Genomic DNA, 117,065 nt, shown 5'->3' with positions numbered 1-117,065 from the left:
GATAGTAACTGATACTTTCCGTGCATACATGTTGCTATGCACTGTCATCAGTCATGTCGATGTGTATCACATTCGCTTGAGAGCCAGTGTTGTTTAATGGTTGAGGTGCTTTTGTGCACATCCAGCAGAAGCTGCAAGGGGCCTTGGTTAGGATGCAACTGTCAGAGTTGGAATGTGGCCATAAAACAAAGTCCAAGGCTCCTACTGTGAAGAGTGACGAAAGACCCCGAATAACTGCGAAAAGAGCTGGACTCTGACTGTGTTATCCAAAAGACTACACTCCGACACTCAGTGGTTCAGTACAGCCTTACAGGGAGCACTACCACCTGCTGCAGGTGTTTAAGTGCTCTACTTCCCTTAGTACTTGAAACTCCTTTAAGGCCCCCTCAGAATATCATTAGCTTGACAGATTCGTTTTAAAATCCCAAAATAAAGTTTACAAATACCATATACAGAAACCCTCAAGTGCAGTATATACTGAATTTATAAAATGTGCCGAAGTTAACCCTTCATTGCATTGGATTGTTGTATGTAATTTTACCAGGTAATGAAATTACTATGTGTAAAGGAGTTTTTTGGTGGTAGTTTGATTAGGACCACTGCACTCCAATTGGACTTCATACAATGTGAAAGACCTCTCAGTATGTGCAAGATGGATCAGCTTTGGCCCAGCCACTGACTTCTAAGTGTACCTATTTTATGCCAGTCCTGTACCTCTTTATCTGTAGAGATCATTCTCTTTTAAATTTTAGAGCATTCTGAAAATACAAGGTAACTGCAAATTACAATACACTCAAAGTTCACTTGAATATAACTTATAAAAGCATATGGCATCTAATAATTGCATAGTACCCTCTAGGACTGTCTGCTGCAGAACCAAAGAAGTTTTCATAATCTAGTATCTATTCCTTCATACTCCTTAGGTGAACTTGGAACGTGAAAGGACGAAGGGAGAAACCAGCTCATTCAAATCCAGAGTGCTAAAAGCAGGGTGAGGAGGAGCTGAAAGAAAATATAAGGCAAGATTCGGAGAAATCTCTGCATAGGGCAAGCAAGAGGATGGAGCAGGACCTGGAGCGTAGGTAGCTGGATAGCTATAGAAAAAGCTAATGATGAAGTGGAGATGAACACAAGGCATGAGAAGCAGGGTCATTTGAAGAGAAGATAAGCCTGGATAGATCGCAGGTGCACAGGCTATGCCTACTGGCAGCTCTTCTCCAAAGCCTGCAATTGAGCTTCAGAGACTCAAGTCTCTATTACTATACTGCAGAGAAAATGCATCAAACCCATTTGATGTGTGCAGGCTGCACGTATCACAGCAGCCTGACACTGCTATCAATTATTTTTTTTTTTAGAGACCTGGAGCTGTTTTAACCCAGCTCCTAGTGCATATACTAGCACTGATACAAGTCCAGATGTTAGAAGACCTCTTTGAAAAGTAATTTTTATGTAAGAAAGTACATTACAAATCTGCACCAGAGGTATAAAATCACATTGTCAAAAACTAAGCTCAGCTGTGTTTTGGAACTGCACAACCTTATGTGCTGTCATGCATCTGCAATATGACAATCTTTACTTATTTACCATACTGCCTTCACCAGGTTCTTGTGAACCAGGTTCTTTTTCCCTGCACAAATTTCTTCTTTGCCTGAATCAGCATAGTGTAGTGAAACTCTTCTCTGCAGAGCCCCTGCTTCATTTAGCTCAAGCAAAAAGGTGTCCTTAAGTGCAAACTACAGAGAAGTCCCAGTGAAGTAGTGATTCTCTCCTGGCTTGAAATGGCTGGCCATGGCAGGGATTTCTGATGGAGGTCATTTGTGCCACTTGTGCCCAACAGGAGTTGCCTGATACGAATTTGCAGAAATGCTAATTGCTCATGGATGTTGCTTGAGCAATATGGAGCTTTTCTCCTTTTATGTACAGTAAGGGCTCTGCAAAATCGAAGTTAGGTGCACGTACTAGACGCTCAGAACAACTGGAGCTCATGTTTTGACCTTGTCATCTTGTTCTTAAACTTGTAAGATACATTGTTATTCCTGCATTACAGCAAGGTTGAGGAGATCAACTCTATTTGATATGCTGTGCTCATCTTCGTAATTTGTCAGCAGTGACTAGGAAGCGTGCCACTGATACAGGTGCCACAAATATCTGAAGGGCATAGGAGAACGCCCACTGTCTTCTGTATGAATTTGCTATGTGACCACCAAGAAGACATTATATTCCTAGTTTAGGTGTGCTGAATCTTCTTCCTTGGGTCTGTTGATTTTCCTGGGATCCTACTCATGTAACAGTAGAGCAAATACCCAGCAGAGGTTCCTAATACTCCACTCAATTTAGAAATTGTATTGGATGCCTTAAATAAGGCTTATGACTACACATTGAATGTGAAGGAGCAAAAAAGTGTTTCTTATTCTACTGAAAGAGGCCATGGTCCTGTGAAAAACAAAATAATGAGACTGTGTAACTAAGGACTGTGCTGTAAATCAAAGGGAAGTCAAATTAAGATGCCATAGATATTTTTGAATGTTCGGCTAAGTGGACTTGATCCATATTTGCATGGTTAACTCCAGGTCAAGCAAGCAGATCCCCACGGAATGGAAGTAGGTTTCCTACTGGGATTATTGTCACTGTGTGAGCCTCACCTCACATGTTTAAAGCAATGGAATTATTAAATGAGGAAGGAGGGGAGATAGAGGGCAGTTTCAGCCCAGCTCCTTAGCCTTGTCTGTTCTTTTGTCTCTGCTTTTCCAATGAAATGTGTCTCAATTGTTTTTAAATCTTTAAGCGATAAAACACTTGTTGTTTTTTTCTCTCAGACGGCAGAGAACTGCCCTGAGCACAGCTACTGAAGCCAGGTGTGGTTTTCAAGACAGCCTTAGCCTTATAAAGGCAGGAAGTGTTGTCTCGCCTGAGCTAGTCTTCAGACCAGCAGTTGTAAGGTATTACACAAGGAGAGAAAAGCAAGTTCCTTGGGTCAGACCTTAATCTAACTGACCTTCAGCTGCTCAGGAGGAAGCCCGGTAGGGAAAGGAGGTGTGAAACAGCACTGGATATTCATGGCCTTGTGCCATAATGCAAAGAGCGCTGCAAATTTTACTGTAATACAAGCCCTAAAGAGCAGTGAGGTGTTCGGCTGCTTCCTAGTGAGTCATGCTGCCAGACCTGGCCTAGCTCTGCTGAGTAGTAAACCCTTTGGGCACGTATGTTATCTTGGGGTGAACAGTCCCCCCCAAGCACTTTTGGTGGCATTGTCATGGCATCTTGTGCTGCCTCTCTGAGGAATTTACCTGTGCTAGAGTCTAGCTCTAGTAGTAAAAGAAACAGGTAAATTGGTTCTTCCAGTGCAAGTCCAAACTCAGTCTACCATTAGTGACTGCCAGCAACTCTTCAGATGAGGTCTAGAGCCTATGCTCGTGTTGGTTTTTTTTTATTGTTTTTGTTTTGTTTTTTGAGTTAGGCTATATTCTCTGATTCCCTGTCCTGCTTTTCTTCTGCTTCACCCCAGATCTTCCCTTTCCTCTGGGTGAGGAGAGAGGAGTGGGTATCGTAGAAATCCCCATTGCTTTCTACCCCAGTGGTTCCCCTTCTTATCTGGTGCCTGTTTAGCAGTGATACCCTTCCTGTCTGGAGTGGACCAGCCATTTTAACTCTTTCCTCTACCAGAGAACAGAAATACACATGTATTGAACATAGTGATGTGACAGTATTCTTCTGCCTGACATCAAGGGAGAAATAAATCTACAACGAGCAACAGGCTGTTTTAAACCAAACTACCTCTGATTTTTTACCAAGCTGTAGGGAACATAATAATGACTAGATCTTAGCTAGTGGGTGACTTAGATGGCTTAGCTGTGAGATGGGTACTCTTGGTTTTGCTTTGTTACTTTTTTTTTTAAGCAGTGAACTAAGAGGTGAAAATTTTCCTGCTCAGTTCCCCAGTGATATTTCTAATTACTAATTTCAATCTATTCTTTTAGAGCTCAAAAAAAAAAAACATATCGAGAGGACAGTCCTGCTGCTCTTGTCACACAACTTCATCCCAGCTTGCTTTTCCGAAGTCAGTAGGGAGCTACATGGTCAGAGAGGCAGGTTGATGTATGGTGGGATCTGCAGTAAAAGGACGCACCTGGTTATTGCAGCGTTAGCTCTGTCGAGCATCTGTTCTCATGTCTCCTTGGGCTGTTACTCCGGTGTACAGAGTTGTAAAATTTACTGAATCCTAAGTTTTGCAGTGGTTGGACCTCATTTCTCCCATCTTTTTCAACTGAGCAAGGAAAAGATGCAAAGAAAGTATGTGGGAAGAACAAGTGAATGCCATCAGCTGTATATGGACACACTCCACAAATAATTGGACTCCTGGTTTTCTTACTCCTTTATGCTCACTGATCCAGGAACTTCATAGAAAACTAGGCAAAAAGTGTAGATGGATCTCTTCCTAAGCTCCTTCAGCTCTTCATAGCAGTTGGAGAAGAGTGCTCGGAGCAGATTGCATTGGAGCTTAGAGTGGAGCAGAAAGCATCTAACATGCTCCTTCAAAAATGCAAAGGTTGGCTCCAGGTTTATAAGGTGTTTTCTGATTTCATTTGGCTCTTAAGCTAAAATGAGCCTTAGTGCAAATACAAAAATCTGGCTGTTTTGGAAACAAATTGAAAACAGACATGAAGTGTCCCCCCTAAAATCCTTTCGAACTGCCCCTCTTTCTCCTCCTCCCCAGTGCCAGGTCTCATCAGATGTTTTGTGCAAATCTTGGCAGCTTGGACTTGAAACTTGTTTGCATGAGAATTCTACTACCAAGTAGAGGTTTTTTATGACAATGTTATTTCACTGAGTGCAGGGTCTGTGTTTTCATTAGAAGCACTAAAGCCTTTTGTCACTTAGTTAAAGCTGAAATGAGTTAAAAATCACCACGCAGCTGGCGATGGGTATTCTGCAGCTGTTAGGACTCTTGCAGGTTACTCTGCTTTCTCTTGGACTGAGCTGCCTCGCTCTGACAATGGCAAAGTGAGCAGTTGTACGGCTGCTTTGTGCTCTTAGGCATTAAGTTTTCCCTTCTTTTTGGCGGTGTGGGTTTTTTTTTTCAATTGTTTTATTTTGTTTTTGGTTTTTGTTCTCCTTCCCCTGTTTTTCCACCTATCTTGTGTGTGTGCTCTGCCAACTTCCCTCCTCTTTTGGCCAAGGAGGGAGGGAGCTGGGTGGCGAGGAAGGAACAAACAGCCGTCCTTCAGGCTTCGAATCAATGCATTGCCTTGGCAGGCTGGCAGCGTGCGTTTAGCATTAGGAAAGCCACTCTTTAATTCAGGAGACTGCCTGAGCCAATTCTCCCCCAACCCTGGGCCAAAGAGGTAGGGAGTTCAGTCCTTTCCAGCTTGTAGGACCATGGGGCTGGCACAGACTCATTCGGTTTCCATTGCTTCACTCATGCAGTCCACTGCAGGATGGTGCTGGCACTTTGGAGGTTAGCGGGTCTCTGAGAACAAGAGAAGTTTTGTGGTGCACGTCCTTGAATTCCTTTCTCTTGGTGAAAGTCACCTCCTGCTGAGGTTGGGTGCGGATGTAGCAAGGAGATCTGGATTTTTCAATTGAAGAAGGCCAAGCCCCACTCATGTTAAACCTGTGAGTTGAACAAGGTTTAAGGCAATGAGCCAGCCAAGCTCAGCTCTTTGGGTGCTGTTAGTACTGTCATTCCACTAGGCTTGTGTGGGCTGTGTCGCAGCTTGATGCATCAGGACCTGTCCCTAGACGGTGAGTGTCTGAAGCTCTGAGTGACTTCTGCTGGAGTTACAGATTTTACCACAGTCCTGGGGATAAAGATGACCTTTGTCTTTGCCTTCTGAGATGTGTGCGGATCCCCTTGCAGTTTTTCTGTAAACTAAATAGAGGTTTTGGCTCTGCTGCACTGCTGTTTTACTTGTTGTGTTGTACTGTGTTACCTGCTGGAAGATGCACTGAACCCACAAGAAAAAGTGGTCGGATCAGAACAGGGCTGGTGCATATTTAAACTGGACTCTCACTTGCATGAGACACTAGTGAGCGCGACTTACTGCTGCCCGTGACAACCTAATGGCCACAGAGCACTGGAGAGAGAGTCTGGGACTTGCTGCCAGCCTGTTCTAAGTGCTCGGAAGTGCGTTTTGATCTCAAAGACGTGAGTGGGGGGTATTGCAGCTGAAATCTCATTAGCAAATAATAGACCTTGTGTGCAGAAATCCGTCTCGCTAACATCTTGGTCTTTTTTTGCTACTTTTGATTAGCAGGATTGGAAATTCATCATTTTGCAAGTGTGAACACTGTCTCACTGCCCTGATTTACAAGTGATAGTGGAAAGAGCAGTGACATACAGGGACAAAGGAGTATTTCACTGTGTTTGAGGAAGGGTTTTTGCAAGTTTCTAGATACTGCTGCTAGAGAAGTTCCTTTTTGATGGAAACAGCAGTTGCTATCTGCAGCAGCGGGATTTGAAAAATAGATATACCATTAGTAAGACAGCAGATCTCATTAAGCTGCAGAAAGATAGATTATTGGGGAAAATACTTCTCTGTCAGGTGCTCTATTGTTTTCTCAGTGATTTTGGAGTTCTAATATCCTCCTACAACCTGCTATGGCATACTGCTAAGTGGCCTCCAAATCAATATTAGTCCACAAATCTGAGCACTTGGAAGGTGATGACATCACTCTTGGCAATAGATTAAGAGCAAAATAATGTAATATGATACCTTGCTGCCCCAAATTAAATATTTCCCTCTTCAGAAGAGTAGCCCTGCTCCCTAAATTCTAAGGAAGTTTCTCAAGGTGCTGCTGTGCTTCAGGCAGGGACAGATTTTGCTGTGTGGCCGAACAGTATCAGGCATTCAAGGAACTCTAGGCAGTACGGTAGCACCTGCGTACCCGTTACAAGGTTGGTGAGGGGGAGCTGTACAGCCTCAAGATTGCATCATGTTATATAGGTGTAAGTGATGTCCTGTATTTTGCTTTTGGGAAAGTTAAAATACTGGAAGATGAGTCACGATAATACCGTTAGCTCCAGAGAGGCTTTCCTCGCGTTTGCTGGGTTGTAAATGAAGGTAGGCTTTGCAGACATTGCGAATGGCAGAGGAGTTGTGATTGTGAGGAGCTCCTTTAGCAGCTCTCCAGAAGCAGGAACAGAGCTTATTTCTCTTTTTAAGAGGTGAGTGAGTTCTGCAGTGACAACAGTGTGACAGACAGAATATGGCAAAAATGCGCCAGGACATTTTCTCTGAGACTGCTTCCCCGCAGTGAGTCTAGTGCTGACTTCCTTGGAGCAGAAGCGTTAGAGCAAAGCTAAAGCAGGAGGGAAATACTTTGACTGATGCATTAGTAGGGTCTGTTCTATCTTTGGTCTGTCTTGTTCTCTTGTTTTCTGCCTACGTTGCTTATTTTCATCTCCCTGGGTACTTCTCCCAAGACTTCTTAGCTCATTTGTGTTTAATCTTCCCTATTTGTCTACAGCCGAAGTTGCTCTAATCTCTGCAGGTCACCGTGCAGTTTGCATGTCTGTTACTCCTTGGCTGTTTGCTGCAATCAGCACATTTGATCATGGTTGAATTTACATCAAAGAAACACCTGACAAAGAACAGGCTTGATAATAGGCTCTAGTTTCTTCTCAACAACCCAAACAGGTAGAGGCGACAAGGGAACTCTGGCAGGATCACAAGGGAGTTCATGCTCTACTTTCAAGGCGGCGTGCTTTGCTCTCCTGCCTGTCAGAGCCCTGCAGGCCCCACGGCTGCTGTGGAGTCCCCAAAACAGAGCGGCCACAGAAAAAGGGAAGACAAGGCAGAGAGGTGGGCCAGGCTGCTCTGCTGTAAAACTAACCCGCAGGTGGCAAATTCCAATTAACTAGAGATGGGGAAAAAAGACTCTCCTCCTGGTGGTATTGTAGTGGCAGCAGAGCAGCTCGCAGATTGTAGCTGCCCTTTCCCCTGCGAGGAGAGTCACCTCAAAATGCCACGGTCGAGAGAAATGCTACAGTCACAGCGTGATTGTTTCCTGCTTCTTCACAGTCGCTCCGAGAAGAGGCTGACGGATTCTAGACTGGATTCTCTAGTCTAAAACACTTTGCTGTAAGTCTCAAAATAGAGTGTTAGGTTTGTTTTAATCATTTACGCTTCACAGACCTTTTTCCCTGTCTGCAGGGTTCTGCGAGGAACTGCTTTCGTGTAATTATCATGTGTAGTTGTGTATGACTATATACACGTACATATACATGCAGCTGAGAGGAAAGCTAGATCTCCAAAAATCTGTGAGGGGAGATTCGGAGCAGAGAGATGTCTTCAGTGTCTCCTCACCTGCTTTTTGTTCCTCTGAAGCAGCACAGAGCAGCAGCTTTAGGGCACAGCAGGGGACACACCAGAGGCGTGATCCAGGAATAAGGGCAGGAGTGCCTGTCGGGAGCTCGCCGCAGCATCTCCCCTCCTGGGATGCAGCTCTAGGACCACAGAGATCCTGGAGCTTTGTCCCACTCCCTCCTTGGTCTCCATATGCCTCTGCACAGCACCAAGCTTTCTTATTCTTTAACTCAGGTAATAAGCAACTATGGAAAACCTGGAGATGCAGTGGGTGCTGTAGATTGAGGAGGGATGGGATGAGATCCTGTCCTCTTTTTTATTTATTCCTGTCAACGTACAGCGCCCAACTGTGCTTTAACTAACGTGACTTGAGCAGCCCTTTCCAGCACTCGAGCAGTGAGGAAAGGAGCCCATTTCCCAAGATTACCTCTATCCTGCAGTATCATCAGGAAGGAGAAGACTGCTGGAAGGAGAGTTGTGGAAAAGAAGCAGTGGCAGATCGGGAGAAAGGTTGCTTGGGGGCAGAATTGGTGGCTGGAGCGACTTTTTCCATCGGAGCTGGGACAGCCCTCCAAAACCTCATCTGCTGGATGGAGACACCCTTTTGCCTGCCCTGCTACTTGCCTCTGTAACACCCCAGTTGGCTGGCTGTAGTGCTGATGGCAGTTGGCTATTTCAAAACAGAATGAAACAAAACAAGAAAACCTGCCAGCAGTGTTATTTAGGGACTCCGGTATTCAAGTGAACCTGTTCTCTCATGATAAATGAAAGCCCTGGCTACTTAAATATTGCTTTGGAGTTTGCACTTGGAAAGCTACGATTTCATGGCAATGTGTTGTGATTTGAGGTGTTCCAACTTCTGCTTTTTTTTTTTTTCTTTTTTTTTTTTTTTTGATGGAGGTGGTCCTTTTTCTCTTTTTTGTCTTTCAAGAATTTCTCTTTCTCCATTCCGACTTTACTTCCCTTAGGCTGAGGCCATGGCATGGTTTCTTCTTAGCAGTCGTTATCGTCCTGCGGAAGCAGTCGGCAGCGCGCCCGCGGGCTGTGCTGTCCTCAGCCACGGGTGCTCTCTTAAGCATGACTAAGTAACAGACGTACCTAGATTCAAAGCCACCTTTAGTGGTGAGTTCTTAAACAACTCCCAGCTGCTTTATTTATTTATTTTTACTGCTTTAAAACCAGGCTTCGGTTTGATATTTGAAATACCTGCTCTTTGCTTTCTCCCATTCCTCCTGAGGAGTTTGGTGGGATGTCTGGAAGCTGTGAGTTATGAAAGCAGGTGGTGTTAAAGCCTGGGTTAATTTAACAATACAGCAATTAGAAAAAACATGTTGCCTTGCTGGCTCTTCTTCCCTGGTACTTGGAGCCATCATATTCTGAATGAAAACATCGAGCGAGAACAAAGCAGTGGATAAATTATCTCTCTGCCTGGGCCCAAACGAACATCCCCGTTCTGTCCCCGATTCACGAGAGCAGAGCTCTCCAGTAGCCCAGACTGAAACTCCTGAGTCGAGGGGGCTGGGAGGCATCAGGCTTTCTCCGCATACAGATGCCTTTTCTTCTTCCTTTCACCCTGGCATTTAACTCCTTGCTGCCCTGCGTCTTGGCGTATGCTGCTGCAGAGGTAAACGCAACTGTGGAGCACAGAGCAGATGACAAATAAGCAGAGGCTAAAAATAAAACAAATTGGGAAATGAAACGAAAGATCCCAGCGTAGCATGGTATTAAATCCTTGAATTGCATTAGTCTGAGTGGAAAGTCAGAACCTGTATCCAGAGATTAAAAATAACGCTGCCTTTGTGAGAGTAGGGAGAATGCCCACTAATTACTGGTTTACACGAGAAACGCAGAAACATGCTGAAAAAACTGGCTCCCAATACCAGTTGCTGTATCATAATCTCCTGGCTCCTTTCTTGCCTCGCTAATAAGAAGTAAGACTAATTTAACTTTTACAACGTCCCAAATCTGTGGCTATGCAATTCGGAGACTTAATAAGATTCTCCTGCCAAGCCAAGAAAAGCTTAGTGGTTTTTTGCTTACTTTCTTCTTCTAGGTTTCAGTTTCAGGACATCTGTGCAGTGGCAGAGACTCCCCCCCGCCCTTGCCCCTGTATTTCATCAGGATTACTAACGTCTCTGATTATATGTGTAAATTGGTGGTACTGGAGCTGGATAAAATCTCTGGCATCTTTTTTTTAGAAAAAAGGCTCTTTTTGAGACTTGCCAATTTTTTCTTCTAGGGAGAAAATAAAAATTTTGTTTTCAGCATATTGAAAATGAAAGACTTCAAGATTTTCAACTTGAGGCAACTTTTCATTTTTAATTATCTTTGGAGCTTGCTTTTGTGAAAGGCTGAAGTCAAAGTGAAACATTTGTTTCAGTTGACCCCAAGTGAAGTTTTTTTTCCTCACTTTTTTCAGGATTGCCAGTGAACCGAAAAATCAGTTATTCACCGAGCTTTATATACCATATACTGATACAAACTTCAGAGCACCCCGGTGACTGTTTATGTAGTGCAGCTGCTGCTAAGCTCTCCATTTATATGTTGGTAAATTATTATGCTTCTCAGGGTTGCATGAGATAGTAAACCATCAGTAAGCGCCTGTTTTTTTTTTTTTCCCTTTGGCTAACAAGGAGGCAATGTCTTACAAAATACATTTCTAACTTTATTCTTGCTGCATGGCAGCTATTAGCTTTGTGGGCTGATGTACAGTTGCAGGACCTGTTTTATGCAGAAGGCTGCACGAGCCTCTTTGGAGCCTTTTGGACTGCGTTAGGAGAAAGGTGCTAGGCGTTAGGAAACGTGCTAATGCAACGGTGCTGAGCTCGGTCTCGTTCGGTGAATAGGCATACTTCAAAAGATCAGTGCAGTAAGGAAGGAAAGATAAAGTCTCCAATCGCAGGGTCAACCACAGTCAAATACCACGTTTGAAATGTGCTTGCTTTATGGTTACTTTGGGTGATAGATGCATGAAGCTCTTTAAAACAGGCTGTTTTAACCCTTTCCAGCAGAGCGTGTTTTCCTGGTGTAGGTGGTTGTCTTTACCCAGTACGGGGCATTCGGGAGCAGCGGAGCCAAACCACCTGGCACGTGGGAGCTGTGGGAGCAAATTCCGGATCCGTCCCTGCGCGACGGACACAAACGCTGGGCCAAAGTTGTCGGTCGCTTTGCCGGCGAGTCTCGCTCGCCTGGCGCGGGCTGCAGGGGAGGCGGGAATCGCGCCAGGCGCGGGTTTGTTCCTGCCGTTGGTGAGCTCAACCTCGCTGCGTCTCGGGTGAAGGCGCTCGGCTTCCCCAGCGGCGCGGCGAGCGAGCTGGCGGCGGCGGGATCCCTCGGGGCCGCCGTGCCCTGGAGAGCTTCCCAGCGGGGGCCGCAGCGCCTGGTGCTGAGGGGCCAGCGGGCCCCTTGCCCGCGAGCCCCTCTCCTTTCCCTCGCTGCCCCGGGGAGCTGTTTGCTGGGCTCCCGTTTGCTCCCCTGCTGCCGGGGCTGGCTGCCGCTGAGCCGTCCCCAGGCGTCCCTGCAGCCTGGCGCCTCCCGCTCCCTTTGCCTTCCCCCTCCCGCCCGGGGGTTAGTCAGTCCCCGCGTGTCTCTGCTCCCGGGTGTGGGACCTGGAACCGGTTGAACCAATTCATAGCAAATGATTCACCGGCCGCCTTTCGGCCCTCGCTCTCTTCCCGGAGCGTCTGTCGGCAGCTTGCAGTTTTTCAGCGCGCGCGAGCCGTCGCTCCGCATTGCCGCCGTCCCCAGAGCCCCGCAATGCGCCGGGGGCTGCCCAGGCCCCCGGCCCGGCTGCACAAACCGTGATCTGAATAATCATACAAACTTCTGCAACTCGCCCGGGATGTCCTGGTGATCCCGGCCTGACCGGAGGGGGCGTCTTGGAGCTGCTCCGGCGCTGCTGGCGGCGGTGGCCCAGGCGGGGGTCCGGGCAGCGCTGGCCTCGTGCAGGGCGCTGGTGTCCCCCGTGCCGGAGACGGCGAGCGGAGCGCGCTGCGAGCCCGGCTCCTGGCCTGCTCCTTCCCTGAAGCCCTCTCCTTTGCAAGGTGGGAGCAACCAGCTCCTGGAGCAGCAGACCCAGTTTTCCCTCCCCTGCTAAGACCACTCAAGCCAGTATGGCTGCAGGGATGGTTTTGAGTCGAGGTGCTCACAAAGTTTCTCGGGGCAGGAAGTGGCCAGAGGAGCTCTGCCCCGGCTGATGCTTGAGCCAGGCTGCCTCGGGCGTGTGGCTGCCGCGGGCTTTGCTTTCTCCCCGCTGGCGGCACTAGTTTAGCTCAGCTGGTCAGAGCGTGGTGCTGATGGCACTAGGGAGTGGGAGGTGGGGCGGCCGCCGGCTGCCGGAGCCGTTGGAGCTCAGGGGAAGCCGCAGAAGGGGTGAGAGCCCGGGCCAGGCCCGCGTCTTGCCACCTGAGCTGGAGTATCTCCGTGCCACGGTGCCCCAGGCGCCGGCCAGCCCCGCTGCACATTTCTTGGGTGCAGCCCCCACATCCGTTTGTGTCTCCCGCTGGGGGTTGTGGGTTTGGGTCCAGGCTCTGCTCTCGCTTTCGTGCAGCGACAGCTGAGCTCGGCAGTTCAGCTCTCTCGATCTCCCCTACCCCGGCGCAGCCTCAAGCCGTGTCCTCAGGGCCTGACGCGCGGAGGTTCGTGCTCGTTTCGCTCGCAGCCCGGTCGAAGGCAGGGCGCCCTGGTGCACCTACGCCGGCTGGTCGCGCTCTTTGCAAACGGAGTTACGGGACCCATGTTGTCCGCGCTGGGGCTTGGCGCTCCTCAGGGGTGGGAGGAGAGCTCGTCCTTGCTCTGCAGCCGGGGGGCGGCCGGCAGAGGCGGAAACAGCTCCCGGTCCCGGTCGAGAGCGCTGAGGCAGCCCGGCCGAGGCAGGCGGAGCGGCCGGCCGGCCACCGCAGCCGGCTCTGCCAGCAGGATCGCGCGGCACAGGACGGTTCAGTCCTCACGTGAGCGGTGGAGCAGCGTGCCGGGGAAGGCAGGCCTGACGTTGCCCTGCCCGGCATGGTCTGCCAGCAAACTTCCAGGGCTTCGTAGCTGGTTTGTGGGTGTTTTTCTTTTTTCTCCCCCCCCCCCCCCCCTCTATTAAATGCAGTTTGGCACAAGCACAAAATCCAGGTCATCCCGCTCGCACCAGGAAGGGAGACTTAAAGGCAGCAAGTAGTGAAGGCCGTAGGCCAAATTGCGCCAAGGAGGGAAAGCGAGGGGAGGAGCGGTGGGAGGGGGAGGAAGCCCTGTGAATAGGGGGAAAAGGAGAGGAAACGGGGAGAGGAAACCAGTGAGGGGAGAGCAGCAAGCGGTGGGTGAAGCAAGACTGTAGCGGCAGGGAAGAATGAAAGGAAATCCTTGCAGAAATTGGGGATTTAAAACCTCTTCCTTCTCATGGGCGATGCGCCTTCCCCTAGCACGTGCTCTAGGTCTGGAGATGTTTGGGGAGGGATCAGCTGGGTATTTGGGGCTTAGCTTTGGGGGGAGGGAGAAGGAAGGGGACCCAAAACAAAGGCCCCCGGCCAGCAGCCCCTGGAGCATGGATCCTTGAGGAAGAGCTCCAGAAGCTGCTGTGCCTCCAGGCCCCCTCCCTCTCCCTGTAGCTCTTCCGAGGGGAGGGGAGGACAAAACGCGATCTCGCTTGGCCTCCTGCCACCCGCTGAGGCGGTTGCTTCAGAGGGGAGAGGAGCCGAGGCAGCTAACGCGCCCGAGGACTGGGCAGGGAGGAGAGGAGCCGGCGACGGCGTGAGCGGGGCCCTGGGCTCGTCGCAGGAGGAGCCCAGAGGAAGAGGGTGTCGGGGGCGCAAAGCGGGTGCGCGGGTGACGCCGCTGGCTGCGCGGCTTGGGGAGCGCCGGCGGGCCCCGCTCGGCCGCGGCGCGGAGAAGCTGCGCGAGGCGGCGTCTCTGGCCGGGGAGCGTTTGTCAGGCGCTTTTCCCTCCCCGGTGCACCCGGCGACGCCGAGACGGGCTGTGCTGGGAGCGCGCCCCTTTGGCCTGGCCAGGGCCGGCAGCTCCCGCCTCGCTGGCAGCGCGCACGCGCTTCGCCCCCGGCCTGGCTCGGAAGCAGGGCGCGTGGGCTGGAGGCGAGCAGCCCCCTCCGGGCCGAGGGCGGTGGCAGGCGCGTGGTGGGGCAGGGCTGCCACGTGCTGCCCCTCAACGCCACGGTGCCGCCGCGACCGGGACGCCTGCTCGAGCGAGGGGAGCTGCTCGCAGCCGGCTGCGGCGCCTCTGCCCGGCCGCCAGCCCGCCGGGGCTGCCGGCGCGCGGCCGCTGCCGTTGCGCAGCGCGAGGCCGGCGCTTCTCGGGCGCCGGGCTGAGCGAACCAGCGAGGAGGCCGGCGGCTGGCGCCCCGCGGGTGCAGCCGCAGGGCGCGAAGTCACGGAGGGGCTCAGGAGCGCCTTGCTGATTCCCCCCAGCCCTGCGGACCCCGTCGCTCGACAGCCGTCCGCCTCCCGGGGGAGCAGGAGCGCAGAGAGGGCGGAAGCTCCCGCAGTTCGGGATCCCCTTCGTCGAGTGCCGCGGGCTCCGGAAGCGGGGCCTCGCCTGGGGGTGCTGCCCGGGAGAGGGACTTCTCCCGCCGGTTTCTCCCCGCTGGCCTCAGGGAGGTAAACGGGGCGGCGGAGCCCGCCGGCCTTCAGCAGCGTCGCCGACTGCTGGGCTCCCGGCTCCTCCCTCCGCGGCGCTGCGCGGGCCTCAGCGGTCCTGCGGGAGGGAGAGGGGCAGGGAGAGCCCCCCGGCGCTGCCCCTTGCTCTGCCCTTCTGGGGAGGGAAAGAGAGGAGCCAGAACTTATTTTAACTGTTTATTGTATAATATAAAACTACAAAAGTAAGACTGCTCATTTCCATGTACATTTGTCCAATTCTTTTTGATTACAGCCCATACCTACATGTGAATACAGTAATCTGGTTTCAGATGTATATGTCTGTAATATTGCATAGAAAAGGCACAGCTCTAAGGTCTGTGGGAGGGGGAGGGAAGGGGAAACACGGCCTTTTTTTCTTTTTTTTTTTTCTTTTTTCTTTTCTTTTTTGACAATAACAAGCCCTGTTCAAACAACCATGCACTGACCATGTCACACTATTTACACCTTTTCCAGGATCTCAGCCTTTACAGGCTCTAATACGGATTACGCTCAGAACTAGACAGGAGTTTAGGTTGGGATTTTTTTTTTATTATTTGCAATTTATGTTTTTAAAAAAGGTTCCAGAACTTGCATTAGGCTTATTTTCAGGAAAAGTGCTTTAAAAATGAGCTAATTTCTTTTAAAATGTTCAGTCTCGTTGATTAATAGAAGCACTGAAAGCAACTTGCACAGAAGCAGGATCTTGAAACCTGATGTGTTTAAAAAAAAAAAAAAAGGAGAGAGAGAGAGAGAAAGAAAGAAAAGGAAACCAACCCTGTAACAACAAAAAGTTCACAAGATGCTGGAGTGAATTAAACCGTTTGTCAGACAGGACCCATTACCATTTACTCAATTTAATTGTGATAAAAGTGTAAACTTTGGATTCATAACATCATTGTGTTTTTTTTTTTAAGCAGTTCAGGCTATTAACACACAGCGTCGAGGGGAAAAAAACCAAATTACCTTTTCACACGGCCCGCGTTTGCTCTTACAGCCATCGCTGCTGGCAGCTCGGGCCCGCCGCGGCGCGGGAAGGCGGCGGCTCGGCTGCGGGGCCGAGCGGGGCCGGCCGGCGAGCGCCTTGGCCGCCGCCGCCGCGGGGAGCCGGGCAGGGAGCGGCGGGCGCCCCGGGCCCGCGCCCTTCCTGCCGCTTCCCGGAAGGGCCCGCGGAGCAGGCGAGCCCGGCGGGCAGCGCGTCGCCCGCGCCGGGCCCGGTGCCCGGCGTCTCGGTCCCGCAGCTTTACATTCCTACGAGCGAATACATTCCTACCATACATTCTGTACATGTCACGATCCGGAGGGTGTTAGCTTCACAATAAAATAAATATATTTACAGAAGGAAAAAAAAAAAAAAAAAAGAATAAATAATTTACGAAAAAACAAAGAAAAAAAATCACTTCAAATCCAAAGCTCCCTTATTCTGCTCCCATCTTGTCAGGCCATTGCACGTGCGTGCCGCTCTGCCGCCCTGGGGGCTGCGTGGGGCCGGGGGGGGGGGGGGGTGCAGTGGGGCCGGGGGGGGGGGGGGGGGGCGCAGCCACCCCAGGCCGCTGTGGCGGCCTCCTGCTGCCCCTGGCACCCTCGTGCTGCCCCCGGCCCCCAAGGGTGGGTGGGGGGGGGGGGTGAGCAGTTTGAGCTGCTCTGCAGGCGCGTGAGCAGCAGACAGCAGCGCTCTGAACACAGACCAAAAAAAAAAAAAAAAAAAAAAAAAAAAAGGCATTTATGTGAACTTTTGTTTACCATATGGTATCTGGTTAGGTACAGAAGTAACCCGAAAAGAAAGGGCAGCGCTCGCTTACCACAAATCGGGTTTTGGACACGGGCAGCGCAAGTGCTTCCCGAGCGGCCCGGGGGCTGCGGCCAAGTCGGCAGCGGGCCCTCGCGTCACTGCGGGGGGCTGGGGGGAGGAAATTACCCCCCCCCCCCCGCAACCTGTTTCGCCCCCAGCCCCACGTCTCACCCTGGCAGATGAATTGCCAGAAGCATTTCGTAACTGGACATGACACACTGCGGCTAGGTGGGGCGGGCCTTCATTGCAAAAAAAAAAAAAAAAAAAAAAAAACGGTTGCTTCTGTACTGTGTCCGTGTGCACAGCTATGTTCTGGCTATCTATCTGTCTAGCTACGAATAAATACATAAATATATATATATATATATATATATATATATATTTATGTGTATATATATATATATATAGCCTGTTTTAAAGTGCCAATTTATTTATTTTTTTTTAAATGCTGCCTCCTTAAAAGGCAGACAAGACCCAATTTCATCCACGACAAGAAGGGAGCAGAACTGACTGAATATTGCCAAATGACATCATAAAACATAATTTAAAATTTCTTAAATAAATATAAAAGTTATTCCTAAAGAAGCCATAGGCATGTCAACAATATAGGTTGTAACCGGCGCTCAACAGCTAAAGAAGTACCATTGAAAAACTAAAATGCCATAGCAACTCCAGCAATAGGCATGATACATTGCAAATGTTTTTTTTCTTTTTTCTTCTTTTTTTTAAATTAAATGTACACCACAATGAACTTAAAAAAAAAAAAAAACGCTATTGGTGCAGTAACGAGAAGACTTCTCAGGTGTCACGGGGAACGGGACCATGCATAGAAAGCTGTGTCTGTGTATTTGTTGTACAACAGGTCTATAAAGTGTAAAGCAGGTAACACAGTTGTCGCTTCGCGAGCCCACGCCCGTCCGCGACGCCGGGCGCTGCACCGCGGGCGGCTCCGGCGCCAGCAGCGCAGGCGGGAGGTGAGCGGCATCGGCGCCCGCCGCAGCGCTTGGCGCGGCGCGGGGGCCGCGGGCGGGCGAAACGCCCCCGCCGGGGCGCCCGGCGCCCGCGAGGCTCCGCCGCGCCGGGCTCACGGCTGCTCCCCGCCGCCGGCTGCGCGCAGGCGGTGGAGCACGGGACGTGGCTCTAAGGGTCGGGGATCACAGTAGTGCGCAGTGGGGACAGCAGGGAGCAAACGCCTGCGACGCTCCTGCAGAAGCAGCTCCCAGCCCTTTCTTAAAGCACTTCTTTTGTCTGCATTCAGGGAAACCAACTGCAGGCTTATTTGATCCAATTTTCTCTTTGCACCATACACATATAAAACGTTACAACTCTGTATAAAAGTACAAGTGGTTCTTGTACGTCTGAATTATGCAGGAACTATGTGAGCAAATCCTATCAAAATAGCTATTTTTTTGTGTGTATAAACAGCATTTGTTTTTAGAAAAAACAATATCATAAACTGCAGAATCTGTACAAAAATATAAAATAAATTTGGGCAGCAGTTTCTAAACAGCCATGTAAATGCAACACTTACTTACTTAAAGAGGAGCAGGTTAATGCCTCCAAAAGGCTGAATTGCTAAGTCAACCTATACAGGGCTAAAATGGTACTGAGATTATCTAAATAATAAATTTCTTTTACCTCTTGCAATAAAACTTATAGAAAAAATAGACAAATATGCACATGCAATTTACAGCTTTCCCCAACATAATCCTTGTGCTTAGCTTTTACAATTTTTTTTCTTTTGTAATAACATAACATTGTCTACAATACATACTCTTTCCTAAACCAGGGTATTCGGTCTTCCTTGAGGAACCACTTTAAAAAAATACATTAGAAGTGGTCATACATGGATGAAGGCACTCCAACTCTGCTTCAAGCAAAAACTAGTGTGATCCTTTTCTTTGCAAAAAAGGCGAGCAAGGACGCATGCACAGTGCTGTGAATCTGGGGTGGGAGGGACTATGGAAACACTACCAAGTGTATATACTGGTACTCAAAAAAAAGAGAGAACGAGAGCGAGCGAGCGAGTTGCTATATTTTAAGACCCAACAAGCACCTCCATTATGTGATCCAGTTCTGTGAGGTCCATTTTGAAAGGCTGATTTGGAGTTACTGGTTGGCTGCTGTACGGAGCAAGAGTTTTGAGGAGCTCATCTGCGGAGACGGGGGCCATTTTTGAGGCCGCCCCCGTGGCAGATGTGCAGGGGTCAAAATCATACATGGACGTATCAATGTCAGCGAACAGGATATCATCCAGGGTCAAGTCTGTGAGGAAACCTGTGGAAGTCGTGATCTCAAAATTGCCAGGCAGCGAGTCCATGAGCTTCGGCTCCGCCGGTCTGCTCTCCGGGACGCCCTCGGGCTTTTGCACGCTGCACTCGCTGGCGTGGTCTTTCGAGTCGCCCGCTGCGGTTTCGGCTGCTACTGCTACGGCCTCTGCGGAGGTAGGTGCCGGACAAAGCTCCTCGATTTCGTCCAAGGCTGAGGAGAAGCTGTCCTTTACTGGCTGGAGAGCAGGAGGTGGTAGTTTTGTCGGACCGTCGTGCTGGACGGTCTGGGAAGTGCAAAAAGTGTCGTCCTCGAGCAGCGAGGCGGGGGTGAGGCAAGCCTCCAGGGGCGTAGTGCTGACCAGGTCGGGCGGGAGCAGGGGCTGGGCGGCGAGGTGGCTGAACGCCGGCTGCGCCTCCCGGAAGCTGTCGCCCAGCGGGTCGGCGGGCTGCGACGCCGTGACGAACACAGGCCTCAAGCTGCCTTCTTGTTTGAGTTCCTCCTGGATTCGCCTCAACATGTTGTTAATTAAAACTGTCTTTTGCAAGCTTGGCTCGGTTAATGGCCTGTGGTTATAAAGTTTCATAAGGGAAATGTTGAAGATAGTCTGACGCTGTAAGGTGTAAGACACCTTAGAGGGACCGTCAGTGGGAGACACCACTTTGCCTTCCAGCCCATCTTCATGCTCGTCAAACTTCCGCTTTCCTCCTTTCCCCAACATATATCTGCAAGGAAGGAGAAGAGACTTGTGAAGGCAGCAAGGCCGCTCTCGCTCCTGCCGGCAGCGCCGGCCGCCGCCCCGCCGCCCGCGCCCCCTCCGCCCCCGCGGTCCCGCCGCAGCGCCAGGCTGCCCACGGAGACGCGCTCACCCGCGGCCGCCCGCCCAGAAAGCAGCGGCAACCTCAGCGCAGAGCTCTGGCCCGCGAGTTTTGAGCCCAGCTGAGGTGGTTCGTGCCAAGCGGCTGAGGCAGTGTTACGGCTGGGAACGCACACATAATGCACCGAGGTTTTTACGACCACATTTCCTTTTTTTATTTTAAAGTGCGTTGGTGGGGAGAAGGGGAGCAGGGTTTCTCTACTCGGAGAAACATCTCTGCAAAGGCTGGAGATTCAGCTCCGCCGTTCCCGCTGCGGGCGCACCCGACTCCGTGGCTTTACGTGAATGATTACATACGGACCACGCTACCACGGCAAGAAACGCAGTTACTACACTCAGCACAGAAGCAGGAAAGTCGCAGATGAAGATGGTCCATCAGGCTGTTTAGCCTCATCTCCCTGATACATTCCCCTCGTCATCCTAGCACCTTCCTCACTCAGGACTACCTCCAGGTCTGGTTTCTTCTGAGGTTGGTGGAGAACAGAAGATTGTCTTAGGGCTTTTTGACAAAGAAAAATCAGCGTGAGCGCACATGCTTTTCTCGAGGTCAAAAAACCAATTTTGAGGAAGGTCACAGCAGGAATTTTACCAAACTTCCCCAGGATCACACTCATTTCTGAGCTGAGAATAAACCGGGCACTTCAGTCTCCAATACCGTCTCTTCCACGGTGCTGCAGAGCACCCGGTCGGACGAGCCCTGGTTTTGGCACCCGTTGTTTCTGCGGCAGGTCCCCTGGGCTGCACTCGCAGAAGGCCTCGGAGAGCGGGGTGCCCCTCGTCTTGTGGGGCGCACGCTGGCCTTCGCTCGCACATCTCCCGCTGGCAGCGGCGAGGGGCTGCCGGGCAAACCACGTCTGCTCTGTGCCCGGGATCACAGAGAGCCCCCTTTCGTCCAGGCATCCCTCCCCTGTCCCGTCCCCCCCACACACACCGAACAAAACACAATAAAACGGCACGAGGATTTCTGCCTTAAAAACAGGCAAAAAGTGGAAGATGCTTTCCAGCCCCAGATACCCAGGGGAGAAGTTGCAACAGGCATATAAATAGATTTTTAACCCCAAACCTGACTCCTCTCATAGGAGCTTTATCGTGCGGCTATCTCCTAGCTATCGTCTAGGAGACAAAACTTGCCTAGTCCTTATTTGAGTGCAGCTCCCCGCTCCTCCAGCGGGATCTGTGCCTGCAAAATCACTGCACCAGGCAGGCCTAACCCGATTTGCTCGTCATACCCCGGCCGTGCGGCCAGACAACGTAGCTGAGGATCGCAAACGGCCCCAGGATCGCCCGTCAGACCTGAAAGCAAAAGGCCATTGCAGCACAGGAGGCGACAAAAGAAGTCGAGTTTCAACGTCAAAAGCAAACAGCTCCGAAAAGCAGGGTTGGCTGTTAAAGCCAAAATCAGATCGGGCGAAGGAAGTCTTCTCTGGTTAAAAATAAATCCCAAATCCAGATCATTTTCTAGAATATTATGCAATTAGAAAGAGAAAGGCGGGGGGAGGGGAGCGAGCCGCGCGGAGCAGAGGAGCGGGCCGGCTGCAAGCCAAGTTTCCTGGCCAGCGACCAGCAATCCCCGCGCCTGGAATCTCGGGCGAACGGGAACGCCGCCACCGGAGCCCGGCTCCCCCCTGCTCCCCGGCGTCGCCGCCGCGGGGCCGGGCCCGCGGGGCCGGGGCGGGCGGGCGCTTTCTCGCGGCAGCCGTGCTCTCGAGGGACCCGCTTCCTCCTGCTCCCCCTGCCAGCGCGGCGCTAGCCTGGCACGAGCGGAAAAGCCTGCCCGAGCCCGGCACGGCGTCGAGCGAGGCCTGCGTCAGGAGGAGCGCGGGCAGCTTGCTGTCCCTTCCCGCTCTCTCCTGAAGACGTGCCAACGCTCCTTCCGCAACGCTCTATTTAAAGGAGGCATTTTTTAAAGGCTTGGGGACTGCAGGAGGTTTGAAGTGTGTCGGGCTCTGCAAGGAACGTACAAGAATATCCACGGGGCGAAGCAGCCCTTTCCCCCCACGATAAGGGCGGCGGGGGGGAGGCATTCGGGCGGCTGCGCTCAGCCCTCTGCACGAGATCGCCGATTAATTTGGTCGGGGGACGTTGGCCTGCGTTTCTAAAACCCCACGGAGCGGGCTCCTGGGACGCGTGCCGAGGACCGAGGCGCCGGCGTCCAAAGCCTCGTGGGGACGAAGCCTGCCCTCGGCAGAGAGGAGAGGCGCGCGCGCACCTGGGAGAACGGCCCCGCTTCTCCGTCGTGCCTGCGACGTTTCCGCGTGCCACCGCTGCGCCATCGCCCAAGTCTTCGTTGCAAGGGAACTCGGCGCAGGGAAGCAACTGGATATGCAAAGATGGAGGGGAAAAGCGATTTGGTCATTTCACCAAAAAATAAAAAAAAAATACTCTTTAATGTTATTTCTCAAAGGCTTTTCGCAGTTTAGTTTAAAACATCTCTCAAAACTGAAGGCTTTTCTGGGAAATCAGTTCCACAAGCCACTAGTCCCTCCCCGCTAATCGAGACAGATGGGAAGGGAAAGAAAGAAAAAAAAAAGAGGAACATCGAGGGGGATGGCGGAAAAGGCTCTTTAAGTCACACTGCCACTTGCGTCTTTATGCCACCACCTCAGGCAGGCTAAGGGATGAACAGCTTAAGACAGCAAGTAGCACCAACGCTACAGTTGCTCCAAAAGGCCAATGCGTAGAAACTAACAGGAGAGGCCGACGCAAAAAGCGCAGTTTAAAGCAGGACCGGGGACTTTCTGAAATCTTGGATAATTAAAACCATGGTGCTTTTTTCAAAAAAAAAAAAAGTGCAGGGGGAAACCCAAGGGAATTGAAGATCAAGCACTAATGGAAACACACACAAAGCCTCCACGCCGCAGAGCGTTAGGAGCGCACAGGGCTCGCTATTTAACCCCCCGTCGCAGGCGCAGGCGCGCTTCACCAGGGCGTCTCTGCCCGGCCCACGCTGCAGGCGCTTTCCCCGCCGCAGGACGCCCCAGCGCCAGCGCCGTCGGCGAGGCCCGCAGCGGGACCCGCGCTCGGCCCGGACAGCGCGGGAGCGGGAAGGGCCCCGGCCGCGCGCGGCAGAGCGGCCGCGTCCCCGGCAGGCGCGGGCGCGCTCGCGGCACAGCGAGGCGGCTCCCCAAGGCTCCTGGCAAGGGGGAGCGAAGCTGCCGCAGCAGCTGGGCTCCTTGCACAGAGCAATCCTCCTCCCACCTTTTCAGCCGGAAAGGAAGGGAAGGGGTCGAGGGGAGGGCCAGGATAACTCCGGCACCCTCGCCCAGCCTCACGGAAACCCGAGCAGGCCCAGGTGGCGAGCTGCAGCGCCAGGATTCGCGCAAACGAGCTACGTGGCCTTGGGAGGTGATGGCCAGCACGTGATGAAACTCCCCCCCCCCCCCCCCGTCCTCGAAGGCTTCATCTTTCGGCACCGAGGTTCTGAAGGCCCGGCAGGGCAGCATCCCCGGGCGCGGGGACAGCGTGCGGCGGCGCTCAGGATGCGGCAGCCGGCTCCCGGCTCGCACAGCGCCGGGCTTTTTGCAGGGCTGCTTCTCCGGATCCGACACAGATTTTACGTGTTGGAGCTCAAGGTGTCCACGCTGCCGGGCGAAGGGGAGGATCTCTGCCAGCCCCTGGCTGACCGGTAAGAATTCGGTCTAATGTCACACGTGAACAAGAAAAGGCAAAACCTCCCACACCCCCTCGCAACAGGAGGTACATGGAGCAGAACTGTGCTGGGGTTTCCAGTAACTAGTGCTCAGGCTTTCCCATCTTACAAGTTTTGTTTGTTCTGATAAGCAAAACGTTTTATTTTAATTCTGGCTGCCGTTCTTCGGCTGAAGGAGGTTTAACAAGCGCTTACAAAACCCTCTTTTAGGGTCAAAAAATGGGCCTCCTGGGCAGCTCTGTGTTTCTGTGCCTGCAGGCCCTCTCCGCGAGGCTGGCAGCGCCGGCAGGAGCTGCACAAGACGGGCAGGTCTCCCGCGTTTCGCGGGGCCCTCCTGCTCTTCCCCTTCCCTGGGGCGAGCGGGCGGCCCCGCGCCCTCCCAGCGGCGCTGGGGCAGGCAGCGAGCCGAGGCGCAGCGGCCTTCCCCGGTCTCTGTCGCAAACCGAGAAAGGGGAAGCCGCAGCGGGTGACTCTCGGAGGGCGGGCGGAGGAGGGCTCAGCTCGGGGCAGCGCGACGAAGCCTCCCCGGCGAGCAGGAGACGAGGCCGCGGAGGCCGCGCGGGCCCTCGCGTCGGCCGCCCGGGACGCGGCGCAGCTCTCGCCGGGGCTGGCTTGGGTGCCGGCGTCTGGAGCCCCGCGGTCCCTGGGGGAACGTCCATGTTAATCAGAAAGTAAGGTGAAGCCTTCCCCAGCAAATCAGCAATGCAATTATAAAGCCAGTCAATAGAGTAACGCCAGCCAACGTGTTCCAGCGATATTTTGAAACTGTAACCTGATCCTACTGTTTCCATCCTCGTGCCTTGCCTCCTCTCCCTTGTTGCATACTGTACTATTTGAGGCCCAGAGGGCAAAGCAAGCTCTTGCTGTTTGTTAATGATCAGAAACTGCGTTTGGAGCGAGAGCTCGGCGTGCGCCGCCCACGCTACTTTCTTGATAGCTTCTTAAACTCGCAAACTGTCAAAGCCCAACCAGAGGGCTGAGCTCCGAGAAAAACAAAAATGAGCCAAACAACCAAAACACGACTAAAGACTCCACCTCTGTCTTTGGTCTCCAGCTCATTTTTACCATGCTAAAAAAAGGCAAAGCCACAGTCGAAGGCAATCACTGACACTGCAGTGTGTTAAGTCCTGCAGGAAACATATGCTTCTATTAAATTGGAAACAGTTTCTAATGCTGTCAGTTTGCTAACTGTAACGTGCTCTCTCGGAAGCAGCAGTTTTAGTGTTCTTGACTTTAGTGTTCTGCACACACGAAGCAGAGTACGTCTGATAAATCTGGAAGGGGCTCCAATGCATGCAGCCGAGAATAAACTGCTGCCTCATTAAGTAATTGTTTGGAAAAAAGGAGAACAGGTTTCCTACATTACAGCCACGTTATTAAGGGTGTTTATAATATTAGAAGTGCTATTGGTGCAGCAGAAATTAGTACAAGTTTAAATCAGATTAGCCCTCGTCAGCTTGTTAAACCATAAAACCCAAAGGTGAGCCGGGCTGCAGAGGGTCCGCGCGTGGAAAGCCGCCGTGCACCCCAACACGGCCGCCGCTCAGCCCGGCACTCTCGGCACGAGCGAGGCGGCGCGACGCAGCCGCCTCGCATCCTGCGGAGACGAAACGTTCATTCGGAGTAATTTTTACGCGCTTACAGGAAGGCGATTCTGTTTGCTGGGAAAAGAAGAGGTTTCAACTCCCTGACCAGAGTGATTTCCACCTCGGAGCACTCGGATGGCCAAAAACGCCAGTTCTTATGTGTGCTGCCTTCCGACGGCGGCCGGAAGCGCCCCCGGGATGCAAGCGACACCTCGGCCGGCCTGTCTCCGCTCTCGCCGGTAAGTGGAAGTTTTAGGAAGCCAGTTTGTAGTTTCCTACAAGTGCAAGGCTGCTTCTCCTGGGGTCACCGCCGCGCGGAGCCCTCTCCCCGGCCCCACGCCAGCCCCCAGCCGGGCCGAGGCTCGGCGCTTCCGACGAGCCGCACCGAAGTTACGCCGAGCGAGCGGCCGGCCCCAGCGCCCAGCCCAGCGGGGGGCCGGTGGCAGCAGCGCCCCGAAAGCCCCCGCTGAGAAGGGGTGTCCTGCTCGTAAACCGAAGCCAAAGCACGGCCTGGGCGATGGGGGCGGCGTACGCGGGCGCCGAGCGCCGTCTTCCCTGGGCGCGGATCCCACAAAGGCCACCGGGAGCTGCGTGCGCGTCCGGGGCAGGCCGGAGCGCGCGGTGCCGTCGAGGGAGGGCTCTCCTCCCGTGTCTGTAATTGCCTGGATAGAGCCTTTGCTTTCAAACGCGCTGGAGAGGCTTTTCCCCAAAGATGTCTTGTTTTTCTCCCCTCCCCCCCCATGTTGCAGACCCTTGATAAATGCATGGGGGAAAAAATACCCACCCTACTGTAGAAAGAGCTGAATGGTTTGCCAAAAAGTAGGTTATTGCTCTGAAAACAGTGCTGAATAAATTATCACAGTCAAACTGAAAAGCAGCAAAAGGGGGGGGAGGAGGGAATGGGGGGGGGGGGAACTCTAAAGAAATGTATACTGGAAAATGCAAAACACATCCCAGCAATGAGAAGTCATTTTAGTTTGCGGCCTGCAGGTTTTTATTTGTTCACCAGTTTCTCACTACTGAAAGTTGTAAGAGGAAGAAGAAGAAGAAAAAAAAAAAGATTATAACGGAAGGTGCTTCCCTGGCACTTTGTAAAGTAGCTGTATTGTGTGTGAGTCGTTTTCAGCTTTTTTTTTTTTTCTTAAATGAAACAAACACAGCCCTGCAAATAAGTATATTCTTCAAAAATCAAAACAACAAAAAACCCCACCCCCAGCATCTTTTAAAGAGGTGGAAAAGCTGTTAGACATACCCCCGCCACCAACGGGAGCAGAGAGAAAAGGCAGTTAAAGTTTGACACGCAAGTTTGCTGAGACGGTGCTAAGCGATGTTAGACAAGAAGGTAACTGCTGCTCTCGCAAGCCGGCGTACTAAACCCTGCGCCTTTGTTGAGATACAGCTTGTGTTTTCACATTCCCTGAAGGAGCCTTCTGCAAAGCTGATAAAGGGGACTTTGACCAGCCTTGAACTATTCACAGCCTGTAACAGCTACAAGCTAGAGACAGAAGAGATTTATTTTTTTCATAGCACCTGTTTGATTTCACAATAAAAACTACTATAGCAAAGCAATTCCCTTAAAAACAGGCATCATTTGATCTCTGTAACTTTTACATCTCGTAATTTAAATGCAACCGTTATCAAAGAAGTCATCTGAAGTCATACAGGGACACTCTTTTTATAGCGTACTTTAACAACGTATGTATCGAATCCATATTCAGAAGCATGCTTAGTACAGGTCAATTAGCACAGAACGCTCTAAATTTAATCACAGCGTATGCCTTCGGGAATTGGGGGGTGGAAAACACAGGAGAAGAGAGCAGGAAACAGAAACGAAGTGTCCAAACCTTCACTTTGCAACCCATTCACCTCACCCAAGATGTTACTATACTAGTTTCCTCTACAACTGGAACATCCTGTGGAGGAAAAAATACATAAATAAAGGAAAGGGAAAAAAATCTAATGTAGCGTATATATATCACGCAAGTTCCACTGACAGCTCAGAGAAGCCAAGCAGACAACACAAAGCTTAGGTTGTACTTTATGCACACAAAAAGATAATATACCTTTTATTCGCTTGTGCAATAAATCCTGTAGGTAGAGGAGGAAAGGGGCAGGGAGGGAGTTTGCCTAGAAGAGCCAGCTTCCCAAAGAGATGGAGGAGGAGGGTAGGAGAGCCCGCACGCTCGATCACAGGAGGGTAACAGGGGCAGGTTGCCGCTCCCCGGGACAGCGCGCGCTAACGCAGCGCTGCTCCGCGTGCCTCTGCCCGCAGCGGGGAGCAGCGCAGCCCGAGTCGCTCCCGCCGCCGGGCAGGGGACAGGCAAAGGCGCGAGAACCGGCGGGCAGCGAGCCGCGCTGCCGGGGGAGGCCGCAGCAGAGCGGATTCTCGCTCGCACGCGCGCGCAGCGCCAAGAAAGCAAAACGTTACCACTATTCAAAAAACACACTGTGGTTTGTGCATGAACGCCAGCCTCCTATCTTGATGAAACGTGCGTTTTAAAAATAGGCAAATTACACGCACACACGTGCGCACATGTCTATTAAATGCTTCTTCCGAGGGTGAAAAGACTGCCTGCAAAAACACAGGAAAAATAAAGCGTTTACGGAGTCACCGGAAGATGACGATGTATTTCTGAATTCGGTTTTAAAACTTGATTTTGCAGCTACCTGAAGTTCAGACAAAGCTGCCTCCAGGCATCTGAAACTCGTCAGACCTGCTGTAGCAGTTGTACAGTCTGCTTCAAATATGCCCTCCACGCTCCTTCCCACCTCCACCCCAACATATATCCGCATAGTTTACCTCCAGTCATGGGTGGTTCTTTCTAAAGCGCAGTTCACTCAACCTTATTGCCTGCCTGGCACACCAGGAGCTTTCCAGAGACCAGTGTTACAGGCTGCCATAAGAAGAAGTTTAGAAACTACTAAGGAAACAGTCAGTGGTTGTCACATTTCTATTAAAGGTGAGCGTGGATAAGACAGCACGACCGCTTGCGGGAAGGCTGAAAACTCTGGATTAAGACGACAGTTTTATTCGTTACAGATAATCCCGGCAAGTTTCAGGGTGAGCTTAGCTCTTTCCGCCAACTCAGAGTTCCTTTGAAAAAGGAACTTCTTTCTTCTGCTACTTCCATGTACCGCCCAGGTTTAAAAATAACATTAAACAGCCCACATTTGCACTTTTCTGTTTTGCATTCTTAATATACTCAAGTAGATTTTTTCATTCTAACTTAACTGGAAGCAGAAGCTGTCAGAAGAAATCCAATGCAATTCAGCGGTGCAGAGCAAGCAGATAGGCCGTGGCTCCTAATAATTACACCGACCGGGCCAAAGCCACTCCGCGCTTCACCCCAAAGCCACATGAATGAGAATTTCCCCTCTGAACCCTCCAGCCCTCCAAAGGCCGGGCACGTTATAGATCGGGAGCGGCAGGCGTTACGCGGCGATACCTTCGGCTCCTCCGCGTACCGAGCAGAGCCGGGCCCCCGACCCGGCCCCTTCGCTGCGAGGGCGAGGCTGAGCTCGCCTCGCGCGGGACCCCGAGCACGGCGTTAACATCGCTGCCCCAGCCGGCACCCGCAGCAGCTCCGACGTGGCGGCGGCCGCGCTGAGCTCCCAGCGCTCCCACGCTGAGCCCCCGCGGCTCCCAGGGCTCCTTTCGGGCTGCCTCGCTGCTCATGCCGACCTGAAGCCATTTGTGAGCCCCCCGTCCGGCCATCCCCTGGGCCCCCGCAGACCGGCCCGGCTTTCCCTTGGGAATGCCCCCGGCCCTGGCACAGGAAGCCCCTGGAGCCGGGGAACGTCCCGTGCTGCCCACCGCCGGCCGGTTGGACACGAGCCGTAGTGCCGCGGGCCCTGGGGCGCCACGGGCTGCAGCGGCGCCGGACACCGCGGCCCCTTTCTCCCACCAAACCCTCTGCTTTCTCCCGGCCACACGTTTGCCTTGGATTCGGTTTCGCCCCACTTCCGAGCGCTCAGGCGCGAGGCGAGCGCGGCGCTAACGGCAATTTCTTTCCCCACTTGTGTTAAACAGTCAGCATGGTTATTTTATTTATTATTATTTTCTTTTTTTAGTGTTTCCACTGGTAATGCCGAACAAACCCAAAAACCTGGAGTCTCCATTACAGCAAACAAAAATTGACTTTGCTTATAAAAGAATTAAAGATCTAACAGTCGTTAACAGGGTCTCTCCGTTTACAGGGAACTGGCACTTCTGTGTGACAGTACCTGGCTTTTCTGGCTGATGGAAGTTTAGAAATAAAATGAGGGGTAGAAAATATGCAATTATCCCTCTAAAGAAAAAGAGCACCATTACCACACTGGCAAATTCCATTTTCTATAAACTATTAATTAGCCCGAGATTCATCTGCACTAAAGAGCCATGCTAACTGCCAGCGTGCTTACATTTAAACTGGACCTTGCTCTTTTCCTTAGTACATTCATGATCTTTGGACTCAGTCACCAAAGGCTGCCGTTTCTGGCACCAGTGCATTTCTTTTTTTCTTTCTTTTTTTTTTTTTCGGGGGGTGTGTGTGTTAAGGAACTGTTGCAACTGGAGCTGTCTCCTCTTGAGCCACTTACACATATAAAACTGACTCAAAAGAAGGCGCACCTCTGCTATGCAGACCTTATAAAAAGAAAGTAAGACTACTAGAAGACTACTCACACTTTCAAAATAATGCATTCTCCTTGCTTGACAGATTACACTTTAAAATGTTACATAAAAGCAAAAAGAGTCACAAGTGTTTTGGATCACCTGTCTAGTGTTAGCACTCTTGGAGATGAGCTGTGCCAGGAGTGTTTTACATCACTGCAAAAAGAGCCAGAGTTCCTAAAAAATAAAAAATTTTAAAATTCCCCAATGAATTATATATTTGAAAAATAAAAGTAGCTTATGTAAATGATGGCAAAATACTTCAAACTAGATATTGTATAATATCTGTTGCACTTCACAGAGGTTGGAAAAAGAGCTGATCTAGAATACTAAATTTGAGGTTTTCCCTGATACCAGTACATTATCTCAAACTTCTTGATGCCTTTCAGGCAGACAATTCACATCCTTGGATTATTTATACCATTATTTCCACCAAAACACCGAGAAACAGTATCATTATTTCATCCTTTCCTTAAAAGCAGGTGTATAAAGGAATACAATTTCATTTCTTAATAAATCAGCACCCACAGACATATTTAATGCTGTTTCAGACAGCTTCACCTACAGACTAAACCCGAAGTGCCTCTGGCCAGCAAGTTTCTTTCTGCTTGTTTTTAATCAGCTTCAGAGAGAAAGAAAAGAGTCAACAGAAAACAAGCGGGTGGTTTCTTTTGCTACCAACTTAAACGCAAGCAGGATCAGTCACAAAAGGAGGAAAACCTCCAGCTGTCAGGCTGGATGCTGCAATGCTCGCCTGGACGGTGGGAGCGTTCCCTAGGACACGCTCCAGCATACCTGTTTGGCAGCGCAAACTGCTAATCCGCCTCCCGTCTCCACCACCGCCACCAGCTCTGTAACGTCAAATCAGATTCAAAAGATACCGCCTCGTTATGCAGAAATGCATGTGTTTTTTTTACTTCAAGCAGAAAAGGCTGCTTCAAGTTTACCCTGTCTAATCTTTGGAAGCCTCACATGCAGAGGCAGCAGCTCCTTTTAAGAAAGCACAGGCAGTCCGCATACAGCTTGCTTTGCCACGTGAAAGCTCCCTGCGCGCTGTGATGGCGAGCGAGGAGCCTTTGCAAATCCCGTACCCCGAGAGAAGCCCGTGAGATCTAGCTCTGAGGAAGGCACCCTCATTCTGAATACCTGACGCAGGTAAATCTGTGCACGTTGGAGAGAAAGCCGCAAACTGTCATTTCAACTCCCGCAAATAGGAACCGCTTTGTTTGAAACAGGCAAGTGTGAAACTGATGTTAGGGGGCAGCCAAGCCCACTGTCACCAGCGCCTGAGTAACAACATCTGCGGCGGCGGCCAAACCCAGCAGCCACGGAGGGCGGCGAGCCGCGCTCTGCTGATTTCACAGGCGTGAGGTGAGAAACGCCTGGACTTTCATGATGCCGAGAGCTTTGGACTCTCCCGAGCACAGACGTTCGCACGCAACAGCTCTGACGCGCCGTGCTGCAGTTTTGGTTGGGGGCTAAGTGCCCCTCGGGGCGGGGAGGGAACGGGCAGGCGCACTTTGTTTTACGCCAGCAGCTGACCTGTAATCGGCCACCCAAGGGTCCGAGAGGACAGCACGTGAGCCCCTCCATAGATCCGGACCAGTAGCGTCCCTGGGTTCGCGGCCAGCCAGCAGGTAATTGCACTCCTGTTTTAATGCTTAAATAGAATTTATGGCTCAAGATTCTGAAACATCAGCATGAGTAAAGCAGAAAACTCTCTGAAGGAAAGGAGTACTGCAAAGAGTTTGAGGTTGAAGTACCCCCTTTCCTCCCTCGGATGGAAGAGCTTCCCAATAAACACCAACAGACTTATTTTCACACCGTTTCCAAAAGGCTCGCAACGTTGTTCACAAGGCTCCCCCCGCCAAAAAGCATGCTTCTCCCTGCCGGCAGGGCTGTCAAGGAAGACCCAAGTGCACTACCGCTCAGGAAAAAGCCACAGTAATCCCCTGCCCCGGTGCCACGCTCACAGCGACCCAGGCAGGTGCCGCAGAGCCACCTGGCAGGCTTGCCCCGAGGCAGGGAAGAGCCCCCCAAGCCCCTCAGCTCGCCTGGCACGAAGGCGCGAACTTCGAGGGGCGCTCCAAAGCCCCCGCCGCTCCCGGGGAAGCGCAGCGCGAAGCCGCACGGCTGAGCCGCCGCAGACGCGGAGGCACCAGGGCGCAACCGGCGCCCCGGCCCTAAGCCGGGCTCCCGGAGCGCCCCCGCAGGGCCGGCGCCCCGGCCGCGCCCGCACCTGCCGCCCCGGCGCCCGCCCGCGCCGCCCGGACTTCCCCGGCCACTCGCCCGCTCCGGCCGCGCCGCGCCGCAGGCGGCTCCGGGGAGCCCGCGAGGGCGCCGCTGCCGCCCGGCCCGGCCCGGCGCCCCACTCACCGCATGCGGCTCCACCGGAGCCCGGTGCCGGCGACCGCCAACTCTCGCCCTACAGCAGCTCCATATGTCGCTGCCCCGGCGCGCTGGGAGGGGCTGCGAGAGGAGCAGCAGGAGGAGGAGGAGGCAGGCGCAGGCGGCGTGAGGATTTAAGCCTCCGCTCTGCCCCGGCGGCTGCGATCACGCAGCATTATACAATGGAGGAGGAGGATAGAGGAGGAGGATAGAGGAGGAGGAGGAGGAGGAGGCGGCCGAGGAGGGCGGGGGCGGAGGCGCGGGGAGCAGCCCGGCTCCAGCACTTGCCGCCGGCGCTGACGACAGGGGCGGCTCCGGCGAGCTCCTCGCCCTCCGGCCGCGTCAAAGCCCCGCCTCGGCCGCGGCCTTCCCCCCCGCTGCTGATGCTCCTCCTCCTCCTGCTGCCCGGGGCTACCTAAGGAGCGCGCTCCCGGCGCCGCGAGTGGCCTGCGGGGACGGAGCGCGGCCCCGGCGGGCGCCCCAAGGGCCGCGGCAGCAGCCTCGGCTCCCGGCGCCGCCGGGGCTCAGCGCCGCCGGCCGGGCCAGCGCCGCCCGTGCCCCACGCTCAAACCGCTCGGGGGCCGCGTGCGGCCAGCCCTGGGACGAGGCGGGCTCCGCTTCCCCCTAGGATGCTGAAAAGGGAAAGAACGATACTTTCAGGGGAAGAGCTACTGCCTACTGGAAACTGTATCCATCCAAAACCTACAAAGTAAGAAACAATTAGCACAGCGACTCTGCCAAAGCAGGAGGAAATTCAGTGAGGACTTAATATTTGTTTTTTGCTTTTTAATTATAATTGTAAAGGCCCCATACAACCGGAGTTTTAAACACCCAGGCTGGAACTGCGGCCGATCCTGTGCTGAAGCCATTAACACAGGAGGAAGGACGAGGAGACCCCCAAGCGCGGGGGCCTGGCCCCGGCGGTGGCCTCCTCAGAGCTTGCCCCTAAGCGCCCCCGACCGCGACGCAAAGGGAGCCCTGGGCCGGATTTGCAAACCAATTCACGAACCACGTATTGAATTTTGATACGTGAATTTGTCGGAAGTCGGCAAAAATTAAAAGTAGAATTTCCTCTGGCTGGATACTTTCCAGCAGATAAGGGTACTGAAACGGTCCTCCTGCTCAGGGAAACAAGTCTCTTCTCAAAATTACAGTAATCATTAAAAAAAAAACCTACATAAAAGAAAAATCTTCATTTTCTTGAGGGCCTGAACAGAGCGGGTATGTGTCTGGTGGGCTTTGGCATTCTCAAAAGCCCTGCAGAATATTTTCACGTTTACAGCTGTGTGCGTGCATGCCTTATCCACCTAACTTGGGGGTCACATTCTGCTGTCCCTCACACTGGTACCAAAGCAGGACAACTCCGGGGACCCCCCCGAGTTCACCCCAGCACAGCTGCGAGCAGAATGAAGCCTTCCTCAGTCACGGCGCTGTAAAGCCTCGCTAGCCGGCTCGCCGTCTGAAACGCGCGTTTGCCCAGCGTGCTTCAGGCACGAAGGCTGCAACGCACGCGGCTAGCGAGTCTCACCCCTCCGGCACCCAGCGCAGGGCTCCTGTCACGCGAAGAGGGCGAGCAAGTCCGACACGAGCTGCATACGTGTTATTTTAGAGCAACTGCATTAGGCCAAACAGTTCGTTACAAGGCTGGAAATGTTTGCTGCAAGCTGGGTCGCTCCGGGTTTGTAAGGCAGCAGAACGTGGTGCTCAGTATCTCTGCTGCGGGCGCACCCGGCCCCGCGAGGCCTGCGCTCTGGAGCTCAAAGTCCACAGCAAGCTCACAGCCCGTGCGCTCGGGTGCGCGCGTGCTGCCGCCAGCGCTGCGGGCAGAGCCACCGATGCTCGCTAAGTAAGCAGCTGGGCTTCCTTCTCCCACCCAAGGCCCCAGTCTTCCCGTTGTACGCTCCGCAGTAGAAGGCCTGAGCCCTGACGTATCAGTTTGGAGCCAGTCTAATGCTACCGACTCTTTTAGGCTGCTCCAGTTTTACACTAGCCTAAAAGAAAACTCACAGCCCTTCAGCTTCCTACTGTAACTCCCCGGGGCCTTTCCTGGCAGGAGTAACTCAGACTGTTCCTTCTAACACGGCCAACACAACCTGCCTCCATACTCAGAACCGCTGTCGACCGGGCACAGGTCACGGTGCAGGTCAGCACGAGGGGAGCTCCCACCCCCGCTTTAAACGCCGCAGAGCACCGTCGCCTCAGCACGAGGTCACACCACACCGGGCAAACAATCCCGCCGCTGGCCGCTTCTCGCCTCGCCTCGCGTGTGATTTAACGCGAGCTTTTGGGCCAGGAAAGTCAGCACTGCGGCTCCAAGGCCAGTCTGACCAGAAGGGGCCCACAAGGCCCAAACGCGGCTGGTTAAGCGGGGAAGCAGCCCGCAAGCGAGCCCTGGAAGGCGGCACAAGGACGCGCGTCGGCAGAGGCTCCCGGAAGCGGCGGGGCAGGGAAATGCCTGTGCGCCTCTGCCAGGCGGAGTCACCCCAAACGCATCGCGTTTCGGATCGGTGCACGCGAGGTCTCCTCCCCGGGAGGCATCGGTGCAGATGTGATCGCGCAGCCCTAGCTTTCACGCAGGCCGTAAAACAGCCCGTCTGCTAAAACGTGAAGGTGATACACTAGAAGCGAAAGAACTGACCTGCATTTTTCTGCGGGGGAGCTGACCTGACGTAGGTCGCATCCACACTCCACGCTCAGCCCTGCCCTACTGTCACTGAGCAGAGATGGTCAAAGCTTGCCTCTGCCATACTCAAAAACGCCCCTATATTAAATAATTAACAAAAAGCAGTCAAAGAATGGAAATATTGGGGGAAGGGGAGCACACAGACAGCTTCTGAGAGCAATTCATTAGAAATATCCCAGATTGCCAGGTAATCTCTGGATATCGACATGTGTGCTAATTAGGCAACAACGGCAACCTTCACCGTGCCGGCGTGTCGGCATCTTTCACTTTTTTTCCTAATAGAAGCAGTGAAATGCTCCCTGTGTTTCTAATTGCATCCTTGGCCTTTTTCCTTTTAATTGCAGTACACATCAATACTGTGAGATTTCACCGTGTACACCGTAGGAACAAAACATCTTCATTTTCCCTCCTAATGTTTTTCCTTTAGCGCATGCAGCAGTTGACAGACAAGCGGCTAACGGTGCCTACAGAGCTGGCAACTTTTCGCAAATAAAAACCCCGTCAGCACAGATAAGCTGGGAGAAGCCAAGCTAAGGGCCTGCCTATAGGCAGGGAGAGCAGGTCCGCGGGGGCAGTGCTCCCCACCGAGCAGGGCAGGTCTCACCGGTGAGATGTGAGCACCCTACAAGTGAAGGCACCTTGAGGAAAGGCCACCGGACCTCGGGCCACCGCAAGTGTCTGCATTTGCCTCCGGGCGCCGGGCAGTGAGGACGCAACGGCAGCAGCCCTGGAGCAGCGGGGAGCAAGGCTGAAGAGCGGCCCCTAGACCCGTCACGGCTGGCAGGCAGCAGATGCTGCAAAGCATGAAACGCCAGCCATTTTCTCAAGTGAGGCCTGGCCACAAATAAATATAAAGCTTCAACACAAAATTGGGGCGATGGATTAGTGCAGTCTGTACCTGTAGGTTAGCAGGGGAAGCTGCAACTGTGGAAGCTGGGCTGCTTTGCTTTAGATTTCATTTGGTTTTCTTTTTTTTTCCCTTTATTTTATTTTTTTTTTTGTTGGTGCAACTATTCCACCGTAATGAGGCTGCCACACACATCCCAGGCCCAGAAGCCTCAGTTAAAACAGAAGGAATGCTCTCCCTTCACGCACCAATTTTAGCCTTTTTTTAATTTAAGTTTTCTGCTTTAGTTCACATTTTTCTCCTTTAATGTTTTTGTGGCAGTAGGAGAAACACTGTTCCCTAGAATGCATAATATACTTAATTATCATTCTCTGTTAGTTCTCTAGGAAAAAAAAATCGAGAAATCAGTTTAATTAATGAGTATGAGCAAATGCAGCCTTAGTTCTAATGCAGTATCATATATTATATGTCCAACTGGGCAGTTGATCTTCCTTGGGTAAAATGAACAGAGATGCAAAAAGCATGGAGCTCGTGAATCAATATTCTAAGTGCAACTAATCTCTTTCATATACTTATTTTAAGCATTTCTGCAGACTTTGATGCCAAAGTCTGTTCCCAAATACTGCTTTTGGCTTCAGTAATGCAGGGTCAGGCCCACAAAATCTAGGAATAGAAAGGTGTTTCTTGGCAGTGCCGAGATTTGCGCCATATGGTAAATTCATTAAATAATAATAATTATTATTATTTAAAAAAAAAAAACTCACTCAAAACCTCCAAGATAAATATTCCAATAGTCATACCTGGCACAGCTTGCCAGTGCCAAGGACAAGGGTGGCAAGGTTTCTGAAAATGAAACTTGGTGATTTAGGTGCTTTTCAAAAGCACTACTCTTCACATATTAAATTATTAAGGAAATATTATGGAACAGGATTATCAGGAAAGACAGAAAAATGCAATATGCATTAGCTGGCTTAGTCAGAGGAGGTTTTGCTGCATTCCTCACTCACGGGGATGGCTCCCTCCCTCTGCAATTCCTGGTGCACTCCCAGTCCTCCCGAGACTGCCAGCCTGCCTCCTCCTCGCTCAGACCAAAACACGCCGTCCTCTGACAGACGGTCTCGCTGCCTCCTATCACCAAACATCCCCTCACACCCTTTAGCCTTTTCATAAGCATCCTTGTTCCTTCCCGAATCCCGTTCAGGCTGTCTCGCCTGCAAGGTGTACTTCATTTCTAACGCAGGCCAGACTGTTTGCACCAACGCGCTCTGTACTGCGCACAGGCTCCTAAAGCAGTCGCAGTCTCCCACTCTAAAGGCTCCCCTGCTTTTCAAGGTACACTGGATTGCCCTTTTCATTCAGCTAAGTTTTGTGCAGTTCTGGGCTGTGAAATGATGCATTTACTTTCCCCCTCCCCCCTTTTAGGGCTCATTCTGTGGCCTCTGTCAAGAGCACAAGTCATTCTTTTCCAGCACACTCAGTTACTTTTTCAAGAGAGGCTTTGCTGATATTCCTCTAATGCTGGAGTCAGTGTATTAAGAGGAACAAGTCGGCAGGTAGAACTGAAGGCTCTGCTTCACAGCTGAGGAGGGAATACTTTTATTAAAGAAAAGCCACAGAAACGATGGGGGAGAAACACAGAGGAAAAAAAATACAGAGAGACTGGTCAGTCTTCAGGCCTAATTAAGCACTGACTGGTGCAAGCAGATGCCACTGCAATCAAGCCAGAAGACTTAGGCCGCCCACTAGCCCTGTGCACAACCTCAACAACAACGATCCCCGAAATCTTAATACGGGGCTATCAAACATGAGAGCCACACGCACGCAGGGCGCAGAAGTCATCGCCACCTCCCTTATGCCCATGGGCCACCTGCTCCCAGCTCGCCAAAGCAGAGTCACTCTAGTAATCTAGTTTATCACGCGCGCTGCTCACATCAGAGCCCTTTTCTGAAACAGAGCTACCCCAGTGGACTCTAAATGCACTTTCACACTTCCGGAGCGTAGATGCACTCTGCACTGTTTTGAAGCGCGTTTGAAACCTGGAAGGGGCTTGTCTGTACCGGCAAGTTGTCATATGCTTAGCCCTGCTCAAGCTGCTGAAATGCCAAAGGCTTGGCAGGTCCAAGGGGGCCACCAGCAGGATTCGACTAGCAGGTTATAGAGGTGGATGCTCCCGCTCAGATTTGTCAGGTTAAAGAGTGGTACAACAGTGTCAACGTGTTTGAGGCTGGGATGGCACAGCCAAAATGGTTTTGTGGCTATAGTGCTGAGTGGGATGTTACAGAGCACTTAAAAATGCTATGGAGCACTCAAAGCTGTGTTGCTGGAGTCCAATATGTTCATGCTCAGGTGCATTACCAGGAAAAACATGAGTTTTTACATCAACACCCAAAAGAACGCACCCATCTCTAGCTGCTTCTGCTGACAGGAATAGCACCGGAATACTGCGTGAAGCTTTTACAATGTTTTTGAGGCTTGTTTAAACAAGCATTTTATTTAAGACTAGATTCTGCAACACCTTAGAGCCACTAGATTCAAGCAATGCTTACCGAGTGCAATACAGGCATTTTAATAATAGTCCAAATTTGCAATGATGAATTCTTCCTCCAACTGCCATAAGTGCAAAATTTCTTACTGCCCATGTTATTCTGTACCCCTTTTGGACATAGTTAGTTTTCTGAGGGTCTAATTTTAAGCAAACAGTGAGTGACCCACACAACTTCTCCTTTAAAAGGAAAAAAAAAAACCCAAAAAACAGAAGTTGAATCTGCAGGACCAAATTTAGAAGAGAAAAAAAAAAGTAGCTGGCAAAAAACTAGCACAAGAACATCAAATGTAGCATAAACTCCCACTGCCATTCTGTTCCACTACAAATAAATGAAGACCATATAGAACTGAACTCATTGAGTCAATGCAGTGAATGTACAAGTCTTTCAATTTTAACCCTTACAAAAACATGCAATTTCTTAAATGATGTGCAAAAAAGAGATTAAAAAAAGAATGAATGAGTACATCAGATGCTTTTACTGACTGTGCCTGTGGTAATGATTCATTCTCCCTCTCCACATTCCCTCACTAGCACAGCTAAGAGTCAGCAAAAGCCCGTACTGCACATGCAGGTAAACACACCATGGGTGAAGTGTGCTTTTTTCAGCTCTACCTAAAACCACCCCTGCAACGGTCAGAAAATACACTCTAACTTATGAAAGAAAAAGGGAACTGTACCAATTAATTTAGGTTCGCCTTTTTTATGCTCTCACTTTAAAGGCACCTCTTCATTTTTAGTGACCGTTAGCCAAAGGCTAAAAGAGTTTCCCCCTAAGTAGTATTTCAGAGGATACATGAAACACTAAAGCACTGCAAACCCACCCAGGATTTTGGATCTACCACAAGGACGGGGGGCAGCCCCTCTGTCTGGTCACCGCCGTCTCTCTATCCCAGCACAGAGCAGCATTTGCAGCAAGGAGAGGCGCTACGTTGCAGGCAGGGTGGTGCGCAGCCAGGAGGCAGATGCTGCAGGCGGCACGCTGCTCCCTGAGCCTGGTTGCACTCGGAGTCAGGCACAAGCAGCTCTCCTAAACAGTAGTATTGCTCCCTTTTTCATACTTTAGCCGTGGTGGCAGAGGAGCAAAGTTGAGGCAAGATGGGATGCAGAGAGGGAAAGGCCAAGGGCAAGGAGCAGACCCAGCAAACGAGGGGGAAGAGCTGCATCCCCATCAGCGGTGCGAGTTCTCCAGTTTCACCTCTGGATAGCAGCTGGAGAAGAAAACACCACGAGGTAAATTATCACAGAAGCCACCTCTGCTTCTTCTCTCAGCCATGGACTTTCCTACCACAAAAGGATGGTAAGAAAGCTCCCAAACCCCTCTCCTATAAAGACATCCACCTGTCTGCAGAGTGCCATCTTCCCAAGCCGGCTCTTAGCATTTGTACTGGTAGAAGAAAAGATGCATCTGACCACGACCTGCATCTGTTTCCACAACCTGCCCGCAAGAGGGGCCAGCCACCCGGTACTTCACCGAAGGCTCTGGCGTATTTGTAACAGCTGAGCAGAAGCAGCCACCTCCTGGGGGCAGACTCCCAGCCAGGGGCTGCCCAGAGCAATGAGGCAACATCGCCCATGTCCTAGCTCGTGCCCCAGTGAACGGGCTAATCATCCACACGCAGGGGACATTGCTCGTGCGATTCCTACTAAGCCAAAAAGGCAGAATAAACCCCAGATACTGTCTTTGTATGCCTACACCTACACACGCACACTATTGCCATGCGAGGCAGTAGCCAGAAACCTGTCTTTGCTGGCCCTGCTCCCCAGGGGCAACCTTTTGTCACCCGGGCAGCTGAGAAAGCCCACGCGCGGCTCTCCTGCCCTGGCTGTGCGGTTCACAGGAAAAGCTGCCCCCGGGAACGCCAGCGCGTTGCTGCTACCAGCGAGAGCGGGAGCCCCGCGTTTGTTTTGGTTTGTTTTGGATTTAAAACTAGAACAACATGAAACTAAACCACGTCAGTTAGGAAAACTCTTCCATGAGATGTTCAGGTGAAAGACCTCAGACTCCCAATGTGTTTCTGCTAGCTGTCACAGCTGATGTGGGCAAAACAATGGGGGAAAAAAGCCTTCTTTATTTATTTTTTTGGTTTAGCAAAGATTCACCCTAAATAAATGGAAGCAGGGAGATCTTGAAGTAAGCCTTAACAAGTTTTAATCACACTTTTTCTTCTTGCGAGCTAGCCGTCATTCAGTAGCTAGGTGGTTCTAAATAAAGAACTCTAGTCAACAACAGGAAATAACTCCCACAGAAAAAAAAAAAAAGGCAGAATACAAACTCTCAGCAACTCTTGCACATAGCTCACAACGGCCTTTTGTTCCATGCACGTTAAGTCTAAAATCTTTACTTTTCAGAACATGTTCTTGCTCTTTCTAAGTAATTAAACGTTTTCTTGCTGCAAGCGTGCCTCCCTTGCTTGCCTTTCTCCCAAAACAGTCGCGCCAAAGAATTAGAAAATCTGAAGCTATTCCCACGAAAAACTAGACGCACTCTAGGGGTGCCACATGCTGACCAGGGGACTCAAATTTTACTTTTTTTGGGGGGGGGTTGCACTGTTATGTGCTCAGCTTGAGGCGGTTTATAGCCTTCTTAATGCTCAGAAACCACTTAATGTTCAGCAAGTACAGAGCACCTGGTCTGCAGGGAGGGGGATAAAGGAGAAACCACACATCTCTAGGCACTTAAAAAAAAAATACTTCAGGCTACTATCTAGAACTGTCTGCTTTTAAATTATACATGAAGTTATGGGCCAATGCTTGCAAATACTGCCTGCAAAGACTACTCGTCTCCTTCTTCTCACAGCCTTCCCACATGCAGAACAGCCCGGTACGGGGATCCGAACCTGCAGAAAGACAAATGCCGCAGCTGACAACGCACAGGAAGCATAGACTGCCCTCTCCGAAGGAAACATTTTCTACTGTGACCCCAGGATTTCTGGAGTTTTTACGATTCAGATCAATCTGCCGGGGCTTGCGGGCTACTCCTGCTTCGCTGTGCAGGTTAGACAGATGGGAGCAAGCACATCCCCACTGATGCCATTCTGTCACCCTCCTTCTCCACCCAGCCTGCAGCTCATCCTCTTGGTAGGAAAACAGCAAAAGTGGCTGGCTACGTGGGAGAGCTGAGCTGAGCTGTGAGCAGAGCTGGTTGGAGCTGAATGTGCTCAAGCCTTTTCAGGCAGGAGAGAGTGAGAAGAGGCTACGCCTTGCTCTCCTCAAGACAAGGTGCTTTGACACGCTCGAGGAAGAAATCCTATCTAGTACGGATTTAGGCTGAAGGGTGACGAGGATAAAAGGCTTTTGGAGATACTGGAAAGCAGTCTGGGAACAAAAGAAGCAAAGACCAGCCTGGAAGAGAAAATAAGCCTACAATTAACAAGCAAGCAACTTAAGACATACCAGCTCTTGATGGATGAGAAACTACAGGAACATTAGAATGAGGAGGTAAAGAAAAACCCCAAACACAACAAGAGTTTGTTCAGGTTAAACTTCAGGCTGTGAAATACAGTCTAGAGCTGTTTTCACAGGAGTCTGTCTAGCCTACACTGCCCACAATACCTGCACAAATAGCTCTATATTCTCGTAACAGGGCATTTGGGAAAACCAGCCTTAACAATCTGTACTTTTTTTTAAAAAAATTCCTTAAGGTTTGCGTTTGTGGTCTGGTGCTGTCAACAGTCTAACTCTTCCATTAGCTGGCATTTGGGAGTACATCTCAGTCCTATCACAGCTTCCAGTTTAGGCTGAACATAGGTGGTGTCAGGCTTCAAGAAAGAAGCCCACTTTGCCCCATGGAAACTCACCCTGCAGTCACTCCTGGAAAGGTGGGATTGACCCCTCTGTAGGGGAGTGCAACTCCAGAACAAGCACATTGCAGGCTCAGGCCAGGTTCTGCCATCCCTATTTTCACTCCCCAGACACTTAAGTTTGTAAGAAACAGGAAGAGACTGTTCCTATAGCTTCTTTATGAACATCTCTAGAAGTTGTGACTAGTATCTTCTGGAATAAGAACACGTAAGTACCAGGTCTTAGAGGTCACTTGATTCGAGCGTCTTTCTGTCAAACACCTGAATGATTTGATCACCTTACAACCTCCCTTCTAAAGCAAAATTTCATTTTAGAAATAAGCCCTGTTCAAACTATGCAGCTGCAAGAACTGAGGATTCAGATCCAGACTGGGTTTTTGCAACTGGAATATGTGAACCAGCTTGGCGTGCACCAGAAGTTTATGGGAAAACCAAATCAAATTTGTTTCATAACGCAAAATGAACATGCAGACTGAAGCAACTCCACATTCAAACGCAGCCCAGAGTAAGTCTTCACGGTTGTATTACAAAGTCAGTAAAAGTAGGTTCGAACCTGAACCTGCCGTTATAGCCTTTTCTGATTTCAGAAGGACTTGGTTAGACGACACTGCTGATGGGTCCAGACTCCTCCCGAATTTTCAGAAAGGAAGAAAAACCAAACAGAAGGTGCCCCACTGTTTCCTGGTTCTCACTCATTAAATGAAATACTACAACCATTTCAGTGGGACCAGCATGCTTCAGAAGATGTAGTCTCCCTCTCGCTCACTCTTTCTCTCTCCCTCAATGATATTTCTGCCCACATGCACTGACACATACAGTGTCTAACAAGGCTGTGATTCATTTTCAGTTCTAGTCATGCTCACAAGTGATGTAGCACACTCGCTGTGCCTTCAGGATCTGCGTAATTTAGCTTCATTTTCTCTGCCCCCACCCTGCATTAAGTGAAGTTCCAACAAAGCCAAGTCATCTCCCACCAACTCACCCTCCCACCTGCTTGGGGGTTGTGTACAGCAGGAATCTGATGAATAATAATAATAATTTTAAAAATCAGAAAAAAAGAACGGGATGAGAGATACCACGAGTTGTTAGAAAGCTTTCTAACATCTACAGGGAGTGAATAATAATAATAGGATGTATAGTACAGGATCACTGAAGTAGCTGCATCAATCCTGAATCACCTCACCTAATGCATTAAAACACTTAGGTGTCTTACATCATAAATATCACGCATGCTCATCCTACAAAATAAGACTAACCCATTAAATCATATGATTTATAAAGGCAAACACTTGATCAGCCTCTCCCACAGTAACCCAGTAGTCATCATTCACTTGTCCTGTTGCAGTGACTTTGACCAAGCACAAACACTAGCTAAAGCCTTTATCATGTCTCATCTATAAACCTCTTGCCTCCCATGGCTACTATCCATCATGAGTTACACGTGGTGGTTTTGCGATACAAATCACAAGCTGCTTCTGAGCTAAACTCCATGTATTTGACGCGTGAGGCCAAGCTTGAACAAAGTGAAAGACAGGCTCTTTATTTGATAAATCTCATTATCTCATTGGCATTCAAAATACATCTCAGATGCAGAAATGCATTACAAAGTAGTTCTACAGCTACTCAGAAGAGCCAAGATGCTTTAACACATAAGTTAAAAAGTGTTTACATTCCCATCACACTAACTTTTCTAACTCTCTTTCCCCACCTTCAACCTGGAATTATGTTTTGATGGAATGAAAATCTTGATTTTCAGAAGAAAGAAAAACAAGTCAACTGTATTTCATTAGCAAAAGTCTCCAGACAAAAATGAGTCATTGCAGACTCCTTGAAGCAGATCTTGGTGATCTGCTTGACTTCCTTAAACCCCAAGCAATGATACCAGGAAGGAAGAATTAAGAGCAAAAGCTGGAAGGTGCTTCAACATTATAGATATAATTACTAATAGGGCTATCATCACCACATTGGAAAAGAGCTACAACAAACAAAGAGGATGCATAAGACCCTTCTCCATTCACACAAAATATGTGTGCAAGGTTCCCCACCAAACCAGAGAAACCCGCCAGCTCCATAGACTTCCAACATTGCTGACTCCCATCCGTGATCAACACGAGCAACCCGGAGCAGAGATTAAATTCCCTGCCCGCTGTAGGGCCCCATCTCCTGCTCCTTGCTCGCTATTGGTCACTCCGTTTGGCCTTGCTGCTTGCCAGCATGCTTACTTGCATGTCCCTGGCTCTGGCACACTTACCCACACCTACAAAGGCAGAGCCCAAAGGAAACTTGAATTTTGGGCCATCTCAGGCCTGTCCAAACCCAGTGGTTGGAGGAGCTGGAGTTCTTCCCCCTACTTTCCTATCGACCCTCTCTTTTCTGCCAGGACAAGCCAGCCTGGGCTGCTCAGGAACTCAAGAAATACACTGAAATTTCCTTGTGGTCTTTTGTTCTCCTCCTCAGAAGCTCTCAAGACTGTCAAAGGAGGAGTGACCACAGCCAGGATGGGGTTGATGTATATCATACATGACCGGGAAGGAACCAGACCATCCCGACCATCCCGTGGGGCTGTCTGACACGACGAAGGGCTCTGGAAACTCTGACACACTAGGAGGAGGGTAGTTCCTGGGCTGGATGCTTCTTGGGAGTAACAGATCAGGCAAAGAAAGCAGCAAGCTGTCACTTTAGTGGACAGACTACTACAGCCTCATTTTGCAAATTGAAGGAATGAAGCACAAGGAAATTACTGGATGACTAGTAAAAGCTTATTGTGGAAACAAAAGCCAAATCCATGTACTTTGACTTCCAGAGCATTCAAGACGAGTCCAGCCTTCTTCATCCACAAAAATCACACTGTAAATGCCCTCAGGGCAGAGCCTGTACCTCTCATTTGCTTTAGGTCTGTGTTTTTCAATCTTTCCTGGTTTGTAGATCCCTTCACGCTTTCCAATAGGGATGTGCATTTAAATTTGCTGAGATGAGGCTTGCTCTCCCTAGCTTTTCTGCACATTTTACATGTAGCCTGTGGATCACAGTGAGCTGAAAAACGTGATCTCTTCTCTGTGGCCCCTGCTGCAGATTCCCACGTGCCCCTCACTTCCCACTGGATGCCTTAGGGGTCACTATCAGGCATTTGCAAAGTAGCCTTAACTCACTCCAGTTGCCCTAATTCAAGACGAAAGCTCAGAGCTTCCCTGTCATTTCAACATTTCCCATCTCAAGGTATTGGAGCTGTTGATCTCCCACATGAAAATGCATTACACTGTCAGCCCAGCCTAAGGGCTGTTATTTAATTTACTTGAGGAGGTAAGTGAAAGCCCCTTCATGCAAATACTTACAATGTGATCTGGAAAACAGCAGGTTTAATTAGATAAAATGGCAGCAAAGCCCACTAGGGAAATAATGTTAATTCATGAGGATTTTCCTCTCCGCCTCCCTCTCAGCAAGATTTGAAGCCAAGGAGGGGGGAAAAAAAATCAGAATGCACCTCCATGATACATCTCTTGGTGAAGTAGAAAAACAGGAGAGCCATTTCAGTGGCAGGATTGGCAATCCTGCTCCTAAGCAATGAAGCACTGAAAGCAAAAAATTGCTCGGTCACTGTCATAAGTTATTCCCAGTAAAGACCTAATGAGCAAACATCCCTAAACTTCACACCATCTCCTGACCATGGCCTAAGCAGGCAATGCAGAAGATCACTCACGTGATAAAGCCACCATTGCAGTCCCCTTCCGCTAAAAACAATAATAATAAATCAGTGCCATTTCGCAAGTCTTCAGAGCAGGTCAGGCATTTCTTTCTCTCAAAAACATCCACAAAGGTGTTGGACCAGACTTTGTCATAGCACCGCTGTCAAAGCAAGCCCGCTGGAGCACGGCACGCTCAGTGCAGGGGCGCAGCCAAGGTCTCGGAGGGGGCCTCGGGAAGGCCGTGGCTCTGCGTCTCGGCTTCGGTCAGAAGCTGGCCAGGAAAGCCCCCTCCTGACGGCTGCCCTGCCGCTACCAGACTGGATTCTAGCTAGCCAACGTGCTCACAGCTATTAGGAAGGAGAGACATTTTTTGTTATTGAGTAATTACTCTTTGCAAAATGGCTTACATCCCTACTTGATTAGGTCACAACCCACTGTGAACAAACTGATGTAACAGAGATATCTTTAACCTGCTAAATTAAGGCACGCTTTCTCAGTATAGAAAGCTTCATTGAAGCCGTGCACGAGGCACTCAGTGAAGGCATCTCAGCCCAACGGGTACCATTAACAAACAAACAAGTGGTGAGACTCAGAGCCAACCTGCACCCGTCCCACTTGCACACTCACTGAAAAACAGCCGTCTTGTTTGCTTGCTGCGAGGGTAGTAAATGACTCAAAACGATCACAGTCGTTTGACACCAGCAGTTAAATATGTAATGGCAATAATTTGATGACATGCATGGAAGGAAAGAAGAGATTTTTTTCTTTCTTTGCTGTTTAAGAACTCCCCTATACTTCCCCCCAAATACAAAAGAGAAGACCTCTTCCTCTAGGCAGGGATATGCTTGTTAAAGCAATCAGAAATGCACAAAGTTATTTTTAATACACAGAACAGATACCCGTATTTTAAGTGGCAACACCGCCACAGCCAGGGTTCCCAAAATCCAACTCGAGGAAGCCCCCCAAAATGATCTTTATTTGCAGCCAGCCCAGGTCGCATGGCAAATAAACGTGATTACAATTCTCTCCTTTCCCCAGCCAAATCCCCCAAACTTTAATGTCCCTCCACAAATAAGGCTGCAGTCACCCGAGGGCAGCAGCTCCACCGCCATTTCTATCCTGTCACCCATCACAGCACGCTGGGTTTACTTAAAAGCAAACCACATTCCCTAAGCCTGTAAATACCAATGCTTCCCGACTTTGGAACGTGTCCTTTATTAAAAAGGGAGCCGTTCGCTTTACGGACCACGGCCTTAATCCTTCCAACAGTTAGGCCGGTGCTTTACGGGAGCACGCGAGCCCTTCAATCCGGCGTAAGCATGCACAGAAGTGGGCCCAACACTTCCCGCTGCAGTTAAAAAACATATTATGCAAGTACGATGGAAAAACAGGACTGCGAGGCCAAACCTGCCCTCCTCTTCCCATTTCAGGGGGAGCGATGGGAGGTTGGGGGAACACTCCCAATGTAAACGTATGTGGCGAGGGGGCCTGGATAGAGCGAGAGCTATTAACAGCTTTATAGCACATGGGCTTTTTAAGTCTGGAAAGCGACTGGCTGTCATTTAATCTCCTCGATTAAAATCACTTAGCGAGTATTGCGTCGTTGCGCCGGTCCTGCCGTGGGGTCGGCGCACAGGGGCCTCGCTCGCGCCCGGTGAAACCGAGCCGCGGAGCAGCTGCCTGAATCCGCGTCAGGCTGCATCTGGCACCCATCTATCTTCCAGCCAGCTACGTTCACCTCCGAAACCGCACATGAGCCGCCGCGGAGCGCCCTGCAGCCGCTCCAGAGCACCAGCCTTTGTCTCGCCAGGCCTGTTATACAGTTTAAAGCAGCTTATTTTTTAAATTTGCCTTGCGTTTTATAGTGGCAGCTTCTTTCTTTTCCCCCCCCACAAAAGAAGAGAAGTTTAAAAAAAATGAGGGGAGAAGGAGGGAAAAAAAGTGCTGCTCTCTTTATTTTTTTTTAAGCCTGTCAAGCTCTCAGTAGACTATCATTAAACCAGTTTTGGCTCAAACTGTATGTTTAGGGGTTTTCCAATGGAGACACTCTGGTGCCTGCAACACTCAGACAGGGAGGGGAGGCTGCTGCACAATTGTTGAATTGTTGTCATGGCTGTTAAATATGCTGTAGCACAAATACCCAACAGGGCTGAAGGTTTGCAGTGTACTGCCGCTGGAGAGGTATCAAAAACACTGCTATTAACTAGCAGATAACTGAGTTATACAAACACTGAATAAAAGATTAAGTCCAAAGTTGTAAAAGGCTTATTAACTTCAGCCCAATCCCTTCCCGACCCCCTACTTGGGGCTTTAATACCCTGCTCATTTCAAATATTTGACATTTACTGTAGCATTAATTTGCCGCAGTCTCCTCTACCGTTCGGGGCAAAACTGCCTCTTTGAGCATTTTCTGCAGAGGACTGGAGTTTTGCTCCACCGCCTCCTTGGGCTGTCGAGAGGCTGTTTGAGAGAGGGGCACAGTAATGCCACAGCTTGCTGACTAAAACAGGTTAATGAAAAACAGGTTAGTGAGTGAAATCGAAACTGCTCATTTCTCTCCAGAAAAAGGGGGTGTTGTCGAGATACCGGGGTTCAGCACGCTGCCTCCTCCTCCTCCGCGGCTGCTGGAGGAGCGCCGCCCCGTGCGCCCTGCGGCGGCACGGCGAGGCACCGGCCACGGCCGCCGCGCTGCCCCGGCGGGAGGAGGGACTGCGGCTCCGTCGGAGGCTCCTCGCCAGGCTGGCGGGTGAACTCGGGAGGCATTTCCTAGACGGACGCCGAGCGCTGCAAACCGTGCGACGAGCAGGAGAAACAGGATCTGTCAACCGGGCTAATCAAAGCACGTTTTCCCCACGCAGGCTCATACGTGTCTCTCCAGGCTGTTTCTTGCCTCAGCCCAAGACAGAAGGAACGTATTCTGCATTTCTATGACAATTTGTTCCCAGGAAGGAGAAATAGACAGTACACGTCTTGAGAAAGTGACGTTTGCACACTCACAGACACACTCGCACACCCCACCCTCTCCCACTGCTGCTGCTTGCGTTGTGCCCATCCCCTTCGCACCTGATCCGTCTGCACAACTGTCACTGCGACTGCACACCCCGTGCTAACCCCGTTTAAAAAAACGTAAGCACGCTGCTCTCCTGGGAGCGTCCCAAAGTAACCGTGGACGTATACGGGAATTCCTGTTCTTTGCAGAGGCTGGAAATCTGGCCCCGATGCCGCTGCTCTTAAACCTCGCCTTTACCTCGTGAGTAAAGCCCTGCATTGGGTCGTATGAGGAGGAGCTTTACGAAAACCAGTGCCGAGAGGCCAAGCGAAGGCCCCGGGCGAGCTCTGCGACAGCAGCAAGGGAGCGTGGCCCCTAGGAGGCCACCCCAGAGCAATAACTCGTTTTGTGCAGGCCACCGAGCCAACCTCTGGGCACCCCTGGAACAAGCCAGCATAAAGGTGCTCAGGATACCATTATAAGTGATCCCAACCAGGCAGCAGCAAATCCAGCTGCTGATGGAGTTAGCTGCTTTTTTAAAAAATTATTATATATATATATATACATATATATATATATATATATATATACACACACACACACATATATGTATACACACATCTACAGTAAAAAGCAGAGTTCTCCCGGTCATGTCTAAACGCCCATACGGCGGGTATCGCGCGGGGCGCTCTGGCACCCCGCGCGCGACAATGCCGCTCCTGCTAGCTGAGCCTTTGCAGCGCGCTCGGCGCTTCGCCGTACGTCGCGCCCACAGATGAGGCGGGCAACGCCAGCAGCCGGGGAACGGGTGCAGGTGCTGGCGGGTGACCTATTTCCAGGCTGCCGAAGTTTGTTTTGCGAGGAACGTGCAATCTAGCGACAGAGGGAGGAGTAAATCACTGCAAGTCAGGAACGAATCCTATTTATTGGCTCTGTGCTTTCAGGGGGAAGTAACAGGCCAAAAGGAAAGCGCAGTGTCTCTGCTTCAGAGTCCTAGGGCGCTATGGGTAGGTTTTTTGTGAGAGAAGGATGCAAATGAAGGAGTCGTGAAGCTTGGATGAGGCCCAAGGTGACCCAAAGGGAAGCCATAAGGAAAGGAGAAGGAGCATGAATTCAGTGAGGATGCATAGCCCAAGTTCTCCGGGTGATTAAACTTGACAAACCCCCCCCCCCCAAAAAAAAAAAAAAAAAAAAACTTCCAGTTCAGAACTGCATGTATTAAAATGCACAACATCAGGCTACAGAGCTACCTCGAGCACACTCGAATCAGTGTGGAGCTGCATTTTGCGTGCCTGTCACCCCCAGCTCCCTCCCTGCCACAGTCCCTGCTACCTCACCTCCGCGCACGGAGGAAACGTAGCGCAGCTCCCGGCGCCGCCCGAGGGCCTCCTCAGCAGGCCGGGGCGGAAGTAAGGAGGCGAAGGCATCCACGCGATGGGAAGCGGAAACCTTTGCTGCTTAGAGAACAAATTCCCCAGAAGTCCATTTCCTTAGCAGCACCAAGAGGGAGCAATAGTATTTAGACAAATCAGAATTTCTCCTCCTCCCCAATATCACAGCTTTCCAACCACCCATTCGTTCCTTAAAGAATATTCTGCTTCCTCACCTGACCATACACGGACAGTACCCTGCTCAGCACTGCTAGCAGACATTTCAGGGTTTGCATCCTGTAAATAGGGGGCAAATGTATTCTCTATTCATTTACCAGGTGGAATATTTCTTTAATTATTCTTCTCTCACACGATACAAGCAACAAAACGAGCTCCGTGGCAACACAGTACATTTGCACAGCTAAGTCTCCCTCTTGCAGAACTCTTTGGCACGGGCCCAGGTATCCTTGTTTTTCTTGTCACTTGGCACTTCTGCCGTGTTTTAGAGAAACTCCTCCAAAGGAGGGGAGGGCAGCACTCTGACGCCACGTTGGTTGGTGTTACATGGCATGCGCGCGCTGCTTATGTGGCCAAAACCAAACAAAACAAGAACAAAAACAACTCTCTCCCAAAACATCCCATTCCGTCTACCAATTATGGGAATTTCCCCAGTTCCGATTTTTGGGAGCCTCCGGAAAAGCAGGCAAGCCTCAGTGTCTATGTCCCTTACAATATCATGAGAGAAATTATTGTTTAAATAATAAAGGGAAGAGAAAGCTTTTTCAATGGGAAAAGCAGACGATTTAATTGCATGGAGTTATTTTCGTATCAGGTGTTGTGTCCGTTACATGAGTTTTACTCTAGCAGAGCCAAGAATTCTCTTCTCCAGCTCTCTACAAATCAGGGTTGGAAAGAGAAGGAAACAGGGCTGCAAGTTGGGCAGAGGACTTGAAGGCAAATAGGAAACAAAACAAGAGAGAGAAGAAAAGGAAAAAAAAACAAAAACAAAAAAAACCCCAACAACCCACAGCCTTAGACTAATGCTGGAAGAGAAGTGAAGCCCTCCAAAGCAAGGAGGTGGGGAGGGAAAAAGGAAGGAAAGAAGACGATCTAGACCAGATGATGGCAGCAGGAAACAGAGGGGTTGAGTTTTTTTTTTTTATTGTTTGTTTTTCCTCCAGCATTCATCTGGATAAAAATAATTAGGGCTGAGGTGTGAGACCAAGAGGCCAGCAATGGGGAAATTTGCTCAACAAGAAGCAGAAGATGATCCAGTTTGGACAAGAGGCTTAAGCAGAGGAAAACCAGGAGAAAAAAACAGTTTGGAAACTTGTGTAGAGATGACAGCAGCAGGATTTAGCAACCCTAAGGAATGGGAAGGGGGATGGGTAAGGAAAGGGGAGTTAAAAACAACAAGAGTTGCAAGCCATGTTTCATGGCGCTAATTCAGCAAAGAAAGACTCAAATGGATGTAAACAATGGACTATTCATTAGGGGTTTCATTCCCTGCCACCGAGCAAACTATTGTCTGGAAGTTTTAAATACTCCCTTCGTGTGCACGCGCGCGCACACACACACACTAAATTACAGAAAACGTGAAGCATTATCAGATGATCCCAACAACTTTCCTCCAATCGCAGCCCTCAAGCAGGCACTGTGCCCTGTAGGCTCTTCTTAGGACCATCTGCAAACATGTTTAGGAAAATAAATGATTACAACCCCAAGGCGGCAGTTCTGCTGAGGCCTGGAAGTAAAAACCACACTGAAAACATCTGAACAGTACACGGAAGGTTTTTGAAGCTTAAAATGCAGTTGTGCTCTCAACTGTTCCGGCTGTCACGCTCACATTTAAGGCGAGCGGGGTTGTTTGGGCGGCAGAGGCGGCCGCGGCCTGCAGAATCCCAGGCAAGGCAAGCACACCATGGTAGCCTGGCTCCTGGTGCTTTCTACACAATTCTGATCAGACTTCTGGCTTGTAAGCCAAGCTCTGCTGGTGCAAAAGTCATCCAAAAGCAGCACAGAGAAGATCTGACAGTGCCGTTTACACCTGGCTGTTAGGAGCCAAGCCTCGTGCTTGTCTAGGGTCAGAGCGGGAGCTGCAGCAGCTGGCCTGAAACCACACACAGCTTTGCTGCTCTCGAGGGAGTAAAGGATGGGCAGTGGCTAAGAGCATGGGTAGCTGAGCTGTGCTGAGGCCTAAAGATGTCCCATTCCAAGCATCCTTTCCAGCAGTCAACAGGAGCCTTCCACACTGACAGAAGATATGTGCACGTGTCCCTCATGCTGGCAATCTGGCACAGCAGCTGAACTAGCAATTGAGAGTTTGGGGCTTCATTTCTGGACTGTAGAACATGTAGATGCACATTTCCTTCTGATGCTCCTCTTTCTGAAAGAGGTAGTTTGGATAGCTGGGCAATAACTTGACATTGGCACTTGCTCATCCGAGCTTTCCCTGTTCAAGCTGTAGCAATATCCCTTCCTGAGCATCAGGTACGTGAGCATCCTGGTACCCTCCATTCACCCCTCTGGCTCTTCAGGTCACCCTAGTGCAGGCATGCACTGCCTTCTGACACCTGGCCCCTGCGGAGGAAGAGTCTCATGCCCCGTTGGAAAAGGCTAGCAATGGCAGGAGGCATTTGCAGGCCATGATGGAAGAGGAGGCAGGTTGCCTGGGCTTCCCTTTTCCTCACCTACACAGGGGCACCTGCATAAAAGACCTTTCACGGTTTGTCCTTCCCATGTGCACAGGCAAAGGCTCAAAGGCCCATCTTGTCTGCATTCCCGGGGAGCACAGGCTGTACAGCCTCCCTCAGCGTCTCTCACGTCCGGCAGGACGTGACCTGTCTTGCAGGAACACAGCCAGGCTGTGGGGAAACAGCTCCTGAGAAGAGGCTCTCACAGCATTTCTTCCCTCTGCCCAGGCCCAAAGTTGCAGAAGCGCAGTGCTTCTGCTCAGCGTTACCTTACAGAGCTCTCATCAACAGTTACACGCACGGGAGGACTTGGACACTCGTCAGGTTTCTACTAAACTTCTTAAAACTGACTCCTTGAGCTGGAGGCTTGCGGAAAGGAGGGAGGGGAGAGGGAAGTCTTTTCTTAGTCTTAAGCATATGGGTAGCAGCAAAGCACCGAATTCTGTTTTGCCTTTTATGCATAAGCGCTGCATGTTTCACTGAGCCCTGGGAGCACACAAGCAACATGCAGCCCACACAGAAAAAAAGAAAAAAGGAGAGAGAGGAAAAAAAAAAAAAAGCAGCAGGAGGGAAAGAGCTTGACAGTTTTAATTTAGTTTACGTTTTAATATTGGATGGACATTCTTTGTTCATGTTACACAGTGTGCAAGTGGTGACACAACAAATCTGTGTCCACTGCACAGTTAAAAGACCAATAAGCTGAAAGGATGCAGATTAAATTTACATTTCCCCACTTCCTCCCCAGTACATTTATGTATTTGGTTCATAATTAGGGTTCATGTACTTCAGAGCGTGTTAATGCCGTGCTCACACGCTGACAACGACCGCAGTTTACGGACACCTTCATGACTGCCACAAGAAGCCGCAGGAAGCAAAATACCAGTGTAGAACACTAAAATTCCCCTTTCAACTCACTGAAAATCCCCTGCATAAGGTGGCCTTTGGGGCTGTAGGAGACGAGTTCCAGAGCCTCTGGGACTCTGCAAGTGCTTAACTCTTAATCTAAACTTTCAGTGTGAAAGTGAACCCAATCTCTGCCTCTCTTCATGGTGAAGATAGCCACCAAAACATGAAGTGAAGGTTGGGCTGAAAAACTGAGGAAGCAGAGAGAGAGGGCGCTGCAAGTCACATGTGGTCTCCAGCATGTGGGTAACAGTCACACTTAAATAAGAAAATCAAATGTCAGTCCACTATTACCTTTTCCAAAATGAATCTCTCAAAAACAGGCAGCTTCAAAGGCAGAGCGCAAAGGGCCTGTTCACAGGAGCGCGCAGGCTGCACACGAGGAAATAACCCCCGTTTGCTCTCCTCCTTTCTCAGCCAAAGTCTGCTCCATTAAGCGTTTTTCACAGAGCTATAACAGAAGGAGAAAGGAGCAGGAGATATAGAAAGGTAAAGCTGCACTTCCCACGAGCTCGACGAGAGGGAAAGGCAGCTTGGGGAGGAGGCAGAGGAGCTGGTTGTACATCTCACGCAGGAAGCCAAGTGCAGTCAGGGGCAAAAGGGAGTAATGCGTGGACCACAAGGTAGGGTAATGTAGCAAAGCAAACCAGCAGGCAGTGAAGAGACCAACAAAACCAAAGGCTGAAGGAAAATGGAAGTGATTTAAGCATTAGGATGAAGAACCTCAGGAAGGCTCTGTTACCAAGTGGGACAAACTAGAGAGGAAAAGCCCAAACACACACATGCTCCATTAAAAAAAAAATCAAAGAGAAAAAATAATAATTTCAGGAGAGAGAACAAAATGAAGAGTTGAAGAAAGCATCAAAACAGAGAAGAGAATGAACTTCATCTGAGGAGAAAGCATGGTCTGAAAAACACCAGCAGGGAAATAAATGATAGCAAGGGAGGAGAGAGAGAGAGAGAGAGAGAAAAAAAAAGGTAATGAAAAGGGGAAAAACATGCAATACAGGATTTTGGCCTTGTTTCACACAGTTGCGATCTCTGCTCAAGTTCATGTCTAACTTCAGAGAGTCAAATTTTAGCAAAAAAATACCCAGGTTTGAATTAGCAGCCCCATAAAAGACATCCTGCCACCACCTCTAAGCAGCCTTCTCTCACAACCAAGGACATACCACGCGTCTGAAGTGGATTCAATTTGAAAGCTAGAATAGTACCAGTAATAGTATTAATTCCTGGCTGAGTCACATTTTCGTTTTAAGCTGTACACGTTATCCATTGTAAGTATTTCATTTGAAAATTGTTATTGTTGAAACTTGTTGGGTTTTTTTGTTTTTTTTTTTCTTTCAGTAGCTCAGATGAGTAGGAACAATATTTCCTGTTCTATGTGTTCTATGGATAAGATGCATTTTACAGCATTACAGAGCTTTTCCTCCTCTTCCTAGCCCTCACACATACCTATTGGTGGGAACTTTACTTGCAAACACTGTGCTTCTCAAGGACAGACTTAAAGAAAAAATGAACTATTTCCCTTGCATCATTTTAACATGGGCCTGGGGGCTGACACAAGTGGTTGTATGGATGTACTGTGTGAGCAGATGAAGCTGCAACCAAAGGTCTTCACTCTTTCTCTTGTAATTTGATACCTGGCTTTAGTGATCCCTCCAGCTCTTGAATTAGGAATGGAAAATATGAGAGCTCTCTTTCACAGCAAAGGTTTAGAGACCAAAGAAAAGACATCCCTGGGCTACTTGCAAATGCTATTTGCTTTACACTGGACTTTAACACCGGACAAGAACAACACACGTAGGCTCTGCGTATCCGTACCTCTGTGCTGCAAAGCGCTGCTCCATCCTGTCAAAGCTAGTCGTCCAAAGCCCAAATTGCTGCATTTTTAAAGCCAGTCCCTTTACTTTGTACCTCTCGGCTCAAGTTGCTGTGGGTGCAAATACCGACATTTAAAAGCAAACAGCTACTGCTAGTTGCTCAGGGAATTAGACATTAAAAATGCCAATAGCTGCTTTCTGCATAACTGCAGTTTGTTGCAGGAACAAAATGGGAAACTAGGCTGAGGTCTTTATAAAAACATTGTCCTCAGTCATCGTGCTTATCTTCCAAGTCCTTTGGAAAAGGTTTTTAAAGCATCTCCCTAAGTTATTTACCTTGTTATGTGCTTACTGCCACACAACTGGCAAATTTCAGATCTCCAAACAGAGTATGAGACCCCATCCAAACCCCATCGTCACTGCAATTTGCAGCGTAACTGCCCAGGCTTTCCTAGGCTGCCCTCGCGCACCAGGGCTGGGGAAAGCGCGTTCGTGTGCTCACAAGGCAAAACCTCCTCACCGCATGCTGCATCTCGGCCACCTCAGTGACAATTACTGTGTTTGCCAAAAACTTGCATCAGGTAACGTGCTGTGAGGCTTTTCATAGCAACACGGCTCGCAGGCTTTCCTTCGGGGTCCCATCCCCAAAAAGCCCTGCAGTGCAGCCTGCTGCCACCCCTACACCAGGAGGCTCCCCCCACCTCTGAGTTGACAGCAGCAGGAATGCAGTCCCTCTTTTGCTTGCTTTTGCAGTGGGGATCACCCTGCTGAGCTCCGTTTAACGCTGGCTCCCAGTGTTTATGTGAAAAAATAGCTATCGTCTTTCAGAACACCACCTCAGTCATTTTTCTGAGAAGGTTTAGCGCAGATTGGATGGCAAAGTGACAGTGAACAGGCAAAATACTTCTGCTCCGTTCTTGAGAATACAAATTTGTAGCACCATTCAGCTGTGGTTGTTTGACAGAGGCCCAGCTTTAGCCGACGGAGGATTCGGATCCTGCGTTAGAGCCATCGGAAGATACTGGCAGGTAATGTCAGAGATCCAGATAGAAACAAAGCTTAACTCTGCCTTCCTCCACTACAGCATAAGAGCATTCACTTTTACAGACTGGCTACAGGATTTGTAGAACGACGTGCTTCAGCTCTGAGATGACTGCACATCAGAGGCAATACCTTCGTTGGGATGGTGAGAAAAGAGCAGGGCGCAGTGCAAACTAAACAGTATAAAAACACAGTGAATTAAACATTACAGTCTTAGACTGGTGGTTCCTAAGCTGAGGTTTGTAGAGATCTGGTGAGCTGCAGGATATTGGCTCTCCATGTTGCTTCCAGCTGCTTCTACAGATGTCCGGGCTCCTCATTGCCAAGAAGAGCTAGGAGGCTAGTGAAAGCAGCTGGAAGAGAAGGAGGTGGAGGAGGAGTCAGGCTTGCTGCCTCCGGGGAGAGCGTGAAGAGGAGGAGAGGAAAGCAGGCACTGCCCACACGTGCTCCGCAACTTTGGCTGAAGGCACTGACCACTACAAAAAGGCATTACGTCCAGGGAGAGGGGAATGAGACATTAGACAGCATTTTTCTTTCCGACTTTTTCTTCTTCTTTCCTTTAAAAGGGAGCTAGGAGAGAGAATCAGGTCACTGGGCAGCATCTCTGCAAAGGGCTGGGAGTAAGAAAGACAGAGACTCAGCAAAGAGCTGACAACGAGGGAGAGAGACAGAAAGGGAGAAATAAAGTGATCAGATATCAGTGGCGTATGCAAGAGCGCAAGAGCCACTGAGCAGATGGGAGGAGGGAAGAAGAAATGATTAATAAAGAGCATGAAGCCCTTCCCCCTCCCTCCAGCAGGACTAATCACGTGGAAGACAGCTAAAATGTTACTTCCTAATATTGCTTTGCTGCAGTAGTTGCCACATGATGAAGGACAGTGAGCTTGTCCCCAAGATAAAAATCTCACTAGGATATAGAAACAAACCCCTGCAGCCATACCACCACCACCTTTTGACTGCTGGTGCTAAAGGGCCGTCTGTCAGGATGCTTCGGGCTCATCTGTCACAGCCTGGGAGCTTTTATCTGCGTGCTGTTACCACCAAATCCTGCAATAAGTCTAAAGCAGCATTCTTGCTTTCACTCTGGTCACCCTAAAAAGCTCTTGTTCCCAGCCTTCAGACTCCCAAAGAAAAATGACTGGCTTTCTTACGCAAGCCAAAGGCAAATGTTAAACTTCCTTCACATTAGTAGCCAAAAAATCTCATCTTCTGATGTTAGGGAATACCTCTAAGCAGGCATTTGTGGAGCCACACCTGGATAGTAACCCCCTGCCTTCTCAGCACAAAAGCATGGGCGAGCCTTGCTCTTGCATGTATGGATCAGAGGTACAGGTCCGCTCGGCGGCTGGCCTGCTCCCCCCCACTTCCAGCTCTGCTGCAACAGGAAGCACAGGCTCCCGGCACACTGCGCGCTGCGCGGGCTGGCCACTGGGACACGGGGGAGAAGGGACATAGCCACAGGGACACAGGCACAGACAAGGATATCAGCTAAAGAGAAAGAGGCTCCAGCAGATCTGTGGCGAAAGCCTGATGCTGGGAGTGCCCTGCACTCAGTTCCCACGAGACACGTAAGAATACCAGCCTATTCCCAAGGGAAATGCAAAACAATTTATTCCCTCCTTTTTGCAGCTACCTTTTGCATGTGAGATGATTGTTATCATGGCCATCACTCCCCCTCACTCTTCTATGGCCTAAACCACCCCAGCACCTTCGTTTTCTCCTCACGGGTCATATCTGCTAGATCTCTGATCAGTCATGCTGTTCTCCTCTGGACCATCTTTAACTGGCCCACATTAGGGTTGTTTTGCTGCTTTTGAAGGCTGTGAGCCCCAAACTGATTCAAGACTCCAGCTTCAACCTCACTAACACTGAGCTGAGTGGAAGATCACTGAACCCTCTTGCCTGCAAGCCCCAGCTCGCTTCTTACAACTGGGCAACCCTGGTGTCTCACGTTCAGCCTGCCCGCAGCCGGGCACTCCAGCCCCTTGCTGCACGGCTGCTTCGTCAGCCACCTCCCGTTTTGCACATGGGAAGGAGGACTGCCCAAATACATGTCAAACTTTGTGCTTGTCTTTACTGAATTGCCTCTTATTTTTTCTAGGTGGTTTCTCTCATCTGTCAAGATCATTTTGTATCCTAACAGTGCTCCCCAGAGAGATCACAGCTCCTCCAGGTTGGTATCATTTGCAAGTACAATTAGCATCCGCAGCAGAAAACTGCCCCATTGAGCGCATCTTCAGGAGAAGATGCGCAGGAGTCGACCACTGTGGACAGAGATCGGCCCTCGCCTGTTCCTAGCTTCACAGAGCACAACTGCCAGTCCCTGGCACTGCCTCTGGAAGCAACCAGGCAGCCAGCATAAAGCGTGCAGGACAAGGGTCTCATGTCCAGGCAAACATGCTCTGCTCAGAGTAGACTGCTGTGCTCTGCACAGGACACAATAATAATTCAGATCAAGCACCATGCTGCAATTCAGCCCCGAGTGAGGGAGACAACCACGTTTCACAAAACAAGGTGCACAAGCCTCAGTGAGACAAAGACGAAAAGGAGCATTTGCCAGGTCATCTAACCAGGAGGTCCCTTGCCGAGGAACAGGCAGAGTCTCCTCTGCCAGAAGCAAGTCTGCACCATCCTCAAAAACTTCCCCTTCTTTCACCAGCAAGTATCACTCCATCTGTGGCAAGTGTCAGACACACAAATCCACACAGGACATCATCTCTAGGGGTTTGATACCACACTGTGATGACAAGTATCTTCAGACAGACACAAGGTGAGCAAAAATTACCTGCTGCCTAAAGTCAAAAAGGCAGAGGCATGCTGTCCACAGCAAAAGGATGATCTACTCTCATCAGCATTTCCCAGTTCTCCTGGAGATTTTGCCATGTGTGTGTCAGACAACAGAACTGGGAAGACAGGACCTGAGGGCATTTCATATACAAGTTCCCCCCAACCATCCTCTACATGCACACCCCCACATCCCACCGGGGCCAGAGTAGCAAAAATGCCCTAGGCTGCAATAGCGTCTCATCTCCATTCATATGCATAATATGGCAGATGGACTCCATGGCAGTGTTCAAGGCAGCAGATTACAGGTGTCCTACAGGGCAATGTTTATTAATCTTACAGCACATAGCACTGGGCAATACATTCCACCAATTGCCCACTGTTTAAATCAATTAGTTTTCTTAAGAACAGGAGCATGTTGGGACCAGTTATAAACAGATTTCTCTCCAAAATCCACCTGATCCCTTTCCCCTGGCTAGGCAGCTGAAAAGGCTTTGATTCTGTGCTGGGAAAAAACAATGCTCAAAATATGATGTGTTCTTTCACTCCCAGTGTCTGTGCTTAACTAGAGGAGAAAAGACCGAATAGCCTGTGTCTGCTTCTCATGATTAGAATCAGCAGGCATGTGGGACAAGCCCAAATGTCAGCAAAGTAAGGAAATCCCAAGTCACTGGATCTTGGCCTTCAGCAGAAGAGTAGCTGGCCATAACAGCAGTGCAGACTCCAGCTTTCTCTTTATGAATAAAAACACCCAGAGAGAGCAGGGTCTATGCCAGCAAGATTGCCAAGAGATTATCAGAATCACCTGCGCTGCAAACCCAGCCTTCACATCAGGCAGTTTCAGCCCTGGAATGACGAGGCCAGATGCCACAACCACCGTAAAACTAACAGTCTGCTGCATTTTCTAAGATGTCAGTTGATACATTCTTACTGTTTTAAAAGCAGCTCACTTGGGGAGTCTGTATTTTATCTATACCTTTATGCCACATCATTTAAAAATCACCGCAGGAGAATGTGGAAGGGAAAAGCTAAAGATTCTTGTTTGTTTCTACGTAGGGTAGCATCACCAAATTAAGTCTACACAGTTTGGGAAGGAAAAAAGGAAGTTTAATAATGTTCATCAACTTATGAGGACTTCTTTTCTAAGTAGAACAAGGCTGTGTAGTTCTCCTAGCTCTGCACCCCATGTAAGTCCCCCAATCAGCAAGATTTACTGCGTTTGGAAGTACTGGGTGGAGTGCTCCGGCAGAACTGGACCACTACTACAGCCGCATTTAAAATAAAAGTGATGTCAGGAAATGGGTGGGGGTAGGGAAGGGGAGAATAGCAAATGACACAGCCCACGATCAGGAAACTCACTTGGCAAGATTTGTGGAAAACCGGAGGTATACAGGAGTAAAGCTCCCCGAAGCAGCGCTCAGGCTGCTCCCAACGCTAATCTGTTCCCGTTATCGGAGCTCAAAGAAAAGAGGACAGTTGCCAGCTCTGGAGAATTGGGAACGGCGCCAGCTGACGACACACTGCGATAGGCAGTCGCTGGGGTCTGGGTGAGGCCTGCTATCATGTGATGTGCATTTGATAGCAAGGGAACAGGGGAGGAAAACACCAACTAAAAAAAGCACCTACTGTCAATTTGTTTAATAAAGGTAAGAAGGATGCAGCAGGAGAAAAAAAAGGGGTATCCTGCAGTTGTACAGTGAATACAGTGGATTACTACAGCAGAGGTTGCTTTTGCAGAGAAAGCAAAAACCAGCAGCAAGCAGATTAGGCACCAGCACCCTCAGCCAGATGCAGCTCAAGTCATACATCCCTTCAAGGGGGAAATCCGCTGAGGCAGAAGCGTAGTAAAGCATTTTCACACCTGCAGACTGGCCAAACCCCTGGAACAGCACCAGGAGAAGGGGGAGTCTCGCGAAGCAGATCCACACGCGGCCTGAGAAGGTGCAGTGCTGGTTAACAGGCCAAAGCAATGACAGAGCCTCAGGGACGGAGAGGACTGGATGGAGCCGGATGCTCTTGGATACACATGCTGCAGCAACTCGCCAAGGAGCGTGCTTGTTCCTGCACTGTGGAGTTATCTAAAGACAAGCAACCTCAAAACATACAGGAGCTCAAGATGGGAAAATCATTGTGGCAGCTGCAGGACACGACTGTTGTCCCTGCTGTCCTCTCCTTGAGTTACAAAATTCACTGGGTCCTATTCCTGCACCCTCCTCTACTGAAACACACGCGTGTGTGGACACACAAAGCTGGGCCTTATATCTTCGACAGATAAGGCAGAGATGGAGAAAGGAAATATTACCACTAGGAATTAAACAGAGGTATTAGGAAAATTATTCAAAACAGCAAAGGGATTATGTAGAAGGGCTGGGCATTGAACTCAGGTCTCCCAAGTCCCCATCCCATCCCGCACACCATTATTCTGCAAAGCACCTAAACTACTGGGTGCTAGAAGTATTAACCAACAAAATTTCTCCTCTAAAAGAAGCCCACAAAGCTGCAAGACAGCTTTAAAAGCCCAAAAAGGAAAAGTTATTAGCTTAGTATAATAATGACAAATTCAGGGCAGCAGAGAAAAGCTAAAAGTGCATATAACAGAAGAGAGTTAAAACAAGCAAAAGAGTGAAATTCAAAGAGATTAAAGTCTTTGCAAAATCATCAATATGCGCACAACATTTTGTAGCATTAGGTACCGCATAATAAGAATTAGATCTTCAGTTTAAGAGCACCTTAGCCTGGAAAGATACTTCTGTTGGCACCAACTGGTTTTCAATGAGCAAACAGGAATGCAAAATGCATGAACAGTTCTGCACCACAAACTCAAAGCTACAAACTGGCAGATCTAAGAGCGCGACCAAATTGAAAGCGAGATGATCACAGACAGAAGTTTTATATAGCAGGCCTGGCTTTCCACCAAGGAACATATTCAAAAAAAAAAAAAAAAAAAAAAAAAAAAAAGCCTCTGCTCCACTATACTTGCACAGAGAATTGGAAGCTTTACTTTCTGTGGCTGTTTTCTCTTGTGCACTCACTCACACACACACACCTAAAGTGAGGGCCCAGTTAACGCTTAGGTGTGAGTACTTGTTGATAAGCCCTAGAAATATCCCATTCCAATTCAACCATCCTAGGCAACTATCCAGTATGCTCACAGGACAGCCCAGTTCTGCACACTAATGACAGATATCATTTACGCTTTGGCAATCAGACAGGCAGATGATTTAACAACACTTACCCAGCTTTCCAAGAGAGAGAAAATACTTGGATATGCTTAGTAAAAATGCAGCTAATGTTGGGATTGCATTCTTTAAGATTGTTTAATTAGACCACGAGTCACAAACAATACAACAATTCACGCTGCAATTTGGACAGAACCAGGCTTCAGCAGCAACTGCAAGATAGTAGGCTGAAGCACCAAATCCCAGAGAAATCTGTTTTTCCCCCACGGATTAAAAGGAGTCAAAATTAGAGGTGTCAAAAGTCAATCAATTGTGGCTGTCTGCATGGTACTTGGAAAGCTATTGCTGGCACTAAAGCACAACACTCCCTGTATACACTGTCTCTGCCATGTGAAACCAGTAAAATCACTACCTGAAACTAGAATCACCAGTTTATTTTAATTTTGTATGCCTAGTTATTGGTAATTCTCTCTCTCTTTAGGTGTCTCTGTTCCTGCTTAATTATCCCTAGTCTCTGCCTTTGGGCAGAGGCAGCTTAGTCACACACCTGTACCTCCAGTTATATGAAGGAAACTCTTCTACCTCTTCAAACATTGAGTGTCTAAACCCTTGAAAAAAGGTTTGTAGGTGGGATTGACTCCATTAGAGTCAGTGGCAGATCACTTGCCAGGGCCTGGGTTTCATACCAGATGTCCAGTTCACAACCCACGGCACCATAATCTTATTGGAGTAGTATGCATGTTTCAGTGGCCAGGAGCTTCAGCAGCTGCACTGACTTCAGCAGCATTAAGAATACTAGACTTTCTTCTTTGCCTTAGAGTTTGAGATAGCTTCAAATCTAGACAGGAAGCTTCTGAGTTTTTACTTGGTTTAGTTTTGAACTCATGCACAGAAACTGAATTTAGTGTCATTTATATCTAACTTCTATATCCCAGGCTCATTCAAATCACTGCTGAAATTTGCCCAGTCCCCTAGGAAATGTTAAAATAATGGAAAAATCTATGAAAAAGAAAACATGACCTCAAACTGGTCTTGATTAGTTAGTTTCTGGAACACAGTTTTCTTGACTGCTCTTCTTATTTTTTAGTATAAACAACCACGCAAAACCAACGTTTCAAGAGCTTCCCATTTCAAGTGGAAATGCACTCTAATAATATTTCTGTGCTTATGTGTACCTAAACACAAAGGGTCACATTATACCTTCATTTACACCCAAGCTAAACCAACTACTAAAGCAACCCATCAGTATTGCCTGATTGTAACTAAGGAAAAATTGTGATCCATCATGCAAAATCTTATCCACTGAAAAAGCTAAAATGTGAACTGTTAGCGAGCAGCAGCTCAAGGAACCAGATTACAACCACACACCATCACAACGCTTGTTTGACACCAGCCCAAACTGAAACAACCAAAATCTAAAGACACCTTCCTCAAATGACAACCTACACGACACATCCTGTCTTTCCTCTGGTGAATTCGAGGTACTTTTCCTCCTAGGAAGCTTTTCGGTGTAGCATTCACCAAAAATCTTGCTAGAAGTATAAAAATCATCAGCAAACACAGGAAGAACGAAGTCAGAGACTGAGCTCTTTGCATCCCTTCATAATGAGGTCACTTCAATTTCAGGCTGAATGATGCTGTCAGAAAACCATGAGGATATTCTGCCCATGTTCATACCTAAGGAGAAAGCTTTGGAAAACATGTTTAATTAAGGAGTTTTTGCTAGGTGTTTGGTTTTTTTCTGATCATGGTTCATTTTCAAACAACTGTTAAAATATGCTCTACTGATAATATATGAAAAGAGAAAGGCATGAATATTTTGGCTTCAGTGTTCATTAAGAACACATACAGCATGCACGAGGTTTCCTGCTCATTGTTATAATCAGTGTCAGACCTTACACTTTAATACCTGCAGCCATACAGCCTTGAGCTGTGATCTAGGCAGCTCTCACGAGCTAAGCAAGGTCAGGTTGGGACAACACATGAAGGAGAGGCCCCCAGGACAATATCCAAGTGCTGCAGATCCTGGCAGCTATGTAGCAGCAGGGCTCTTCTCTCTCATGGACTGCCTGCACATGAAGAAGCTGCTATATGGGCATCTGGGTGTATATCTGCAGCATAGCTACATCCTAGCAGCCCTCTGCCTTGGTATTGAAGGAGGCATAACATGCCTTTTTGCAACACAAATGATTCCACTTTCAAAGCAGGTACCACTCTATCCATGTAGGTTAAAGCAGAGCACCTAATACAATTGCCTTGCATACTCCATGCCTTAGCTTGCTAACTGCCCTATAAGCAAGCCTGAGCCAGTAACACTGAGCCAAAAAAAAAAATACAAATAATGAAAAAAGAAAAGCAGGCTTTTGTAGCCCAGAAAAAAAAAAGTGTGCATTTTGTACAGAAATAAAATGTCTCAATCAATCAACTGTTAAAACTCTCATGTCCTTATCAGCTCTCATTTTGGGTTACCTTAAATCCTTCATAGTTTCTACTGGATACAGTGGAGTTTTCCTGCTTCCGGTGCTAATGCCTCGTGTGTCATCGTGCTGTCAAACAGCTGCTGCGTTCCACCCCGTGCTAGGCTGCGTATCAGCGAGAGAAACAGTTTCTGCCTGCAAATGCATATGGGTTGCAAAGTGCATCAGAAGCTTTTGTGATTAATTCTATTAAAAGTACATGCTGTTGAGCTACTTTTGTTAGCGCTATTAGTATAACATGATGGTAGGGAAAAAGTGTCTGAAAAAGCATAGAAACACTTCCTCAGCATTTATTTGTGAATAAGCTCTAAAACCCTTTAGAAAAGTTTAGGGGAACCTTTAGTATCAGCTGGTAACGTGACTGTTTTGGTATGCCTGCAGAGTACACATGGCAATTCCTGCGCCCCCTGTAAATTTGACTTGACTGATGCTCGTATAAACTGAGAGAGATGTGTTTTACAAAGAACTTTGTACTCACTGCAGTGAAGAAAGGAAGTTGCAAGAGTTTGATGAGTAAAATCCCTCAAACACTTCTGAATATCTGCCCCTCAGAGTCAAAATGATTCCACAGTCACACAGCTTAAATAATGGGACATCCTCAGGGACGCAGTATTAAACGTTTTAGAGAAAACGTTTGAAGAGAAGCTGCATTAGCTACTGGATTTCTAATCTTTTCACTTTCAGCTACTTAGAGGTATTTAGAGACACTAAAGGATGTAAAGTGACCATGTTGAGCAGTCTGCCAGGGTGCAAGGTTTTGAAAGAGATGTACTCAGTCTCTTTGATTAAGACTTTTGGCAAATAAAGCTGAGATTTTCATTTTATCAATCAGCATTTTCAATTTCTCAGTGCCCTGGGTTGTTTCTAACAGTGAGAACAGTGCCTCCAATAGAGTGCTATGCAAAAACCAAAAGCATGAACAAAACAAGCCCCCAAACGCATGTACTGCTGAGTTTTATTTTCCAATCTTGCAATAAGTAGTCCTTCAGACACTCAGCTTTGTAAAAAAAAAAATGTGAAAATGGACGCAACAGGAACAGAAAGCAAAAGCAAACCACGAGAGTCCTTTTCTGTTGCAGCTGCCTGCAGGCTCCAGAATCACGGCCGCACGCCCTCCGCGTGCAGTTAGAAGTGAGAAACAACCACATTATTGTATAAGGCTGATCTGAGTGAAGTATAGGGTAAGCACAATTTCAGGCTGCCTCTTGATGTTACTAGAAGAAACTCTCTGGATAAATCATTACAAGTAACTTTGAATTTTCCTCACATCAGGAAATTGCACATAAAATAACTTCAGGAACTCCCAAAATAAACAGAACTGAAGCAGTGCATTGCATTACGGCCTATTTTTCCTCAGTATATCATGGGCACTGTACAACTTCAGAGCAAGCATTACGATCACTGACAAGCCTGAGCTAAGTTTTGCTCTTAGATGTACCTCACGGTTTTCCATTGACTTCATATGTGCGACAAGACCAAATCTCCAAATCTTCTTCCTGATTTTCTTTTTAATTCAAGAAAAAAAAATAAAAATAAGTAAATAGCCAGTCAGGCTTAGGAGGCAGTGGAGAAACCTATGCCTTACTTGAGGAAAAAAACCCACCAACATAAAACAAAACACTTCTTGTCCCTTCTATCCAAAGGAAGATCTAGACAATTCTGGAGCAAACAACTACAAAACAAATGAAGTTTGTCCACCTTCACAGTCTGCTCATTTTCTTGCAATTTTTACAAACAAACGCTAAACCTCCATTAAAAAAAATACACAGATATACCTTCCCTCTCAGTTGCTGGGGGAAATACTCCTACCATCACAGAAACCTTATAGAGAAAAGACAGAAGAAAAAAGTTAGTGAACAACAACGCAATTTCAACAAATTTTGTTGAAACACAGAATGCAGTTTGAAAACAAATTGTGAAAGGAAAGTGTTTTCTTGAGTACCTGTCATTTATAGTAACTTCCTAAGTTAAACAAAGTTAAGAAAATGTTTTCAGATCCACATATTGATCTGTTCACCTCTCTCGGTTGTTTTGTTTAAAATAACGTTCATTATTAAAAAATGAAAAGTGAGCGAAGGCCTAAGAAGTCGGCACCCGGCGAGCAGCACAGGGCCCATCGCGCTGTGGCTGTGCCGCTGCCGCCAGGCGCTGTCCTGCCCAACGCTTCGCTTGGCAGAGCAACTTTTCCTCCATCAAGAATTGGGAGATAGGGCTGGGGACTTCAAGTTCAAGTCACTAGTTGCAAGATTTTTTTTTTTTTCCTAAACAATACTGCTCTAATCAGGGTGAAAAAATCCACACAACATTTGCACAGATAAAACTGGGAGGTGGGGGGGACCTCTACAGGGAACAGCACCATGCAGCTATACAGAGGTGCTTTACCCAAACACCAAAATAGCATGCCTCTCCCTGGTTTGCTCTGTGCAAATATTAACTCTGATCCCCCCCCGTTCATCAGGGATCCCCACACTCCGGTCTGGTTTTCCTGATTTCCTCCTCCCTGTTGGGCTTTTGTAGCATTGCCAACAAGGAGAGATGAGGAAGTTTCCTGTGCCTGATAATGCCCTTAAAAGGGCCACCCAAGATCCTTCCCAGGCTGAAAAAAAAGGATGCAGGGATCTCTGGGATCCCTCTGGCTAGGACGGATCCTCTGTTGAGGAAGACATGGGAAAGGGAGCAGATCCAGGGGCATCACATGCTGCACAGGGGCCAGTGCTCACTGAAGAAACAAGGAAGGAGCAGGCCCTGGTTGCTAGGTCTAAGCTATGAAGCACGTTGAAGTAATCTGGCTCCGTTCCTTTTTGCTCTTCCTGGTTTTCTTCTGCTGGAAACCCAGGCTTCTTGCCAATAAGCCAAGGTGTGAAACCAGACCTGGGAATTGTTCTTGGGTTTTTAAGTTTAGACAGAGCCAGCGCAAGCTGCGGAGTTGTTATTCTGCTCCCTCACTTTGCAAGAGTGTCTTCAAAAGACGAAAACCCCAAGTTTCCAGTAGCTCCTGGGGACTCATGTCCAGCTCACTAAACCAACTTACACTAGTGCCGTAGCAGACAAAACAGGTCACGGAGCAGCTCTGGCCTTACAGAGCACAAAGCGCCAGTGGTAAATGCTGGTAAGGAGCCTCTTTACAGCAGCCATTCTCACGCAGAGCTGTTTGTGCAGTCTGCTCCCCGTCGCATAGCGATCACGCACGGAGACAAGCCATCCTTACGGCAATTTACTATCAGGGAAGTTCTCACCGTTATACAAGCCCAGAGGGGTGCAAGGCCAAAATCGTGCAGTGCTGCCAGTACTGAGGCTTCACCAGAATTCCTGCCATATTTGATTGCTCATTTGGGAAGAGGGGAACCAAAGCAGGTTTGGGGGGAGCTGGGAAGGTGGGGTTTTGTTGCTTTAAGAAGGTTGCAGCTCCCTGAGCCAAGCAGTTACAATCTCTAGCTTCATTTTTTTCCCTAGTTTTTTAGTTTTTAGCCCTTTACATTATAGAGAAACCTTGGAAACATCAAGCTGCAAGGATTAAAAAAAATAATAATCAGAGGGCAAATTAAATCATCTAGTATAATTTCTTAAAGAAGTCTTGCAACTTTATTTATTTTGAAGGGACTGAGCACAAGATTTTTCTGAATTGTTGAGGGATAATTCTTTTTAAGGTGCGTAACAAAATCATACCAAAATTATACCTTGATAACAGATCAATCTCTTTGTGAACCTTTTTAGGATTATCTCAACAACACCAGAAGCAAATTCAAGATTTTTTAAAACTAGTTAAGTTTCCAACCATAATACTGTACCATATTATTAGATCTCTGGCCACATTAAAGTTAAACCTAATATACTGCTTGATATTCAACATGAGCCATAACCTCAACAGCCATCCAACAAACTTTGTTACGTGAAGAGAAGAGCAAAGCAAGGCTAGCTGTGGTATTAGAGGGTCATCCTGCAGGTTTGCAGCAAGGGGAAACATGCTGCAACGTGTTTCTGCCTTGTGGTTTAGGTCAGGGCTACTGTGAGCGACTCTGGTTCACTCTAACCACCGGCAGCAAGCTCAAGCATTACCCCACTTGGAGGCAGAGGCAAAGGGCACAGCCCTTTCCCACCAGCTCCTCCCCCTGCTTCCAGTGGTTGCTGGCTGGTTGGACAAGATGAGAGACAGCAAAGGAAGGAGAAGAAAGGGAACAAAAAGGAACTTTCCTGCTGCACTGTCTCCTCCCACTCATGGCATAACAGATCTTCAGTGAGGCTGCAGCTGAGAGATTAACTGCCTTTGCTGGTTGCTGGTACAGTTTTTGTATGGGGAAGTGCTGCTGGGGGTTGTGACAAGCCTCACGCGATGCTCAGTGCTCTGAAGTGAACCTGGAGGAGATCCTAGCTCAGTTAAGTCTGCTGTAAGACTTTTGCGGTCCTACAGGGCACAATTTCACCCTCCACAGACATGAGCCTGACTCCAGAAAAGGGAGGCAGGCTGGAGGTGGCACCAGCAATCTAGCATGGAGGAGAGAAAGGGTTGACAAACACACTTGATGCTCCTCTTCTGAGCATCACACATGTGATGCAGGCTGGACAGCGTTTCCTATCTGCTGCAAGGGCAGCTCAAGAGGCCTGCCTTTCTCCTGCCCACTGCCAACTCCACATCTGCACAGGGCCAAACCAAAGTTTTGACGCTAAAGTTTCCTGGTAGCCCTGAAGCCTAAGAAGTCTGCAACCAGGGAAAGGCCACAGAGCTCCTCATGTGTCACACACTGCTCAGCAAAGCTCTGGCCATTTGGTTGTGCCCACAGCCAGTCTTCAGCTTATCGATGGCGAGCCTGGCTATTTAGCCCAAAATTTAGGCAAGTTCTGCTTCAACCAACTCCTCTGGAGCAGATTCCTTACCTGAGCAGTCACCGCTTGTGCTATTGCAAACTTTCAAGTACAAGCCGTCCGACAGCTCGTCTCCTTCTGGTCTTCTCTAAAATAGCCTTGGGTTTTTCTCATAATCAAGAACAGTGAGGCCCTGCTGCATGTCAGCCCCTCTGGGGAGTAAGGCGTCATACAGCCACACTAGTCTCCAAGGACAGTAAGACTCACAACAAGTCAGTAGGATACTCCTGGTTTTGAAAGAGCTGCTATTCACCCTTTCCTTTCCCTCTGCAGTATCAGCAATCCCAGTTGTATCATTTTCCTTTAACAGGACATCTTCCACACTTGCTTTCAATCTCTGAATTTGCTAAGTCTGCGCTTGAACAGATCCTTGCTTTCTCGCCCACTTTCACAGAACTTGCAAAGCTCGAGACTTCTGCATCTCCATCAGATCTGGTGAGAAGGACAGACAGGACAGATATAATACGAGAAGAGGACCACTTTCTTTCCCTTCCCTACGAAGACTGATTTTAATATTAACCTAGTTTAAACACACCCTAAAAGCAGATGTAAAAATTTGCACATTAGAAAACGTTAATACTGGCAGATATTCACATTCCCTTCCAGGATTTCACAGAACTCTGCAAATCCCCTGTGACAGGACCTAGATGGAACATGGACCTTTTGCTATCTCTGCAGCAGTCCAAGAAACAAAGCAAAAATCAGTGTACTATTGTTTATATATTTGGAATATTTGCCTTGCTTAGAAGATTCACAGATTCAAGTATACCCCATCATATACGGGGTTTTTCCTGGTAGGTGTATCAACTTCTTTAATATTCTGATTTTTCTGTCACACAAAACAAAGATTTTTCATGTTTGTTTTGTCCTGTTACCAGAGCAAACCATTCATTTTTAACTGTTGGTTTTGGCATAGCAGTACTGCATGTTCATAATGGAAATGTGTTTTCAGTGGTAGTACTGAACAATAGAAAAGTCTCTTTCAACTGTCGGGTTATGAGGAGAACCATCTGTTATTAAATTTAAGTCACAATGGCTCTGTTTCAGAAATGCAGTGGAAGCTTCACTAACTTTGCAGTCAACACATCTGTAGCATTACAGGAAAACAGTTACCTTAACTGAAAGCAGCAGCACAAAATGGTCCCTTTATTCCAGCCTAATTTGATAATGATGACTAACTAAATATCTTGAAAGTAAGCCTTTTCTGGATGCTGTCGTATAAATTTGGGGCCTTCACAATTTATATATTTGTATCCTAGCAATAAAAATTGAATATATAGAACCCAGTAAAAAGCTTAGTATAGTCAGGCTCAGTTCTTTGAACTACATCTACACTGAATAAAGCAAACTTCAGGAATTAAAAACATAATGAAGGTGCTTAATTCAACACAATAGGAAAGTCAAATTTCATCATCTGCTTGATTGACTGTTACAGGGCACTTTATTGGAAGCTGGAGAACAACGGAACTACTAATGCAAATTCTACAGAGCAGCCAGGATTTCAGAATCTGGAAAAACAAAAGAGAACGACTCCAGTCACCAAGATGGGAATCAAAATACCCTCCAGTATAGCACTTCAAATCACCTCTCCACCTCATGTGAAGTTATCAGGAATTGCTCTATTATTTCTGTCATTAAGAGACCATTCCTCCCCCCACCTTTGCACCCATTCCTTTAAAGTGTAGCCAGAGATTATCAAACCCAGCGATAGCCTTTCAACAACTCGGCCAGTTGAAAAATCTCTCAAGTTATACTGCTATCAGCGCTGCACGAGCTGACGTCAGGCTGCTGTTTACTGGAGATGGGATAGTGCCAATTTCCACTGAGCTGAAGACAGCAGTGTCCGGCCTCTTTTGGCTGTGCCCAAGCAGAACAAACTCCTTGCATGTGTTTGCATGCATGTACACACATGGGGCAGAGCACATGCATGTGGCCCTATTTGTGGGCGCATATAAACATGGGGGGAAAGGGACTTGCTCTCGTTTTCCCATTTTAACACCAGAATTAAAAACAACAACAAATAAATCCAACACTCAGTCTTCTCTGAAAAACTGCAAGAGAAAGGCAAACATCACCTGCTTTGCTAAACATCACAAAAATATAACGTAGCGACAGAATACTTGGGATAGCCGTAAGACTCCTAAGTAGCAGCTTATGGAACTAAAATAAGCAAAATTGATGTCTATCAATAAAAGGACTGAGGTGAAAATCTGAATATTGACGTGATAGATTTCTGCAGGAAATAGTCAAGTTTTACTGGGACTACTTAAGTTTTCAGAGTAACTGCACTGCCTTCCTCTTTGAAAACTAGGAAATCCCCAGGTCAGTGTTAAGTAAGATTACTTAGGTAAAACTTGCTGCATGAAAATATGTTAAAAATATTACCAGTCCAAGAGGAAGAAAAAAAAAATTAAACCGAGTCTGAACTTCTCATAACATTTGTTCACTTTGATGTTCCCTATAACAGGCCAACCTTTTAATTGTGAGCGAATGTGTGTTAATGGAAAAGGACAAAAGACAAGACAGTATCAAGTCCTGTTTTCAACTACAGTTTTTATCCATTTTATCTATAATTATCTCAGTAGCTATAAGGCTTCACTTGAAGTTTTAAGCATCAATTCTACCTGAAAAAACACCCTCCAGTGTATTTGAGGTTGAGGAATATAAAAATGCAGTAATTTGCACATCAAGTGAAGTTTTCTGTATTTATACCCAAGCAGGGCACGATGCTATAAGCCAAGGAAAAGAAGGAGTCCTGAAGAGTTTTGGTTCCACTTAATGACTTCTTCCCTTGAGAGCCCAGATGCACACTACTCTGACTTTTTACTTCTCAGGAGTGTATCATAAGATGATCTTCATATGGACACTGACTTGCTCTCCTGATGATTTTTAACCCTATCTTATCCAATCTGCTGATGGGACTCCTCTTTCAACTTTAAAAGCTTTCTCAAAAATTTCTAATGAGCATACTACCTGAAAAGATTTTACAGATCATTAATATCACTCTGTAGGTTAACTACAGACAATACAAATACTTGTTTTCCCTCCCTGTTTAGGAAACTTCCAAGTTTGAGGCTCCCCTAACAGCAGTAACACAATGTGAACAGAAAATATGCAAAGTGTAGGGAACTTGATTTGAAAAAAGTACTAAAATAAACTTCTTAGATGTAGAACCTCAGATCTGATGACTAGAAAAGTTAAGCTGAAAACCAGCACATCCATCCCAAAGCCTTGAACAGGTAAAACAGTAAATATTTAAATATTTTGGCTTCTTTCAAGTTTAACACAAAACACATGAAGAAGGTACATTGGCTGCAGCACATAGGTTAGCCAAGACCTTGCAGGCTGCCTTCACAAGAACACTTTCACTCTTGACAAATAGTATTAAATAAATACATTATCAATCAGCAAAATATATGCTGCCTTTCTAGTCTACAAGAAGTTTTTGGGGGCTGGTGACAGTCTTCAGTACTAAAGTTTGCAACATTTTACTCTGAAGTGATAAATAGCATCTCTTTGTTACTGATTGTTTCCTTCCCTCAGATTATTATTTCTCCTCCATACATGCTCAAAGGTACCAGACAGGATATCATCACCTAAAACAAAACTGAGAACTGGCATTTTGAAGTCTAGACATGATTTCCTCTTTTGGAAGTCTTCTCATATCTGTACCTTCCTCATATAACCACACTAGAGTAAAGAGTTCTCAAGGTAACCTCATTCCGCTCTTCTGTATATAGACAACAGTTCAAATATAGCAATTATTTCTTTAAACCAGGGACCACACCCTAATAACCCCCCCCCCCCCCCCAAGGAACACTGTTTCTCTGGTGATCTTGGTATTATGTTCTCTAGCTACACATTTTTGAACTTGTGTATGCTCTGCAATTTATGCTGATGACAGGCTTTCAGGATATATTACTGCACATGTTAGCTACCTATACGCATCATCTACGCATGCATTACCTATGCAGAGTAATATTTCTTGGGTTGGACACCTTTGTTTTATACTGCACTGGGCTCTGTATGTATTGAAAATAAGTTTAGCCTCTGTCTGCATTCTCTCTACACACTTTGACCTGTGTTCATCTGCACTCTTCCACTCTTTCACTGCTTTTTCGTTAGGGAATCATTTTCACTAGCCCTACAAATGCACACTGCTCCTTTTTTTTTTTGGCGGGGGGGAAGCCTCCATTTCTCACTATAACTGGCTTTCAGTTTTATCTGTCAGTCCATTACAGATGCTCAGGAGCTTTTGGCTTGAAGGATTATTTCAAGGGTGTACACAGCACTGCTCTGAATAAGGGAGCTGCACTGATGTGACCACATGCCATGACACAGGAGAGATCCTAGCTGCTAACGTAGGGAGGAGCAGGGTCCAAGAACCCCCTTTGATTACCCAGGTGACTCTGTCCCATGTGAAGTTCAGCAAAACACAGATCAGGAGGACCAAAAAAAAAAAAAAAAATCAATTTTAGCTTAAAATACTAAAATTCCATTTTCTCTGAAACAAGAAAACCATATTTAATCAGGTTAAAAGAGTTAAATGATCCAAAACACTTTGGTTTTAGGATTACCTGAAATCTTCATTTATTCTGATGTTAACAAAGAGATTTTTTTCATGTTTCAGGACAAACCAACCTACACTTTTGATACAGCCTCAAAAATCAAAAACACAGTTGATAGATTGGGGAGTAATGATATAACTGATTAAAAGCTGTTAACTGTTCAAAGATAAAAGACACATGACTGAGTTTGACACTATTATGTAATGCTATAGAAAATGCTCTCAGCTGATCTGTAGTTCCTTCTAGAGAAAGCTTACTTTCCCAAGTGGTACTCTCATGCAAGTAAGGGGGCACTGGAACAACCTTTGGGGAGTTTGCAGTCCTCCCTGCCTCTCCCACTGAAGCCAACAGTAAGTCTCAATTATCACATTTGCCAGATTCAGAACCAACAGAGGACTTCAGTCTCTTCAGTTCCCCTGCCCAACATTGTGCAGTCCAGGAAGATTTGCGGTGCAGCAGCCAGCTTCTCTTCAGCTCTGCCAGGCTTCACACACTAAACGATGCTAGTGCCTTCATTTGCTTGGTTTATTTTTTTCGGTCAAAGATGTGGTTTACTCCCAACTCCATTCATTGAAATCAGTCGCTTAGAAGTGCATGTAAGAGATTGCTTCCTGCCTCTTATCACCTGATACATTATTCCCTCCTCCCTAGGCATATATAAAACTATATGGAAAGCCAAAAGCAAACAAAATACCCGCCCCAGCACAATGCATGAACATTATAATAGACGGCAGCCAATTAGTACAGTAGTTTCAAACCTAAGCTGTTGCTCAAGCTTTCAGATGATTCAGTTACAGGTTTTCAGCATATCCTTTTTCCTGATGAAACTCAACTCATTTCTCCCCCTGCCCCACAACTTGTTTTTCATTTTGGTCAGAGGTAGGCAGCCTTCAACATAACTAGAGAAATCTAGATCTCCAAAGAGACCAGGCTGTGATCTTCTCAGAGTGCCCAGGCACTGTCAGAGATACAATTTGCCCACGTTGTCTTCACAGCTTCCAGGTTTGAGATTCAGAAGTTTGCTTCCAGTCCCTTTATTTTGTCTGGCAGAACGTACTGGACCATAGCTTCTAGTAATGTCAGTGAAACAAAAGAAATACTTTTGATACGTGAGCTTATCAGCTATATCCACCAGTATGAAGTCAGCATACAAAGGCATGGAGGTCTTAAGGTTGGATGAGAATACAGTACAAAGTCTTTACCACTGCCCAAGCAGACATCTAAAAGTTGATAGGGAAATGAGGCTGAGAAGACAGGCGTCATTCTCAGCCACAGACCTCCAAAATCAACCAGGATATCCAAGTGAAGGTTACACTCTACTCTGATGCCAAAGAAATCTCTTTCAAAAGATATATGAAGGAAGACCATTACTATGCTGCATTCTCCAAGCCAGCACACAGCCTCAGGGTTGTTTCAGGTCAAGAAAGCTGAATTTTGGGGCATAGTTGGCTACATATGCAAAAAAAAATCTCCCACCTCCATTTTTATTATTTATTTATTTATTTATTGCTTTCCACATGCATCAGAACAAAGCAATTCTGAGGACTGTTCAGCTAGAAGCCTGCCAGGACTTCTCACAACAAGGTGGACACAAAGGGGCTTTGCACTTTCAGTGGTTCTTGGTTAAGTCAGAAATACAGGTCATGAGCACACTGCAGTGGAATTACATGACCAAATTAAATATCACACAGAGTATCCAATCTCTTTCACCCCAACACATCCCCCTCAAATACACACACACATCCACACAGAGTGAAAAAAAAACAATCTATCTTGTCCTAGAGATCCCTCAGTAACCTGTTTGGTTTGCTAATAAAATGGAAAAGGCTTTTCCATTTTTCCCATGGCACTCCCTAGTATTTTCAGGGAAGTGAGGCCCTAAACTCCCAAGTCAGAAGACTGGCACACGTCAATAGAAAGACGAGCTAGCCCACTTTGTGCATTGCAGTCATCTTGGAAGGAGACGGCAGAGCACAGCTGTCAGCAGCAGTGTGCTGGGCACAGACATGGCACTGGCCCCACACAGCTTTTGCTGCCTGTGCTTGTAAAAGTGCCAGGGCTGAATACAGTTAAATACTCAAGGGCAGAGGAAAAAGCCCCAGTGATTTTAAAGCCACAGCTGCTAGACCACTTGTACAGTGCAGAAAAGCCTTAGTAGGTAGAGAAGCACAGAAGGAGCTGGCAAAGGATTGAAAGTTTTCCTTTGCTGTCTCTTATCTAAGCAATGGCAGATGATTTTGCTGAGAGTTTCAGGTGTCCTGAACAATAGCAGTGGAGCCAGTCACTATAATGGTGGTAGAAAAGAAACTGGCTTTCTTGAGAGACAGAGACAAGTCAAGCCAGTTCCAGAACATCATTTTCCCTACCAGCTCATTCTACCCAAATCACGAGCTGGAAAAACTGGAAAGGTAAGCAGTCCAAATTAATGGCAACATCAAGCAAACTGGTTTATTTATTAGCTTAGCTGGAGCAGGGAGCCCAGTTCCAGCTTGGGGCACTAGTTCCGTAGACATTCCCTTCATTTACCCCTTACCTGAGACAGCTGTGTGCGGGCCTGAATTATTCCTGCCCTTTCCTCAAAGGGCATCCCAATCCCTTGCAGCTTCAGGCATGCGCTGGGTGCATGGCCACAGTTCTTATTCTTGGGATGGCAGCATTTCTGTTCTACTAGCTCATTCTTCCAACTCTATGTAATTGCAGAGAGAGGGATAGGGAATCAGCAGCAACACAGAGCAGGAAGCTGTCCTTTCCCTCACACCACTCCTTGTACATTATTGCTACTGTATTTTCCCCATAGCACAGCATTTGCCCACTGAACTGACATTTTAAAGAATTGCTACTTTATCCTTCCACAAGGAAGAGTCCTACAACTGATAGGAAATGATCACTGTAAACCTAATGATTAAAAGAATCCCCAGGTACGCATTTATAGTTCATTTCCACCATAGAGGAGACTTCTCCAGATGCTCAATTGCATTTCATCCTTAAGAGCAAACAAGGGCTCCTGCAGATTAGACCTTTCCAGCAGAGCTTTTGCAGACAGGCAGATAGAGTCCTGCTAACTATCACTGAGACCACAGCAGTACAATGATTATACTCGCTAAAAAACAATAAGTTAAAGTAAGCATCACAAAGGGTGAAAAATGACATGGATCTTGCATATAATTCCTCTTAAAATTCTTTATAAAATTCAGGATTGACTCATATTCTACAGACAGGGAATCTCAAGTCTAGTAGTTTTGTTAAAGGTACAAAACCCAGTGAAAGAGCAGGAGCTCAAAACCCATGCATGTGGGAGTGGTCATCCCTGCCAAGTCCCTACCATCAGCATTCCCAGAAACCAATTTCTTTTGTGTGCACATTAAAAGCCTGAATGAGAGCATAAATGAGGCAAAGTCCCTTGCATGGTTTAAAAACTATGGCTTGACAAAACAACAAGCAGTTTCCATTAAAAAGAAAAAGACAATACTTGCCAGGTACTGCTCTGTTGTCCACTGCTGACTTTTAATGACAACTGCTGCATCTTGGAAAACTGTTCAGTCATAAGGCACTACATTTCCCCCCTGGGCCAGAAATCAGGTGCCGTCATTTATCTGCATGAAAGGCACACATGGGAAAATATCCCATAGCCATGTGGTTTATGCAATCAGAATCTTGGGCACCCTCTGTACACAAAAGTTTGCGCCTATTACAATGTATTCCAGTTGGCCAGCACATTAAAAATCTCTGCTCAGGACTTCTAGCTTTTCCAATTAAGCTTATATGAAAAAAGTCTTTTTTCCTTTAATGACATTGCCATTTATTACAAAGCTATGATAAGTTCTTATCTCATTGTGGTACCTCATGACAACTCATTATTCATTGAGCTTCACTTCTTGATGTATGAGGAACAGCAACATACACTTAAATAGCTCTATTTAAACTGGCCCTATAGTTGAAACAAATCATTTCAAGAGCAATACAGAACTGTAGATAGAACTGCTCAAAAGCTTATGATACGATATTCTTCAGTATTCACAGAGCTTAATATCTTCAAACAGAAATTACTCAAGTTGATCTATCTCTCATTATTATTAAGTCAAAGTTCTTCCTAAGGAGAATAGGATGATTGATAGTCAGAGATTACCAGGGCCAACATAGTGGGAGATTAGACTCTTTATAGCCACAAGCAAGCCTGGGAGGGCTCAATTCCCCTACAGCCAACAAGCCAGGAACACTGCAAAGCACGCTCAGTGCCCCCATCTGAGAGCCGAAGTCTCTCCCTCATTCAACACCTGATCAGCCTGGTGCTGACAGATAACAGAGCATTGCCTGGGTGCCTAGGCCAGCAGGGATGCGGTTGCAATGCAAGCTTTTGAACTTTGAGAGCTTAAAAACAAAACAGAAAGCAACACATCTGCCAGCATAGTCCCCTGGCCTCTCCCCCACCTCCCCAGTTACAGGGGGAGGGTAAATGCTGTGAGATGTCAGGCCCTTTCAAGGAGTAAGCAGCACTGCTTGGGTCAGGTTCTTGGCATAACACTGGAGTGTTTGGCCAGGGAATTCAAACTGGGTCTGGATTAGAGGCAAGAAGTTCAGCTTGGTACATCTGGCAACCCTTCAGAAAATGAGAATATGGTCACTGGCCCAGCCTGTCCATCACTGCCTTCCAACATTAGATACTTATAACACAGTGATATCACAGAAGGAGAGTAAGAGCCAGAGTCAGATGACCTAAATTGTGGCTAAGTCCCTGTATTTTTTATTTCCTTCCAGCTGACTCCTGGCCTTCAAGCACAGAGCCCTAGGCAGAATTTAGGCCAGGAGAATCTGGTCTTTGGCATCTTAGCAGGTGGAAATAGCCACAACTGACTAAGGCTGATAGACACTGAACACAGGGGAGAAATGCACCTGCTGAGATGCAACATGCAAACACAACTCTTCTGCCCTGAGGGTCTCCAGACTTTGAGCGCTGGCCCATGACAAAGATGAACTGAGCAGAATTTATGTACACAGAGCATCTTGCAACTGGACATTGCAGGTGTAGTGTGCCATGTGAGAAACTTTTGCTCACCACCTCTGCTCTACAAGATTTAAAAGCCAGTTTTCAAAGCAAGACACTTTACGTATCACCTCTCATTCCTATTACCACTGTACTGCTTACCAAAGTCAAGGGACTGAAACTTTTCCAAGAGCAAGGGGAGTGTTATTTCCTTGCAGTAGCGGTTATGTATCAGGAAAGACTGTACACAGATAGTATCTCAGGCACAGGTAAGAAAGATGTTAATGTATCTTTTCCACACACAAGCACACCCTGAAACACACCAGAAAAGCTAGCGGCATTTACTACACTCCAGTATAAACACTAGTCAGGAAGCTAAAGAAAGTAACAAGCATCTTTGTCTGAAGGGTCTTCTCCAGGCTACTATGTATCAGAGGAAAGATAAAAGCAGAAGCTTGGGACATAACAAAAGCAAAGCTCTCTGCAGACACAGACTAACACAGAACACTAATTTGCAGGAGTATTTCACGCTCAAAGGCAGATGGCATGGCTTTTTACTACACAGTTTTGCTAAGGGCTGTTACTTCAACTCCATAGTGTCCTCCTAAAAGCACCTTGGGAGAAGGAAGTTGATCTACAGAGTCTTCAATTTCAGCAGCACAGAATTTCACAGTCCCTATCTGCTGTGACAGATATGTCTTCTCACCTCAAAACAGGAACTTTGCCACACAGACTACAGAGCCCACCAACCATTTCTCTTTCCCCCCAAATTAACACATGTTAGGGAACAGGCCAGTGCTTCACATTACTGAGCTCAGCACATCACTGCCTGGAGTCAGCAGACATCAGGAGCAGGGCTGCATCTTAAATACACCTATCACAAAGCAACAGGAAGGAGGAACCTCCATCCATGCACTGAGATAGAAGCCTGTCTCTTAAAAAGCCAAAGTTCCTCACCTCTTACACAAGCAGACTGAGCATTCCCTCCCCCACCATTCCCACCCCATCCCGGGTGGTGGGGTGCAGGAGTAATGTCCTAAACCTCCGGGCTGTCCCATGCGAGAGGGAAGCAACTCTCAGCTCCTGCACTGGAAGCAGGCCTGCCTTGCCGAGAAGAGTCACAGACTGGCTATGCACAGAGGAGCAGACAGCGATTAAAACGCACCGCTCTCCTGAGAGGCGAGGGGAGTGGAAGGGCTCTCCCTGTTCACCTAGTTCCCAGGGTGCTCGCCAGGGAGGAAGAGCTGCTGGACTTGGCTCTGAGAGCAGCTGGCCAAAGTCCACCTTATCAAATGCACCAAGGGCCCCAGGCAGGCAGTGTACCCCAAACTCTCCTGTAGCCCAGAACTCTGAGAAGGCTGCGCTCTCAAAAATCAGGCTGTAGCATAACAGGGGCTCTGCAACTGAAGCCATCTTCGAAAGGAGGAAGCAACCCAGACACATTCAATCTCACAGGCACATACCTGGTATGGTTCAAGAGTGCCCCAAGGAGCTTCAGCAGAGAAGCATCCAGCTCTTGCATCTAGGTTTGAACTGACATCTCCAGTCATGCTTAGTGAAACAACCAGAATAAAAGACTTGTTAAAGCAAAGGACTGAGACTAAGGAGACCACCCTTCCACTGCTCATTCTGGCACCACCTTTATAATCCCACCTAGAAAGAGGTGGGCAGTAAAGTTCTTCCTTGGCTTCCCAGGACACTTGCATCTTTAAGATAACTGAGCCAGGGATTGGTCTTCTTGCAAATCAAGTGAAGGAGAGTGAATATACGCAAGGCAATCAATTTATATGAACAAAAACTGTGACTATTTAAATCAAAATATTTACAGTTGTGCACTCAGTACGCTCAGTACTACTACAGTTATGCCTTATCCTGTGCAAAGCAAGATTAGAAGCAAAGCAGGGATTTCTGCTACACTTGCTGTTACACTGGCAGTGCTAGATGCCTTGCTGCTCATCTTCCAACACCCAAGAATGTTTCATGAGTACCCCACTGTTCCCATTCACTCCATCTCATACTCTAGTAAAAAAGCAGTTCATTACAGTTACTTCTGCTCCACATTTCTTGAGCCACTGAGGAGGCACTGCAAAGAAAAGCAAACAACATGCAACTGCTCTGTGTCCTGAGGACTGACTATGCTGAAGAACAGCACATTGCAAAAGCATTATGTTTCCAGTGGCAAGATGAATGGGAAAAGTGCCAGCCACTTGCTGCAACTCTTTTGTCATGCCAACTGCTGGCTGCTATGAGGATGCATGTTAGATACTTCCTTAGAAAAGAGCTCTGCATCTCATGCTTCCAGATGGAGGAGGAATGATTCACACACACAAGCAACGCTAGAATGACGGCTGAAAAGAAAACATTTTCATTTTGTTTATTTGTGTTAAAGACGTTTTCACAGGCCTTAATCGCAGCAAAGATTGAATTGAAGATGACACTTCCTGCCCTAAGGAATACACGCTCAAAACCCCAATGCTACTTCTTGTTGGCCTTGTCAAGCTTTGAGGCATCAAAAAAAAGAAAAGAAAAGAAAAGAAAAAAGCCCACACACATACCCCACATGCCTCATTCCCCTGCTTTCCTCATTTTCACAGTATTTCTCTGCACAAATGATGACAGAATAACTCCGCTTACACTACTGTTGCACTGTGCAATGACAGCTATGGGGGGAAGCATCCAAGAGACTGATCAGGTGTCAAGAGTTCTAAACTGACCAGGGGACTGACTTGTAACGCAGAAGCAAAGCAAAGCATCCCTTTTCTTTTTAGGCATACTAGTGAGCAAAATGCAAGCATTTACCAGCCTAGACGGCAGATAAACGCAGAACAGAGATGGCTCAGTGGTCAAAACAGTTGTCTGTCTGGTGTCTGTTTCTTTTGTGGAGCTCCTTACATGTATCCTTCTCCCAGTTCACCTGCACAGCACTTTCACCACATACTCCAAGGGCTCTGCCTCCTGTGAGTCTCTTTTTCAGTACTAATCTTTAAATTCCCAGTTCTTTACCTTCCTCTGGCTCATCTCTAATTTGCAGAGTTCTTGGAGCAGAGACTATCCTTAAGCATTCGGAGAGTATCCAGAATATCCCGAGTCCTACTGCAAGTAACCGAACAGTAATGCATATGCATGCAACTGATATTAAGCCAAACAAAGCACATCTCCGACAAAAAAAGTGAAGGCAGTAGCTATTTCCTACAGGTGATGGTAGAAAGTCTACACTTTGGGGTACATCCACTGACCAGGAAAAATCTTCAAATTTGCCTTCTCTGCTCCCACTTCCCTACTTCCACATCACATTATCCATCTCTGAAGTGATTCACGCCCCCTTTTTATTATAAATCATTCTAATCAGTTCTGTGGCATGGCAGAAATCCAGCATAACCATCAAAAATACACACGCAAGCATAGGCTGAAACAACGCTTCATTTCATAGGGAATTCTCCCCAGTCATAAGCTGGTACTGAGTCTGGGTGGGTTTGGCAACCCTTCTCTCAACAGCACTTCTGTGGTGCTGACCCTTCCCTAAAGGGTGCTAGATACATCCTCCTTTGCTACTTCCTCTTTTCACAAAGGATTTTCTCTTTAACTTCTTGTTAAAGCCAGGGGAAAGTGTTCAAATGGGAATTATTTCTCTGCTATTTTGCAGGCTGCAAAAGTGAGACTTGGGGGTAAGGAAGGGGCTACTAGGAAAAAAAAGACACACACACACACACTTACACTTGCAGGGCAGTGCAGGCCTTTCTTCCTCCACCATCCCAAGTGAAAAAAAGCAAGAGCGGCTGGGTAACAGTTCCAGCTCCTTTAGAACTGGAGTTCAAACAGGGAAGAAAGGAAAAAAGTATTTTTCAGAAACACTCCAGAGCTAATAAAAGGGTTTTAAAACTTTCCTTGGGTAAAAGAGTACAGGCTATTTTTGTAGCTCCTGAAAAAAAACCCTATGCACTTTGCTCATTCGTGCTGCAATAGCTCCAAGAAGGAATCTGGAGCCATGGCTTTCACATAAAACCAATGAGGAGGTCTGAAGCCCAAACTGGAGGGATGTCAACAATTTAAACTCTGAAGACTACCATCTTGTTAAATAGTATGTTACGATCTCATGTACAGTTTTGTCCTGGGCAATGAGGGACAAATCAGGGAGAAATATTAATACATACTAGCACACAATTAACCACTGCTATAAGCACTGGGACTTTGGATTTCTTAGATTACAAGATTTCAAACGCTTATTTTATAGGAGTGATACACTGACTATCCAAGCACTCCCAACAAATTATGCTACCAGGACATACGGGCAATGGATTATTAACACAACGGAAATAGATTATAATGGCTTTTGTTCTCAACAAGGGAAGAATTTATCTCATTTTGAGTATGCTAGCAGAGTGGAGAGTGGAAGGCTACACCTGAGATTTTTTTCCTCTGTCTTCCAAAGTGCGAATGCCACAGTAATCTGCAAATCTGAAAACGCAGGAACTGCTTTTCTGCAGAAATTGCACTAAAATATCTGAAAACTGGGAAGAATTCAAAATAGTCTAAATGAAAGAGCAGCTGAAACAGCCTCCCTGCTTTTGCTGACTGCTGGGAGGATGCCCTATTATTAGGTATTTATTATTGGTCATTACATATTCGGCTGTTGTCTCTTCACTGTAGGTCTTGATATCAGACAACACTGACCATTGCCAACAGGTCTAAAGAATTCAGCTCTGCTTTGAAACTTTAGTATCAGGTGTGTTCCCTCCCACAGGAAGGAGGACGGTTACCTCCCAAAACATGCAAATTAGCAGGTTCAGCAGAGGGATTGGAGAGTTCCTTTAAAAAGGTTTAATAGGCTGAACATTCCTTTAAAAGTGTTTCATGTTTTACCTTTACATCATCACAGAAATCCTACCTTGCTTCATACCCTTTGCACTGCAAAGTGATTACTTCCTTAGAGAACAAGCTTTGTGAAATGAAGTGTGTTTTGGTACCCCCAACACATGTACACAATTGCTAGCACCTGGCATTCAAGAGGTTATGATTCTGATCTTAATTTCTTTGAGAAAATCAAATTTTCCAGTGCAAGATGAGAGAAAACCTGGCAATGCTTAATAACATCCCTGAGACGCAGTCTCAGAGGTAACTAGTACCCACTGCATACTAAAATCAAGAAAAGACTAAATCAGAGAAGACAGCCAAATAAACAGAAGCAGGCTGACCAAAGAGGGAGAAAAAATAAAATACACCCAACCCAGCTTCACAAAGCACAGCAAAGGTGAAAAAACCTGCTTTGCTACAGCATACGGCGCACCTCCAAATCTGATGACACCCAGGTATTATTACCAGCTTTGGTCCTGACTCCTCCTGTATGACCGCGCTAACTCATCTCTCACCTCCATCTGGCTCCTCGTTCACATTTTCCGGCAGTCCTGAACCTCTTTCTTGCCAAGGGCAGAGGACACTAAGTTTTATTGGTGGCCCATACCTGAACATGTACTGTAGCACCATACAACAACAATGTAACAGCTCTCCACACCCCAAAGAAATAGTGTGGGCCACAGAAACCAGGAACTGGATGCCAGCCCTCCCGATTTCACCTTCCCACTGTAAGCTCTTTAGGACAGGAACTGTTGCCATTTATTTGTACCCTGCTTACAGCAATGCTATTCTGAGCTGGGATTCCAATGCTAATGTTATTCAATAACCAAAGAATAAAACTGATAGTTCATTAAGACTTGGGGGAAAAAAAAAAAAAAAAGCAGCAAATGGAAGAAAAAAAATGGCCAAAAAGGAGAGAATCAAAAAAGAAGAAGAACTGAGCAGGACAGAGAAAGAAGGGAAAAAAATTAAAAAACTCACAAGAAATAAAGGAAGAAAACCAAGACTGAGAGATGAACATGGATATCTGACTTCATTTCAACAAAAAAGAGTGAATAATTTTTATGAATATTGAGCTTTCATAATCAAAGCCAGTATTTTATTTTCCCCCCCCCAACAAATACATGAACAAATGATACAAATTTAAAGTGTCAAAAAGGAAGATTCCAAGTTCTCAATACACTAAGTCTCAGAACTAATGTTTTGACCATATTAGTAATGGCCAGTTAGTAAAACACTGCAGAGTAACTACAGTTCCTTCTCTATTTAGAAGTCACCTTTCCAGAGTCACTGTCACTAGTGCAATCTTGCAGTTACAAAAAATCATTATCTTTGTTATTTCTCGAGATCTCTATTTCCATTGTAGGAGCTAAAGAGGTTTGTTCAGGTTCAGCTGGAATCTCTTCACCCTTGTTTTGTTCATTTCTGTATTCTTAAACTGTCCTTAACTAGACACCCATAGCAATGCCCCAGATAAACAGCACTTTGTGCTATTGTTGTGAGGATCACAACAGTTACAGGCAAATATTTTAGGGAACTAGGAATTTTCTTGCATACTAGGTCAGCCCCAACTCTCTTGGCCTTTCTGTGACTTCACCTGCTCAGTCATTAGATAGTGTCACTTCTAAATTGTAGCTGAGCATTAAAAGCATCATGCTGGGTCTCACTGCTTCTATTTAGAGATTAGCAGAAACAGTAAAGCATAGGGAAAATATATAAACATAATTTTGTCCCTTTCTTAGTAGGAAAAAAAAAAAGTTTGGGCTAGGAAAGAGATAAGGAGAAGGCTGCCTATTTTATCTGTAGGGCTGGCCTGGCAAATTTGCATTCATTGGAACCACGCCCCCATCAGAATTCCCTCTGAAATGTCAACATGAACCGTATTATTAATTTTCCAAGTTGCTGACCTTTACTGCTGCCAGCATCGTAAATCTGTCATTTTGAACTGTTTCTATTCATACAAGAACATGCTTTGTAAGCCTCACGATATCTGAGCTCTGTACATAGGCTACTGATATGTTACAGAACAGATTTTCACTGCAGTGTTCCTGAAGAAGCTGCTGAGTTGGACTTTTAGTTCCATAAAGTCCACAACTGCCATCAGTTATGCTATATACCACTACAGGAGCCAGGTTTCCCGGGATTCCTCAAAGCACTTAGTGTATCTTTGCTTGAGTAATTTTTTTTCACAGTACTTTATCAAAGGTCATAACACATGGAGATTTTCAAATTATTTGATTAAGAACTTAAGTTTGTTTTTAACAAAGAAAAAAAAAATATACAGAGTCCTTGGATTGGGAGATAACAGTTCCCATTTATTGTTTCTCCCAATTAAAATGCTTCATATAGCTCAGAACTTAATGCATCTTACATGTTACAGAGTGCTCAGCATAAAACCGTCTATCGTTTCTCTCTCCATAAGTACTTGATGTGATAAATGATCCGGTTACTTGTCTTTCTAATATAAAAGCAGGAGAGGCTTTGAGACAAAGAAATAAAGGCCAATGCATATTACAGATCTTACAGTGATTAATATCAGCCCTCCTGACTTCCATCTCTGAAGTAGTTAAGGTCACTATTCTCCCCTCACCCCCCCCCTTTTTTTTTTTAAAAAAAAAAAAAGTGGATTTCAGTACATCTCACTAGAACCCTCCAAACACTCAAATTAATTTAACTGGAAGTGGAAGCTGGAGTATAAGGGACATACAGCACTTGGGCTTCAGCAAAATATGTCACACCAACATGTCACCAGAAAAGTAAGTGACCTTCACTCTTGCTTCTGACAGACAGACACACTTGAAGCCACTTACAGGCCAGGATGCTAGCGAGATTTCTGGAGGACAATTTGATAAAGATAGATGAAAGTTTTTTTTAAAAAAAAAAAAAAAAAAAAAAAAAAAAAAAAAAAAAGAAAGAAAAGATTGACTATCTATTCTCTGAACTGAAAAACCTGCTTTTTAAAAATCAGCTAATGGTTTGGCAAGCCTACATGAAAGGCAGACAACAAATAGCATATTTTCCACCATTTAACATGGAATCTGCAACAAGAAAAAGGAATCGGCATTTTACCGATTTCCATAATACTATCTCCACAGCTTAGCAAATTCAGTTGCTAACATTAGTTCATGGATGCTACAGAACCTTCTCAAATAATTATACATCCCCCTCTTTGCTAAGCCCCAGGGCACAGTTTCCAACTTTCCAGGACCACTGCAGTGAAAGTAGAAATAACAAAAACCACCACCCACCCTCATCTTTATTACCTAAAACAAACTGCACACTGAATTTTGCTTGTTTGAATGGGAATTTAGAGGCACTTAATTTTTAAGACAGGGAATAACAATTGCCAGTCTATGTATATTTTCAGACCTGATATCATGACAAGGAGTTCTCATTTAAACTCTTCTCCTCATTCCTATTTTTCTTTCTTCCTGAGAGTACAACATATAAATATTACAATAACCATGAATTCTAGGGAGAGACTCTAAAGTCCTCAGCTGAGAAGTATTTCAAAGATGACTATCAGGTAAAAAGACTTTGGTGAACGTCACAATAATTAACATGGAAGAACATTTTCAGGTGTTACTGTTGCTATAGGGAATATTTTATAAGTGAATACATATTTCAAAAATTTTTTAAAATTTATTTCCAAAAAAACCCTCACTTTCTAAGCTAATATAAATGATGGTATCTTTTTCTGAGTCTGAAATCTTAAGTTTTCCAAACAATTAAAATAAACTCTGCTAATTTTCCTCCATATTCAGAGGTCCAAAAATGGGTAAGATGATCCAGTGTACCACATGAGAATTTTGTTCAACTAGGGCCTGCAGGATTTGGCCCAATTAATCTAGTATTGTCCATCTGAAAAGAATGCAGTAGGACTCTGCAGTATAAACACCCTCCACAAATGGATGTACCTACTCCCATTTTTTGCCCCCCACCTTTACTCTGCCTTGATATTTCAGATCCAGTTGAACTGTATTAATCAACACTATCAAGATTCAATGTACTGTGAGTTAAAATACCTTAATTTTGCTATGGTTCCCATGCACATATTACTTTGTTTTTTAGAGGTTCTTCAACTCTGTATTGATACTGTCAACTTTTTTGTTAAACAAAAATCCACACATTTCATGATGCTCAGAGGAAATAGATCAACCAGTTACAATCTAGCTTGCATGATTAACATTAATTACAATAACAACTCAATCAGTGACACAAAAGCTTAGCAATGAACGCAGTCATACAAGGAAGTGAAAATGTGAAACAAACATGGAAGAATTGTCTTGCTCTGAAAGAGTATCAGCCAAACTTTCAATAGATTTACAAACAAGAACATAAAGGCAGGAGACAGTTCAGCTTTGTTAGACATTTTCTTTACAGTCTGTTTAGTACAGAGCTTTCTACTCTGTACTCTACAGAGACTGTAATAAGAGAGAGGATCTGAGCTGTGGACACTTCAGATAATATTATCTTCCTACAACATCACAGCCAAGCCATTATCAACTACTTTAAAGAAAAACAACTGAGGACTTGATCCTGCTACCAGTAACTGCAATTGCAAACATTTAACAATGTGATGTCCATTAAAAAAAAAAAAAAAGAAACATAAAACAAAACCTTGAACACTGCATGTAGGTATGGATTCCTGGATTCCTTCAGGCACAGAATTTCAGGACAAGATAACAACTTCTGCAACAATCTTTTTTTTCCTCCCTATTTTCCATAGCAACAAAAGAAACACAGAAAACTTGCTTGTTTCGCTAATAGCGCAGAGGCCTTTAACAGTTATTCTTGGTACAGTGATTTAACAGAGCAGCTTTACATTTAATCCTCAGAAATTCTCTTCAGGTTCCAAGAAGAATAGTTATCCAATATGCACTTATTTCAAGAGAAGAAATAAGTTTTACAAGTTTTACAAGAGTAACTATCATTCTTACCCATCCACACTGGTACTTTAGTACATGAGTAGCCACAGAAGTATCACAGGGAGTACTTAGGTAGTAAAGTACCATTCAACTTGAGTAAGGGCAGCATAATTAGGTCTGATGAGAGCAGGAATCAGAGCTTGTCACATCACTAGTATATGGGAGTTTTCTAAACATATGGGATTCTTGATTATTTTTCACATTAATGTAAGTCTGCTCCATTAAAGTTAATCAAGTTTCACTAGTGTTAAACTAGAACCAGAGGAGATGCAGGCCCATATCATGTTGATTTAAGAGACCACAGCTAAAGGACATTCCATTACAGCAAAAGCAACAGAGATTTAGGAAGTTTTAAGCAACATTGGAGTAAACCTTGGGATAAAGTACCTTCATATTCGGTATCCTTACCACCTCAGGTTAATTACTTTGTTTTGTTTTGCCTCCTCTCTCTCTAGATTCAAGCAAGAGAAGATTTGTTAAAGACTTTTTTCCTCTAGAAACATGCCAACATATCACTTTGGTAGCCACTGACTAAAGCTATACTTTCGCTTCCTCTTATTTACAAGACTGTTTTAGAAGGAAAGGGGGGGGTAAAGGGGAAAAGGAAGCTTCATGTGTAGGATCCCAAAAGTTTAACAGGCATTTTCCTGTTTTTCAGATGTCCAAGAAAGATGATTTTGGAGTGCTATGAGGTCTGGTAAATACAACAGTTGGTCTCTATGTTACATGGATTACAATGATATAGCAATTAATAATAATAGCCAAAGCCAGCAAAATAGTAAGGCTTCAGAAGTTCTGCACGTGGAAACACTGTTTTGCCCGCTGGGGTTTTCCATGTATCTGTGTTATTTTAGCTACTCTAAATGCACAGCACACAAGAACGTACTCCACATTCACATTTCTAAAAATACATTAAGAAAATCAATAGCAACGAAACAGAGACATAGCTATTTTACATTAAGTGCTCCCAGGCTCAATCCAGTCCACCAAGAGGACTTCACACTGAAGACCACGACTGCAAGCTGGGAGACCCTCATCTCCCTACGAGGCACGTTTGAGGGCTGGTAATGCAAGCACCTGGGCACAACAGGGCTGCAAGCACCTGACAAAGGTGGGTTGCCTCATTTTTTTTTCCAGATCAATAGCCTGAATCTGCTTGCCGGCCCTGGAGCAATGAAGAGCAGCGATGTCCAAGCTTTTCAGCACGGCTTGGGCAGTAGCTCGTCTACTGCTACCTCGAAACACAGCCCAAAACGCAAGTTTCAGGAGTCCCTTGCCTCCCACGTGAAGGTTTGCCACAGCCTCACGGAAAAAAGAAAAAAAAGAAAAGAAAAAAAAAGAGAGAGAGAGAAAAGAGAAGAAAAAGCAGATGCGCCAGCGGCCGCCGCGCACGCACTCGCCGCTCCCCGCGCCGCCGGGTCATTGTTATCGCTGCAATGGTGCCGAGCCCGAGCCCGAGCCGCCCCGGCGCGGCCCCGCTGCGGGGGGCGCCCGCCGAGCCCGGGAAGGGCACTCACCCGCTCCGGGGGGCTCCGCGGCGACGACCGTTGAGGACCGTTGAGGACCGTTGAGGGGAGCGCGCGGGGGGGGGGGGGAGCAGCAGCCGGGGGTGGGCAAAATGGGGGAAAATAAAATAAAGAGAGGAGCGCGGCGGGGGGTTAAAGGCAGCCGCAGGGGTGGAAAGGTGAGGAATATAAAGGGGAAAAACAAACTAAAAAAAACCCAAAAAACCAGAACGCGAAGCCCCCAGCGCAGCGGGGGAGAGGCGGACGCGGGAGCCGGTGCTGTGGCGGCTCTGCTCTATCCCATGCCGCTGCGGGGCGCGGGCAGCGGCAGCCTAGCTGGGGGGGAAGTGACACCGTGACCAGCGCGGCCCGCCAGCCATGTACCAGGGGAGGAGGCGGGGACCGGGGCCGGGGCTAGGGCAGCCCAGGCAGCGGCGGAGACAGCGCCGTCCGCCCGCACACGGCATTTAACGGCGCTGACGGGCCGCGCCGTGACTCACACACGCGAGTTAGTCACAGGGCGGGCCCGGGTGCCGGGGGAGGAGGGGAGGGGGAAGCGGGAGCCCCGCCTCTCCCCGCCCCCGGCCGCCCGACCAGCCTATGGGGCGCTGCCGCCCGCAGGATTGGCGTGGCGGCGAACCAATGAGCGCGCGGGGCTGCCACCAAGGCGGAGTGGCCCCCTCCGGCCCGACGAGTCTTCTGAGGACACTGCCGCGAAGTGTAGGGGAGGGGTGGAGAGCCCCCGCGGGGCGGGCGTTGCGCCCGGGCCTGCCGGAGAGGCCAACCAGAATGGAGGCTTTGGTTGATGGGCGGCGCGGCGCGGACCAATCAGAAGGGGAGAAGGGAGCTGGAGAGGCGCGTCCTCCGCCCCCTCCCGGGGAGCTGGTCACGCAGCGAGCGGGGGGGCGGGGGCGGGAGCGTGACGGGGAGCCGGGCGCGCGGCGGGCTAACGGCCCCAACGGTCCCCAACGGTCCCCGGCCGTGCAGCTCGGGGGCGGGCGGAGTCGCCTCAGCCGGCCGAGCGGGCGCCGCGACGCCGGCCGGGGCAGCCCCGGGAGCGGCGGGAGCGCAGCCGAGGCAGTTCCCCGGGAGCAGGGCGCCTGGGCCTGCGCCGGGGGCACCGGCAGGGTCCTGAGGCCGGCGGGCTACCGTGACACCGAGGCTGGTGTTAGGGCAGATTTGACCAACTGAGTCCAAAATAAAAAATAAATAAATAAATTCACCAGCATTCGTGATAACACTGCCAGTCGTGTTACAAACAGCAATGCCTCTTGGTGCTGGGAGGAGGAATAGACCGACCGCAAGAGGATCGGCGGTGTGAAAATGCAGCGTGCTCTCCCAAATAACTGAAATTGGGGGAATTTGGTTTGGGTCGAGGGAGGTAATGCTGCCAGCATGTGCTGGAGCCTTGCCAAAAACTTAATCTCAGCGAAGGAAAGGAGATGGCTAAATTGTCTTTCACCTTTTCATCTCTACACGCAAACTTCTGCACTAAGACCTGGCTTTTTGCAGTAAAGCATAAAATAGCCGATAGGTTTCTGTAAGATCGTGAGATAACACTATCAGAATAAGAGACTGCGCTGGCATTTTCCCAGCCCGCAAAAATACACTCCATGTTTTGTTTGCTTTAAAAACTAGTTCCCTCAATAGAGTGCTATACTTATGCGGGCTTTTGTTGTTGTTATTTTGGCATCTGCAGTGGTTCAAAAGCTGAAAAACTAACCTGCAAGTCTTTTTTTTTAAAAAAAACTTTGGAAATAGTGAGGCTAATTGCAGTTGCTTTTTCTTGCTTTTATTGAGGGCAAGGGAGCTGAAGACTTAACAGTCCCTCAGTTGAAGCAGGAATCTCAAATCACAAAAAAATGGTCTCTAGAGTTGCCCCTTAACATCCATGGTGTTATCTTGCTAGTTGTCCCATAGTCCATAGTGTCTTGCAAGAAATCCAGGGTGGATTGAGGGTACTTAAGTTGCCGTTCTATAAGAACAGGAAGTAAAATAGGACCAGTAAGGCCATGAGTGCACATCAAAAAGAAAAAAAAGAAAAGAAGAAAAGCATAAAAAAGAGAAAAGTGGAGGCATAAAGATTTGTTAGAGTGTTTTTTTTTCTTTTCATCAACAAAAGAAGTGGGATTGTATGCACTTCTGAGCATCTAGCTCTAGCAGCACAGCAAATTTTAAGAATTTAGCTATCATTTCTGATGATAATTTTATTTTACCCTGACACATTACAAAAACATTTCTGGCTTCAGGCTTTTGGGGTTTCTCTGTACATCATCTTTATCAGGCTGGTGGTCCTAGTGTCTTCCCAGGGCTCTGCCTACTAGTAGCAATAACTACTCCTTTTTTTCCTATTTCTTGAGTCTACTTTGAAAACGTCTGAAGGTTTCCCCAACCCCTCCTCACTGGCATCTTGATAAAAAGACTTTTTGAGGATTTGTTAACTAGTATGTCCTTTCCCATTGAAATCTGTTGCGCTCTGCTACCATAAATGCTCTTGCCTTAATTACCACTGGATTAAAATAAACCGAATCCACCATATTGTTGCTGTATAGCATTTTATTTTATGCATATCATATTCTGTTATTCTTCTAAGCGATTTGTCTGCTTGCATTAAAATTTACAAATAGGAATATGCATTTTGCTTGGCACAGAGCTGTTTTCATTGAAACACAAGACAGTTACCCTGGAGTAAGGGATTCATTTAAGCTAATCATTGGGAATAATGAAGGATTTCTGTAAGTGATCCCCATGTTTGAACTGGTAGCAAAAGTACAGAATTTAAGATTTGTGTTTTTCTTTCTGCCATACTAAGAGTTTAAAATATTTGCACAGTTCTGAGAACTTTAACAATACTTATATGTGTATTCACGTATCGTAGCTTCTGAAAACCACACAGCACATGGCTTAGTATCAGATTCAAAGCAACCTAGCAAAGAAAAAGATGAACAGAGCATTTGCCATTCACTGACACAAATAAAAAGAAACTCCTTCAAATAACTAGATGGGGTGGAAGGTTCAGGACAGATGATCCTTCTGTAGCTGTATGTTCTTTAATGGTAGTATTCTATCTGAATTTAGGCAGTAATTGAGCTCACAGATTTTGGCACACTCACTTCTGGAGGGTGAAAGTCTGTAAGCATTCTGCTCTGCTGCTACAACTTACTTTGGGGCTTCACAAGTTTTCTCCCAGAGTGAGCAACTAAGGTAATATTTTATAGCGTTGCAGTGTTGCAGCTCTCCCAATATAGAGTAGTTTTTCTTCAGGGCCAGCACCTGCAATAAAGGAGTTTATATTATAAAGATCTCAGTTTTTACTTTTAAAGTCTCAATCTCACAGTTACAGAGAAAAGGTGGAAAACATGGCCCACTGCCGAAGGTGATTTCTGTTTGAGACGGCTTATTTTGCTGTTTGGTTTTCTAGGTGTTTAGGTTCAGTTTTTAGGAGCTTGCTTGCTGCAGCTGGACTGAGTCAAGCTACTCTTCAGTTAAACTGAGTTGCCTTTTAGACATTGCTTTATTTCTACCAAACAGCTCAGAACCACTAACAGTTATAGTGGTGCAGCTTAGATAAAGAAAACAGGGCAGGGGTAGTTGTTGTCCCTGGCTTGGAAATTCAGTAACTCACCCTTCCTAATCTATGTGTGGTGCAAAACTTTGGAGGAAAGTAGCACATCTCAGTTTTGTCTCTAGCTTTACCCTAAGGTTTCTTCAGCTGCTTCTACAAAAGTTGCTGAAGAGAAAGCAACAAACCACAAAACCAAAACAAACAGGAGAGATGGAAACACAGCTCAGGCACACGAGACTATTGCAGCTCTGATGTTTGATCCGCTCTGGAAGACTTTTGCTGCGATGCATACTGCACGTGTCACGAGGGTCGGTCCTGCAAGCTTGAGCCGACGCTCTTGTAAATCAGCAGTAATGCCCCTGAGACTGATGAAACTACAGTTTCAAAGCCAAAATGAAATCAAACTCTGATCTGCCTCCCATTTGCTTCCATTGTGGACTTTGCTGATGTCTAGGAGCGATGAACATCCCGTGGTGCGACACAGGCACAACACGCTTGGAGGGGCTGCGCGGATATTGTCGTGTCACGCAGTCGCCCTCTCTGCTGCTCTAAACCCAAGAGTCTGCGTCATGCAGGAGTGTTTCTGCCAGAAATGGTCCTGACAATAAATATTGTGAAAATCGGCGTTATTTTGGGAAACGCAGAGTGGATGTCACGAGGAGAACGAGCTTCCCGGAGTGGTGCTGATGGGAGGACGGGTCCGGCTCTGTCAGGCTCTCCCTCCAACAGCGATACCCCGAGACCTTGCTCCACTGCGAACTCCTCGGAGAATGTGACCCCTTTGTGGGTGTTAGGCGCTTGGAAATCTGTCCTTCAACATTTGCATTTCTAACCCTGCAGTGGCAGTCAGGGGTCTTTTGATTCCTATGCAGGTGCTCTGGTGACATAAACTTCTTTACTTTCAACTGCATCTTTCACAAAGTATCACAAAGTTTTTACTGTGTTCAAGAAAACACTTGCTAAAAATATTCTTTCTTTTGAGTGTGTAATTGAAACAGTCTTGACACATAGTTTCACACAAAGACCTCAGAGCCTGGCCTTTTTACTGCACCACAGTTGTTTACAAAATAAGTTTGTTTAGTTTAGTATTGACCTCAGGGAATACCTTTAAAAATCTGCAAATATTCACTTATATATGAATAAAAGCAGTGAATTTCCTTCAGCTGTGTTTGCTTTTTGAAAACATTCAAGTCAAATAGATTAGTGGCTAGAAGTGTTTATGGAAAGAATTTTAAGGCTGTTTTAGACAGTATTCATGGAAAGCAAAATTTTATCTCAAAAACACAGTCATCTTACTGCGTGTTAATTTATGTTCATTGACTGAGGGACTGTAAAACTATTATATGACTGATTTGTTCAGGTCATGTAGCTCTCCTGTTTATCCAGTCTAGTCTCCTTCTCTGCCATGCTGCTTCCTTCTCCTCTGCTGCGCCGGGGATGGAAAATTTCACATTTTATTTGTTCACTTCACACCTTCTGCCTTTCGCTCTGAACAGAGAACTCCTTTCTTGAGCAACAGTGAAAGTAAACCGCTATCACAAAGCAAACTTGGGGCCCTGGAATATAAAACCACTCCCTGCAATATTTAAATTCCTCTGAAAACCATCCTCTACCATATGTCTATAAACACTGTCCAGCTGCAACAAGATTACAGATTCTTGGAGACCATCTGAATTTAACAGAGATAAAACAATATTGTGTACTGAGATAATGTAAATTGCTATTTTAAACATTTTACTTACACCTTCAAATACTTTCTTTCTCTGTTGTAGATTACTGGGTAAAACTAAGAATAAAAGTATGCCAGTATAATATACTTGTTTTTCTCAAATTACATTCATACAATACTGCTAAGTAGTTATATGAAAGTTATCAGTTTCATTACAGGACATGTGCAGTTGAAAACATTAAAATTTAATTTTGATGTCGTTACTGACATCGTTAACAGTTTAGCACCACATTCCCAATCCCTTTGCTTAGCAAGTGACTAGGAGAGATGTTTCAAAGCCTTCTTTCCACGGAAACAGCCTCTCCTCTAATTAAAGGTACAACAATGTCCTACCGTTTTCATCCTCAGAGTATCCCCTTTACACAAGTATTTGTAAGCTGTTATCTAGAGGCTTTGCACCTTCTGCCGTGCTGTGCTGTTTCTATCAGTTAATGCTGCACTTAGAGCCATCCTAGCTAACTAGGTCCCTACACAGTGCTGTCAAACACCAACTTTGCAGGTCATTTGAAAACACAGATGACCTTTAGCGTTTTGTAAGTAATTCTAATGCTAAAAAAACCTTAATGCCCAGTTCACAAACTTTTCAGGTCTAACACATGCAAGCATAACATATCGAGTTGCTTTTATCGTTCCATAAACAGGAACCACATGACGTTTTTAATATTAAAATACAACACTGAACACTTACTTCATTCTTAAGTCCAACGTCCAACTGCTGTTTAAATACTTTCTTCTTACATTTCTTTTACATTTATTTTAGAAACTAAACACATTTTAAAGGGGCCTCTTAAGTGCCTCGCTGGTGATGTTTGCAAAGCTCCACAGCTAATTGTGCTAGGAACATTAGCATTCCCAGCGACACCTCGATATTGCCGGCACTGCCATCTGATTGCAGGGTTAGATGCCATGGGGCAGAGGTCGTGTGTTTTTTCCTGCTTAGAAACAGAAAGGCGGACAGAATCAACACAAATACAGCAAATAATAACAAACTATGCATGCTTCCTCTGTCGGACGTTGGACAGACGGAACAGGGATGCTTTCGTGTGGTCCCCGAGGCCAAGATTTAGTTTTGGAAAATGCATGGCAAAAGATTTTCAAATGAAAAGATTCAAGAAAACTGTAAACTGCATGTAGGTAATAAATAAACCAGTCAAATTCGATATGGTCTCCTCTGAAATATTTGTTCAGCTCAGGTTGCAAGACCCTCAAAATCAGGGGTTTATCATATGAAAACTATCAGGCATTTATTGTGAGCTGAGACCACCAATTCCTTACACAGGCATATGAGCAAAAAGTGAGACATAAATGAATTTGGACATACGTCAGCCTGGCAAAGCCCTTTCTTGTTTTAATTACTCTGTGGAAAGGTCAAGGCTTTGGGGCAGGCATAATTTGCTTTTGCAGTTTATGAACTTACCTCTCCAAAACCAAAGAGCTGAGAGCTAAGGAATGAAACAAGGCTTTCCTGTGTAGGCTGTCACGTCTGACACAGCCTTAAAACTGCTTTCCAAAGACATCGCAAAAGCTGCTACCAGCTTAGCCCAAATGCCAAGAGCAGGCCGGGGCGCTCGGACGGGGCAGGACGGGCGGAGGGGGAGGCAGGGTTGCGCTGCTTTAGGCAGCATCCACAAGCTCCCCGGCACCGCCAGACAGCTTTCCCTGTTCCAGGACACTTCCTACTCCCTTTCCATCAGCTCTCTCTGGTGTGAGCGAGCCGGTGGCAACCTGTCCGCAGACAGCTAAAGCCTTTTGCTGACACCTTTAAAGGAGCTGCTTAACGGTGAAAAGAAATTTCTCTTACAAGAAGTGCACGCTGGGCGCTGTACAGCCTGGAGCTCGCGGTCCGAGGAGGCAAGGCGGCACGGGGCGGGCAACGAGAGGAGCGGAGAGGCGATGGGATTGACTTGAGGAGAAGACTTGTCTCTCCCGAAAAGTCTCCGTCACCTCTCGCTTGCTTTCTCCTTGCGTTGCTGCCAGAACTGCGGGGAGCACAGTCACACAGGCAGGGCAGATGTTAATTTAAGCAGAAAGCAAAAAGGAAGCTTCTTTCTGCAGCTCTAAGTCCTCTCTTGCTTCCACTGGAAACCCAGAGCCCACATTCATGCGGGAGCCGAGGAGTGGGACGGCGTGAGCCGCGAGGGCACCCGGAGCCGGGGAGCGGGACGGCGGGAGCCGCGAGGGCACCTGGAGCCATGGAGTGGGACGGCGGGAGCCGCGAGGGCACCCGGAGCCGGGGAGAGGGACGGCGGGAGCCGCGAGGGCACCCGGAGCCGAGGAGCGGGACGGCGGGAGCCGCGAGGGCACCCGGAGCCGGGGAGCGGGACGGCGGGAGCCGCGAGGGCCCGCGGAGCCGGGGAGCGGGACGGCAGGAGCCGCGAGGGCGCGCGGAGCCGGGGAGCGGGACGGCAGGAGCCGCGAGGGCTCCTGGAGCCATGGAGCGGGACGGCGGGAGCCGCGAGGGCGCGCGGAGCCGGGGAGCGGGACGGCGGGAGCTGCGAGGGCGCGCGGAGCGGGGGAGCGGGACGGCGGGAGCCGCGAGGGCGCGCGGAGCCGGGGAGCGGGACGGCAGGAGCCGCGAGGGCTCCTGGAGCCATGGAGCGGGACGGCGGGAGCCGCGAGGGCGCGCGGAGCCGGGGAGCGGGACAGCGGGAGCAGCGAGGGTGTGCGGAGCCGGGGAGCGGGACGGCAGGAGCCGCGAGGGCGCGTGGAGCCAGGGCTGCTCGGCGGGCGCAGGAGGCCAGTGCCCTGAGTGCAGCTGCCGCTGGCTGGCGGCGTGGTTGCCCCATCCATCCGGGTGCCGTCCGCTGCCGCCTCCTCCTCCTCCTCCCCGTGTGGGCGATGAAGAGGAGGAGGGGGAGGAAGTGCTGCGAGAGTGATTCACTGTGCCGTCAGGCAGCGGGACTCCGCGGGCTCCCCTCGCCGCGGCTTTAGGTACTGCTCTTGAAGGCCACTGGAGGCTAAAGTCTGGGGCGTGTGAGAGGGGATTTCTCATCCCCATTTCGCGCCCTTGTCACCACCACCCCACGCCACTAGTGCCGGCAAGGCTGCTGCTGCCACCCGGCTTTTTCTTTGGGGGGGGGGGGGGGGGGGGGGGAGACTGCTTCGACTGCCGTTCAGCCGCTCTTTGACATCTTGCAGTTTCATTTTCCTCTTGCTTTTTGCTTCCGCGGCACGCGCTCCCCTTCGCCTCGCTATTTCAGGTCCCCGAGCGCTGAAGCCTCCTCCGCCTGGTGTACGCGTAAGGGCTCGGGGTATCGGGGCCTCCGCTGCGCCTCTGTCCCTCTCTTCGCTTTTCTTCCCTCCGTTCCTTCTTTCCTTAGAGCTTTCGCTAGCTTCGGTTCAGCTCTGTGGGGCAGTCACTTCTCGTCTGGCTTTTATCCCCTCATTGCTGGCTGGAAGCTTCTGTAAAGCAGGATGTGATTTGCTGGCTATTGCCTCGGGCACAGTCAGCGTGGTCTCCGCACCAGGCACTGGCTTCCGTGGCCTGCGGTGCCACCAAAAATAGAGGGGCCCAGGCTGGCCCAGGCTCATCGGTTTTCAACCGTCTTCCAAAAGAAAATTTTCATTCTGAAGTGTTGCAGAAATCACACTGTCGGAAAGAAGCAGAGTGACCTGCGGGCAAACTCCCGGTGCCTGTGGCCACGTGTACAAAACCCGATCCATTAAACGCAGAGTCGAAGCCCTTTGATGCCCTCCCCGGATCCCGGATTGGCTCGGGGCGGCCCCTGCCACCTCGCCCGCCCCACGGCATGGCGCGTTTTGGGGGGTCTCGCCGGACCGCTGTTCCCGGAGAGGCACCCACGGAGGGAAACCTCGGCCTGGTGCCGTTTTTAGCAGCGCTGGATGCAGCCGCGGCGTCGCAGGCCCTGAACGCCTGGTCGTCCCGATACCTGCGTGCTCAGCGCGAGCGTGCGTGCCTTTACGCCAGGGCAAAGGAGACCTCTGACTTAAAAGGAAAACAAGAAGGATCAAAAAAAAAAAAAAGTCTTCAACGTCAAGCTCGATGCTAGCAAAGGCTTGCTGCAAACTGGGATCTACCTTTCTGAACCAAAAGCGGGAGGATTATGCACATATTTCAAAAAATCGCTTTTCCTGAGCAGTACAGCATCCTCCATCCCTTGCCTGCCCCTCTCTGCTCGGAAGCAAACAGCTCCCTGGGTTCTGTTTTTCTCCAGATTTGGGAAAAACTACCGAGTGAGAAAAAAATATGTCTATTTCTGTGTGCCACGGAACAAATACTGCCAAATTTTCCCGGGATTTGTGTCTCTTTAGAGCCTACTGATATGCAAGAGCCAATGGGATTTTTTTTCCCGGAGGTGGAGTAATCCCAGCACAACTTGCTGGGAGAGATTCTGTGGTGTCTAATACCCACCGAGGTCACACGTGGCCGCCTGCTGCCAGGCTTCTCGGGATGGCTCCCATCAAAAAAGCTGGCTCACGGGAAGAAAAAAGCCAAGATCAAATATCAAGAAGTAAGAATTTCGTGCTGGTCCAGTGTCTTACTCTGTGCCTGCTTTGGTTTGAAATGAAAAATGTTCGCTAAGGGCTTCTTCAAGCATTTTGGTTTCTGTTACTTCACCCTCTCTTCCCCCTCTCTTCTTCTCTTCAGTTTTGTTTGCTGGAAGAGGAAGAAAAATGTTAAATTAAAAAAAAAAAATAAAAAAGAAGAAAAGACAACTCGTTTTGAGAAAAGCTTCATAGAAAACAAGAACACTTTCCTTAAATTCAAGGGGTAGTATGAAAATGTGAGTTTTTGTTGAAAAAAAAGATGCTTTTTCTTGCATTTTGCATTCAACCAGCCGCACTCTGGAGCCAGCAAAGCATGGGGAGATTGAATAACGCAGGGCAGGAGGGATGCATGTTGTGACCACCTCTACAGCGCGAATTGGCTTAAGCTCTTTGGGACCTTCCCAGCCTGGGCAGTCTCCCGCTGAGCCCCTCCGTGCACCTCCAGGTGGGAAGGAGCTGTGGGGATGAGACCCTCGGCTCGGGCCAGCAGCACCTGCGCCCTGCAACCCGCCGGCAGTGCTCAGCGAGGGTACGCCCGGGCTGTAACCTCGATGGCAGACGAAATAGGAGTTTGAAACAGGGGTGAAGCCCCCCGTCCGTTTTTGGTGGCAGGGCAGCGCGCGTCTCCCCGCTGCGCGAATCCGGCTGCACGGGAAAGCAGCGCTCCCAGCCGCCCACGCTCACCACGCCAAACGGCACAAGCTGTCCGCCGGCGTTTTAACGCCAAACTGCTCAACAACAGCAACAACAACAACAACAACAGCAAGAAAAGCTTTTGTTTCCCCGTCCTTTCCCGTGAACCGAACAGCGCCTGACTGTTTAACCTGTGGTTAAGGATTATTTATGTAGGGCCCTTGTGTAGGTAAAGCGCCATGTCCTTGGCCCTCGGCCCGTGCGGCGCCGCGCGGGATCTCTGGTTACAAATTGCAGCTGTACAGCAGAACAGGAAGCGTGGGGCTCTGAGTTATTCCACTGGAAAGATTAATTATTTGGAAAATAGTTACGCAGCAGCTTTGCGTACTTTTGGAGCAAGGGTGACCAGCAGCATCTTAAATTTAAAGAAATCAAGCCGCTCGGAGGGGACAGAGGTGCTTCTCGCTTCTTTTCTGTTCCCAGCGCTCGAGCTGCCCGCTCCGGCAGAGTGCACCAGCCTTGGGGAATGTGCCCAGTGGCAGGTTTCTTTGCATTTTTTTTTTTATCGTCCACAAAAGCGGGCGTGAGCACAGATCTGGCTCGTGCCAGGCTGGCAGACGGGCAGGCCCCGCCGGCGAGAGGCGAGCTCGGAGACCAGGTGCCGTGCCACCGCTCGTGCTCCCCTTCCCCGAGGGAGCTGCCGGCAGCGCCCGGGAGGGCCCCGCGGCCCAGCCAGCCTCTTTCCTCCCGGTGAACGGTCTTGCAAAGGCAAAATCCGTGCCTGGAGGGGATCTTCTCCCCCAGGTGGAAGACAGGGTGGCAAGTGATACCTCTGGCCTTGTGTCCACCTAGCCCCGAGCTTCTTTATATAGTGCGGTCCATGGGATTTTAATTTATTCCCTTGCATGCAAGCGATCGCTTCAATTAACCGAAACCACTGCAACAGCAAATGCGCCGCGGCGGCGTGCAGGCATGGGCGAAGGCCAAGCTCTCTGGTTGGATCTGCATATGCTTCTCAGGGCCTTAAGAGAGTGCTGCGGCCAAATCGAAATGTCTCACTGATTAGGATTCCTCTTTGCATCCAAACTCGCTTAAATCCTGGAGCTCTCCAGAGGGATGTGGTTTGGAGAAAGAAGAGGGAGTTATTTTTAGGCAGCACAATGCACCTCTTAGTAAAGTTTTTCCACTCTGAAAGTCACTTAACCAGCGGCCATTTCATGAGGGGAAGTTATCCCACACCTAGCTTTGCGCGAGCCCGTTCTCCGGAGCGGCTCCGGCAGGGCTCTGCAGCGGCTCGCTCGCCCGGAGCTGCCGAAATGAAAGCCTCGCCGGAGAAACCCGGCATCAGGGTCTCCGTGGTGCTTGGGTGGCTTCTGGCTGGATGCTCACACTCCTCAAACCCTCCTCAACAGAGAGAAAACTTCTTAGCAAGTCAAGAAGGCTCCTGCTTAAGCAACAAACCCAACAGAGAGAGCAGTCTCTTAACTTTCCAAGGTTTTTATTTCTGCCTCATTTGCTGCTACCTCAGACTAACCAAAACTCCATGTTTGTCTAATATAAAACAACTATTTTTGCAAAGCTGCTCAAGCCACAGTAGTTCAGTCCTACCACAATAATTCACCACTCCACTAGAGCAAATGTTAATATATGAAAAAACCTGCTGGCTATTAAAAAAAAAAAGAAAGAGGAGGAAATTATTTAATGTCATGCCTCTGCATTTCAGTGCATTTGATATAAGGCAGAAGGCATATTTTTCACCAGCCAAAAAATAACGTGAGTGGAAGCTTATGTTGTTCACTGCGTTGCACCTCACGCAGCCACCTACACTCAGGCCACATCCCGCACGCACCACCAAAGTGAGCTGAATTTCATACTGGTGACGCGTCCCCCAAGCAGATATTCCACAACATCCTTTGGGATTGGGGCCCGGCAGTCCAGCTTACCCCAGGCTCAGATTTCAGCAGCGGCCGTTTTGCAGAGGGATTTCACACCATGCACAGGTACCAAGGAAGGCCCAAACCCCGTGTGGGTAGAGAGGTGCCACCCGCAGGGACACAACAGAAGACCCCTTATCCCACAGATCTGTTTAGATCATGAGATTCTTTGCCTTTTTGCTCTGTTTTGTGTTTCACTTGATTGGAATATATTTTATTCATTTTTTTTTTGCCAGCATCTGGCAGAGATCTGGGCAACTCCTCCCTGGTGTTATCATGCTACATGTGGAATACAAATGAGCTAAAGGCCAGTCTGTCTCCAACAGGTCTGTGGTCCTTCTAGGCTTGGTCTAGACTCAACAGGAAGAAGACCCTACAGAATATAATTCCCCCTAGTGACAACTCCTCTTGAGAGAAATTTCCTCTCCTGGGCCATTGCCCACAGCGGGAACGTAGGATGACAGAACTCCTCCTTTAGGTTGTTCAGAGAAACACTTCAAGATGAGCAAGATAAACACAGGCCAGAGGTGAGGCGAAGAACGCAGTTTCCATTAATACCCCACGAGGATTTGCAGGGGGAAATGGGGCCGGCAAATCTTGGTGTGGTACAAAATACAAATCTTTTACATGGAACGAAGATGGTGCAGTAGATACTGGGAGTGCGATTAGGTCTGGACCTTGCAGAAAACTCTGGCTGAGGAACAAGGACAGCGCAGATAAGACAAGGAGCTTTCAAGGAACCAGAACTGTTGGGCAAAGCAACAAATCCTCTGTGTTTAAAAGTCACCTGAAGACAGAAGGTGTCTGGAAGAGCAAGACTTCACTGCTGGCTCACATACAACCTTACTGTACAAGCACAAGCAGCTCCAAAGCTGTCAGTGGGCACAATGGTCTGCCGAGTGTGCCAAAGGGCCAGATGTTCCTTGCCATGGGGAAATTATCTTCCGCACCTTGGCATTTGGTTTCTGTAGCTGCCAGTGAAAGAATAGGACAGGAACATTATGTGGAGAGGCAGGTGGCACATCGCAATCGCTCTTTCAAATATTTACAAAGAAAAAGTATTACAACGATTTTTGGCTGAAATGGTTTGGGCAAATGCTGTGTAGAAGCCCTGTGAGTGTGGCTGTGGGAATCACTGAAATTAGCGTTTATTGCTTGATATTTCAGAGTGCTGGGGTAGAGGATTTCAAGAATGAAAGACTGCTTGGCAATAAAACCCTCTTCCTCGTGCTCTGCTCATCAGCAAGTAGCTCTCTCTGCGAGCAGCCAAGCAGCAGGATCTGACTTGTGTGCCCACTGGCGTCCGTTTGTCATCTTAGGGTGAAAACCAGGCTCTTGATAACCTTCCTGTAGGGTTGGATATTTTGGAAAACAAGGTAAACACAAGCAAAGGGCGTGAAAAATAAGATGGAAAAAGTAGTAGTGCTCTTTATACTCCACTCAAGGAATGAAAAATGCTTTAGAGGCTTTCACAAATTTAGCCTCTGAATTATCTTCAGAGGCCAGTTTATTACCTTCATAAGTGAGATCTTCTAAGAAGATCCTCTAAGAAGAGATTTGCCTGGTGTTTAGGGAGTGCAGGGACAGCAGCTCCAGAAGCAAATCCTCGGCTGGTGGGAGAGGATCGTCCACAGTGGAGCTCCCCAGGCAGTGGCTGCACCAGCCTCGTGGGCTCCCCATCCTCTCCCGCAGGCTCGGTGGGCTCCCACAGGCTCAGTAGGCTCCAGACAGTCCCTCTGAGCTTCTTCTGGTGGCTCCACCACTGGCTCACTTCTGCTCTTGCTGATTTGGAGGGGATTAAACATAAGTAATAGGAAGGTCTTAAGAAGAGAAGTCTGGAAAAATTGGGAATGCTTCCCAAAACACTGGCTTCTGTGACATCCATCTGCTCAGCACACACATTAGCGAGTTGTTTCTTCTACATTAAAAGCTGCGATAAACTCAGCTGCTCTCAGATCTGTCACCTCTTTCCGCCTTCAGAATTAATTTGCTGAGATAAAAGGGGCCATTCCCACCTCCTTGGTAACCACTGGCCCAGGCTGTCTGCATGCTTGGGGCGACCTTTGCATCCAATCAGAACAGATCGTGGTCTTTTTGGTGGAAATCTGGATTTTCCCCAAACTGCCAGAATGGTAGATTTGAGCGGAGCCCTGTGGAAAGACAGTGCAAGCCGCTAGCTCCATCCTAACGGCCTGGCCACCCCCTAATACTCCTGCAGGGATGGGTCCAGCAAGCTGCTGAGGAGAGAGAGGATGCAACTGCCAACGTTGGTGCAGCTGTACAGAGGACTTGTGGGGCTGGCCACCAGCAGCCCATTTGCCCACGCAGCCCTGGGACACGCCAGGAGGCACCTGCCATGGGTCCATCTGCTGCTCCTTCTCTCCTTTCCAAGATGCCCCATGCACAGGAGGGGTGCCCAGAAGCCAGCCAGGAGAGCGTTATTTCACCCAGGATGCTGGGAAGCCACAGTGAATCCCAGGCATGTGTGCAAAGGACTGGGAAATACGGATCCTGCAAATGGGGAGCTGCTGGTATGAGCGTTTGGAAAGCTGGGGCAGGTTTCCGTGGGGCTGGGCTGCTGCTGGGCCGAGAGGGGCTGTTGCAGGAGCCGAGCAGGAAAGGTAAAACAATGTCCCAGATAACAGCCTAGCCCGAAACAAAGGCCAAGATGTTTATTGGGGAGGAACTTCTGCCCGGCTCCAGCCAGGCTGCCAACAGTTTACTCTTCCCAAGGCTAACGCTGAGATCAAAAGGAAGATCTCAAACACAAGAGGACCTCAGGGCCCTGCACAGAGCTAGGGAGGAGGGAGGCGGGCGACACGGCTGGGAGTGCCGTGGCTCCCACCCTGGCTCCGGGAAGGTTCCTCCGGGGAGCGAGGAAGTGGGTGGAGAAAGCACTTGTGAAACGTGACCCATGAGGACATGCTGTATGCTTACAGCTTTAGGACCAGCAAATACCCCGAGAAATACCTGAGGTTCCCCCATTTTGTGAATTTATCTGCAAAAACACATGATTGGGTTCGATTAGCTCCTTTGTGCCATTCTCTGTCTGCACTAGAACATTTTTGTCTATTGGAGTCTATGGCCAGGCCGAACAAACAGCGGATAGCTGTCTGCACGGCAGTCCCTGGCCCTGACGGATGCACGGCTACTTAGTGGCTTGCTTTGATTTTCATGTATTTGGCAGGACACAACACCTCAGTGAAATGCTCACACCTCTTCTCTCTAAACCAGGAGCTCCTGAAAAGACCCCAGAGAAGTCTTGCCAGAGAAGACTTTGCAGAATGTCTTTCTGTGGGCTAAGGAGCTTTGAATGCTACTAGGGAAGATTTTCCAAAAGGGCTTACAGTTTGGGATATGCCATGACATAGCAACTTCATCAAGGATCCCTGGAGAAGGTGAAGTGTTTCTCTTCAAGGAAGCTGCCCCCTCTCTGGTGCCCTGCACTGGGTCAGCTCACTTCAGAATGGCAAAAGAAAATGGCTTTTGGGTCACTAGATAGTTTGCTCTGGTGAAACTGAGCCACCAGGTCTGCAGAAAATATGGTCTTCTTGGCCCCATGGTTTTGCAGAGATGACTCTTGAAAATGTTTGGATGGGACATGAGAAACAGCGAGGCTGTGGTTTTGCGCCAGGCTGAAACTGCTGGGAGGTTGCCCTGAATCTGTCCCATGAGAATTAAAGTTTGATAACACGTTATTCCCCCTCATCTCTCCTCTTTAAATCTCAGGACGGCAGGGTTTTCACATATCAAGCAGAGCACTTGGCACAGGACCTAAGTGAGAGGCTTTGAAGTGCGAATGGCAGCGCTTTATTCTTCTGAGCATCACTGAAATGTATCAAGGCTGTAGGGAAAATTAATATATTTTATTGGACAAGCCAATATAGCTGGAAACAAACTGTCAGACGTTGGGCACACAAACACTTCTAAAATAAAAGCAAAAACTTTAGAAGCTTTACAAAAGTGCCCAGAAATGCCTCACTCCTGCCAATAGCACCTTAAATAAACTATCAGAAGTAGCCTGACAAAAACTTGAAATATCCACATAAACCAAAGAATTTCTATGAGCGTGGATCAGTTTTGGATTAGAGTTGGTTTGCATGAAAGGTAGTGGAAAAATACAAATTTCTTGCATAATTGCACATTTTCTTAGAAAGTATACTGAATCCTTCTTCTCTCAAACCAGAGACTAGAAATTTTAATGAAAAGCTTGATTGAAAACATCCATATTTGGACCAGCTCATGCTGGACACAGATGATGTAATGCTGACAAAAGCAGTTTTTCTTTGATTCAAACTGTCTGAAGAGTTCTCTTTTTCCTAAAAGAGCTCTTATACTCTAAAAACAGCGGTATAGGAAATCCCTGAGGGTGACCGGGTGTTCCGGAGGTGGCTGGGAGAGCCCAGGCAGCCCAAGTAGCTTGAATGAAGAAGACCTCATTGTGTGAGAAACGTTAATATTGTGAAAGAACCCAAACGGGGGAATCCTAGATCTGGAGCCTCATCCTGTTTTATGCTTGGTTCTATCCTGTCCTTGACTAGACCTGTTCTGGAGTCTGAAGATCTCCCACTCACTGGTATAGTCCAAGATTTGGATTTTTAAGAATTTGGCAAGACAGAAGTTGAAGCAAAATAGACCTTTTCTCATTCTCTGTGTTCTTTCATGCTTCTTTCTTTCCTATTTTTCTATGTTTTATGCTGGGAGCATCATAAAGGAAGTTTAGAAGATTGGGAGTCAACCCAGAAGCCACAGCTGAAGTGTTATTCAATCAGTTATCATCCAGGCACTTGCTACCTGCTTTTCCAACTAGAAGATGTTAAAAAAAATACACGTTTCCACTCAAGTAGGAGCCACTCTTCTGACATTACTAGCTCATACCTAGAATGTGCCTCACATCACAGCTGGGTCCAGCTGCAGAGTTTGTCGTAGCTTGCTCTCTAACACAGAGCACTTTGCATCAGCAGGAGAATGAGAACCTTACAAGCACAGTCCATGAGGTGTGTTTTTTCTATTGCTACGCAGAAGTCATTTCAAGGAAGGTTGCCATCAACGCTGTATTGGAAGAACTAAGCATAACGAGTGCCAACTCAGGACTGCCACAATTCATGCGTCAGAGTGGAAACCGGGACTGCAAGATGAGGTTTCCCTCTCTTCGGTCTCTTCATTGTGGTAAGGTTCTTGTCAAAGGCACCAAAAATCAGCCCCTTGGAATATCAGACACTTGTTTAAGCCGTGGTGCTGGTTATCGGGTAAGCAGTGACACTGTTTGGATTTCCCTCCTTTTTGGCCTGTGTTGCTCAGCTGAAGAACACCACATGGCCGCCGTGCTGAGGCAGGTTTTTGCGTTCTCATCTGCGTGACTGGCCCCGTGTTGCTTTCAAATGGCTCTTCTCTCCCCCAGTGGAAATGCTGAGCAGGTATCTACCCATCATCCTCATGGAAAGCCGTTGGGGGCTCCTCCTCTGTCAGCTGCGTCACGTGGCTCTGCCGGGATGTGGCAAGCGATGTTCACCTCCCGTTCGAGCCTGAAGGAGCAGAAATGTTAATGCATGAGACCATTTGCCCGAGCTTGCAGTGCGAGTGGCAAAACCAGCGTGTGCAGCTCGAGGTCTGCAGTCGCAGGGAAGGACTTACCCTGCCGCTTGCTCCAGCACCCAAGTGGTGTTGGCAGTGCCCATCGCTGTGGTAGGAGAGGGCACCGCCGCGGCGTCCTCTCCCACATCCCACGTATTTGCCCAGAGCTTTCTGGGCTGGTCTGTTTAAGGTGAGCTCAGATCAAACCCTGGCAGCAGCATAACGACGTTATTGCACTAGGCAGGTCCAGGAAATACCTGGAAATACCAACCAGAGGGCTTGGAAATGAGGGAGGCCTGGGAAGCGACAATTCTATCATGAGCAATTACCCAAAGGGAATTCTTTCCAATTGGGGAGAAGGTTTTGTTGCCATCACAAAACTGGCACTTAATTCTACCTAATGTGGAAAGAAAGGGCTCATCACCACCACTTTTCCATGCTATAGGAAGTGAGGCTCTTTGAGGTAGAGACCCTGCAATACACCTCCTGCACGGCCCGCCGTGGCCTGGCACGGCCGGCACGTCCTTTGCTGGTGATTCACCAGCCTGAAAAAGATCCTGGACGCTTCAGCAGAGGAATGCACGAAGCCCTCAGTCGCTGTGAGTCATTGCCCTGCCAAATGCCAATTTTGCATGAGAAGCATGTTTTACTCGTATTTTGAGAGCGCTTATTTTTCTTGGTTCCGTCATTGGAGGACACACCCTGCCTGGGAGGTGCTGAGCACCCAGAAATTGGGTGAAACTTGTGGCCTCTTATGTGGTACTTGGGACCAGATCTTACCCGGGTGTAAAGCAGTAGGGGCCTCCTGATCTTAGAGGTGTGACTTAGTCATGTTTGTGACTGGTCCAGTGGGCTATGTAGAACATTCACATAAGATCAGGAAAGTGAAACTTCACATAGGCTGCTGCAAAGAGAGAGTTTTTTTTTTTTTTTTTTTTTTTTTTTTTTTTTTTTAAGGGTTCATTGCAAATAGATCTTTCTTTCCTTCTTTGATCTCTTTGCAACCATCTATTATTGCACCCCAAAAGCCTTCTTCCCCAGTGGCAATGATAAGTCTGGTAGTTTTTATGGGGTTTTCCTCTTTGGCGAGCGGTACTCGATACAGCTCTTTAGCTGGCATTGCTCTCCCTTTCTCTTCCTTAACATTATACAGCTAAACCGTGTAATTATTAGCTGACATAGTTAACACATGTAAATGATCTTGAGCTAAGAGGAAATGCAGCGGTGAGTGCCACTGCAAGCTTCCTTTCTCCCTGCATATAAAACTTGATAGGTGCTGTTGGATTTGGGCACGCTGTCACATTTAAATGATTAATGCTCTAGCAAGGATTGCACACATACTTCGCACAGCTTCCCCAGCAATCTTGAGTAGGTCTCTGGATGCTTTGGACACTGGACAAACCCTCGGGATTTCTTGGTGATCACAACACACATCCGCCTCTCCACTTCTACTACAAAACGCAGCAACGCTGAGACGGTCCCGTCTGTTTGAGCCGTTAGGGCAGACGAACGAGTACTCAGCATCCAGCACTGCTTTTAATCAAGTATTTCCGTGCTGTTCTCCAAGGGGTTGATATCCTAACCATAACCTTCAGTGGGTATCAGCCCCCGGGGAATCTGCGGATCAAACAGGCCCGGGGCTGGGTTACCGCAGTGTGGTATCAGCAGGGTCTTCCTCCGTTCAGTCTTGCCTGTAAGTTATAATTTGATAGGGGCAACAACTTGTACCCTGCCATCTCCTGAGTTCGCCGAACGTCTACATGCCTGTTGCTAATGATGTGCTTCGTCTAATGAAAGCACCAATTCCTAGCGGTGATAGCTGTGATTAAATCAATAGGACGTGTAGCGCGTTACTCCGGCGTTTGGCGGGAATGCTTGAGCGCCTTGCTAACAAGCCCTGCTAACACTGCGATCCTGCAGCCCAGAAGTTTCCTACCCCGCGTCTGCGGACCGTAACAGTATTTGGCTTGCCCAAAAAGGTGGAAAGAGCCCCCAAAAGCAGCCTGAGCAACCCAGCCCCAAGCAGCCCTGATTCCTTTGCATTCAGGCTCCTTCTTTATTTTTTCTCTGCAGAAAGCAAAGAGTATCAAGCAATTAATTGAAGCAGCTTCATTCCCTCACATCTGTCTCAGGGTGACATCATGCACTGATACACAGCATCTTAAGTACAGACAGTTGAAAACCAGAAACCTTAAAAACAAGTTTCTTAGTGACCCCATTGATGCTTGCCACCATTCCTCAACATTCTGGCAAAAAGGAGCAGAGGAAACACTTTCCCTTTCTGCTTGGCTCTTCCCAATGTTTTAACTGTATTTTTCCCCTCGATTTTTTCAGCAGTCGAAACCTGTGGAGCGCCTTTGCTTTGGAGGAGGCACGTCAGAGCGGGAGGAAGCGCTGGCAGCAAATGTCATGTATCCCTTGCTGCAGGTATTCAAGCCCCACTGCAGAGACAACCAGCTTTCAGTTTGCCCAGGAAAAAAGGAGCGGAGAACGCAGCAGAGAGGAAGGCCGCAGGTGTTCGAGGACAGAGCCGCTAGGAGTCAAGCTGCTTACGGAGAAGAAGACACCGTGCTTCAAAACGCTGCGTAGGGGAACGACGGGGAGATGGACAGAACGGGCAAAGCGGGGCCGGACGGTGAAGGCACGAAGGGGCGAGGGCAGACGCGCGCAGCCCCACGCTGAGCGGCTGTGGGTTGTGCACAAACCCGCCTTCGACAGGCGACAGCTTCACCCTGCAGCGACTCGCTGCGCCCGGGGGGCTGCAGGCGAGTCCTGAAGGCAGGTCCCACGCGCTGCCGCGCAGCCGGGACGCGAGTAAACCCGCAGCCAGCGAGGTGCGAGATGGAGAGAGGCAACGGGTGTCTGCGGGGCTGTCAGAAAGAGCGGGCCCGAATCAGCCAAGCCCCCCCCTTGCTGTCTACGTAGGCTGCTTCCCAGAAACCGAGTGCGCGAATGCAAGCCGACTTTTATCACAGAGCGTAGGGAGAGAGCTCCCCTCCTTCCTGCATGACGAAAAGAGCTCTTGGAAAGAGCCAGCGCTCTCGCTCCCAGCTGGCACGGATCCGTTTTTCTCCTGAAGAGACAAAGTCCCCCAAACTCACGGGGCAGCAAAGCCCCGGAACGTCCCCCCGGGAAGCCCAGCGGGCCCGGGGGAAGCTGAAAGCCCGAATGTTGCCGTTCCCAGGAGGAAAAGGTCTCCGCTGCTCTCCCAGCCCGCCGCAGGATGTTCCTGTCTTCCTAGCCGTGAGCTGCCAGGCTCTGCCGGAGAGGCTGTTTCCCCGTCCGGAGCCCAGCCTGGGAGCTCACGCGCTGCAACCCCCGCAGCCTCCGGCGTCCGCCCCACGGAGCGCCCTACCTGAGCCCGGCGAGACCCGCGGCAGCCGCCATCCGCCTTCCTCCAGCCGAGAGGCTGCTACGGGATAGAAAGGATGGGAAGAGGTGGAAAAGAAGGGAAATGAAAAAATAAAGCCAGGCGGGAAGAACTTTCTTGCATGAAATGTTCATTGCCCGGTTGCAGAAAGGGAAAAAATGCTCGAATGTTTGTTGCTGTTCCAAAAATACATCGAAGTGAAAGTGCATAATGTGTTTGAAAAAAATTGCATGCATTAAGTAATATTTTCCTGCCAAAACTGAAGGGGGAAAAAAAAAAAAGAAGAAATCAATTAAAGGGAGAGTGGAAAGTATTTTGATGGAAAAATGTCAACAAGCTCTCCTAAAAGCAACAACAAGCAGCAGTGACTGTGCTTGTACAAAACAAGCCTTCTTTTCAGAGCAGAATATTTTTATTTTGCCAGCTTCAGATCCCTGATCACAGATCACCTACGTTTCCCTCAAGAAACCAAACAGAATCCGCAGACATCCCGACTCCCCCTCGAATTCTCCCCGAGAGCTCTGGGTAGCACAGAGGAGAAAAGAAAAAAAGCCTAAGAAATGAAGTAAGATGGCAAGGTCCAGATCCTCGAAGGCCTAAAAATAGCTCCGAGGACTGGGCTCTGGGCTGCTGATGACGTTTGCACGATCAGATCCAAGAGCAGCTGTCTGCATTCCCGCACGGCAGGCAGAGTTGCGCCACGCGCCTCCCCGCTGCTGCGGGGAGCCCCGGCCCCGGCCCCGCTCCGCCTCGGCCAGCGGATCCGCGCTGGCCGCGGATCCCGGCTCCTGACTCGGAGCCAGGCCCAGGAAGGGATTTTCTAGGTGTTTGGGTTGCTGTAGGTTTAGTGGCTTGCAGATGACTTCTAGGTTTTTTTATGCGCTAATCCTCCACGAGCGTTAGAGGCTGACGGAGACATAATCCAGGCTCCTTGAATGAATCTCACGGAGTTTTGTTCTTAGACAGAAAATGAATTAGGCTAAGCGGGGATTAGAGGAGACGCGCCACATGCTTGCCTTGCCCCGTAGAGTTGGAATTGTTGATACGTGCACTGAGAAAAAATAAACAGTTTGGGGGGGGGGAACAGTCATAAAAATTAATGGGTTTCCCCAAGTGAACAAAAATAATAATATAAAGGAACCTTGGAGGGTTGGGGAGACTTCAGCAGCCGCTTTCTCAAAAAATGACCAGTACGCGATGCTGGAAAGCCCTGGAGCCTGGAGGTCTAAGGGAAAATATGTCCAGGGTGGAGCCAGGTCCATGGAAAGTGGAGGCTTTGATGGCCATGAGCAGGTCTGACAAAAATCAAAGTTTTGTTGAGCAAAGAAGCAGGTGATGCTGCCTGGCGGCAGGGAAAGCAATACCTTAAATCGAAATGACCACACAGATTAGGGTTTTCTTTTGCTTGTCCCAAGGGACTTCGGGAGCTACGTTGTCCTGAGGAAGCCCCGGATAGAAACCGCAATCTCTAATTGGTGGTGGTGATGGCTCTTGAGTTGTGCCCCGTAGCCGTGGGGTTTTGCAAGCCCCAGAGCGCCAGGTCCTGCCTCCCACAGGCTTTTTGCCCACGACGCTGGAGGCAGGTTTGCAAACACTGAACGAGTTGCGGATTTTCTGCATCTGCTATTTTAAGCTGCTTCCGTCAGAGGTGAGGAGTCAGAAGTTGCCATGCCGACGGAGAATTTCAGACCCTAAAATAGTCAAAACTTGCTCCTGCCTTCTGCAAGTGCGTGTTCGCTTCCTGGGAAGGGGGCGAGCAACAACCTGCTTGGGCTCAGCTTCTCACTGGGGGGCTGCGAGGATCCCTCCTTTGCCGAGGAGAAAAACATCCCCTGGATATCTGCACCTGGGCGAAGGAAGCAGCTGCGGGCAGCAGAAAGCAGCAGCAATCGTGGGATCCTGACAGTCGCTCTAAGCCATTAAAATACTTTTGCGATTCTTGTTTTTACTGTTATCACCACTTGTATAGGTCCCAGCCTCCATCAGGAATCGAAGCCGCAGCAGACTACATGATACGCAGGAAGCAAAGATACTGAGTAGTTGAGGAGGGAATATAAACGTGCCTTTCGCAAGCGGGTCTGGTGTTGTGTTTGTGGAGCAAGATCGGTCCACCACGTTGTAAAAGATTTTCAGGTATGTGCTGAGACAGTGGAGGGCTGAACAAAGCACCCAGATATGTCCCAGGGCCCGGACACTTCCAGCCATGCCTAAGCGGGTTTTTGCATTTTCCCTTGCTGTTCAGGTTATTGGGATATCGCACGGTCTGATTTCCTCTTTTCTGAGCCTCATAGCGCTGTAACAAGCCCCTCTGAATATTACAGGTGCACAAAGATTTTGATAAAGTGCCTGAAAGCAGGACCAAGCCGTCTAAATGGAAAATGTGCTCCTGTGCCAGGCGCTGCACAAACACGTGGGAGGAGCGATCCCCACCTGAAAATCTTATCCTCGAGCTAGGCAAGACCTAGCGGGGAAGCGAAGGCGCAGAGAGGGGAAGCATCAGAGCCCGCGGGTTTCGGAGGCCCGAGCTGGAGGCTGTGCTGGCTTGGGGGCGCGTTGCAATGCCAGGGCCTCCCCGGGCTCCAAGCCGCTGTAGGGCAGCAAAACGCTGCGGTGGAGCTCGGAGGTGCCCCGCGGCTGGCGCCGGAAGCCCTCGCTTGCCGTGGTTTCCGGAAACGGCTTGGCGCTCGCCTGACTCGCTCCAAAGTGGGACGGATGGGATTTCAGCCGTTCCTCACGGCGGTTTGTCTAACCGGCTCGGAGAGGCTTCCCTGCCCATCCGTCCTGGCTCCGCGCTCTCCTTCCTGCAGAAAATCCCCTTCCTCCTGCCCAGTTCCTAACCAAAATTGGTGAACTTGGTTTTTTCCTGGAGCGTGCCGCCTTGCAGCAGAAACGGCAGCGCGGGCCGCAGGCTGGCCTGCCCTCCCTTGCTGATCCTTCCTGCTTTTCCCTCCGCCAGCAGCGCCGAATCGCTAGGGGCCCGGCACGCGGGCGGCTGGCCCTTCGGCATGCCGTGCCCTACCTCAGTTTCCTGCGGCAATGACACTCTGGTGAGCTTATTCTCCAGGCTCGCAGCAGCATGAGTGCAAACACCATCGAGCCATCCCCGAGCCAGGAGAAAAATCAATTAGTTCCACATGCCCGGAGCTGGCCGCGCTCCCTACCCGCGGCAGCGCTGCAGCAGCCCCACGGACATCCGACGTGAATCCCAGCAGAGCAGGAGGCTCTTGGCCTTCCCCTGCCGGCTGTGAAGGCCAAAGTGCAGTTCAGCAGCGGGGAGCCACAGCTCACCTCTCCTTTCCTCCATTCTGCGTTCCCTCCCCCTGCCCCGCTGTTCTCCCCTCCTCGCCGCTGCAGCCGATGGTCTCCCTGCAGGCTGCACTCACAAATGTGATCCTTGGGCTGTGTGGATATTTCACAAGCGGAGACTCCCCGGGGACAGTGCCTGCCAAGGAGGCTGGCTCCGCGGGGATGGAAATTGCAGCACGGGACAATCTTGATGAAAGCTCTGTGCACCGAGCATCGGCTTGGGCAGATGCCACCCTGCAACAACCTAGGGAAGGCCTCTTACCCTTCTTCACACTTCCTTCAAGACGTCTGAACTTGCCTTTGGTGGCCTGGGTAAAGGCAGAGATAAATACAGCTTTGTCTCTCTCCAGGATAAACCATTTTATAGATCTGGAGATATAAGGCTGGCCGGATCTGTTAGGATTCTCCACTCTGAGCTTCTTGTAAGACCGATGGAAATATCTTCCGTGCTGTAGATACATAATATCATAGCCCAGAGCGTGGTACGACTCTTCCGGTCATATCTTTGTCCACCTGATGAGTGAGGACACTCATCAGGTAAGTCCCTCCGTCCCAACACATGTATGTAACCACTAATCAAAGCACATACCAAAGCCAAGCAGCAGATTAAGTGTCTTAATTGCAGAAGGGCGTGCTGGGCCCTTGCTTTCCACCCCTACGCAGGTCCGTGCCTCCCGGGTCTCCATCTCCTCACCCTCTTTGGTGCTCGCAGGCCAAGCGCCATGTTCTTCCGTTGCTCACTCGCAACGCCGTAACCATCCCAAGTTTCTTCCACGCTCGCTGAGGCCTCCTCCCCGCCTGACCTCCGCTTCGCTTTGCGTGTCCGTGCCGTGCCAGCGCACAGGCTCAGGCTATTGGGCTGCAGAGGTATCTGCATCCGCAGCAGGGCAGCTCAGCTGCCTTAGCGCAGCTACCCCTAGTTTGTCTTAGACACCTGGACAGCAATCAGGGCCCCGCGGAGAAGGACGCGGGGCGGCAGCCCGTGCCATCTCCCTCGCCGCCAGTGGGTGGCACTCGGCAATCAGGAGAGCCGTGCTGGCCCGGCGGGCCGGCTCGCGCGGGTGCCCGCAGGGTGCCTTCGCTCCTCCGGTTTTGGTGGGGCGGGGGGAATGGCTCTGTCTCCGACCGCAACTCAAACACCGGGTCACTTAGAGGGGACTTCGTCTGGCAAACTTTGGGCTGCCTTGCTGGTGCTTCCCCAGGCGCGTCGGGGACGGGAGGCTGCTGTGAAGGCTCGGCCTGCTTGGAGCTGTGCTCCTCAGAACTGTCGTTTTGTTTCAAGAAGCAAGAAGTGTCGCTTAGGAAAAGCTGGCATGGCTCCCGCTTTATCACCCCTTTTTGTCACGAAACAGAGAATAATCGCTGGCCCACTTTTTCACAGCGTGCTAATTTGTGACAGCCTGCCTCCTGCAAATAGGTTCAAAATCTGGGTAGATACCTGGAACTCAGTGCTTTGGCTCAGTCTCGGTAATGAGAGATGTGGAACTTGATTTGCATCTGTTGCAATAATTTTCTTTTGCATTTCTCTTCTATTGGAGTTGAAAGGAAGATAGCTGGCTCTGGGTTTCATCTACTCTAGGACTTTCTTGCAGGCTGGATCTCCATAAATTGGCTGCTATTGCAAACCTTCTGCTAAAGGGAACAGATTGTAAGCAAACAGTGAGGAGATGATGGGTTTCAGGTGCGTGCTATCAAGCTTTCATACACATGCAATGGCAAAGTTTAATTCATCGCTAGGAGAAAGGACACAGCAACGTTTGCCTGGAATGATACGCTGTGTAGGGTTGCAGACACCCTATAAAAACCACAT

The 117,065-nt window shown here is 48.3% G+C and overlaps 1 protein-coding gene and 1 long non-coding RNA gene across 4 annotated transcripts; both read right to left on the bottom strand.

Moving 5' to 3' along the window:
* Positions 1 to 18,723: 18,723 nt before the first annotated feature.
* Positions 18,724 to 90,814, bottom strand: SERTAD2 (SERTA domain containing 2). 3 transcript variants are annotated; one of them, XM_062573472.1, is made up of 2 exons: positions 90,648 to 90,814; positions 18,724 to 19,699 (listed from the first exon to the last, which is right to left on the bottom strand). In XM_062573472.1, exon 2 carries the CDS (start codon positions 19,693 to 19,695, stop codon positions 18,745 to 18,747), a length of 951 nt encoding a protein of 316 aa, XP_062429456.1. In that variant the 5' UTR covers positions 19,696 to 19,699; positions 90,648 to 90,814; the 3' UTR covers positions 18,724 to 18,744. The 3 variants fall into 3 exon arrangements, with proteins under 3 accessions (XP_062429456.1, XP_062429454.1, XP_062429455.1); XM_062573470.1 differs by lacking the exon at positions 90,648 to 90,814 and adding an exon at positions 64,935 to 65,006; XM_062573471.1 differs by lacking the exon at positions 90,648 to 90,814 and adding an exon at positions 32,114 to 32,233.
* Positions 90,815 to 93,886: 3,072 nt separating this feature from the next.
* Positions 93,887 to 97,753, bottom strand: LOC134139098 (uncharacterized). Its single transcript, XR_009958066.1, has 3 exons — positions 97,731 to 97,753; positions 96,618 to 96,864; positions 93,887 to 93,908 (listed from the first exon to the last, which is right to left on the bottom strand). It is a non-coding gene; the product is annotated as an uncharacterized LOC134139098 (long non-coding RNA).
* Positions 97,754 to 117,065: the final 19,312 nt, after the last annotated feature.

The sequence above is a fragment of the Rhea pennata genome, chromosome 3, assembly GCF_028389875.1.
Source record: "Rhea pennata isolate bPtePen1 chromosome 3, bPtePen1.pri, whole genome shotgun sequence".
NCBI lineage: Eukaryota > Metazoa > Chordata > Aves > Rheiformes > Rheidae > Rhea > Rhea pennata.
Note: the sequence above shows the minus strand (reverse complement) of the source record. Positions and strands in the feature narration are given on the sequence as shown.